The sequence below is a fragment of the Ictalurus punctatus genome, chromosome 2 (assembly GCF_001660625.3).
Source record: "Ictalurus punctatus breed USDA103 chromosome 2, Coco_2.0, whole genome shotgun sequence".
Lineage (NCBI taxonomy): Eukaryota > Metazoa > Chordata > Actinopteri > Siluriformes > Ictaluridae > Ictalurus > Ictalurus punctatus.
Window position 1 is genome coordinate 20,804,647 of NC_030417.2, and position 125,000 is coordinate 20,929,646.

Below are 125,000 nucleotides of genomic sequence, written 5' to 3' on the forward strand. Positions count from 1 at the left end.
TTGTTGAAACAGTAAACATTCATATTAGATTCTTTATTCATTATACTACTTATTACACTAATTAATTTGAATTTTATATAAAGTAATATAGAACTTTGAAGCGTTTATGAGTGAGGAAACTCTCAGAGGTGTGTGGTACTGGTTTAATTAGTGACGACATTCATGCTAACAGAAGCAATATAATCATCTTTTATATAATTATGTCTTATTTGTACATGAATTTTTAAAAGAATCGAGTCACCTGAGAGATTTTAATCAATTCGAGCCATACGTCAGATTTAAAGCAACCTTCATTTTAACGATTAATGCAGGATGAAATATTGCTAACATTAGCTACCATTAGCTAGCTAGTCTCAGAGTACAATCCTAAACAAGACTGTATTGTGTAAGACAAGATTTTTTAACTTTTAACTTTTTTTTATAGGAACATGTGAAAATCATGTTAATGAAACCAATGGAAATGATAATTATTGATTCATCATATTAATATTTAAGTTTAGTATGAGGTATTTGTGTTTTAACAATGAAAAACTACATTTATGCATATAACATTTTTTTCACAATATATTTGTTATATACAGTGCTGTAAAAAAAAGTATTTGCCCCATCCTGATTTCTTCCATTTTTGTGTATATCTTATTTCAGAAATTAAAATAAAATTAAAATACAGTTTTTAAAAGATAATGTTACTTATTTAAGCAAAAAAGTTATACAATACCAACTGGACCTGTGTGAAAATGTATTTGTCCCCGTAGTTACTAATTCCCCAAATCTATGAAACTATTTATAATGGGGTTCACCTTGACTAGACACAACCAGGCCTGATTACTGCAAACCCTGTTCAATCAAATCAACACTTAATTAGAACTTTTTCAGCAGCATGAAGTTGGTTCAAATGTCGTACCCAGTAAAACATTATGACAAAGTTTAAAGAAATTCCAGAAATTATGAGGAAGAAGGTGATTGAAATAAGTCAGTCTGGGAAAGGTTTAAAAAAAAAAAAAAAGAAAAAAGAAGAAGACTATTTCAAAGGCTCTTGGACTCCAAAGGACCACAGTGAGACCTATTATCTCCAAATTGAAAAAACTCTGCACAGTAGTGAACCTTCACAGAAGTGGCCAACCTTTCAAAATTCCTCCAAGAATTCATCCAGTCATCCATGAAGTCACAAAAGTGCCCAGGACTGCATCAAATGACCTACAGTACTGGCCTCTCTTGCATCAGTAAAGGTCACTGTTCTTGACTCCACTATCAGAAAGACCCTGGGCAAAAAGGGCATCCATGGAAAATTGGCCAGGTGAAAACCATTGCTAAACCAGAAGAACATTAAGGCTCTGCTGAATTTTGCCAAAACACACCTTGATGACCCTCAACCTTCTGGGAGAATGTTCTGTTGATTGATGAGTTGAACGTGGAACTGTTTGGAAGATAGGAGTCCTGTTACATCTGGCGTAAACCAAACACCGAATTAAACAAAAAGAGCATCAAACCTACGGTGAAGCATGATGGTGGAAGCGTGATGCTGTGTGGATGCTTTGCTGCTTCAAGGCCTGGACAATAAATGAGAGAAACATGAATTCTGCGCTCTATCAAAAAATCCTAAAAGACAATTTCTGGGTCTTCAGTATGGGACACTGTAGCTGGGCCTCTTTACAACAGCCCTCTGTCTTGCAGGTCGGTGTCACCCCCACCACTGCCCTGTCAGCCAGAGCCTGAAGCTGAGCTGTGGAGGCTGCCATGTCAATCCACTCATAACAAGTGTGGAATGGCAGGTCAGCCTTTTTCATCACATTGTCTCCCCTCAAAAGTTGATCCAGGTCCTTGCTCTGCCCTGGATGCCCAAACTCCTCCAAGAATAGTTACGCAACCTGAGTTACATTACTTGAGGGCACTGCACCATGTACTGGCCAGATGCTCCACCCAGTCATGGGCCAGGCCATAAAACCGGGACACCATGAACCCAAGCCACTGTCTCTTGTCCGGCTTGGGGTTAGGCTAGATAAGTACATGTAGCTGTGGAAAAAGAACTGCCTCTGGTAGTCACACAATCCACAATTCTCCTCCGGGAGGTCCATGGCAGTCCACTGGGGAAACTGGACTGACAGAAAAGGTGGCCAGACATTCCTATGTACACTGCCGTGATGCTCTCCTCGCTTACCTGCTGAATCCATGTTAAGGCATAGTATTCTGTCACGTACTTACGTAATGGAGATTAGGACGGATTCAAGTGCAGCTAAAGAGTTTTATTAAAGAAAATAAAGGCAGGCAAATCCAAATCAATCATCCAAAGTGTGGTACAAAAACATGCAAAAGGTCAGGTAATCGGCAAACAGGCATAAATAGGGCAAGGCAATAATCAGAGTCAAGAACCAAGAAAGGACGTCGGATAATATGAAACAAAATGAGAAACAAAGAACAATTGCTTGGTATGAAATAAACTCAATACTACGCAAAATCATAATGTTTGAGCACTCTCTTATATACTGTGGTGTGAGTGAGTGTGAGATTGGAAACAGGTGTGTGTGATTAGAATTCCGGAGAAGGTGAACATGTGTGTGGGAAGTGTAGACCATGGTGGCCATGTTTGTAGGCCGCAGTGCAGGATGGGAAATGTAGTCACTAGTTTGCTGTGACATGACATAATTGCTGCTAAGGTTTCATAACCAGATTTTAAGTTGAAGGGGGCAATAAGTTTTTCACATGGGTGATAATTAAAAATAAAAATAAATAAATAAACACTGTATTGTGTGTTTACTCAGGTAGCCGTTTGTTTTATGTCGTATTTCACGGAAGATCTAAAACTATTTAGAATGAGATATACAAAAAAACAGTGGAAATACTTTTTCACAGCACTGTATGGTTAAAACCGTTATAATTTGGTTATAGACGTTATAGAGGTTATAGATTATAGACATTATAGATGTTATATATGTAATAGAGATTATAAAGGTTATAGAGATTATAGAGATTATAAAGATTATAGAGTTTATAGAGATTATAGCTGTTATAGTCGTTATAGAGATTATAGAGTTTACATATATTACAGTGGTTATAGAGATTATAGAGGCTAGAGATGTTAAAGAGATTATAGAGGTTATAGATGTTATAGATGTTATAAAGGCTATAGATGTTATAGAGATTATAGCGGTTATAAAGGTTATAGAGATTATAGCGGTTATAGATATTACAGAGATTATAGAAAGTATAGAGATTATATATGTAATATAGATTATAAAGGTTATAGAGATTATAGAGGTTATAGACATTATACAGGTTATAGATATTAAATAAATTATAGCATTTATAGAGATTTTAGCTGTTATAGATGTTATAGAGATTATAGAGGTTGTAGAGATTATAGCGGCTATAGAGATTGTAGATTTTAGAAAGTTAACCAAACAGTTTAACTCAGGGCTTCTCTGTAACTCATCCATCCATCCATCTTCAACCGCTTACTCCTTTTCAGGGTCGCGGGGGAGCCTGGAGCCTATCCCAGGGAGCATCAGGCACAAGGCGGGGTACACCCTGGACAGGGTGCCAATCCATCGCAGCTCTGTAACTCATTTCAGAGTATATTTATGATCTAAAGAGATTTTTTTATTTGATGGTTGCAACATGTGTCAAAAAAGTTGGAACTGGCGCAACAAAAGACTGGAAAAGTAAGTGTTACTAAAAAGAAACAGCTGGAGGTTAATTGGCAACTGGTCAGTAACATGACTGCTTATAAAAAGAGTATCTTAGAACGGCAGAGTCTTTCAGAAGAAAAGATGGGCAGAAGTTCACCAATCGGCGAAAAACTGCATCTACAATTTGTGGAACAATTTCAGAATAATGTTCCTCAACATAAAATTGTGAAGAGAATATCTCATCGTCTACAGTACATATCAACCAAAGATTCAGAGAATCTGGAGAAATCTCTGTGTGCAAGGGGAAAGGGTGAAAATCAATATTGCATGCATGTGATCTTTGGGGCCTCAGGCGACACTGCATTAAAAACAGGCATGATTCTGTAATGCAAATCACTGCATGTCCTCAGAAACATCTCCAGAATTCAGTGTCTGTGAACACAGTTCGCTGTGCCATCCACAAATGCTGGTTAAAGCTCTATCATGGAAAGAAGAAGCCATATGTGAACATGGTCCAGAAGTTCATTTAAAATGGACTGGGACAAAGTGGAAAACTAGTCTGTGGTCAGAAGAATTGAAATTTGAAATTCTATTTGTAAACACAGCATCCTCTAAATTGAAGACGACTAAAGAGGAGAGGGACCATCCAGCTTTTTATCAGCGCTCTGTTCAAAAGCCTGCATCTCTGATGGTATGGGGGTGCATTACTGCCTATGAAATGAGCAGCTTGCACATCTGGAAAGGCACCATCAATGCTGAAAGGTATATACAGAGCAACATATGCTTAAATCCAGATTTCATCCCATCTTTACTTCTGAGAGACTCTTCCCCTCTAAGACAGTCCTGAGGGGGCGTGGAGAGATTGAAAGGGGTTGCACTAAATTTTTTTTAGAATTCACAGTCAGGGCATCATTTAGGTCCTCTGTGTATTTTACTGCTTTTCAAATAGGATGTGCATAAATTGAAAAAATCTGCATTCGCTCTCCTTCTGTATTTTCTTTTTGCTGGGGAGAGGCAGAGTTTAGCTGCCTTTTATCTAGCTGTCAGTGCAGCCCAGTGTTGCTAACTTAGTGACTTTTCAGACCCCTTTAGCGGCTTTTTTTTATTGTTGCAAAAAAACAGTGCCTAGCAACTTTTTGGACAAACCTTTAGCGACTTTCCAAATGTCAGCCGTACTGTCCTACAAGTGCGAGGTCTTACTTTCCGGAGATTTAACAATGTCAATGCTATAGAGAGATAGATAGGCAGATAGATAGATTTTATATAGAACAGGTAATCATTATACCTATTTGGGGGGGGTGCCACACGATTGGGAAGGCTTGGGGGGACTTTAGTTACAAAAGGTTGAGAACCTCTGCTCTAAGATACTCTTTTTAAACCCAAATCATCTTACTGACCTGTTGCCAATTAATGTAATCCATTGCTAAAGGTTCCTCCAGCTGTTTCATTTTAGTAACACTTACTTTTCCAGCCTTTTGGTTTCCCCGTACCAACTTTTTTGAGATGTGTTGCAACCATGAAATTCAAAATTACCTTATTTTTTCTTAAAATGGTACATTTCCTCAATGTAAACATTTGATATGTTTTCTGTCTTCTATTGTGAATAACATATGGGTTTATGAGATTTGCAATCATTCCATTATGTTCCCTCTCAAAGGGAACGCCATGTTGCGTTTAGCATACCACTATGGGAGCGCCCTCGTGCGCGACCGGCATCTGAAGCTTGTGTAAAATCATGCCTACCATGATCAGGTGAGGTGGAAATTAAGCCTTCGCTTGATATATATTGTCGCGACGGACCGACAGCCGGCGCGCAAGAGAAGAAAGGCGCTCCTTCCCCAACTGCCGCACCGGCAGGAAGCGGACAGCCCCGTGCCAAACACACCAGCAGCCGGAAGGACCGTCACGGCGGGGCGGGACCGCTGACGCTACGCCGGCCGGCGATTGGGGAGTCAGGCGGGAAAAGTCCACCAATCAGGCGACAGAGGAGGAGGATAAAAGGGCACGCTTCCGGCCATACAGGGAGAGGAAGACCGACGGTGAAGAAACGGAATCTGTGAGAGCGCGGACGAGATCACCGGGCGGTGAAAGCGCACGCTCCGGTGGATGACGGCTCGGGAGACCCACGCCCTCGCCTCGGGAACCCCGACACGCCCTCAAGAAGGTCACGCGACAGCCACACCCCCACGAACCCCCACGCACTAACACAGACACGCCCCCCCCTCACGTCGGACAATTCGCACTAAGCTAGAAATAAAACCCCTCTGATCACTGAAAGCTGTCTCTTGTGGATCTGTGCTCCGCCCTCTCCCCGAGCTAACTCCCTACAATATGACACCTGTGAACCGCGCCATCAGCCTTCTTGTCTTCAGCGAGACGGCATGTCGGTTGTTTGTGTAAAGTAACAAAAATACACTTAATTTTCTCTCTATCTTTTCTCAAAATCTCTGGACTTTTCTCTCCCTTTAAAAAGGAGAAGAAAAAAAAGGGATGAGCGAGAGAGAAAAATATGAGTGAGAGAATTCAGGAAGTGTGTTATCCCTTGCTCCCGTTTCATCACAGGGATTAGTGCACACTTTCTGTGTGAAGTGTCTAGGTACGGGGCATGCGATGGCAGCTCGAGAGGTCTGACAATGCATTGTAACGCCTACATTAGTCAGCTCCGCTTGTGACTCGCTCGTCTCGGAAGCCGAAGCGAGTTGGTTTTCAGAGGCTTGCGGATCTGGGCCGGCCGCTGCCGAGGCAGCTAACCATCTCAGGTCTGCAGGATCTCATATGCATCCGGAAGAGGAGCCTGTCTTCCTGCTCTGTCTTCCGGGTCCGGCTCTCCGTTGGATTTTGACTCCTCCTTCCGCTATGGAAAGCCAAAAAAAAATTCAAACAAAAGAAAAACACAAAAATAATAGTAATAATTCCTCTCTGACTTCGAGGAGCCAGAAGGATGTGGTAAAAACTGAGAGCAGCATATAAAGAGCTGCTTGAAGTGATTACTAAGAATGGGTGAGCTTTTTTCTCCCCAGTGAAAGTAAATTCCTCATGCTGCATAAAACTCCCCTTTCTTTCAGAAGTGCATGACAAAATATCAGGCTTCTGAGGGAAAACCATGCATGAGCCGTATTTATAACCCCACATTGTCGGATTATTCAGCCATTGTGGGGAATGAACGACATGGCTATTTAGCTATGCTGAAGGTGAAGGAGGCGCTTGTGAACTGCCTCTTTCCATCGACGGCAGGGAATTTAGGGGGGGCGGCTTTGCCATCAAAGCCAACGTGTAAGGCCACCGTGGCATTGGTGGGCAAGGCCTATGCAGTAGTAGTCTTGCTTGTGGGTCACTGACAGTGACAGTGTTGCAGGCCTAACAAGCAGACCTGCTGAGTGTGCTCGACATATGGCAGCATTCAGCCAGTTCCTTCCCTGTTGTGTCGAGTTCATCCGGGCATCCAGAAGAGTGGAGCTCACAGTCTCTGGAGCGGCCCTCATTTGGAGCGGTATATAAATTGCCTAGAAATGTGGGCCATATTTCTAGCACTGAAATTCCTTCTTCCTCAATTAAGAGGTCACCATGTGTTTACAGACAACACAGCGGTGGTCTCAGATATTGACCACCAGGGAGGATTATGTCCGCGCCCCCGTTCAGGCAGGCACAACTAATTCTCTGGGCAGAGGGAAAGTTTTGTTAGTGAGTGCAATGTACATTCTGGCCAACTGGAATGTGGGGGCAGACATCTTGTTGAGGCAGGGGCTGAAGCCCAGGGATTGGTGGCTCCATCCACAAGTGGTGGAATCCATACTGCAGAGGTTTGGTCAAGTGGCACTGCATGTTTTCGCCTCCGAGGAGACAACACACTGCCCACTGTGGTTCGCCTTCACTCCTCCCGTACAATTAGGACTGGACGCCATGGTGCACATGTGGCTGAGGTCACATCTGTATGCTCTTCCCCCGATCGCTCTGCTCCCACAAGTTCTAGCGAGAGTTCGCCAAGACAATCTATGTCTGCTGCTAGTAGCACCTAGTAGCACCAGCTCGAATATGGTTCTCAAAGATAATATCCCTGCTAGATGGCACTCCTTGGGAGATTCCCATCCACAGGGATCCACTGTAGACCCAGTGAACTGTGCAATAGCTACAGTCCTGGAATTCTTACAAGGACGTTTCTCAGTAGGGTGGGCTCCTTCTACAATCAGGGTTTACGTGACCGCCATTTCGGCCAGCCATGCCCCTGTTGATGGAGCCTCTGTGGGGCAACATCCTCTAACTTACTAACGTAACTAAAAACTTCTGGGTTACGCATGTAACCCTGTTCCCTGAAAAGGGAATGAGCCGTTGCGTAGCTTTGTCATACCGGGGTAGGCCTGTGAATTACGTCTTCGCTTCAGATAATAGAGGCTGACGGCGTTGTTCACAGGTGCCATATATATATCACGAGACGCGCTTAATTGCCACGTCACCTGATCATGGCAGGCCTATAAATAGGCATGATTTTACACAAGCTTCAGATGCCGGTCGTGTGCGAGGGTGCTCCCATAGTGTTATGCTAAACGCAATGTCTCATTCCCTTCTCAGGGAACAGGGTTACATGCATAACCCAGATGATTTTATTTACGTTTTACACAGCATCCCAACTTTTTTGGAATTGGGGTTGTAAATAAACACATCTGTATTAATGATGTTAACGTTTATTATATCCAGAACTGGAAAAAAACAACCATCATATAATTTACAGCATGTTCTAAATGTTATCTATAATCAGGCCAGTGGGTGTAAATATTGGCACCCACCCACCATTTAGCCTCATCCATACATTTTACCAGTTAACCACATTTCAGCCATGCCAACTCTCAGAATGATATTGTAGGCTTTTAGAGATAAGAATGGAATATCAGTAGGTTTGGTCTGGCGGACTAGATCTGCCACAGTATTGCTGCTGCTGCTGAGCGAGTGCAAATACCTGCACTTATTGACTTGCACAGACATAGAAAAGAAGAGAAGCATGCTGCTGCAAAGGGTATGGAAAGAGGAGCTCCTCCATCAGCCTTTATCAGCATTTATCGGCATTTAACAGCTGTTATCAGGGTTTGTTGGCCATGATCGGCGATTATGGGCATTAATCAGCAATTGTAGTGTTATGGGCCATTATCAGTGTTTATCAGCACTTTATCAGCACTTACCAGCGATGGTCAATGTGTGTCACCGTTATCAGCATTTCCAGGCCATAATTAGTATTTAACAGCGTTACCCAGCCATTATCAGTGTTTATGAACACTGTGAACACAGTGAACACAGTGAACACAATGAACACAGTGTATATGTGTTTTACAGGCCATTATCGCATATATCAGCATTTATTTGTGATCACCAGTGTTTGTCAGCCGTTATCAGCGTTTGTGAGCAATTATCAGCATATGCCAGCCATGGTCAGAGTTTATCAGCATTTATCGGGATTTACCAGTCATAATCAGCGTTTAAGAGTGTTTACGTTTATCAGAGTTTGTCAGCCATTAAGGGCATTTGCCAGAGATAATCAGCATTTGCAAGCAGTTATCGGCGTTTACCAGTGAAATTGAACCTTTATCAGCAATTATTAGCCTTTTACCAGCATTGTTTATGAGCATTTGTAATCGATGGTCAGCGTTTGCTGGACTAGGCTGTGAAATTTCATAGTATAACAAAGGGTTACATGGATGGAGATACGTGACTGATACATGATACTGATATACCACTGATACGTGGCTGCTACACGGCCATCGAGGGAGCCACTCAGCACGTGGACAGTTTCATGACTGAACTAGGCATTAATTAGAGTAAAAATGACTTGTATGAATTATTGTCAACATTTTTCTTTACTCATAAACTGAAATAAAACAACAATACGAGTGATCATTATTTGGCTTATTGTCTTTTAAAAAACATATATTTGATTACTGTGTAATTACTAACAGTGTATTAGTAGTTTGGTGTAAAATGTATAGTATTATATATCACAATCAGTTCATTAGTGACTGCAGATTGATTTATTAGTGTGTTTTATCATAAATCATTTCAAGTTTTGGATTTGTAAATGTTGTACTTTATGAGTGTGGTGTTGTTACGATACAGGGAGGTGAGGTGGGAGCAGGTGCAGATCAATGTCTTTATTTTCAACACAGCAGACAAATCCCAAGAAACGCGGTCTACACTGGACAAGATTTAACGGGTTAAACATAGAACTGAAGTCAAGGCAAGGAACGAGAACAGGACACAGAAATAAGACTGCTTAGCATGCGTAACGTATTCACCATTACACTCAGAGGTTCAAATAATACTGCCAGAAGTATAACGTAACACGAGGGCTTTAAATAGTAAACACAATCAAACTAAAACACAGACACCTGGGGCAAATAAAGACACCCTCGAACATCAACCAATGCTTAAACAGAAGGAGGACCAAAAGGAAAACAAAGGCGCGTGTCCATCTGCAACAGTTCAGACTCGTGCACGCGCGCTCTCTGAAGCCGCGCCACAGTGCCATCTCCCGGAGCGCCAACGAGCACCCCCCATCAACGGCAGTCCGGGGCCCCTGTGTGAGCTGTCTCGCGATGCATCTGAAAACAAGGTGGCCTTCGTCAGGCTGTAGACAGGCGGAGCACCACCCCCAGTAGGATTGAAACTCGGGGTGACGTCCCCAGCGGGGCTGGAATGCTGGGCGACGTCCGCAGCGGGGCTGGAATGCTGGGCGACGTCCACAGTGGGGCTGGAACTCTGGGCGACGCCCCCAGCGGGGCTGGAACACTGGCGACACCCAGCGGGGCCGGAAAGCTGGGTGACCTCCCCAGTGGGACTGTACAGCAGGACAGCTTCCTCTGCTGGGCAGGACAGCGGAACAGCTTCCTTGACTGGACAGGGCAGTGGGACAGCCTCCTCAGTAGGACAGGAGAGCAGGACAGCTTCCTCAGCAGGACAGGGCAGCGGGACAGCTTCCACAGCAGGACAGGGCAGCGGGATAGCTTCCTCAGTAGAACAGGGCAGCGGGACAGCTTCCTCAGCAGGACAAGGCAGTGGGACAGCTTCCTCAGCAGGACAGGGCAGCTGGACAGCTTGCTCAGCAGAACAGGGCAGCGGGACAGCTTCCTCAGCAGGACAGGGCAGTGGGACAGCTTTCTCAGCAGAGCAGGACAGCAGGGCAGGTTTTTCGGTGGCAGAGACCTCCCAGGTCTCTGGCTGGAGCTCTGAGGTCGCCCTGTTGACCATCGGCTGGGACTCTGGGGCTGCGACCTCCTGCTGCCTGTGTTGCACAGTGTAGTTCCCCGGTAGCGGGAAGCCCCAGTAGTTCGGGTAGCTCTGCTGCCTGCATAGCGTTGTGTAATTCTCCTGCAGTGGGAAGCCCCAGGAGTTCGGGTAGCTCTGCTGCCTGCGTAGTGCAGCGTTGTTCCCCGGAGGCAGGAAGCCCCAGTAATCCGTGTAGCTCAGCTGCCCGCGTAGCGCGGCGTAGCTCTCCAGCAGCGGGGGCGGGGGAACTTCAGAAGGCGGTGGATCTGAGCAAGTTCCTCGTCTAGCTGTTTGCTCTGTTCACAGAACTATCGACTCCACGCCTCAAACTCGGCAGCTTCGGCGGCGTTCACCGTGATCTGGAGCTTCCGCGTGATGGGCGCAGTATTGTTTGAAGAACTGAATGAAATGATGAATGCGTTACGCATGCTAAGTGATCTTGTTTGCGTGTCCTGTTTTGTTCCCTGCCTCGCCTCCAGTTTCTTATTTAACCTCGTTAATCTTGTTCAGTATTGACCGATTTAAATTTAAGTTTCAAAATAAAGACATTGCTCTGCACCTGCTCCCGCCTCACCTCCTTGTATCGTAACAGGTGTTTTGTTGTTATTATTATACAAATTCCTGTTTTGTAATATAGATTTATTTCTAAATAATAATAAATATAATAATACACCACTAAATACATTTTATATGTACTTTAAAATATATATATAATTTTTGATCTAATGAAAAATAATTAATAATGATTAGGGGAAGTTATTCTGAGAGAAATCCTTGCAGTTTAGTAAAACAGAAAAAAATTGTTATGTTTACATTTACAGCATTTGACAGACCCCTTATCCATTTACAGTACCTCATTAATACAACTGACAGTTGAGAGTTAAGGGCCTTACTCAAGGGCCTAGCAGTTCTGGAATTTTAACTCACAATCTTCTGATCAGTAGTCCACCGTCTCATCCACTGAGCTACCACTGCCCTGATGTGATGTACTGTACTGTTCTGTACGTGAGGATTTTCTCACACTTTTTCACCACTTAAAGATTATTTGATACTTGTTTGCACCTTCTGTAAATTCTGCACTGGAGAGGAGGAGCGTACAGTGGAGAGGGAGGCTGTGGTACTTTAGCGGAACTGAAGCTGAAGATTCGCAGTTTATAGATTTAATCAGATTGTGTCGTTTGTGTTTAAAGCTCTGAACATTATTATTTCAGTCTCATTGGGGGATTCGGTATTAATCTCTGTAGATCAACGCTCATAAATATTCTCTGAATTGAATTACAGAGAAGCCGTGAGTTAAACTGTTTAATTAAACTCTCTAACATCTACAATCTCTATAACCTTTATAATTTCTACAACCCCAATTCCAAAAACGCTGAGACGCTGTGTAAAATGTAAATAAAAACAGAATTTGCAAATTTCATAAACCCGTATGTTATTCACAGTAGAATATAGAAAACATATAAAATGTTTAAACTGAGGAAATGTACCATTTTGAGAAAAAAAAAAAAGGATTTTAATTACATTTATTATCATTTTACACAGCATCCAAACTTTTTTGGAATTTGGGTTGTAACATTGAAACAAATATCCATTAGTACAGAAGCTGTAGTTTTGTACTTTATGATTCATTAATGTTCAGGTTTGTGGTCAAAAATGATAGTTTAGTGTACATTAAATTAAATAATTGAAAAAACTTTAACGTTACTACACATCATTAAAGGTTTATTAAACATGACCAAAGACCCGATGAGTTCAACTGGAAGTTTTTAATCTGCTCATAATCATACTTATGGAGATAAGTATCTGACCTTCTCTAGAACTGTGGTTCTTACTGTGGTGTCTGGTGAACACCAGGGTCCCATAAAGTAGGGGTTCCCAATTTTTTCCAGGGCAAGGCCCCCTAAATGTCATTAACATTTGACCAAGGCTCCCCTTTTGCAAGATGTCTTTAAACCACAATAAAAATACAGAATTCTGAATATATCCCCCCCTTTTTTTTATTAATAATTACATCTTACATCTTTACATTACATTACATTAGGAATTGATTGTGTGTGTGTGTGTGTGTGTGTGTGTGTGTGTGTGTGTGTGTGTGTGTGTGTGTGTGTGTGTGTGTGGTTGTCTGAGAGTGAGGAAGAGAAAACATGCTAGTGGGAGGGATGTGCTTGGTGGCTCCACCAAATTGTTGAGGCCCCCAAGGGGGCTGTGGCCCCCACTTTGAAAGCCACTGCCATAAAGCACTGTCTGCAGGTCCACAGCCATTATTTTATTAATTTTGTTGCAGAAAATCTACTATTATCAAAGTTATTTTTATATCTAACTATTAATATATTAATATTTAATGAATGATATATTAATTATTAAAAAATAAGCTGTTATTATTAATGTTAATATATTCATTCATTTATTTATTTATTTATCTATATTTATTAAGGAAGTCTTTATGGTTATTAATGTGCTCTGTTGGTGGAAGTTTCAGGAATAAAATAAAATCAGAATCGTGTCTCTCTCTCTCTCTCTCTCTCTCTCTCTCTCTCTCTCTCCTTCCTCATATGTTAATACATGTTGAGTTGAATTTCCTGCCAGAGCCTGAAATATGACCTCAGAGCTGAAATGCAGAAGTGAGAAAGAGACAATACACACCCTATACATGCTTATCTTGCTTCCAACATCAGCATTCAAATCCCCGCGTACACTCGCCACACCATATTTTCATAACCGAACCCTAGAACCCTAGAGCACACAGGAACCTGAAGAGCAAGTGTTTAATGTACACACACACACACACACACACACACACACACACACACACAGTCTCTTTATTAGTGTCCAAAACAGTAATCATCATTAAACTGGGTAATGTTGAGTTCAATAACTTTTCACTAAACACACACACACACACACACACACACACACACACACACACACACACACACACACACACACACAGAGAGACACACACGCAGACACTGTACTTAAAATAAATGCATAAATGAAAACACACCAGTGAATAATTTCTTCAAGTAAAAAAAAAAACATGTGAAGAACATTCGAAGTATAAAATACAGCTATGACTCATTACAGAAAAGTGTGAAAATTAAACGTGGGTTTTTAGACAGTTCAAATGCCATGTTTCGCACATCTGTCCACATGTAATAATGTCTGGGTGGGGGGGGGGTTATGTGTGAGTTTCTCAAACAGTGAATTACATGCTAACTTTTCAGATCCAGTGACTTCATTTTCATGATGTTTTAAAAAATCAATGTGTAATGTTTTCACATGTGATGGTATATTATCCGTGTGATGTGATGATTTGTTATTTTGAAGCGGCACATTTTGAAATGCACCATCACGTGTAAAATGTACATGATTTCTCTGTAAAAGGAGTAAAAGCTTAACTTTTTTTATTTTAAAGGAAGAATTCAATGAATAATAAAGTCCACCTTCACATTAGCCAAGATGTTTAATGTTTAAGTTTTGCACAGAAGCTACGTAGCTAACGTCACTAATGAGTAATGAAAGTTTATCTCACCCAATATCTTCATATCCTTTTAAATACCAGACAGTAAAGACATAGACAGCTTATGCTATGATTAAATGATTTAAACTTTAAGATGAGGGGCTTAGATATGCATGACTCAAACAGGTACACTGCAAAACTGCACTGAAATTTAAAATGGAAAATCACAGAAATATAGTCAAATAAATTAAATTAAACTGTGTATTCTCAGTGTACTGTTTCCAATAATTGTAATTGGTGTCTATGGCAGGAGTCAAAACACAGGCAGAGAATTAAATATTTAATCCAAATTCATAAAACAGGAAAATGGGTGATACTCCCAACAGATACAGAACTAAGAAAAACATGGCCTGGACTTAACTTAACAAAAGGCATGGAAAGACTTTGCAACAAAAGACACAAACAGCAAAGTTTTAAATAGACTAAAGCTAATCGATGAGGTAACACGGAACAGACGAACACAATCAGGTAACACAGCAATGGCAGGACATGGGTGGAGACAGAACTAGAACAGAAACAAAAGCCCATGGAATAAATTAAAAAGTTATATATTATAATATAGAAATATAGAAGTATATATATATATATATATATATATATATATATATATATATATATATATATATGTATATATATATATATATATATATATATATATATATATATATATATATATATATATATATATATATATGTATATATATGTGTGTATATATATATATATGTATATATATGTGTGTATATATATATATATATATATATATATATATATATATATATATATATATATATATATATATATATATTAGTGTTTAGAAACTAAAGTTATAAAGGAAAAGTTTAAGCTATAAAGTCAATTAAATTGCATTTTGATTTCACATGTTTTTTTCAATCAGGCACCAAAGAAACACCGGTAATGGGCATTGGACATAGGTAAAACATGTTATAATATTTATTACTAGGGTAGCAACAATATCTGTATCAGTATCAGTATCAGTATCAGTACCGGGCCGATACAGGCAAAATGATTGGATCACATATGGGACAAAACATATCAGATATCAATCCTGTAACAAATAACAAAGATTGGATTTGGATTTGGAAATTAAATGTATTTTCGGAGCTGGAAATGTTTTCATATAAAGGGGGCATTTGCAATGTAAGATTGCAATGTAATGATGCTTGTGTGAAAGTGTTTAAAGAGTTTGTAAAAGTGCTTCAGTTAAACAAAAAAAGTTAAAGGCTGGTAGTTTTTAATTAAAATAATATGGCATGGGTTATACTCAAGGTTTCAGTATTAGTATAAGAAAAGAAAAAGTGGCATTGAGCCGTCTCTACTTATATAATCTATTAACTGGTTTATTAATGATGTGTTAATTGGACTGTACTGTTAATTGGTGTGTTAACTGATGTATTAATTGGACTGTGATTTGAGTCACACATGAGTTTTAATCTGTTTTAGACCAGCACAGGACTAAAAGTTCAACTGACGCAAATGCTGATCAATAAAAATTATATATTTTCACCACCAAAGATGTTCAGCTATTTGTACTATAGGTTTTCAAATAAAAGTTGTGAAAAGTTTTGCCTTTAGAGAGAGAGAGAGAAAAACGTTATAAGGAATGAAGTTACTGGTGTACAGAGCTGATGCCGATGAACACAGACCTAAAATCTGAGCACGTCTTAAAATCCCTAAATGGTGATGAAGCGTCTCACGGTGAAATTTCATCTCTGGTGTTGATACAGTCCAACCCTGGAGACCAGTATATTACTCAAACACTGGGGATTTTACTCAGATATATTGTTGACTTATAAAGAAATGTAAATAAATTATTATTATTATTATTATTATTATTATTATTATTATTATTATTATTATTATCATTATCATTATTATTATTATTATTATTATTATTTTATGAAGCATATTCTGAAATAAAATTGAACAAACCTCAAAATAACAGTTTTGAGTTGTGCAACTGCACAGAAAAGTAAGTGTGTGTGTGTGTGTGTGTGTGTGTGTGTGTGTGTGTGTGTGTGAGAGAGAGAGAGAGAGAGAGAGAGAGAGAGAGAGAGAGAGAGAGAGAGAGGATGGGAAACCACACATACCATTTCATTCGTGATTTCCTGTCGACTTCTTTGCATACCTTGAATAGCATCAAGTGCAAACATACACACACACACACACACACACACACACACACACACGTCATCTCAGTTTTTCACTTCTCACATTTGAGTGCTGTTATTTGTTAATTTATTTTAAACATCTTTATTACATTTGGATATTAGGTCACAGTTAAAAAATAAAGAAGTGAAAGCTAGCTAAGGATCAGAAACTGCAAACACACACACACACACACACACACACAGAGAGAGAGAGAGAGAGAGAGAGAGAGAGAGAGAGAGAGAGAGAGAGAGAGAGAGAGAGAGATTTTAGATGAAAGAAAGAAAAGAACTCATTCAGTGCCAGTGTGGAATTTTCCGTTTCCAGTTTTTAGTTGAGCTGATATGATGTGTATGAAAACTGTAAATGTTAATGCAACATTGTAGGTGTTAAAATACTCTCCGAAAACAGCAACAACAAAAATGCACTCAACTTTACTTTTCCTTGTCACTGTGGTGGTATAACTTTGGTATGAATTTTCAATTTGAGTCAGCTTTAGGTGTTGATAATTTTTTTTATATAACAGCAGCTCTGACAGTAGCGCAGGTTATATTAATTCACTCGCTCTAATAATAATACATTATAGTTTCACATTATGTTTACATTATAGCAACAGCTCATTCAGAGGGACTCGTACAGCAGATGCTCCACATGAACATGTTAAAAAAAAATCTTTGATATTCTGAGATTTTGTTAAAGTAAGGAGATGTCTCCAGTGTCAGCGCATTGTAAGATGTCCGAGGACATCTTCAGGACAGAGGAGTTGCGGTTTCTCAGTAACATGCGTAGCAAGCTGTTTTTTTTTTTTGTTTGTCTTATTAACTTGAAGAGAGAGAATAAAGAGAGGCTGGTGAGGAAATGACTGCTTATAGCTGCTACAGTGTAAGTGACAACAGGAACTAACTTGTTTCATTAACATTAAATGTAACTATAAATGGATAAAAACTATGATGTGTCATTCTTTTAAGAAATGTTCAACACAAATCATTGGCAAATTGCTGTGGTATAAGAGGAATAAAATATGCTGTTATAAATAACTTTGGCATGATAACTCTGCTTTATGTCAGGCCATATCACAACACCCTGGTGTTGATTATTTTCCTATAACAGCATAACCCATCATGTGTTTTTTCTTCTGGACTGTATTGAGCTTTTAGTGCAACAGTATAAACTGTAATGATGCATACTACCAAAATTTTCACAGGAATAAAAGATGAGTATTATCTCATACAGCATGGCAACTGTGTGTATGTGTGTGTGTTTAAATCACAAGTTTCATTAATGTCTCAACCTTAGTTTCCCATTTTTACGTCATATCGTAATTTTGTTCCAGTCTTGCACAAACACCTCAGACAAGTCTCTACAGTCTGACTGTAACAACTTTTGTTTTTGTTATTATTTATCTTTGATCTGAAATCCATTGCAGTATCATGAGAACGTCCAAACTAATAAACAAGGAAACTGGTGCATCTGACAATGAAGTTCTTTGAAACCTGAATCGACAGCGGTGTGTCACAGCGATGTGGAGATCTCCACACTGATATCAGGTTAGAAATGTAATTAAAACACTTACAATTAAAACCACCTGCCTAATACTGTGTAGGTTCTCCTTGTGCCACCAAAACAGCTCTGACCCATCGAGGCATGGACTCCACAAGACCTCTGAAGGTCTGAAGGTGTGCTGTTGTATCTGTCACCAAGACGTTAGCAGCAGATCCTTTAAGTCCTGTAAGTTGTGAGGTGGGGCCTCCATGGACCAGACTTGTTTGTTCAGCACATCCCACAAATGCTCCATCAGATTGAGATCTGTGGAATTTTGAGGCCAAGTCAACACCTTGAACTCTTTGTCATGTTCCTCAAGCCATTCCTGAACAATTTGCTGAATGAGGCCACTGCCATTAGGGAAAACCGTTGCCATGAAGGAGTGTACTTGGTCTGCAACAATGTTTAGGTAGGCGGTACGTGTCAAGGTAACATGAATGCCAGGACCCAAAGTTTCAAAGCAGAGCATTGCCCAGACCATCAGACTTCCTCCTCCAGCTTGCCTTCTTCCCATAGTGCATCCTGGTGCCATCTCTTCGCCAGATAAGCGACAAACACGCACCCGACCGTCCACATGATGTAAAAGAAATTGTGATTCATCAGACATGGCCACTTTCTTCACTTGCTCCATGGTCCAGTTCTGATGCTCACGTGCCCATTGTAGGTGCTTTCGGTAGTGGACATATTACCAAGACTGTACAATGTCATGTGAAACAGAAATATATATTATTATACTGTATGTATGCATATATTTCTATTTCACATGACATTGTAAAGTCTTGGTAATATGAACACATTTTAACATATTTTAATGATTCACTGTATAAGCACACTCATTAGCATTTGCACTGACTAAAGGAGAACCTGATACACTTTTAAAATGAAAACATTTCTCTACAAATGGATGTAAAACTGCACATCATCACTGATATTCTTCATCATGCACTGCTGTGATTTAGTAATACCGTAGCCCCGCCCCTTCCAGCCTCGCTCTCCATTTATAGCAATTAATTAGTAACTGCCTACATAATTCTAAAGAAAATGCATATTAACTCAGGGCAGTGTCACTTCCCGTTTGTTGCCGCGCGCCGTATTCGGAACACAAGCTCGTGCTGGCTGCTGCGCGCTCCCGCATGTTGCAGGTTTTTTTTTTTTGTTTTTTTTTTTTGCTTCTCACGCGCACTCGGGCACAGATGAGAGCGCCAAACAGGGTAAATTATTACTCTTTACATCTCTTTAATCTTCTTTTCCTGCGTAAGTAATAAACAGATGAGTTGTGTAGAGTGGTGTTCAAATGGAAGACTTAGGATTGGTGCAGTTCTGTAGGTGTTAATTCTTCACTCATCTTTTTGCTGTCATGCACTTTTGCTGTTACATGCGGAAAGATATACAGCGCGCGCTGTATTTTCATCTCGTTAATGTGAAGTCGAAACAAAAAGAAGGACTTATTCCTTAAGAGCAAAGGTATTCACGTAGAAGTGAAACTATTGCTCGGAATCTGTGTAGTCCTGTTTTTATTAACAACATCCCTAATGTTTATCGTGTTTTTAATGTCTTCTGTTTTGTGTTTAATGCATTAATGTGGAATAGGATTTATTTACTGCCTTCATGGGTTATGAGTCATGAGCGACTAATCATTTCTTTAAAAGTGAAAAATTAAATTGTGTAGTATAGTGTATAGTTTTGTATTCTGATGATATAATGGTCGTATATTATGTAGTATAGTGGTGCTGTATTGTATGTTGGTGTTGAATTGTATAGTATAGAGGTGGGATGTTATATATTGTATAGTTCAGTGGTGGTGTATTGAACAGTAAAGTGGTAATATGGTGTAAAGCATAATGTAAAGTATAGTGGTGGTAATATCCTATAGTATAAAATTGGTATAATTTATAGCATAGCTGTGACATATTGTATGGTATATCGTATAATTTAGTGGTGGTATACTGTATAGTATATTGTACAGTATAAAGTTAGTATATTGTATAGCATATGTTGTAGTTTAATGGTGGTATATTGTATAGTATGTGGTGTAGTTTAGTGGTGGTATATTGTATAGTATAAAGTTGGTATATTGTATAGTATATGTTGTAGTTTTATGGTGGTATATTTTATAGTATATTGTATAGTGTATGTTGTAGTTTAGTGGTGGTATATTGTATAGTATGTGGTGTAGTGTAGTGGTGGTATATTGTATAGTAAAAAGTTAGTATATTGTATAGTATATGTTGTAGTTTAATGGTGGTATATTGTATAGTATATCGTATAGTATAAAGTTAGTATATTGTATAGTATATGTTGTAGTTTAATGGTGGTATATTGTATAGTATGTCTTATAGTATAAAGTTAGTATATTGTTAGCATATCGTATAGTATATTTTGTAGTTTAATGGTGGTATTTTGTATAGTATATCGTATAGTATGAAGTTAGTATATTGTATAGTATAAAACCATACACACCACAGGTAGTTCCGGTCGGTTGAATCACCATTCTAAATGAATGTGCTGCCTATAAAAACTTTAACCATAGTAGCATACAGTTAAACTCCCAGCTACATTATTGGTAGAGACACAGCACAGACACAGGTAATTCATACATTACACACACAATCTCTTTTGCTCTCTCTCTCTCTCTCTCTCTCTCTCTCTAATATATAATTCATTATAATAAATGCCATCTTATCGCACTATTCTGTGTATGATTTAGAGTAGGCAGAGTTGTATATCTTACAACTCGTATATAAAATAATTAACGAAAATGAACTGTTATTGTTATCTTTTCGGTCAAATTTTGTGCTGCAAACATCAGTGACAGCTTTAACTTGGCAATGTTGGCAAGTGACCATGGTATAAATGGGATAATCCACGGCTAGGTGTGTGTTACACCATTTTTATATGTATTGTATAGTATATTGTACTGTATAGTATATTGTATAGTGGTTGTATAGTATAATGTATTGTACAATGGTGGTATATTTTGTAGTATATTTTATAGTGGTTGTATAGTGTAATGTATTGTATAGTGGTGGTATATTGTATAGTGGTTGTATAGTGTCATGTATTGTATAGTGGTGGTATATTGTATAGTATATTTAATAGTGGTTGTATAGTATAATGTATTGTACAGTGGTGGTATATTGTATAGTGGTTGTATAGTATAATGTATTGTATAGTGGTGGTATATTGTATACTATATTTAATAGTGGTTGTATAGTATAATGTATTGTACAGTGGTGGTATATTGTATAGTGGTTGTATAGTATAATGTATTGTACAGTGGTGGTATATTGTATAGTGGTTGTATAGTATAATGTATTGTATAGTGGTGGTATATTGTATAGTATATTTTATAGTGGTTGTATGGTATAATGTATTGTACAGGCGTGGTATATTGTATAGTGGTTGTATAGTATAATGTATTGTACAGTGGTGGTATATTGTATAGTGGTTGTATAGTATAATGTATTGTACAGTGGTGGTATATTGTATAGTGGTTGTATGGTATAATGTATTGTACAGTGGTGGTATATTGTATAGTGGTTGTATAGTATAATGTATTGTACAGTGGTGGTATATTGTATAGTGGTTGTATAGTATAATGTATTGTACAGTGGTGGTATAATGTATAGTGGTTGTATAGTATAATGTATTGTACAGTGGTGGTATATTGTATAGTGGTTGTATGGTATAATGTATTTTACTGTTGTGGTATATTGTATAGTGGTTGTATAGTATAATGTATTGTACAGTGGTGGTATATTGTATAGTGGTTGAATAGTATAATGTATTGTACAGTGGTGGTATATTGTATAGTGGTTGTATAGTATAATGTATTGTACAGTGGTGGTATATTGTATAGTGGTTGTATAGTATAATGTATTGTACAGTGGTGGTATATTTTGTAGTATATTGTATAGTGGTTGTATAGTATAATGTATTATACAGTGGTGGTATATTGTATAGTGGTTGAATAGTATAATGTATTGTACAGTGGTGGTATATTGTATAGTGGTTGTATAGTATAATGTATTGTACAGTGGTGGTATATTGTATAGTGGTTGTATAGTATAATGTATTGTACAGTGGTGGTATAATGTATAGTGGTTGTATAGTATAATGTATTGTACAGTGCTGGTATATTGTATAGTGGTTGTAGAGCTGCAACAACTAATCGATAAAATCGATAATAATTGATTATGAAAATCATTGTCAACGAATCTCATTATCGATTAGTTGGTCTGTGTGCGGCACGGGGGGAGATTTACTCATTACGTTACTTCTGTTCCAAAAACACGCTTCAGAAAGTAAATACTAAAGTTGTGTCCCAAAAGAAGTACTGTACACGTACACTGTGCACTCTACTATCTAGTGTGTGGATTTTAGAAAGGTAATATCATCTCAAATATAACACTAGGGTTTTTTTTACTAACCGGAAGTATAAGCCACGACGGCGCATGACGTCATACGCACGCTAGCATTAGCAAACACCCAGAGTCACTGATAATGTCTTTCTTCAGTTTACTTTCTGTCAGCGTTACCTTTTATTCCCAACATGGCCTCAGTCACCAACAGACGGAGTCGAAATTGTCACGTGACTGAGGAAGAAAGTGTGTAACCTCCAAGTCCTCTAAGGCAGGGGAGCTTTTTAAACACCGTGGAAATCAAACTGATGCACAAGGACAAAGTTATGTTTATATCCAAAATGCTCCACTGTGTGCAAGGGGTAGGGGAAACTGGTGCAAGCTGCTTAAAAGTTTTAGTTTAATTTAAGTTTATTGTTATTATATGGTGTATTTGCGCACTTGCAGTGTAACTTCTGTAGTTTATTATAACGTAAGTGATGTGTTAGTAACGAGGCCGCGTTGCTGATCATGCGCTGTGTAGACGCACTGCTACAGAGTGTAGCCCGAGTAAGATCTGTAACGTCTCATTAAACACTATGATCAAAATTAAACACAAGTAAAATAATATTCCTAAAGACAGCGAGTAACACACGCTGTAGCACAAGGTGCAGTGAAAGTGAGTTTTTATTATTAATTTAGGACTGTAGTTTAATTTGGTGCTTTTTGTACATCCATAAAAATAATACATAAATACTTATATACAATATAAACTACAATAAATGAATAAAATAAATAAATAAATTACACACACACACACACACACACACACACACACACACACACACACATATATATATATATATATATATATATATATATATATATATATATATATATATATATATATATATAGCTCAAATCTCACTGGTCAGAAGGTGTGCGTTATTTTCATATAACAGCACAGGTAGTTCAGGCTGAACATGAACAACAGGTTTATATTAATGTGCTTGTTGTAATATGTTATTGTTTCTATAGTAACATCTCAACAACATTACATCTAACTATAAATTATTAAAATATGTAACATGTCATTCATTAATAAATGAATTGTAACAGCTGCTGGTAAAGCACTGTAGTGTAAGTGGAATAACGCACTCCAGATTGTGCTATTTTACGACAATAACGCACTTCTGGTGTAACTCCACTAGCACGTCGTGCCGCATCACACACACCCAACGTGGGTCATTTTCTTATAACAGCACGGTCTATCATGTATTATTCTTTACATAGTGTCAGCTCTGACAGTAGTAATAAATTATGAGCATAATATTAATGTGCTTGTTCTAATACGTTATCGTTTCTATAGTAACAGCTCTTTCACAGGGATGTGTACAACAGACGCGCCACATAAAGGAATAATTTAAAAAAGCATACTCATTGAGATGTTTATTTAACATTTATGGAAGGAGCCTCCACTGTTAGCACTTTGCAATCACTTCAGGACATCTTCAGAACAGAGGAGTTTACGCTTTTTGCGATTTCTCTGTAACATGAAAAGCGGCGTTTTTAAACTTTGAGAGAGAAAAAGTAGAGGCTGGTGCCACAACTTGAAATGTAACTATAAACACATAAAAAAGTCTCATACTTAAATAAATTAAACATTTTAATTGTTGGTGTACATAAATAAATAAATAAATACATACATACATACATACATACATACATACATACATACATACATACATAAAGCATGCTAAAACACTTGATCAGTTGTGTCTGATTATTTTCCTATTATAACAGGTCCTGCTGTGTGACTATCATGCTGTTATATCAGCATCACTAATGTTCACTCATTTAAAAAGTAATCCATCTTATTTTATTGAATTATGATTATTTTAGGGTTTTTTTATTAAGCATTATTAACCATGAATATTTACAGCACAAGCTTCAGGAACTCAACATTAATCTTGTACACTCCTAATTTATTATTTAGGGTTTCGTTTTTATTTATTTATTTATTTATTTATTTATTTATTTATTTATTTATTTATTTATTTTGGCTGGAATTAAGATAAAGATAATCATCATTTTGTTTTCATCTCATTACTCCATCCACAAAAGTGCAACAGAAGAGAGCAAGAAGATAAAAACAAAACAAAACAAAACAAAAAACATAGAAGGGAAAAATTACAATGATGACAGCAACGGAGAAAAAAAGGAAACTGATGGAAATAATCGCACACTGTGACTATGCTGAGGATAATTAACACATTATATGGACATATGTATATTGATATATATTTTAACCAAAAGGAAGTGTGTGTGAGGATGAATTAGTTGTGAATGTTTTATTATTCAGCAGATGATTCAGGTCTAAACATGAGCTAATAGTGACAGTGTGGAGTTACTGTGCTGTGAAGAATCTGAAAGCACCAACACTTCCTGAGACTTTAAGGGTTAAGATGTACATATCAGAGGCACAGAAAATAAATTAAAGTTGTAAAAGACTCACTGTGTGTGTGGGGAATTGGTTGTAATTGAATCAGCGATTCTTCCCCTGTTTCCTTCCTGTGGATCAGACAGAGGGGATGATCTTCATTACACATGGCCCCCGAGAGAACACAGAACACGCTTCATTTCATATTTTACATGTTTATGTTGTGTGTTTCCTGTGAGATAAGCTAAGCTCTCTCAGCTCAGGTACCAACACATGGGTTGAGACAGGATTCAGCTTTAGTTTATCTGTTAATATCCACGATGAACTCACACTTCACTTTGCTTAGCAGCAGCAGCACTCTTAGATAATCTAGAACTCTTACACGTTGCATGTAGAACCCTACAACAAAGGGGTTGGAAGCTAACAACCTTTACTTGAAGGACCTCTTATTTGTAAGGGTGTACCAAGTCCCAAGACAAAACCTCCTGACAGGTTCTAGGTACTAAGAAAATAGTGAGCAATAATTTGGATATTTACTCAGGGTTCTTCAAGGATTCTTTAAGGGTTCATTTGGTTTTTAAATTATAAAAAAGGTTCTACACTAAATACTCTCTGATAGTGAAACACTCTGCTATAGGGTTCTACATTTGAGGAGATGGACAAAAAGAAATCTTAATGGTGGACACTTTTAGAACAATGGATCTTCAAGGGTATTCTTTAAGGGTTCATAAAGTCCTTTTGGAACCCTTTCTAACCAGAAAACACTGTGTTATAGTTTTCCACAAAAAAAAAAAACCTTTAATGGTGTTCCCAGAAAGACAGGTATCCTTTAAGGATTAAAATTTTCTTAAAGAGTGTTCTTCCATGATTCGTCAAGGGTTAATTATGGATTATTAATGGTTCTTAAAGGGTTCGTAATGGTTCTTAATGATGCCTCCAGATGTACAGCCAAAGAACACTTAAAGGTTCTACATTTTTAAGAGTGTACATTTTTACAAAAAGGGTTCTTCAAGTGTTCTTTAAGTGCTCAGTGGATAATTAAGACTTCTTGGCTTCCTAAAAATGTTCTACATTAAATACTTTCTTATAGGAAAACACTCAAGGGTTGTATATAAACATTTTAAGGGTTCCCCAAGATGGACAAGCAAAGAATCCTTAAGGGTTTGAATAATGTAATTTTAGAAATCGAATCTTTAAAGGATAATTAAGACTTTTTCGCTTCCAGAACAGGTTCTATTTGGAAAGGAAATGTTCTGTTATAGAGTTCTAAATGTAAAACGTAATGGTTGCCCCAGAGTACCACTAAAGAACCTTTAAGGGTGTAGACTTCTCAGGGTCTCTTAAGGTTAAATTAAGGGTTCTTATCTTCCAGCTTATCTTCCAGGTGTTCTAAAGTTAAAATAGCTAGTTAAGCGAAAGTAAAATAAGATGTGTGTCTATAATGAAGTTCTCACCTCCTCTGTGCTGCAGGTGAATTAATAATGTTCCGTAGGATCCACTGACTCACCCACAGCTGACTCCAGCTCCCTTCAACACCACAACAAGTGTAAGACACCGTCACACATTCGTTCCCTCCTTCACATCATCATGAACCTGTTATTTGCAGCTGTTTTGGAAAATCCAATGTGGTTTAATGGGGTGTTCAACACCTCAACTCAGTGTGTGTTCAGTGTGTGCAGATAAAACACTGATTATTACATTTTTCAACATGTAATTGTTGGAATTTATGATAAAAATTCATGGTTTTGTTTATTCTGAGATGACATTTGACTTTTTGCTCATGCATGAATGTCAGATTAACCACACAGATGCATGTTCTCTCCAGCTGGTATGTGTGAGGTCTGGGGTTAAGTTAACTTCCTCTTTGCCTTTTATCATTACAGACACTCACTCGTCCCTTTGTCCCCTCACTCCCTCGTCCCCTTGCTCTGTGGCAATGGAGGCACGAGGAAAATTTGACTTCAGCGCCACGGCGGAGGACGAGCTCAGCTTTCGCAAAGGAGACATCTTGAAGGTATAGAAAACTGCAGTAAGACCCTTTCTCTGTGAAGGAACCCTTAAAGGTTCTATGTAGAACTGTACTTCAGATGCCAAGAACCCTTAATTATCAAATCAACACAAAAAGAACCCTTAAAGAACCCTTTTAAACACAATATTCTCTATGTCTAGATATGAACTGTAATTTAGACAATTTAAAACGCCTAAGGGTTCTCCGCTTGTCTCTAGGGGGAACACTGAAAGGTTCTATGTATAACCTTTCTATCTGAAGAGTCTGTGTTAACAGAGGTTTTCCCTTAATCTTTTAGAAAGCTAAGAACCCTTAATTATTTCATGAAACTTAAAGAAGAAACCCTTTTTTTTCTCAGCATGGTCCAGGTACCAATAAGCTACTGTAAATGTCAGGTTCTAGGTATTAAGAAGAAAATAACGTGCAATAATTTGGAGTTTGTACAGCACACTTACCCAGGTAAAACAAACAGTCTTAGAAAAGGGAAACACTGTGATAAGCAAACACTTCTACATTTACAGTTCTACATAGAACCCCTATGGGTTCATACAGAGGGAAAAGTGAACACCCTTGATGCATGTATGTGTAACCCTACATCTGTGTGCAGATCCTCGGCGCTCAGGATGACTGGTATAAAGCAGAAATGCACGGACACGAAGGATTCGTCCCTAAAAACTACGTGGACAGACAGACACCCAGGTGAGTTCCATTTTTGAGCATCAGAACTTTTTGCAGATATTTTGCAGAATGTTCAAACATTTTATGAGGTCACACTAATTCATATAAACGTATATTAACTCACACTCAGTCATGAAGGTCTTCAGAGCAGCGGTCTTCCTGTTAAGACCATTTCCTGTGGCAGTGTTTTTTTTTTGTTGTTTTTTTTACCACAATGCAGCAAAGCACAAATCAGATTCCGATTCACAGAAATCTCCCTGAATTATGTGGAATCTGGTGAAAAAAATTATTGTTTTAATTAAATTATGCACTAATATTTTGTCCAATGTTGTAGAAACAATGCCTCCTTAGAGATCTGTTAAATGAAATTTACTCTTATAAATACAGGGTGTCCCAAAAGTCTCCGTACAGTAGATAGGGGACCATGTTTGCCAGAACCACGTGGGTTGTGCCTTCGTCAGGGGATGTTCATATGTTCACTTCTTCTCAACTGGTCCACAACACTTTGGGACTGACTTTTTGAATTTGTTAATATGCTTGGCAACAGTGTTGTGTGTGTGATGTGCTTGCCATGTTTCCTGTTAGATCACAACCTTGTGACAGCCATGAGAATGATTTCAGTATGTTCTTCTTCTGTTGAAGTCATTCTTAAAGGCTATCTGAAAAATAATAATAAAAAAAAAAATAATAAAAATTATTTATATATATATATATATATATATATATATATATATATATATATATATATATATATATATATACATATATACATATATACATATATGTATATATGTATATATATATATATATATATATATATATATATATATATATATATAACGTGACTCTTTGGGTGTGTTTGGTTTCTAGTGACGTCTGCAGTGTGTCAGTGTTCTTACGTTCCGTTTTATTCTCCGTGGTGTTTGTGTGCAGCTGGTTCCAGGAGAACGCCAGCCGTGGCGCTGCAGAAGAAATTCTCATGTCCCGGGAGGTGGGAGGGTTCCTGATCCGCGGCAGTCAGAGCTCACCTGGAGATTTCTCCATCTCCGTCAGGTCCGAGCCAGAACTCACACAAACACACGCTCTATACTGCTTTACTCAGCAACCACACCATCAAACGCACACCATACACTTGCTGAGAAACACGGGTTCCTCGAGGGTTCTTCATTTGTGTGATGGTTCCAACATTGTAAAACAGTTTTTTTTTATTAAGAATCTATTCAGAAATCTGTCATACACAGGAAATACATTTGCAAAGCATAAGCAAGGAAAACAGCACTGACTGACTGCTTTTAGCACTTCTTTTTTTTTTGTCTTCCTTCCTTCGTTTCTCTCTCAATCCTCTGATGTACAGTGCTACATAGAACCGTTAAGGATTTTCCTACAGGGACAAACTGAAGAAGGCTTTAGTATGCGAGATGGAACCCTGTGCTTACAAAACAATTTGAAACTCTTCTTATCAGTGAGAGCTGAGTCGGGCTTTCTGTTCTGTATTTCGTTTTAAAACCTCATAAGCTTGTGAAGTAGAACAGCATAATCGGTTCTAAACCGATAGAATATAGTTTTGCATAAGTAATTGCACCCTTTACAAGTGAACCATCAGATATAAAATAGAAGGAAGAACTGCATTCTACAGAAAATTAACACAAACAAATCTTCTGTTTGGGTGAAACAGCCAAATAATTTCATAAAACACACAGTAAAATCCCTAGTGTTGAATTAACACCCAGAGCGTTCATTCGTGTCCAATGGACTTATATAAACACTGTAGAGTGTGCATTCAACAGTCTGGTTGTTCAATCAACACTGGCGATTTTGCTGTGTACAGTCCCTTTCTCTCTCTCTCTCTCTCTCTCTCGCTCTCTCTGTGGTTTTAATCTGTTTGTACCCCAGAATTCACCTGAACTCTGAACGTTCATGTATCATCGCCCACATTAACATCTTCTTCATATCACCTCAGAAACAGACCCAGCTGTGGTCACATCTGTGTGATATGATTTCTGATAAATCACCTACATCACTGGTTCTCAACCAGGTGGAGCTTAGCCTGCCTTTTATCTAGCTATCAGTGCAGACCAGTGTTGCCAACTTAGCGACTTTTTTGCAACAAAAAAAAAATCGCCTAGCGACAAATCTAGAGACTTTTTGCACAAACCTTAGCAACTTTCCAAATGTCTCCGGTTCTTTCCTGCAAGCGTGAGGTCTTGCTTTCCCGCTGCACTCGCACCTCTCTCTGCATCTGCTGTGTTCATCGAATGTCTAAGAGCCGAAGATTTAATAATGTCATGGATAACGGGACGCGCTCTTCTTCCCAATTTATATCATTATGCGAATGTTTTAAAACGTAAGACGAATATAATGCAACATGTTTTACATGTAAAATGGTCCACGTTATTACAGCCTAGTTCTCTTGTTCAAAGTAGTTATAATGTTCAAACATTTTTGATCATTCATGTTCCATACCTGTCCGTTGTATAGTTTTATAAAAGTCATAAAAGTTATTTTAAAAATCATAAAAGTTATGAAAAGTAATTAAAATAGTTCAAAAACAAAAAAAATCTATCTATCTACCTATCTATCAAAAGACAGATTATAGATTAAGTTATATATATAAATAGATTTTATATAAAACAGGCAATGATTATACCTGGTCTCCAAAATGGGGGGGGGGGGGGGGGGGGGGGTGTGCCACATGATAGCGGAGGCTTGGGGGGGCTTTAGATACAAAAGGATGAGAACCTCTAATCGACATCTTTACACTCCATCTTGTGTGTTCCCTCTAGTGTTGATAAAGAGTAAAATAATCTACATAACCGACAGTATAGCTCTTTATAACAGCATCAGAAAGCAGATTTAGACTTGTATCCAGCGAAATGATTTGGGTTTGCTTTGTTCAGCATTAATCCAATTCATATTATCTGAATAAAAGTTGATATCATTTTATTCGTTATTTATAGAGACTTCTGTACTGGAGCACACATCGGTTATAACTCATCCTTTATAAAATGCTCTTATCTTATAGACAGTGTGACGAGTTGAACGTACAGAGATACAGAACCCAATGTGAGTCTGCTCTACGAGTAATCAGGAAATAAAAATGATCAATCCAAACTTAACACTGTGAATAAACAATATGCAGTACACAGAGAAGTCTGACTGATATTGTGGGATAAATTCAGTGTTTAGAGCTTTGTGGAAAGAAAAGTGGCACTGAGACCCACCTCAGGGGTCGTGACTCCACGCTGAATAAAAAAAATGATCAAGTACAGAATTGCATCAAGTTGTAACTTGATGCAACTAAAAAATAGTTTTTCAATGTAAAAACTTACATTGAGGAAAAACAAAAAATGTTGATGCAGTTTTGTTTGCTCTAATTTTTTCAGTACCTTCGTGGTGTCACTTGATTTATTAACGGGTTTGTGAGAGAAATCACGATCTCCTCTTTCTTTTTTACGCCTTTTTTTACAAGGTAATATTGTGTCTATCGCTCTAACTATGAAGATGGGTTTTGTTATTGCAAGTCGCAGTCGAACACGGCACATTTAAATGAAATGTAGGTGATATTTGAATCTTTCTCTGCTATCCTGACAAACTCTACTAATATAGGAGTTTAAGAGTATGGTTTTACAAACATGATGTTAGTATTAACATAAGTTAATACTTAATGTTACTCACATTATAAAATGTTCAAATGCTACAGTAGTCCTAAAGTAATCTGGAATAATAAAAAAAAATAGAGAGTGCGGTCAAGTGGGGTCGTGGAAAATGTAAAATGTAAAATTTTGGGGAACCTCTGCATTACCTGACCTTGATAGATGTGTAATGATTTGACTGGAATATCGCTGTGCACCAACAGGGGGCGCAGAGAGCTGTTAGTAATTACAGTGCACCATGTTAATAAGAACACAGCGTGTAGTCATGTCCGTCCGTGTGTTCTAAGCGTGTGTACATGTATGATAGCTACTGATTATTTTCTCATGTCTCTTTCTGCTTTCAGACATGAGTTTGACGTGCAGCATTTTAAGGTGATGAAGGACAATAAAGGTAATTATTACCTGTGGAGCGAGAAGTTCATGTCCCTCAACAAGCTGGTGGAGTTTTACAAAACAACCTCCATCTCCAAACAAAGAGAGATCTTTCTGAGAGACGGGAGCCGAGAGGACCCTGCGCCGGCACCTCATCCTGTAAACACACACACACACACACACACACACACACACACACACACACACACACACACACAAACACCTCTGTTGAACAATTAAATCCATTAAAAAAGTTGGTCTCACATTTAACTTCTTCTTAACCTTATTCTTTCTTTCTTTTTGTTCCTACATATCTTTCTATCTCTGTTTCTTTTCTTTCTGTCTCTCTTGTTCTTACTTGATGAAATGATAGAGTCCATGTACATTTTTACAGAACACAGTCATGAATATTAATTTATTTCAGCAGTAATTAATATTATACTTATTAGTATTACTATTATTATTATTATTATTATTATTATTATTATTATTATTATTGTTTTAGGTAAAGAGAGGCAGTGACCGACCCCAACCCTCAGCACACCGCAGACCACCAGAGCAAGCTCACACTCAGCAGGTAAATCTCACACACACAGACACAGACACACACACACACACACACACACACACACACACACACACACACACACACACATATACACAGTTATCTTACACAGCAGTGAAATAATGTGTTAATGTTATAAAATTATGTTTATCATCAGAAACAAGGAAGTTTGGAGGAGAGAACTCACAACATGGGTCCTACAGGGAAGAACAGTCCAGTTAATCCCCTTCCAACATCCAGACGCCCTTCTGACAACATGCCTGCACCGGTACACACACACAGACACATACATGCACACACACATTTCATATTACATTACTAACTTTTATATTACATCTCCTGAATGTCAACATCTCTGTGTGTGTTGTGTGTGTTTGTATGTGTGTTATGACAGAGGCTGTCCGTACAAGTGAAGGCTCTGTATGACTTCATAGCAGAGGAAGACGATGAGTTGGGCTTCAGCGCCGGCGACGTCATTGAGGTTCTGGATCGTTCTGAAGCATCGTGGTGGAAAGGGCGCCTGCGCGGGAACGTCGGACTTTTCCCGTCTAACTACACGGTTCAGATATAAACCACCCTGAGAACCGGTCCTTCTGCGTTGCTTTTACACTTTAAGTCAGATCTTTTCCTTTCATCGCTGATTACGAGGACAGGACAATGACGTTAATTGGATTAATTACGGTTATGATTTAGTGCGAATTCTTTGATGTGGTACGATTCTGTCTCTGACACACGAGCTGAGACACGGCCGGATACGTGCTTTTATTCTCCTGCTTTTCTACTTGTTCACCACTGTTGCTCCATCCTGCTCCTGGATATGTAAGTGTTTTCTCTCCTCTGACTCACTCGACTTAACTGAGCAGCTGATTACCGAGTCTGACCTGTGTTACACTGAGTGTGTTAAAAAGCAGAAAACACTGGAATGGAGGAATTCCAGGACCAGGATCGAGAAACACTGTATAGAAGAACAGCTACACACATCTTACTGTATATGTCCACATTTTATATTTAATATTCAATCTGTTATAACTGACATCAGAGCTGTGATTGATCCTTTCCAACTAGTAGTCCATAAAAAATAGAACTTTCCCTCTGAAGTTTGAAAAACAGACTCTTTTTAATGTTCTCTCTCTCTCTCTCTCTCTTTTTCTCTCTCTTTTGTTGCTGTAATCTATATAGCACACCCTAAAGGTTATTGTCATTGATGAATTTTATCAAATAAACCTCAACATGGTCTTTCCTGTAATCTATTAAAGAGACCGTTTGTTGTTGTTATCCTTATTATTATTATTATTATTATTATTATTATTATTATTATTATTATTATTGCTACAGACTTTAATGTAGACGATCTTAAAAATATTATGTTTTTTTAGGTCAGTAACTTTTTTTGCTGTAGTCTGTGAAATAAAACCTTGAGAAATTAGTGAAATGAGGATTGTTGTTGTTGTGGTTGTTGTTCTAACATATTTCGAAGTTTGTGTGTAATAACAGTGTAATAATTCACTTTGTTGCTGTTTAACTATCAACTAAACTTGTTTGAACTTCCCTGAACTTCCTCTGAACATCCTGGGGTTCAGGACTTCGGTCGGAAGTGAGTTATATAACGGACACCAGGTGCTGTAGCTCCACCCCTAAAAACACCTCCTCCCGGGTACACGCCCCCCTCTAATATTACAGGAAGTCACTTAAGTTTCCAGGGGTACAGTGCAGGACAGGGACAGGTAGCGGAAGGTGCGCTGAGGAGAGCTGACACAGAGTCATGGCCGACTCGCAGCTCATCTGTATGGATGAAGAACACGTTAACGTGAAAATTTCCGAATGCAAACCGGAGTTTTATTACAGCGAGGAGCAGCGCGCGGCGCTCGAGCATCTCCTCCGGAACGGGGACGGTGCCTTCAAGATGCGGCTCCGCGAGGACAATATCAAAGACTTCCTCTCGGCGCGCGAGGTGAAATGGGTTCGTGAGACGTTCCGGGAATACGATGATCCCGACGACGACGATCTCTGCTCAGAGTCGCACGCGCCGCGCTCACCCCATGGCTCGGACTCGGGAGTTCACTCCACTTACTGGCCCACAGTGTCGGACACCGAGGCACCGGCGCTCGAGCTCGGCTGGCCCACCGGCGGCTTTTATCGAGGAGTCACGCGCGTGTCGGTTTACACACATCCACCCAAAGAGAACGGTCCTCACATCAAAGAGGTGGTGAGGAGACTCATCCAGGAGGCGCACAAGGTAAACACCATGAACGACTGCAGTGCGTGAGGGTCAGAAAATCCTCCTCTACTCGGGGTCTGTCACTTCTACACACCAAACTCATCATTAGGAGCTCTCTCTCTCTCGCTCTCTCTCTCTCACACACACACACACACACACACACACACACACACACACACACACACACACACACACACACACACAGGGAGTTCTGGGTCCCTTGAAAAATTATTGATGTGGGCCCCAACACCCTCCACCCATATCTTATATGGTAATATATAGGCATGGAGGCCCACATCTACATATTATTTTAAAATTGTAATATCCTATCACTTTGACAGTCTATTTACATTTACATTCATTCATTTAGCAGACGCTTTTATCCAAAGCCACTTACAAATGAGAAAATTACAAGCAAAGCGATATATATACAATACAAGAACAATACAAGTAGTGCTACCATACAGGATCTGTTAATTGAGTTCCAGAAAAAGCAAATTGCACAGAGTAGAGGTGTAAGTGCCAGAGGTCTTTTTATTTTTTATTTTTTTAGGGGTTGGTTAAATGTTCACAAAAGAGGTAGGTCTTTACTTGTTTCTTGAAGATGGTGACAGACTCTGTGGTACGGATTGAGGTTGGAAGTTCATTCCACCACTGAGGGACAGATAGAGTGAAGATTCTGGTAAGGGATCTTGAGCCACACTGAATAAGCACTACTAAGCGTCGGTCGTTAACCGATCGCAGATTGCATGAGGGAACGTAAGCCTTGGTTGAAGACGAGGCATGCTGCTGACTCATCTGAAGGGGTTTGATGGAGCCGACTGGGAGACCCGGGAGTAGTGCGTTGCAGTAGTCCAGATGACAGCTGTATTTATTTACTTGTAACAGAGCATGGTGATGTCGTTGTAAACTCTTTTATTTCAAAAGTTAAATGTTTATATAAATATTATATCAGAACGTTGGCATTAAGCCGTTAATAACTTCTTAAAGTGCTTAATCAATTATTTAAAACAAACAAATAAAATAATAACATTATTTTATGAATCAAATTAAATAAAACAAATAAAAAAGTACCAGCAATTTAATAAAAAAGACTTTCCAATCAGGTGTCTAACAGCTGAAGTAAACATTCAGAAACTGAAAAGAATGCCGTCAAATAAAATCACGTAACTTACTCATTGTCTTAATTTTTTATGAAGATAATATGCTACTGCATAATATAATATATTTTTTAAAAAGCGAATAAATATATCCATCCAAGAGAAGTGTGTTATTGTCACGTTTTCTTGACAGTATTGTTATCTTAAAACAAATCACATCAGCAGTGGACAGGTGTGTAATCCTTGTTACACATATATCCATTTTTCCACGTGTTATACAAAACAAATCTATTTACATAATAGCACAAAAAGATGGGGACTTTAACTGCGTAATCGTCCGGTCAGTGCATGCCAGTACAGTACTGAGAAAATGTGACAGTGACTACAAGGGCCTGCTCTTAAGGGTCCTATTCCTGCGAAAGTAAACCGGGCCAATAATTATTCATGTAGTTGGTGCCTATGTAGGGTAACTACTGAATTTAGTGGGTCCCTGGGCAGTGGGGGCCCCCGTAATTGTCACCACCTTTCACCCCACTAGTGACGGCCCTGCACACACACGCACACGCACACACACACACACAAGGAAAAATAAAATGCATACACAAACATTAATACAAATATAAATTCATCCAAACATCTGCTTTTTGTAAATATTTTAAATGAAAATGAAAACGTTGAGTTTAATTCCTCACACCTGTTCACACACCTGAGTTCAGTCAGACACACACACACACACGCCCCGAGTCAGTTACATACACATGCCGAGTCAGTTACACACACACACACACAGGCACACACACGCCCCGAGTCAGTTACATACACACACACACACACACACACACACACGGACGCACGCACGCACAAGCTGGGTCAGACTGCAGAGTGTAGTGGAGTTATAAGCTGCTTTTCTCTTTCAGGCTGTAGTCTATAGAACAGACCTTTAAAGTTATTGCTATTGTTGTAATTTATAAAAGACTTCAATACAGTCTATAGGTCTGTATTTTATTCACTTACTCTAATATTATTATTTTAATCTTTAGTCTTTGATGCAGATCCTTTCTGATACAGAAATACCGAAATATCACTTTATTCTTGTTTTAGGAATTTTAACCCACTCATCCTCCATAAAGGTTGTTTTTTTTGTAAATGGCTTATTTCAGAGGTTGTGTTTACCTCTTTTTGTTTCCACTCCAAAAATCAACACAATATACAATTTGGCCAGGGGTGCAAAAACTTTTGCATACAACCATAGTTTGTAAAATAGCCTAGGTTTTTTTTTTCCCTATGAAGCCATACAATATAGTTTTCTTTACGTCTGAATATGGTAACTAATTTGTTTGTTGTAGCTGATGAAGTAAACCATAATAGTATGTTTGGATATGTGAAATACGAGTTCTCCTTACTGTTTTTATTTATTTGTTTGTTTGTTTTTTTATTTTCCCCCATATATTTCTAGATGAGCCATGAACAAGGGATAAGTTTTAAAATCATATCATATCAGATCATAGATGCTGTTTATCAGAACAACTTTTCAGTTCGATTTGAACTTGTATGGCCCAGGCTGTGACGTTCAGTGTTTATAACAGATACCTAAATATACACGGTTCCTGTAAAGCACACAAAGCACTCAGCAGTACAGCAGTGTTTCTGGGTCACATGGTCTGTACTGAGATTATACGACTTCCAACGCAACACTTTATGTTCTTGGCACAGTTTCAATAACAAAGGCGAAAGTTCATATAAACAGTCACAAGACCCTGCAGTGTGAACACCAGTGTGTGGTGTTTCTCCCCGAACGACTTGCTGTCTGAAGACGTTAATTAACTTCGTGAAGGATCGGGTGGTAATGAAGTACAAGTATAAAGGAGAAACTGAAATGAAAACAGTAGAATAGTTTTAAGTGTTGTGGATGATATCTGAGGATGTGTGAAAGAAAAGAAAAATGTAGCGATAAACAAGTAAATATAAAGCTAAAAGGGTAATTAGTGACCTGTCACATGACCTCTGTCTCTTATTCCCACTCTGACCTTCACACACACCTTCATCATCAGACAGACCAGATTACAGACCAGGCTTTCATCTGGCTGTCTCTATAAATATGATAGAAATATAGTTTAGATCAGGATTATAAGATGAAACACTCAATTTAAAGCACTCGTCATCATCTCTTGTCCATCACACCATCTTTAAAACAAGTCCAATCAGTTTTTGTGAAGAATCATTAAAACTCGTCACTTGTAGGTTTAAATACTAACAGCCCTAAAACCACAATCTGATGGCAATAAAAATCTCCCACGGTGTTCGTAAATTAATTAATTAATTAATTAAAATCCCTGAGTTCTGAAATGTGATTGGTCAGAAGGTGTTGATTAATTCTCTATAACAGCAGCTCTGACAGTAGTGCAGCTGCGAATCACAGGTTTATATTAATGCGTTTCTATAGCAACAGCTCATTCACAGGGACTCGTACAGCAGACGCTCCACCGATAATAAACAGGTTAAAAAACTATTGATATGGTGAAGTTTTCTTCACTATAAGGAGACATTTATTGAATAATTATGGAAGGAGTCTCTAGTGTCACGGCGCTTTGTAACAGTCAGAGGTAAAGCTGTTGCTTACTTAATTAATATTTTTATGTTTTGAGCACAAACTTTCACTAAATAGTTGTGCTTTATAAGCCAGTCCCTCGCAGAAATGAACGCAAAATCCAGCAAACTCTGCAATATTCTGTTGAGCTTGCTATTTTCAAAATTACCAAAGATTTTCCACAGACTTGGGTCGAGACGCGTCATGTGACATCATCACAGCGGGCATTCAGCCAAAGCCCTCTTCGATTCACGTGCATCGAACACGAGTAGCGCTAAAATGTCCCGTTTACCAACAAACATCACTGCGAAAGACGATTTCATGCGATTACGATTTCGCCAATTCGAGTAGTTTTCCGCAAAACAAATGCACAAAAAAACTCTGCAAGTTGTATCGCAAATTTTGAAAAAAGGTGCAGCAATCACAAAAAAAAATCCCTCAGTGAAATCCTATAAGGACTAGTGAGGACGTGTATGAATATTTATGTGGCTCCACCCACCTGAATAAAACTAGACTTAAAAATAGTACAGACCTGCCTGCTATCTTGATGTTTTTGAAAAAAATATTGAACGTTAAATATATCATGCAATGCTACATGAGATGAAGGCAATATACAAATTTTATATTTAAGGAAAACAAATGTCAGTCAGGCATGCCAGTTATATAATATTGTTGGTTATTATGCAGTGATTAGTGTAATCTACTGTAAAATGGTGAGGGATTTAGAACAGTGTTAATTCCTCATGTTGCATTGTCACCTATGTAATCTTCTCTAGCTCATTAGAAGAATATTTCTGTGATTATACCAAAGTAGGACACATTCCCACCTGAATGACATTTTATTCAATTTTTTCATTGTAATAATAATAGAATGATCTTTACACATGCTTAGACCTGGCCACTGGGTTTGGAGGAAGTTGAAATGTCACAGTGAGTGAATCAGTCACCTGGTGGGAAAGTCCTGCTGTAGGAGTGTCTGTTCCACTTATCACTCAGAAGAACCAGTTAGGTCCTACGTTAAACTGTGACTGTATTCCAAACTGTAATGTTTTCATGGCCAAACCAAACAAAAATTCACACTAGAGTAAAATATTCGGCTCTTTAAGAAAACTCTTTATGGAATTGTAATATATCTGAACAGCATTTGCCATGTGACTGGATTTCATTTAGACAGGATTATTATTATTATAATTATTATTATTATTATTGTTATTATATCATGGTCTAACAATAGCATCCTCTTAATTGATGTGAGTTTGTTTGACTTTATTTTTCCTCTCAGCTCTTTACGTGTTACTTCACAGCCCTGCTGAACCTGTACCGGTTTCTGTAATGATTCAGCATTTGTTGATTCAAAATCATAAAAGGTGAATCGTTATAAAAGGTCATAATTATCCTCTGTAGGAACACGTCTTGACATTATGATTCAGTTAGAAGGACACGCCTCTCAAACACTCTGAAACATCTCCGTGCTGTTATCAGTCACATGCCCAGAGAAAAGAACATGAGATGCACTAAGATTTTTAAAGTTTCAATTGAGTAGAAATCCTGAACTGAATTCTAGCTGTCCTTGCTGAGAGAATGTTTATCCACCTGATCATCCACCCTATCTCACTGCCCACCTGTCAAACATGTCAAACATCTCTCTAGTAGAATGTGAACAGCTTCAGGAACTTTTTGAGGAACCCAAGAAGATTTTCAGAGACTCACGCATGTTGTTTCCCGGGACTCAGGAAGAACTCAGAAAAAAAAGAAAAAGTCCAGAAACCTTTTCAGTGATAGAAGACTTTTTAAGAGCGTTTTCAGCAGAGGAACTAAGGCCAAGTTTAATTCCTGGGTTGCCATTCCACTGACCTTTTTTTAAGTTCCTGTTCTGGAGAAAGCGTGTTTCTACAAGCCCAGAACTATTGTAGGCGGGGATTGTCCTGCTAAATGCTACTGACTGGTTAAAAATAAACTTCAAAGAATGACTGGTACTTTTGAATAACTATTTTTTAAAGAAATATGAAATCAAGCTAAATGCCAGCGAAAGCGAAAACATTACTGACAGTAAATAAATCAAATGAATCACTAGAATTCATGATCAAATAATTTTTTAATCACCCTCAAGAAAGTGACACAAGTGACATAAACACTTTCAGTAGTTTAGGTAATATAAACCCAGTGTATTCACCCAGTGTATAAACCAATGTATAATAACATTATATAGTCATCAAAATTCATTATACACTCATTAATATTCATTACACATTTGAACAATACATCTGCCATCAGTGCTAGTAAAAACCCCAGGGCAAAACAAGTTCGGATAATTACGTTCATTTCAGCTTCAGTTTTACCTGCTGAGCAAGATGATGGGAAGGAAGAAGAAGAATGGAGGAATTCCTGATTATAATCGATGCATGCAGATGAAAAAAAAAGAAAGAAGATAACAGAATGAGGGAAGAACACAGATTATAAACAACTCTGACAGAAAGGAGCTTAAAGTTTAAATTCCTGTGTGTTTCCATGTGAGTTTTGTGTGAGTGCTGTGTGCGTGTTGTGTGAGTGCTGTGAGAGTGCAGTGTGAGTGCGTGTGAGTCCTGTGAGAGTGCTGTGCGAGTGCTATAAGTGTGCTGTGTGAGTGCAGTGTGAGTGCTATGAGTGTGCTGTGTGAGTGCAGTGTGAGTGCTGTGAGAGTGCAGTGAGTGTGTAGTATGAGTGCAGTGAGAGTGCAGCGTGAGTGCTGTGAGTGTGCTGTGTGAGTGCTGTGAGGGTGCAGTGAGTGTGCTGTGTGAGTGCTGTAAGAGTGCAGTGAGAGTGCTGTGTGAGTGCTGTGACAGTGCTGTGTGAGCCGACAGACGTGGGTCAGGTTCTGACAAGAAAAAGAAGGATTATATATCTACCTGTAACTGAACAGCTCTCTGTACACGGATATCATATAAAAACCGCAGGGGAGAGTCAGAGAATAGAAACGAACAAACAATGCATTCAATGTGTTTTATAATGAGATTATCATAATTAAATTAGAATGAATAATTAATATATGTATAAAATTAAAGCAAATAATTATTTTTGCTTTCTTCCAAACATTTATATTTGAAAATAAATAAAACACTTTTATTCATTAATAGGATGTCCCCGTGTGTTGCAGCTGTAAGACAGAAAAATCTGACAGATGACGTCATTCCTACGACATAATGACATCATCATAATTACACTATGTCACATTAATCATGTCATAAATTATGTCAGTAAGCTGGAAATCAAGCTGCTCCAGATTTTACGAAGGGGTCTTTATACAACCTTCCAGAGTTCCCACAACAGGTACCAAAGCTGCAGTGGTTCTGGATTTAATCCTTTTTAAAAAGTTTATACTAATGACCTACACCGATTTTATCAGAACTTCCAAAACATCTGAATAGGACAAACCCACGAGCAGGAAACAGGATGTGACATCAGTGACTTGTAGAAAAATACAGAGTAATACTTAAGCGTGTGATATGTCTGCTGATTTGTAATGGTTTTAATGGTTATAATGGGAATTGTATTGGTTTTAATGGAAACTGTAATGGTACCTCTGTGAGTCTCTACTGGTAATATGTTGTCTTCTATTGGTGGCATGTTATGTCTAGTGGATACCATTAAGGACCAATAATAGGAATGGTTTTAATGGATAGCTGTTGGTTTGTAATGGTATTTGTAGTGGAAACCATTAGAATTTCTGATGGTTTCTATTGATTTTTTTGATTACAGTTATGGATCTGAGATTTGACATCAGCAGATAGAGTAATTCAGTTTTCAGATCATCTCTGTTTAACTTGTGCTCAGTAGTGAACCTGTTTAAGAGCCATGAAGAACATGTCATGATATAAAGAGATTTTAAACTGCAGATTGCAGCACATTCAGGTTTTTAACCTGTTTATCAAGATCATTAAGCAAATGGCTTTCAGTTTGGATTTGAATTTCATTCTCACATGGCCACTTTTTTTAACATTTGCGTATGAAGTCTTTATGTCGTGTAAAACTGAGTCTGTTAAACCTGATTTTCTACAGAATTCACAACTGCTTTGTTAAAGGTGTTGCTGAATGAAACCCTCTGTTATGAGGCTGTAATTTGAACCTGGCTAAAATGGCTAAAGCCTCATTGTGGAGGCTGATTTTTATTATGTACTGTAGAATATATACAGTAGGGGAAATAAGTATTGGACGCATCAACATTTATTTCAGTAAATATATTCACAATGAGGTTATTTTCACCAGACATCAGTATTAACTCAAGAAATCCTGAAATATAGAGAGTTCAAATAAATAAGTTATGTGTAACAAAGTGAAATGACACTGGAAAAAAACACACTATGGTTCTGAAGGTCTTGGGAGAGCTCTTTGCTTTTACCCATCATGAGATGTTTCTTGTGTGACACCCTGGTAATGAAAAGCCTTTTTATAGACCATCAATTTACTAACCCAGCTGATATTAATTTGCACAGATAGGGGTAATTACTTATGGATTTCAGCTGGTACCTTGCCTTATCTTGTCTTGAAGAACTGCTTTTTCTTAGCATGTGCAATACTTTTTTTCCTGTGCCATTCCACTTTATTACACATAACTTTATTTATGGACTTGTAGTGAATTCTTTATATTTGCAGATTTCTGGAGTTAATACTGATGTCTGGTGAAAATTTCATGTGAATAACCTCATTGGAAATATATTTACTGAAAAACATGTTGGCGCGTCCCAGTACTTATTTGCCCAACTGTAAGGTCAGACAATGCATTTAATCACAATTCTCCACCTAAAACGGTCTTTCTCAGTACTGGGAGCTGATTCAGGGCTGGGGCTACACATCATCTCAGTTTGTGATGTCACTACATAAACAGCATCAGAAGACGACGACCCGGTGCATGTATACTTCCATCCGCAGATCCTGCATAATAACCTAGCTAATGTTAGCTATAGATGAGATGGGTGGTTGTCGTGGAAGCGGTTTTACATTTTGCCAAGTTTAAATAAAGTTTGACTGCTAGCTAGTTACGTTAGCAATATTTGCATATTAAGGAAGGCAGGAGGGTGTTAGTGTGTTTCCAAATTCTAAAGTTTGCGTACTCATGTATATTCATAAATCCTACTGTTTATAATGAGGGTAGTGGCGTAGAAACGATGATCATCCGGTTTTAAGTTGTTTCTAAAGGTTTTAAAACAAGCAAGGTGAATTATATTGTTTATTTTTGTTCTAATTATTAAAACGACACGCTGAGGAGAACTTTATCACGAGTTATTATATGAGTTCTGTGAGTGATGCTCGGCCCTCTGTGCAGTGCAGAATGGAGCCACGCAGCTCTGTGTCGACACGCATCTGCTGAATCGGCGTTTTCACGCCGTAAACAGAATTCCCAACTGATGAGTCACGACACAGATGTTTTACATTTAACTTCATCTGCTGACTTCAGACTCGCTTCCTCAAACATCACCCATCACATTACACTCCACTTTCCTCAGGTTTTATGTTAGCATGACTGCAAAATGAGCATTACATGTGACTCCTCTCCCTCTGTGTGTGTGTGTGTGTGTGTGTGTGTGTGTGTGTGTGTGTGTGGGTGTGTGTTAGACCATAGCGGTGGTCATGGACCTCCTCACAGACCTGCTTATCCTGCAGGATCTTCTGGATGCAGCGAGCAAGCGTGGTGTTGCAGTGTACCTGCTGTTGGATGATAGCGGCCTTCCTCACTTCCTAGACATGTGCAACCGGCTGCAGATCTCCGCTCAACATCTCCGAGTGAGAACACACACACACACACACACACACACACACACACATACACACACACTAACACATGTATGAATGTATAGATACTAGAGATGCACCGATGTGTCGGCCAATAGAGGCGATTTTTCATGTTTAAAAACATCCGATGATCAGGGCCAATTACATCCTGTCAATCAAAATTGGGTGGGAAAACACATCGATTTCGTGCTGTGTGTAAAGAGGATGTCTCTTGTATGAAACTATTTTGAATTGGGTGACAATTATGACAAAACAGCAGTTTGTAAGCTCTGCACTGCTAAAAATTTTACACGTCAAGATTTTTATGTCAAGTCTAATTTATTTATTTTTTTGCTGCGCTGCTCGAGCTGAATTAAAGGGCCAGTACACCGTTGAAAGATTTAAATGAAGATGAGTGAACAAAAAAGTATATATTGCACAGAAAATATATATTTGTAGAGTAGATATTTCATATCCATTTAATGTTAATATGAGTTAATATCATCAAAAAAAGTTGATATTATATATATTACCAGTTTGATGTTCAGTGATGAAGTAGAAATGCTTTTGTCTGTGGTGAGTGAATGTGAGACTGACAGGAGGTTTTTTAGAATTCAGTCAATATTAATATGAATTAATAACATTCGATAAGTTAAGAAATCTTAATTTAATCTTCAGAATTGAGTTCATGTGTTAATGTTAATGTGAGTGATGTGTTTTCTGTTTATGAGACAGGTTACTGCGAAACATCTTGTTGAAATGGAGAGAATAAAGTTTTTATTTGTGTTTCTTACAGAATTGTGGAATTAATTATTATTCATTTAAAAGAACGCATAAAAGGCAGCTCCACCAAACTATCAGTCTCGGCCGATATCACTCATGAATCATGAATAATCGGTATCAGCTGAGAAATTTAGTATCGGTGCATCTCTAATAGATATCCTACTTTGCTACTGGAACATAACCAGTGACATGTATCTATAGTCAATTTCCACGTTTCTGTTCATTTGAGAAATTATTACATAGAACACCCATCACATGTATGAATATTTATAATCCTCAGAGACTCCGCCCACTGTGTCTCATCTCTTTTGTTCACTTTTCTAGCTATGAATTTCAGAATCTTCTGGCTGTAATCTAATGATAAAACAATAACTCTTATGACACATTAAGCTTTTCAGATCCAGATTTAGTGACCTTTTAAATATAGGGCCTAAAAAAATAGGGTGCGTGGTGGCTTAGTGGTTAGCACGTTTGCCTCACCAGGTCACACCTCCAGGGTCGGGGGTCCGATTCCTGCCAGGGCCATGTGTGTGCCGAGTTTGCATGTTCTCCCCGTGCTGAGCGGGTTTCCTCCGGGTACTCCGGTTTCCTCCCCAAGTCCAAAGACATGCATGGTAGGCTGGTTGGCGTGTCTAAAGTGTCTGTAGTGTATGAATGGATGTGTGAATGTGTATGTGATTGTGCCCTGCGATGGACTGGCACCCTGTCCAGTGATTGTGTACCTCACCTTGTGCCCGATGCTCCCTGGGATAGGCTCCAGGTTCCCCATGACCCTGAAAAGGATTAAGCGGTATAGAAGATGGATGGATGGATGAAAAATATGAAGCAGTGATGAGAGTGAAATGCAGTGCAACAGTTTCACACACAGCGTTTTAATTGTTCAAAAGAAATCCTGGGTTTGGCTTTATATAGCAACAAACTTTTGTTGTGTAAATCATTTGTGAGTGTGTGTGTGTGCATGTGTGAGTGTGTGTGCGTGAGTGAGTGTGTGAGTGTGTGTGTGTGTGTGAGAGAGACTTGCATTCCATCAAACACATACCTCTTATTTATCAGATCAGAGTCAGGGATTCGGTGTAAGCAGTAATCTGAGACTCTGTTTGTCATGAAACACATTTCTACATTTAAACGCACTTTTCTGTTTAAACACTGAGTGTTTACGGTCAAGCAGCTACGGTGTGTAAATTGAACAAAAGTCATTTGTGTCTCTGTGGCCACGTCGCTTCAGTTTCCATCCAAATCCCCCTGTGTGTGAACTCCCCGCTTTGTAAGGGAAAGAATTACTGCTGAAGCCTGGCCTAGAAAACACAGCAAAGACACACACAAAACTAATACTGTTACAGTCTCCATGGTTCCTGAGAACTGAGAGTTAAAACAGCTCAAGAAACTTCTCTCGGTTCTTTTATTTCCTAAAACTGTTTATCTCTCTCTCTCTCTTTTTCTCTTGCACTCTCGCTCTCTTTTTCTCTCGCTCCCTCTCTCTCTTGCTCTCTCTCTCTCTCTCCTTTTCTCTCATTCTCTCTCTTGCTCTCTCTCTCTCTTTCTCTCGCTCGCTCTCCCTTTCTCTCTCTTTTTATCTCTCTCTCTCTCCCGCTCTCTCTCTCTCTCTCTCTCTCTCTCTTTGCCTTTCCTTCTTTATTCTGTTTCTTTTTCCATTTTCCCTCCTGAACTCAAGTTCCCTTTTTGGCTTGCTGTCTTTTCTCTGCTGTGTCTCGCTCTGTAAATACCACTGGGCACGCCTCTCTCTTTTTCTCTTTCTCTGTGTGTGTGCGCGCGTGTTTCTCCATGACCAGCTTCTTGCTGGATGTTTGTTTAAGTGAGGAGTGTTTAAACCTCACCTTATTTATAAGTACTAAATACACAACATACAGTTGAGTGCAAAAGTTTGTGCACCCCCAGGACAAAGTAAAGATAACGTTACGTAATAATAAATAAAGCTACACGGTTGGGTTTTTTTCCATCGTCAATAGCAAAGTTACAGAGCACATTTAATACTAAACGCTGAAATATTCCTCATGCTATTCGATACAAATGTATGTGACGATGTGTAGTTTCAGTGGAGCAACTTTATGAAGAAATGTATACATTTCCATACCATTCATACATTTTGAGATTTTTGTCAGACATTATTTTCAAATGGTTAAGATATTTAACTAGAGAAATTAAGGGAAATATCACAAAACTATATGTCATGTGACTGATATCTATTTTTTAAATATCATTTTCAAACAAATGTATGATAGTTTGCTAAAAAATGTTATGTTATTTTTATATTATTATCTGTCAGGAGTTTTCAGACATCATGTCAGGATAATGATATCTCCCTGTGATTTACTAAGTATTAAAGTTTAAAACTGGTGAATGTTGCAGAGACCTTTAGGGTACAATGAGTATTTTTTTGGTTTGTGATTGTTTTGTCAGAACATGCGTGTGAGGATGGTGAGAGGATGCGGTCTGGCTCTGTCCTTTGGAAAACTGCCGGGATCAATGTGCTCCAAGTACATGCTGGTGGACGGAGAGAAAGTGATGTTCGGCTCGTACAGGTCAGAGTTCATGTTTATCTATCATTTATCTTTTTTTTTTTTTTTTTAACCTAAAAAAGATCGAATTTAATTCGACTTTAAAAAGCCCACGATATGTTATTTACTGATGCGTTTGTTTCTGTTAAATTCAGTCGGGTATTCATTTCTGTTTCCTCCAACACAGTTTCACCTGGACTTCGTCTCGTATGAACCGGAACACCATCACTGTCATGTCCGGTCAGGTGGTCGACTTCTTCGATACCGATTTCCGTGAGCTCTACGCCGTGTCCGACAAAGTGGACCTGTACCACGAGTTCCACATTCCCAAACCCCCCAGACACGCGATACCCACGCCGCTCCAGAAAGCTCCGCCCACTGCCACCCAACCTGCTTTACTTGCATCCACCTCCCGCTTTCAGGTGTCTCTGGGAGACTCCAAACAGGTTAATCTGAAAGTTCCTGCTCACAAATATCACAATCCCAAATACGCCCTGGTGGTGGGAAACAGTTTAGGCCTCACTGGATCACTGCAGGATCTGACAAGGCTCAGGGAATGCAACAGAAACAGCTCAGAAAGTAACATGGAGAAGTTACTCCACACCAGCAGTCGTGCTAAAGAGCCGTCAGACAGAGTGTCACTTGAGGAGACGAGTGAAAGTAAAGAAGATGTAAATAAATCGCCGTTGTTCGGTTCAAAAAAGCAGCGTAGCTCCTTCAGGCTGTTCCTCAAAGGCAGGTCGCCCAACCAGAGTCCGGATTTAAAGACAGGGAATCATAATACCAATACCTCAGACGTTAAACCAGCAAATCACAACCAAGCAAAACCTGCCAATCACGTCAAAGACTCCCCAAAACCTGCCAATCATGTCAAAGACTCCCCAAAGCCTGCCAATCACATCAAAGACTCCCTAAAGCCTGCCAGTCCCATAAAAGACACATCAAAGCTGACTAGTCACACTAAGGCATCACCGAGGATGGCTAATCACATAAAGGAGGTGCAGCCTGAGATCTCGCAGATCCCCAATGGCAAACAAGCACCACCTTCTCCGTTACAGGAAAAACCCGAGAGTAAGGTCATAGATGAACTGGACGATTCGTTTGTGATCATAGAAAAACCAAATGTGATGAAATTTAAAAGCAAAAAATCCTCCAAACCGCCGCAGAGAAGCGTGTCCATGCAGGTGATCAACACAGGGGCCGAGGAAGGTACGATCCACTCTTCTTCCTTCAACACAAAATATAAATATCAAAAATATTTCAAACAAAATATAAAAATATCTTTCAAATATCCTAGAAAATAACAGTGTGTTATTATTGCATAATGAATCTTTGCCTATTTGGGTGGAAGGCTAAGCTACCTAACTAGCCTGTTAATGCTTATCTCCTGCATTTACTTATTAGCCAGAATATTACTTCAGAATCCAAATCTTAGGTTAATTGTTATGGCTGGGCGATACATCAAACTTTTACACCATGTGTCTGTACATCTTAAACATATTTCTGCAATACACGATATCCATCATGATATATTGTTTTCCTAACAGATTGCAATGAAATAAATAAATGAATAACCGCTTTAAAATAAACACGATACGTTTATGCTAAGTCTCCAAAAATAAATTATCACTGAAAAGAAGGGAAAAAAAAATCTGTAAAAATATGAACATTTCATCATTTCAAATTTAATACAGTAGAAAACGTTAACATCAATTAAAGTGTAAAAAAAAATTTGGGGTGGAAAAAAGTGTTATAAAAGAAATCACAATGTTTAAATGTATTGTGATATAATTTATAACAATATCGATATTATCATAAAGCTCTAATGACTAGGAGTGTTTACGCACAGCTCATTAACCGGTTTACAGTTTAATAACTCTCCAGAGGCTCAACACACAACCAGCGAATGCTTAAACACTAACTCCATAGGTTAGGAGAAATTCCACATCATGTGTAGTTCCTTACAATGTTCATGTTAAAAATCACACCCCCTGGTGGCCTGGAGCTGTTTCTGTGTCTGACAATGAATGCAGGCGGTTTATGAAAATGTTGCAGGCAATTTAACACATGTATTTACTCTAAAAAAAATAAAAGCTCCTTGTCTTGAGTCCTTGATACATGGAGCAGATTTAATCAGACACCAAAATGACCATCAGTGCATTTATATCTGCAGAAGTATACATTTACATTACATTTACATTTATTCATTTAGCAGACTCTTTTACCCAAAGCAACTTACAAAAGATTAAATACAAGCAAAGCGATATATCAAGCAGTGAACAATACAAGTAGTGCTACTGTAATCTTTTAATTGAGTTCTAGAAGAAGCAATGTGCACAGAGTAGAGGTGTAAGTTCCAGAGTAAGGGGTTTTTTTTTATTTATTTTTATTTTTAGGGGTTAGTTACGTGTTCATGGAAGAGGTGGATCTTTAGTTGTTTTTTGAAAACAGACTCTGTGGTACAGATTGAGGTTGGAAGTTCATTCCACCACTGAGGGACAGATAGAGTGAAGATTCTGGTAAGGGATCTTGAGCCACACTGAATAAGCACTACTAAGCGTCGGTCGTTAATCGATCGCAGATTGCATGAGGGAACGTAAGCCTTCAGGAGAGTGTTGAGGTAGGAGGGTGCTGTTCCAGTCAAGGTCTTGTAGGTGAGGATCAAGGCCTTGAATTTGATGCGGGTGGCTACAGGAAGCCAGTGGAGGGAGATGAAGAGGGGTGTGACATGGGTTCTCTGGGGCTGGTTGAAGACGAGGCATGCTGCTGCATTCTGACTCATCTGAAGGGGTTTGATGGAGCTGGCTGGGAGACCCGGGAGTAGTGCGTTGCAGTAGTCCAGTTTTGATATGACAAGAGCCTGGACTAGTAGCTGTGTAGCCTGTTCGGTGAGACAGGGTCTGGTTTTCTTGATGTTGTATAGTATAGTAAGTATAGAAACCAAGGCCCACGGAATAGATTTAAAGATCAGTGATCAAAATTCTGCAGGTTTTAAACACAACCTGTGTGTGTGTGTGTGTGTGTGTGTGTGTGTGTGTGTGTGTGTGTGTGTGTGTGTGTGTGTGTGTGTGTGTGGCTGATTGTATTGCATGCAGGATTAGTTTCACTGAAACCTTTAAGCATTTTTAATTTATTGACAAAATATCATGAACGACTTGAAACCTCATGTGCACAAACTGACGAAATCGGAATGCTTTACAATATCAAATGTCAAAAGGCATTTTGCTGAAGTGTTGCATGGCATTTAATATAATTTTCTTTACAGATGCAAAGTGATAATTATTAATAATAAGATACCATTACAGAATCAAATCACATTGGTGTAGAGTTATCATTGTGCTTTTCAGAATGCTGACTGGAATGAAATATTTGCATGTCTTGTCTGTGATAAAACTCTCGTTGCGATAAAATGAACACATGCTAAGTTTCGAACATCTTCGTGTTACACTGTGATACGATCACAATTATGGGATTTACAGATTTATAGAAAACGGCAACAAGGATTATAAAATTATTGGGATAAATTCACACACTTAAAATCTGTATCCTGTGTTTATATGTTTCTGTAAAGCTGCTTTGAGACAACGACCGTTGTTAAAAGCTCTATACAAATAAAATTTAAATTGAATTGAATAAAAAAGTGAGGCTGCTGTTATAAAAATCGGTTTAATCATTTGGATCATCCTCATTATTTCTGTTATCTTCTCATTTATTTATTTATTTATTTATTTTATCTCTAATGAGCTCATAGGAGACTAAAAACAACAGCAGCAACATGTTATAAGACTTTCCCCAAAGTGATTGCAGGTGAAAATGACTAAATACGACTAAATGCATCAGACGAAAAATTTTTACCCCCCTTCCTACACACACACACACACACACACACACACACCTGATACACCTGTAGAAAAAAATCACCAATGTGGCAAAAACTGGCCAAAAACAGGAGAAAATTATCACAGCAGCTTTAAATGGGAACAGAGCAGTAATATAATGTACAATACATTCCAGTTTATGGTGTACGAGTGTGAATTGTTTGTGATTTGAATTAAACTGGTGACTGATGGCAGGATTCTCTGAGCTCTTCAGTAGAATAATGCAGCCTTTGTGTCTTTTCAGGCTCCAAAGGACAAAAACGCAACCAGAAGAAGTCGTGCATTCAGTCCTGAGATCAGGGGACATTTAACGCTCTTACAGAGGAAGACATTGTGATGGGTTGGAAAATGGACAGAAACGCATCATAATGTAAATGTACAGTGTGAAACATGTGAAATATGAATCTCAGCACTTGGCAAATCCTGATGATTTTTTATTATTTGTGTGTAAGAGATTTCACCTCTGAAATGTGAGATTTAAAAAAAAAAAAAGTCAAAAGTCTTTGAAATGAATCGAGGAAGTCGATGTCATTAGCATGATGATGTTAATGTGAAGGTCATGTGACCACATGAATAACACGTCATTGGCTCGTTTAGTCACCTGGAAGTATGTGGAAATTAGGATTGTGTGTTTTCTGATGAGGTATGAAACTGCGACGTGACGTGTGTGTGGATGTACGTGTGAGTGGATGCACTGAATGGACTTCAGGACTGCGAGTAATGTACATTTCTTAAACGGCTTCATTAAAGGTCATGCACTTGTGTTCTTTATCACACTTCAAATCCATTAAATCAAAATATTTAAGCAGATAAATATTAAAAACTGAGAAGGAGTTGATATTTTAAGTGCTGTTGTATTTACAGGTACGTAGACGCTATTTGTCCTGACCACAGAATACGTCCTGTAGGTGCGGCTCAGTTTCTGTCCCCACCTTTGTTTGACTACTGAATTGCCACTGTACGTCTGCAGCTAACACATACACACACACACACGCACTCAAATGACCTCCTTACCCAAAATGAACTTTCCTTCATCAGAAATGAATATTTTTCACCCCGCGTCTGTTTTTATCTATAAACTCCTGCAGTTATTTGAGATGACATGTTGTGTGATTTTCTCACTGGCTTTAATGTTGCAAAGAAATAAAAGAAAGACGAGTAGCAGACGGAGGTGAAACGAGAGAGGAAGTGGAGGAACGTGAAGTTTCAGACCACATACACAGTTTCAGTTTTGCAGAGATGATCACCAGAAGCAGTCAAAAAAGTTTTTGACTCAGCAAAGAGCAGAGTGAACGAGTGTGACGTGAACAATCTCACCTCCATTTTACCTTGGTGAATGTTCTCATGGCCGAGTTTTAACAAAGACAAAGCATTCAAACAAAGCATTAGGTCATGTTCAGGATCACTGGACTGCTTATGTTTGAAATATAAGCAGTGTTTCAAGTTTAAGATGTTATTAATGATTAATGAATTGTAAGTGTAATATATTTATATATATATATATATATATATATATATATATATATATATATATATATATATATATATATATATATATATATAAGTCGTCTTTACCTCTAGTCCTCCAGAACATATTTTTCAATTTCCATGATGTTCTCATTGTCAATCCAGATTTCTATCGTTTCAGATTGGAAAATTAATAAATAATACAAAAATTTATGAAAATCCAACAATATGTAATAAAATACAATTGTACACAGTGTTTAGTCGTTGTGTTGATTAAGAGTGGCATACATTAAAGGTGCTTTCGGCAAGGTTCAACATCATTCGTCATGATTGGGTCTGTAATAAGATTTGAATAATTGTCTTTACACCTTTTCTGAGACAAGGTGGAGTGAAGTCAGTGTGTCTATACCGTAACACGGTTTTCCAAATGGGTTTTCTCAGACACATAATACTCTTAAGCTGAGGCTATGGCTTAAACCATTTAAACGAAATAAATAAATAATGTTAAACATCTTTTCTGGATAATTTGAAGAAGTAAAAATGACTCAGTTTTAAATCAGACATGAATTGTTTCTGAAATTATTAAATGTGTATAATTTATAATTAATAAATAAAAGCAATCCAGAGCAAAGCCAGATAACTCTGTTAGTAATCATTCTAGTATCACATTTAGTCCTGTGTACTGAACCGCTGAATTTGGTGTCAGTACTCGCCTAATGGATCTGCTGGATATAAATCTGTTTTCTCCTTCTGAGCTGCAGTAAACACAGTGGGGCTCATTTATCCAACTGGATACAACACATTTACGAATAAATGAGTAAAATGTTAAAAGACCTTGTGTAAGTTTAGGTTTAAGTAGACTCGGTAATGTGAAGCTGATCTTCAGACTGTACAACTCTCTCAATCAGTAGGTTTATATGGACAACAATAATCCGATAGATATTAACCCGACAACACTCGGATTTAAGATATTAAGACAACACTCTGATTAAGAAACTAGCATGTAAACAGCGATTTCTGATTACCTTAATCCAACTAAAGTCATACTCGAAGTAAACACAAATCGAATTAACACAAGTGGAGTATTCTATTTTAGTCACAATATTGAAGTGCATTACAGACGTGTACACACCTTAATCACACTATTAACATTGTGTGGGAGTTTCCACCACATTTTGTGACAGGACACGTAGACACATGGCAGTGCTCAACCGTTTGAGCACGGCTGCATCCGAAACCGCGTACTTACCTACTACAGTATGTAGTACGTGAAATACATGTATTTTGGGTACTATATAGTAGGTAAGTAAGCTGTTTGGGACGCAGCACACAGCTTTAAGCAGTTGTGTATTTGCACATATAGCACGATAAATAATTAACTGTGCTCGAAGCTTTCGTAAAATTAAAAATGAAACACCCAAAACTGTATATGGTACCATAACGAAGACGAACTGTATGTTGATACGTGAAACTCTGGAGGGAACATCGGACGGCGTGGCGCGGTGACGTAATGACGGGTGTCATTAATCGATCTATGTTCTATAACATGTAAAACGGGAACATGAAAGGAGTATTCTAAAAGAAACTCATGTAAACACCTTAATCATAATATTGTCTTATTCAGAATAAGGTCAATAATTGGATTACTGCTGTCCATGTAAACTTAATCAGTGTGATTTGATCAACACTTTACACCCACATGCCTAAATCACGTCCTGTTTTACATTACACACCTAATGAACATTTCCCAAATTCGTTTTTTGTCGTTTTAGATTAATGACCTGACAGAAAAGGAAAGAAAGCGGTCCACAAACAGATCCATAAATAAGGAGCAAAAACACTAACCGCTCAGTTAGGGCTAAAAGAAAATGGCGAATTTTATGGAGTTTTGTGGGCGTGGCTAACTGAAAAGCAGCTGGCTGCTAACTGACCGCTGAGTGTTGAGGAAGGTCAGACAATAAAGTGCTCGAAATTCACTTACAAAAACTAATCAACAGTGTTCTGTATGAATATTACACCGGAACGCACAAACTGTATATTTAAATCTGCATAAGCGTCCAAAAGGCTGCTAACTGCGTACAGAATAAATAACATCTCTTCAGTATGATTATATCTGCAGTAGTGTAGTAGCACATCGCCACCTGCTGGACATAAGTGTTCAACACAGGCTTAAATCATTAATTACTGGGTTCATAATCTGATTAAAATATACTAGTGAAAATCACACTGCATCACAGACATAAAAACACTACGATTTCATTTTAATATTTAACTTTCAAACTTATTTCCTTGGTTCATTTCATGCAGAATAAATGTGTGTATGAAGTGAATATGGCTGCAATTTGAGAAACATGAAGAATTCAGTTTTGTGTGTAATTATTTAATGAGTCTTCAGTGTAAACACAGTGTTGGACACAATGTTTAATACATCATTATACTCACAGCTACAGGAAATACAGTGTTAGTCAATAGTGCAACCAATTATTAACGTGAAAGTGCAAAATAAGAAACACACAGAACTTCAATACTAATGAATCCTTTCTATATACATCATTTTCACTCAAACTGTACATCTTTAAAACTTGTCAGTGGCAATGTTGTCTTCGTTTCACATTTCCTACATCATTTTTGTACATTTAAACACAACCTTGTAAATGTAACAGACAAACAAACCATGCACTATTGTACTTTTACACCACAGTGCTGTTAGAAGCTGTTTATTCATTTTCTATAACAGCGGCTCTGACAGTAGTGCAGCTGTAAATCATAGGTTTGTAATAATGCGCTCGTTCTAATTATAATATATTATCATTTCTATAGTAACAACTCATTCACAGGGACAAGCTGTGTTTTTTTGTCTTAATAACTTCAAGAGAGAGAATAAAGAGAAGCTGGTGAAGGAATGTTTATAGCTGCTGTAAATAAGCGAGAACAGGAACTAACTTCTTTCACACAACATTTAACATAGCTATAAATAAAAATAAAAAAAAGTATGATGTGTCATTTTTATTAATAAAAATTGGAATTGTCAGTACAGTATATTGCTGTGGTATAAGAGGAATAATACAAGTGATGTTATAGGAAAATATTTCTTTACACAACATCACAGTAGATCGTTTTCCTATAACAGCACATTCACAAGTGTTTTATTCCTTACTTAAGTTACATAAACACTTTAAACACACCTCACACTCATTCTAAAAATGATCAAACTACAAACAAGTTTTTACAACACAGAAAAAACCTCACACATCACCTGAAAGACACTACATATAAAGCAGAGTTCATTTTAAACACATGATAATTTATATACAGTATCAGCTTTAGAACCTGGATTAGATATTATCAACATTTAACTTACATTCTAGAACCATTTAACACAGTGAGTTAAGCTCCGCCCCTCAGACTAACAATAAACTAAACTTGATAGTTAATGCTTAATGCTAGTATGCAGGGGAGAAAGAGTGTGTCAGTATTTCAGACTTCAGTTCCATGAACAAATTCTGAAAATTAATTCTCACACCTCAGCTCAGTGCTAAGAGCTAAAACCATTTTACACAGAACAGAGGAAGTGAAAGCACGAGAACTTCAGCATGAGGGTCAAAAACCACACTGTAGTCCAATCATGGCCAGTAACCATAATCAACTCAGAGTAATTTTAACCACCTCAGAGTGATTCATCGATGATCAGAGTCTGAGAGTCAAACAGAAGTATGAATAAATAAATAAAATGTCTGGTTTATTTATTTACTGCACTCTGTGTTGTTGTTGTTGTTGTTGATGATTTTCTTTTTGCGAGCAGACACCAGATCATAGAAAGGGTCTTTAGTGATGCAGGCCCTGAGGATTAAAACACACACACACACGCACACACACGCACACACACACACACACACACACACACACACACACACACACACACACACACACACACACACACACACACACGACAGACACATGTTTGATAAATTCAGATTTAATTCATTCAGATATTCAGAAATTAAATATACAAATTGTACAAAGGTAAATAAGTGCTTATACCACATTTTATTATGATTGTCATTTACATGTACATATTTGTTTTTACCGTAAGTGTGTGTGTATGTTTGTGTGTGTGTATGTGTACCTGATTGCCTGAACCCAGTCGTCTCTCTCCTCAGCAGAAGAAGCATTGAGCCTGTATGCCTGGTGTTTCCCCATAACCACTTTACCATCTGGATCTGTTTTACATGCCTTTATCTTCTGTCCTTTACTGTGAGGAATAAAGAGCTCGAAGCAGAACTACACACACACACACACACACACACGCACACACACAAGAAGTAAATTTAGCATGTGTGTGTAATGTAACTGCTCTGTTCATACTGTACTGCTGTTATGACAGTGAACAGAGGCACCTTATTAGTGTGCACTTTTACTTCTCTCATGAAAGTGTGTGTCTCCCTCACACACATACACACACACACACACACACACACACACACACACACACACACACACACACACACACATGCTCCTGATATTCAAATGCCCTGAAGGCTCAGTTGTGTGGATTTGAGTAAAATATGAATGATGTTAGAATGTACACTCTGTCGTGTGTCAGAGACAGTGTGACGAGCTGATCTGATTGCATATTACAGCAGTGCACATAACCACTCCCTTTCCTAATATATTCATTCTAACCATATCCCTTTCCACAATTACATTACTTTCAACACAATAATGTCTGCACTGATATGTGATGATACTACTGAGATCTTTTGTGTAGTAGGGATCATTATATTTCATTTTATTTTATTTTCAATGATTTTATTTGTACCTGTTTGTGTGGATCGTCCACCTCTCTGATGCTCAGGTTCTCCAGAGGAATGATCCCTTTTGGCTCTTTGTCCTAAAAAAAGTTACCCAGAGGCCTTAATGTTCCATCCAAAGTAATAGTCTAAATTGCTGCTGTTGTTTATTGATATTTTTACTCAGTTTTACTCACAGTGGTGTACTGGAAGTAGTAAAGGCAGCTGTCCGTCAGAATAAACCACCTCCTCTTCCAGGTTTTCACTCTGCCTCCTAGAGGACAAGGTATGTTAGTGTGTGTGTGTGTGTGTGTGTGTGTGTGTGTGTGTGTGTGTGTGTGTGTGTGTGTGTGTGTGTGTGTGTGTGTGTGTGTGTGTAAATATTAGACTTGATATTTTTTGATCCTCAAGTCTGAACATGTTTAGAAACATGTAGGAAAAATAAATCAAATGAACTAAAAAAAGTACAATCGATCGATTTATCAGTTAGTTCATTAATACATCGGGTTCTGAGAGTTAATCAATAAACAATATAACTGAAATCAAAAGATGAATCACATCCTAAAGGAAAAGAGAAGGCGTAGTCGCATGTCTCACCCTCTTTGAGCAGCCATCCCTCTCGGTCCGGATTAAAGAAAGTGTGTGTGAGATCGTTCCCGTCGTCCACTGGGATCTTAAACGGTTCGCTTCTTATGCTCTCGTACAGTTTCTAAAAGAGTTCAGGAGAAACCAAAGATTAAAAACACATAGCACCGAGAGATGTGGGTTCCTTCAGGTTCTCTAGTTAGTGTTCCTCACCGTGAGAAGGTCACTGGGAAGATCTCCTCCGTGGTTAATGCCTCGGTTCATGCTGATGAAGCGCTCCAGAGAGGTTTTCTCCTTCACGTTGGGGTTGTGCAGGCTGGTGTTCAGCATGATGATAGAGAAGGATAGAATATAACACGAGTCTGTGACGAGAACACACACACACACACACACACACACACATTTACATCAGTCTGTATGTTAAAAAAAACATTATGTTTGCTAATTGATCATACACATATTAATTCAGTCGTGTTGAAAGTGTTCTGTTTGTGCTGATGTTTGTGTATGAAAATGTGCTACATGTAAGAACATCTACATCGGTGCGAGTTAAAGAGAACATTTTGTGGAAATCCTTTCTGTAAGTCTTCCTGCAAAACGAGCTGGATTTCCCACTATGAATTGTATTGCACTCTGTATTGTGAATCTCTAATGAAGGGTTCTACATTGTAGAGTTCTACATAAGGTTCCCCAGAGGAACAACCAAGATTTTCTAAGCATGAAGGCTAGCTATGCATGTTTTTGTTCATGCGATCAGCTCAAAATCGTGACATCACAATAAGTAGTAGTGAACACTCAGAGTATAATGTTCAGTTCGAGTGATCTGTCGTGATTAAATCCTAACAAGGCCAGAAATTCACTGTTAGCTCTGAGACTGAAATCTCAAATCTTCTGCTGCTCAGCTCTTTTACACACGTTTATAAATAAATCCATGGCTGTATAGACTTTTAATTAGTGTTAGAATAACTGAGTCAGTAATGTGTTGATGACTTGCTGTATGACCCGGAATTTCAACCTGATCTCATGCTAAATAAAAGAAAAATGGGAGCCATTTTGTAAGAAAGACCACTAACTAACTCTGCCCTTTACTGTAATCTTACCCTGTGTAGATAGAATTGTGTTGTGCTCTTTGTTATTAATGTGAACTGTGACACTGTGTCTTGTTGAGGTGTTTTGTCTAGCGATGTTTCAGGTCCCTGGTGATGTTCCAGGTTCTTGTACCTATGGACTGAAAGACGCCGGCGTTGCAGGTGCAGTATCTCTGAGCGAAGGCCTCCATCATGCGATCGATCTTCTGAGCCTCGCCCGGCAGACGGAAACTCCATAAAAACTGCCTGTAGACACAAACATTTTTTTAAACATCAAAATGATGTCCTCTGAACTTCCTCAAGGACTTTCTTATGACAAATCCAGAAAAAGATCCAAACGACGTCCTTTTTCACGCACTCCAAATGTTTCGAATATGTCTTCCAGCTTCAATAGTAATGTTCAACACATAAAACAAACACAGGACCGAATCTGTACGCTGGTGAAAGCCGTCTTAGTGTCGTGATTACAGTCTGTATAGGGTTCGCAGAATTATCCTCGGTCTAAAAGGAGACATTCTCTAATGTTAGTTGAGTAATTATTTCCTCCTGCACTTCTGTTCAACCTTCGAGCAGTTTGCATGGTGAAGAAGTGGAAAGAAGAAAAGGAGAAGGTTGCTCATCACCCACCTCAAAGCCTGCACCAGGTTGAGGTCTGAGAACTCGTGAAGATCTACGAAAGCTTTCAGGATCTGCAGGTGGAACTCCTCCCTGAAATCATTCAAAATCATACAAACCAAATTCAGTATGAACATGTTAATATGGAGAACTGATGAGGAACTGAGAGAGTTTTCAGGAACAGAACGAATAATCTCAATCATAAATATTCACAGGGACGTGTACAGAGGAGGCTCCACGTTTAAAAAAAAATGTGTGTAATCACTGATACAGTCATATTTTCACAAATTCACATGTAACTTTAGATTTTTTAGGAGTTTGCACTTCAACCTTCAACCAGTTTGCATGATGAAGATGTGAAAAGAAGAAAAGAAGAAAGTTCCTCTTCACCCAACTTAAAACCTGCACCAGGTTGAAGCTGAAAGTGCTTTTTTTTGTAAGGACACAGATATGTAACATTTATGGAAAGAGTCTCCAGTTTCAGTGCTTTTACGCTTCTCTACGGTTTTTCGGTAACATGACTGTAACTAAGCTGTGTTTTTGTCTTATAAACTTCAAGAGAGATAATAACGAGAGGCTGGTGAAAGAATACGTGTTTATAGCTGCTATAACGTAAGCGACAACAGGAACAAACTCATTTCAAGGACATTAAATGTAACTATAAACACTCAGTATGTAACTGTAACACACACACACACACACACCCACAGTGTTTATTACTTGATAATTCACTTTCAGCTGATTCTCACCAACATCTCATAGATTTAATTAATAAAGTTCACAATTCCTAATAAAAGTCTGTCAATGATCTACTAAACATCACCAGATACAGACTGTAGAAGTGTTGGTGAGAATGTTGTGATGGTCTGTCAAGACAGGATGTAAAATCTGCGTACCTTTCCCCAAGGAAGTTCCCGATGGCTGTTTTGTTGAGTCCGTCCTCTTTATAGAGAAACTCAGCCACCGCTTCTGGAGTTTCATCCAACAGATCATTATTTAACAGGTACTGAATCCCCTACAACACACACACATATACACACACACACACACACACACACATATATATAGTCAGGATTCATTATACTGTAGCTGCATTATATATACATTCTAAGCATCATATAAGGTGAGCTGTTTTGTTTTAAATAGATAATAAAATTACGACATAATGCTTTCATAACACTTCATAACATCTGCTATAACACATACACTGCCTAGCAAGCAAAAATTTGCAAAATGTGTAAGGCATAACGGTATTAAATTAAAGCAGCTGTCACAATAATTAGTGTTAATTTGTATGTCACTGGATGTTAAGTGCTATAACAGCTTATAACAGCATCTGACAATGTCATGTCTATGTCACTCTTATGATTCAAGCATCAAGTAAAATGATGAAAATATGTTTAATAATAATATTAGGAAAGAATGAAATATGAAATATCACTGTCTGAGGAATATCATTTTGTGGGAAAAAAATTGTAATAGCTGGGGAAATGTTTTATATATATATATATATATATATATATATATATATATATATATATATATATATATATATATATATATATATATATATATATAATGTCTATTTTGTATGTTCTATTCAGAGCTTTGAATTTGGCTGTTATTAATAAAATGATGATTTCTTTTTTGTGGTCATTTGTTCCACACGGTGTAAAATATCACTGATGTTGGCGGAAATCTGTCTTTTAACTTTGGCGTGTCTCTTTTCCATTAATCTATAATGTTCTGAGATACGCTGCAGGTTTAAAGTGAGGCTTCAGGCCTTTGCATTTGTTCTTCACTTACACAGGATGTGGTTCTTTTCTCTCTCTCTCTCTCTCTCTCTCTCTCTCTCTCTCTCTCTCCCTCTCTCACTTTCTTTACCTCCATCCTATATCTCGTTTTTAACCTCGCCTTGTTGTTGTGCTTCACAGTTTATTCTTCTGATTTACTTCTGTAGTTTAGATTTTCTCCAAGAAAACCCAAAACATGCCTTTATCGGGTCCATGTTGAACTTCTTCTTTCCACAGAGGAACATCCTGCTCATGACGACGTTCTTACTGATGGGGGGATCAAAGGGTTAGAGATTAAAACACAACACCATGACATTCATGATTGTATTTTTTTTGACGTGTGATGACATCATCGAGTTATCATTAAGCGGTTTTTGGACATCATCTCGCTTTGTGTGCACATTTTACAGGTTCAACTTCTCGTTAACGCTGTAGTGTACTGATAAAACAGGAAACACTCGCCCACACACACACACACACACACACACACACACAATGAGCAGTGGTCTATCTCATCACAGTGTGTGGTGTTTCCTGGTAATGGACCATTTTCTGTCATGACCGTCGCTCTTACACTGAAAACGAGACTCGCTTCAGTTTTTCCGCTTCCTCGGTTCTTTTTTTCGGTTCTCCAGTGTGCTATGACAAAAATATCACACTCTGAAGGCTGATGATTTCAGAACAATAAAATTTTAGGCCTGACACTATTTTTTTTTTTCTGTTATAATTTAACATCCTTCATTTCTTCAATCATCTGTTCAAGAACTATATAGTTGAAATGATTTTATTTTAAAAATTTGATCAAACTGATGTGTTCAAGGGTTCTTTAAAGGTTCTTTGGATCATTACAGGTTCTTGGCTTCCAAAAACAAGTACAAAAGAGGAAACCCATTGTTGCAAAGTTCAACAGAGAACCGTTAGGGTTTCCTTTAGAGGGACAACTGAAGAACACTTGAGGTCTCATAGGGTACACTCTTAGGAAAAAGTGTTTTTTAAGGGATCAATGGACAATTAAGGGTTCTTAGCTCCCAAATAAATTCCCATTTGTAATCCTTTCTAATAGTGAAATGCTGTGGTAAGGTTCTAAATAGAACCTTTCAGAGTTCCCCCAGAGGTGCAACTGAATACAGACCTTGTGTTAGTGCTGGACAGTGAACAGGAGTTAGAGCTGTTCAGAACCATTAATTATCCAAAGAACCCCTGAGGAACATGTTTTCTCTGGTTGATAATTTTTGTAATTGTTTGTATCACTTGGAGGAAACACGTGTGGTTCTGCAGTGGAGAACCTAAACTGTGTGTGGTAGTCTAAATGACTCAGGTGTGGATCGCATTCAGAGTGTACACTTAGCAAAAAGCATTCTTCAAGGGGTCCTCAAGGGTTCTTCAAGGGTCTGTTGGATAATTAAGGGTTATTACCTTCCAAAAAATGGTTCTACATTGTTGCAGGTTTCTGTATAGAACTTTTATGGGTTCCTCAGAAGGCACAAGGGCTCAAATGCTGGAAAGTGAACATTGAGATATCAGAACAATTGACCAACTAAAGAACTCTTGAAGAATCCTTTTTCCTCTAAGACTATGAGGAAGGATGGTTGATAGCATAACAATTTTAACTGCTTGTATGACTGGGAGAAAACACATGTGGTTCTGGAGAACCTTGGAGAACCCAAACTGTGAGTGCTGGTGTAAGTGACTCACTTCTCCTCGTTGGACTCCATGGTGTGGATCTCACTCATAACGTTCTCGATCTCCATCCGGAGTTTCTGTGAGAGACAGTGTGGAAATGCGTTCGGTCAAGTGTTTACAGGAAGTTTGTGTGTGTGTGTGTGTGTGTGATTAGTAGATAATCTACCTGGATGTCATCGAGAATGTCGTTCTTCTGCATTGTGATGGATTCTATTGGCTTCTTCTCCTTCTGAATGGAATTTGATGGAGCTGCGAAGACAGAAAACATCTCACTATATACGCAACATCTTAATATTTCACTTTAAACATCATTAAACACAAGAAAAAGTCCTGAGTTCTGAAGAACTCTGAAGTTCTGAATAGAACCAAGAGAAAAAAACATTTCAATTCCAACTGTAGTTCAGCAACATTTAACTTAAAAGTATTTAGTCCGAGAGTTGCGTCAGTGATTATGTGAGGAAAGTTCCTGGTATTCAGAGTCGGCTTACACAGATGCTTAAGTGGATTTTCTGAGCTCCACGTTCAGATTATTAAAATCACCTGCGTGTAGTTCACACCTCAGAGGTTACCGGATTGTTTTTGAGTAGAAATGTCAGAGACGTTTTTTTCCCCCAATAACGTCTAGTCCATCGCTTCTAAACACATACACTCACCTTTAAACACCAAAAAAAATCAAACATGCAGAAGATGGTGCTAGACTTAATACTGCTCAAGCTCAAGATCAGAATCAAGCATAACTGAGACACGCCTCTGTTTTAGATAAACTCCGCCCCCTGTGCGTAACTTCTGAATGGCACTTAAGTCTGTACTTATGTCTTATGAGTTCTGAATACTGATGTGTGTAATGTGAAATTAATACATGCATACAGCTGAATGCAAAAGTTTGTACACCCTTAGAACAAAATGAAAAGTACATCTAAAGACATGTATTTTAAACAACAAGACTTTCAGTTAATATGACAAACTGTGTATGCTAAGATAGAGTTAGATACTAGGGGAAAAGCCAGCATTATATCTGTTGAAAAGTTTGTGCCCCCTTTAAGAATGTGATATAAATATCCTTGGTTAACCTCTCAACGCTTTACATTCATAACCAACTCTAAACTCTTTCACATCCTCTGAGCATGTTTCAGGTCCTCACAGTTTTATTTCTTCAACCCTCTAAAGCCCCGAGGTCCTGTTGCAGTATTCACCTTTTAATTTTAACACATTGTAATAGCATCATTACTGTATACACATTTGAATTATTTCTCACTATAAAAAAATACAAATATAATTAAAATACAAATATAATAATAACACGCTATAATTATTGTTCATAATAAAATGAGTTAATTAGTTAATCATGCAGAAATATCATCTCATTATCTAAAGTGCATGTACAGTTCTGTGGTGTGTCTCAGTACCTTTCCCCCACAGGAAGCTGTCCTTTCTCGCTGAGTCCATGTCAGCCGTGCAGGATGGGGACTGCAGAGAAGAAAATAACTTTATTTACATAAATCAAACTTCAAGTGTGTGTGTGTGTGTGTGTGTGTGTGTGTGTGTGTGTGTGTGTGTGTGTGTGTGTGTGTGTGTGTGACTTTTGTATAGAGAAAATGGGTTCTCTTTCAGTAAAGGCTCCAAGTAGAACTAGAACCATAACACACATGCACACACACACACACACACACACACACTAAGAGTGAACAACCATGTTTCTATTGTTTGATATTGCAGATTATTTTTGATGTGAAAACAGAACAATGCTGCTGTTTATTTCATTGTACATACAATGTTTATTTAATTATGAACGTTTAAATGAAAGAGAATATACATTACGTTGGAATATATATTATATTAACACTACTATTAACATACAATTTATATATACATATTTATACGCTTGTGTGCATGTGTGTTAAATTTATATATGCAAACCTTTTCACAGTGAAATGCTTGAACACAGTGAAAAATATTGAACGCTTTCTTTCAGGAAGCAGCTGCATTCAATAAAATGAAATAAATTAAACATGAGACAAAATAACATTATTTCTTACCTTCATGTGTGTAATTCAGTGTGAAACCCTCCAAAAACCTTTCAGCTCATGTCACTGCACACAGCACAGGATGAGTGAACAACAATCTCTCTCTCTCTCTCTCTCTCTCTCTCTCTCTCTCTCTCTCTCTCTCTCTCTCTCTCTCTTCCTGTCTCTTTCACAGCAGTATAAAAGTGAAGTGTATAAAAAGGAAATAGTTTCATTGACAGTCAGTAAAGAAGTGCGCACAGACAGTGGCATTACTGACAATTAACTAATCATGAATAAATTATTAACAGGATATTATGTCACAATACAATACAAACATTAATCTAAGGATAAGATCACATTAATAATCATGATCATTTAACCCAACTGAATCCAACCCACTGACTGCTGTATGAAACAGTTTAACTCTCTGAATTCTGACTTCTTTACAGAACGTCCTTAAAACAGTTACAGAGACAAAAAACGGAGGAAAAATGTTCATGCCTGAGTCCTCAATAACCCCCTGAATATGTTCCCTATGTAGTGCACTAAACGAGAACACTTTAAACCCTTTAGTGCACTTTAAATATGGTGTCATTTCGCATCTAAAGTAATTGTTGTTGTATTTTGCCCTCTAGTGGCCTTGATTGGAGTTGCAGTGCACCTGAGTGCGTCATGTGACCGCGCTTCACTTCCGGTCACAGGAACTGCGGTAGAAAGCTGCATCCCACATCCATACTACACCACTAGTATGCTTACATTCAAGTATGCTTTTTTTTTCTTTTTCTTTTTTTTTTTTAAAGTACAATGTGTTATGGAGGTGTGTGATCATTTCTTTCTTTCTTTCTTTCTTTCTTTCTTTCTTTCTTTCTTTCTTTCTTTCTTTAAAGCTCCATTACCCTGCTTTACCCAATTTGTATTATATTTTGTAATCTAAATTACTGATTTGTTTTGTAACTATTTTAATATTTATTTTAGATTTTATGCAACCTTTCTTCCCTTTTAACCTTTACCTAATACATGTATATAATATATATATATATATATATATATATATATATATATATATATATATATATATATATATATATATATATATATATATATATATATATATATTTCCTTTTGCAAAGCACTTTGAGGAATGGTTTAATGCACTGTAGGTGCTATATAAATAAGTTTATTTATTTAAATGTTGACCAGTTTTTTGACACGGAAATACAAAGACATGCACGAAATTATGCAGCTTGTTTTTAATAGAAATATTATCAGCTCTATTAAAAGCTACTCTCTCTCTCTCTCTCTCTCTCTCTCTCTCTCTCACACACACACACACACACACACACACACACACACACACACACACACACAGATGAACTCTACATGAAAAGTCTAGAAAAAGAAACTCAAAAGAAATATTAGATTTGTATTAATCTGGGAGATGTTTACAATTTAACAATATAATGCAGTAAAGTAGATAAAAAGAGATTCATGTAATGTACTGCGTGTCTCAGAGATTTAATAAAGGAGTGTTGGATTAGTGGGATTAGTGGGATTCTGCAGGAACTCTGTTCTCAGATCAGTACAGTATTTCAAGTGCAGAGGCGCGTTCACGCGCACACTCGCGCAAGACCGGGCACGCTCACAACTTCAAAGAGAGGAGTGGCGCGTGCGCGTGCGCGCTGACACATTGACAGCTACACACAAACACACACACACGCGCACACACGCGCGCGCGCGCTTCCTGTGTCACACCTTCACTGCAGTTTCATCCCCGCGGCTTGAGGAACTTCTGTTCAGTCTCAGTTTAGAGTTAAAATGCAGGCGATTAAGTGCGTCGTGGTGGGAGATGGGTGAGTAAAACTTTTACTTCTATTATAGTTTGAGGTTTGTTTGTTTGTTTGTTTGTATCTACTTTGGAGAGTTTTTATTTTTTTATTTTTTAACCTGGTTCCTCTTAAATATCTTCCTCTTTAAACATCTGAAGTGAAGCAGAAGCAGAAGCAGAGAGCTGACATGAAGTGTCTAACATTAACATCTTTTCATCTTCATTCTCTTCTCACATATTAAATAGGCAAATGGTAGATGATTTAATCTAGAAACATTTATAGATTGAAAAATAAAAGCTGCTACAGTTTGAATCTAGAAGCCTGCATGGTTGTCTGGTTTGTCCTGTTGGGAAATCCCTAAGTGTAAAGGTTCTCACTTTCAGGGGCACAGAGTTTAAACAACAATAAATAAGTACATTCATCAGTTAAGGAATGAATAAATTAATTAATCAATCAAATAATTAATTCAAGATATACAACAAAAACTAACACCAGAGAACCCATGAGGAACTCTTTTAAATAGCAAACTGTCATCGTGTTCACTTTTACACAGGAACCATTTTTGTATTTTTCTTGTCATGAAAAGGATGTATGTTGTCTATATGGATGTATGTTTTGCATTGCTCACCTGAAACACGGCCATTATTGCTGCAGAAAAGTCATATATATATATATATATATATATATATATATATATATATATATATATATATATATATATATATATATATATAGTGTGTGTGTGTGTGTGTGTGTGTGTGTGTGTGTGTGTCCAGGTGCATGTTTTTTGTACTTTTTTTTTCCACCTGTAGTTTCACTTCTCTCACTCACTTTATCAAGATAAATTGTTCAGTGATAAATTTAGATAAAGTGGTCCTCATTGGTTTTGGTTCCATGAGGAACTTCACTGCACCACTCAGAGAGTTTACTGAACTTCCGTTAGATCTGGGATTGATTTTTTCTGTGTGTGTGTGTGTTTGTTTGTTTGTTTTGTTTTTTTGTTTTTATGATTCACTTTGAATGCAGCACAAATCAGGAGGTCAGTAAATAGGTCTCCACACACTAAAGGCCTGAAAGGTCACATGAGTTCTATCTAACTAGGCCTCAACCATTTCATTTTCTTTAACACTATACAGGAAGCTGCCACATGAGCCACTGATCGATTTTTATCAGAACAGGATGTTACATGACAGCACTTTAGCCTTAGGACAGAGATGGTGAATGTTAGTTTTATGGTATGGTGTTAAATCCCGGCCTCGGGGCTGGTGGAGTGTCACTATTACTCCTGAAAGTGAAGAGATGCAGAAAATATCTGTGGTATAGTTTAACCTCAGAGATGTAGGAACGGAAGAAGCTCGGGTGAATGTCTTCATTCAGACGCCATCTTCTGTCGCTCAAAAAAGAAAAAAAAACCTCTCCATTTCCTCTATTCAGTGTTACTGACACCACCTGATAAACTTTCATGCAGTAATTACTTGAGACCCTGAAATCATCAAAGTTCAATTTCTTTTTTTTTAAACAAGGTAAACATTGTGTGTTATTTATACACACTGAATAAATGTGAGAATATATATATATATATATATATATATATATATATATATATATATATATATATATATATATATATATATATATATAAAGTATACAACTCTGAAACTGCAAGACTTTACTGAGGATCACAACTTTGTGGCTCCGTGTCTTAAAATCATACAATTATCATCTAAAACACTTACATACATCAATACATCAATATGGCAGAAATGTTTGTTAAAACTATAGATGCACCGATACAGAATTTCTCAGCCGATACCCATAACTGATTATTCAACGGGGGGTTGGAGGGAGATTAGACTCGATGCCGAAACGCTTCACTGCTGCCACTTCCGGTGTAAAATTGCAGCAGTGCAGAGATTACAGAGTTTACAAACTGCAGTTTTGTCATCATTCCACACAAGATCTTCTTTACAAAATCGATGTGTTTTCCCACACTCTTTTTATTGACAGGATATAATCGGCCCTGATTATCGGATGTTTTTAAACTATCGGCCGATAGCTGGAAAAATAGCCTTTACATCGGCGCATCTTGAGTCAAAACAACTTTAGTTTAATTGTTTAATCTCTTCCCAGATGCTGATTATATATATATTATATACGGGGGGGGGGGAGATAAGTATTGGATGTGTCAACATTGTTTTCAGTAAATATATCTCCAATGAGGTTATTCACATGGAATTTTCACCAGACTTTGGTATTGACTCAAGAAATCTGGAAATATAAAGAATTCACTACATTAAAGTCCATAAATAAAGTTATATGTAATAAAGTGGACACAGGATACTTATTTTCCCCACTGTATATATTTAATTATCAGAAACTTTCTCAGTACTTCTGTATTAAGTTGATTTGTGGATGGGGCTAGACATAAGTATAGTTTGAGATGTTAATAAATAAACTCCTTACCTTTGAATATGCAAATTATTAGAGGATGATAACATGGTGCAGGGAAACCTGCATGCCGAGCTAGCTAGGCAACTTTAGCGAGGAACTAATGATGGTTGCCCTGGTAACATTGAAATATATTCTGACAGGTGTAACTAAAACAGCGAGGAGGTCAATCGAGACTGAAATATGAGCTAGTTTACTAGCAGTTAGCTATGCAGGTAAATTCAGTGATGTTAAGGATGGCAGGAGGACATGGGGGTGTGTCTGCATTTGCATGTTCATGCATATTAATATGTGCAGATGCAACAAAAGCTTTCTTGTCATTTTTGCGGGGTATTAAAACATAAGTCATATTTAATGTTTACTATTATATACTGATTATTATTTATGGGTTAAACTTAAACATTTAATGACACTTTGAAGAGGAACTGTGACGCTTTTGAGTCAATTTTTTTTTTAATCTTAAATAGTGTTTTAATGTTATTTTCCAAATCTCAGAAGTGCACAGATGTTCTACAAAATTAATGTTATACAAACTTAAAACTGAAAGTCAGACACATCAAATAAATGTCATGTACAATAAATATAAGTAATGTAAATGTAAATAATGTAAAAATATATATAATTATCTGACACTCGAGTGACCAATCAGATTGAAATAGAACTTTATTCTTCACTGAAGACGTTTATCTTCACTGCCTGGGTAACAGGTGAGCGAACAGGACAGTAACAAACCTACAGAATAAATAACATTAATTTTTTATTAAATAATTAATAATTATTATTAAATAACTAAAAAACTATTTGGACTGTTATCACTTCAGTAGAGTTTGACCAGGTTGTTGGTGCAGAAAGCCTCATTTTACCTTTTAGTGACTACAAGCAATTTAAGTAGATTTTTATAGGCTGTTAACTGCACCGTATGTGTGAGTAACACACACACACACACACACACACACACACATACACAGACGCATATGCTCGGGATGATTAAACATGGATGTTTGGTCGTTTTTCAGAGACTAATCACTAAACACTTTATCCTGATCACTTCCTGTTCACTTCCTGGTCAGTTCTATCCCAGGAACGCTGAGCAGGAGACTGGACTACACCATGAATAAGATCCAGTCCATTACAGAGCCAGTTATCTTTTTACACATTAACAGTAAAAACCGGTTCAGATTTGAATAAACTTGCATCCTGTTAGGATGAGGACTGATTCCTGTCACATTGACTAAAATCGGACTCAAACACCAGATGTAAACAGTTGATTAAATTATTGAAGATGTCATATTCATGTCATGACACAGCCACCATATAGGCAGGAAAACTCGATTAACCATTTAATTATTGATAATTTGTGACTCTTTTAAACAATCTGTCATTAGAACGATGTGTTACATAAGGTTAAACTTTCTGTTGGTTGACATTTTGATCATTTAACCAATACGATATCTTCTGTCTTACTCAGATTTTAATCAGTGTGTGACACATAATACTTTTTTTATTCATTTATAGTTTCATTTAATGATTTTGAAATTCTGAAACAGAAGTTAGTACCTGGTAAACAATTTCTTGGAATAATTACACAATAATAGTGAAGTAAACCTTCTGTTAATTGCTTCTCTCTCTCTCTCTCTCTCTCTCTCTCTCTCTCTCTCTCTCTCTCGTTCTTCCTTCACTGGATGATGTCCCATTCCCTCGTTAATACTTTAGTTCCTCTTGGGCCATTTTTGAGCCAGTGACTAACGTTGGATAAGTTCCTCATTTTTCTGCCGTGTTACACGCTCACACACGTGTCTGTTCCCTCATTAACATCTAAAATTGCTTCTTTAGTTTTGCGCTTGAGCTACGAGGGTAATGTTGCTAACAAGTCATAGAAATGTATAGTGTCCGAATTAGCATGTGCACTAAATTGTCACTGGGCTTTGTGGAGGTGTTGTTGATGCGTTTTCTGAGACTGTATGACACACTGATGTCTATAAACATAAACGGACACAACAGAGAGAGAAAAAAGTCATGAAAATCTCCTTCCTCTTCAGTACAGAGTTCGTGTCAGACTCAGGGAGGGGCGTGGCTTACAGTCTGAAGGCAGAGACTGTTTATCATAAACATCATTCTGAAGTTTCATTTCTAGATGAAGTTTTTGTGCAGAATTATTTTGTTGTTTTATGAAGCTGTTTCTGTTATTGAGATGAATGATGTTTGCTGATCTGTGCCTATAACTGGAGATTATAAGCTGTAAGCAAAACCTCAAACAGCAGAAGACAGACTTTAACCCTGAGTCACTATGCAGCTGTATGTGTGGTTCCTCATTGGGTTCTGCTCCCATGATCGCTGTCAGAATTTAAGATATCGCTCCATTACCATTTTTATCTTGATAGTCGTCACATTCGGGGTCATCAGACATCAACACTTCTTAGACCGCTTAGATAAAAACATGCGAAAGCCCTAAATTTGTTCAGTTTCCATCAGAAGTGACATCATTAGCTGAATGGATTTGGGGTGTGCGTGATTAATACAAATGTAATATAAATACTTCTGGTCCTTGAAGAACCCAGAGTTATTGTTGTTGTTGTTGTTGTTGTTGTTGTTTTTAATATAAACAAACAGCATCATGAAGAACAAGTCTGGCACGAAGTTCTGGAAAAATATCAATCAGGGTTTGAGTATAAAAAACATCCCAAACTTTGGCAGAACCGTGACTCTGCCTAGAGGAGACTGCGCTTGGATAAAGAGGGGATTGGTCCAAAAAAATTAGGACAGAAGTAACACTGATTAGGATTCTGCCACCACCATGCTTCACAGTGATCGATGGGGTTCTCAGTGTTGGGTTTCTGCATAATGTAGCACTTTGTTCCAAGAACAGAAAGTTTTGGTCTCAGAAGACCCGAGAACCTTCTTCACATGTTTGTGAGACTCCAAACAGCTTCTTCCATCTGACCTGTGTGTGTGTTAAAGTGAAACACGTTGATTATTTTCCTCTAACAGCATGTCCCCAAGTGTTTTATTCCTTTTACACTACAGCAACTTACCAACAATTGCAGCGTATTATTAATACTGTATTATTAACATGTTTATTGAAGAACAAAATCTTCATCACTTTTTATTCATTTATAGTTACATTAATTGTTGTGGAATGTCAGTGAAACATTAATTAGTTCTTGTTCTCACTCCAGTTAAAGCAGCTATAAACAGCAGCTTATTCAAGGTTTATGTAGCTCAGTGAACACCGCCCTTAAATAAACAGTTTATGTTAGTCGTTAGAATAAGCACTTCCCTATAGAGACAGGAAGAAAACTTTCATAACGGCCATGCTGACACAACACACATGCATATGCACACGCACACACATACGCACACACACACACACACACACACACACACACACACACACACACTGCTGTCATGTCAAAATGCATTTTCATTTTGATAGTATTTTATTTATCTAATGAAGTTTATGTTTAATGCATGCTGCCTCTTAAAGATGCGTGTGTGTGTGTGTGTGTGTGTGTGTGTGTGTGTGTGAATGTGTGTGTGAGGGTGATGCAGCTTCTTTAGTTGAAACATGGAGTTTTCAGACACAAATTTCAAAAAGATACTCATCGTCTCTTCCTGCCTGAACCATCTTACTTCCTGTCGCCATGGTGCACATGGTGCACAGCCTCATGCTGAGCTGTACACAAACACACACACACACACACACACAGCATCAAAGCGAAACTCTAACGTCCAACACTGAACTCTGCAGCTGCACCAAAAGAATATTTCAGAATTTATTTAAATAAAAATCACACTAGTGTGTGTTTTTATGCTTTGTGTGTTTGTTTTCCTGTGTAACTGTGTGGCACATTACGAGGAAGTCGTGGCGTGACACTGTACTCTGTGATATCTTAACCTCATGTTCACTTATGCAGCGACTGTTTATACAGGGACAGAAAACAATCACACAGTTTATCCATTCTATAATTCTGATGAACTCCAGATTCTGATTCATTTTCTATAACAGTTCAATTAAATTCAAGTTATATTTGTATAGTGCTTTTAACAGTGGGCATTGTCACAAAGCATCTTTACAGAAATATATCAATTCAGGATATAAACTTATCCCTAATGAGCGAGTCAGAGGTGATGGTGGTGAGGAAAAACTCCCCGAGACAATATGAGGAAGAAACATGGAGAGGAACCAGACTCAAAAGGGAATCCGTCCTCATCTGTTTCACACCTGATAGTGGGATTGTAAATCATTTCCTTTCTATAACTGTGTCCTACAGTGTCACACAGTTGTGTAACCAGAAGCTTATGAGTAACTTATAAATATGAGCATCAGAGACATGTCATTCATTATAGTTTTAACTTGAAGTTTATTTTGTCAAAGATATCAACTGTTCAATAATAGAGGCTTGAGTGCAAAACTGTTCTTAGCAATTGCAGTGCTAATGCTGTCGAAAGAAGAACATCCACAGCCATCTTCATGGTTTGTAAGCGGTACCATCCACAGTAATCTCATGTATCTGTAGGCTGCCCGTGTTGGAGGACATCAGTTGATCCAGGAAGTCCAACAGGAAGTAGGGCATCAAGATGGATTGGACAGGTCTGGAGAGTAAAAAGGGTCAGGATCACTGCTATCTCAGGAGTAGCATGTATATATATATATATATATATATATATATATATATATATATATATATATATATATATAGAGAGAGAGAGAGAGAGAGAGAGAGAGAGGGAGTAAAAGAGAAGTGAGGGGGCATCACCTCTGACGGTAGTAAATCACAGGTTTATATTGATGTGTTTGTTCTAATACATTATTGTTTCTATAGTAAGCATGCATTCACAGCGATGTGTACAGCAAACTCTCCACATAAACAGATTTGTAAAACACTCATAATTGTTGATATGGTGAAGTTTTCTGTAAGGAGATTGTAAGTTTATGTAACATTTATGGAAGGAGTGTCCAGTGTCAGCGCTTTGTAACAGTCTAAGGTAAAACTGTAACTATGTTTTCCGACAAATTCAGGACAGAAGAATTTACGCTACTTTGCGGTTTCTCACTAACGTGACAACTTGATTCAGGACATTAAATGTAACTATAACTGGATAAAAAGTGTATTTACGCATCTCCTCCACTGTGCTACTAAACAATAATCAGAAATATGAATGACGTGGATTTTAATAGTTTTTAATAGTTTTCATCCTCTGTGCTACTCTATACATTATTCAACATTATTCCAATGAAATATTTGTCAGAACAATCACAATTTAGTCACAAGCGCCTTTATCCAGTTAGCTCTGATGTTACACACAGGGCACAACTAGGAGTGAAAACTCTGAGTTTAAATTCTAAATTTCCTCAGTAGACATTTTAGAAGACCAATCACACAGCTTTTCCTTTAGATCACTAGATTATCTCATTTACTGACCACTTTAAACAAAACTCTACTCATTTATAATAATATAGTAAAGATTTCTGTAAGTCCAGTCACTATGACTAACTTGTTCTGAAGATTCTGAAGCTTGTGGCCTGAAAAGTGTACAGAAGCTGGCTAAGAGTCTTGTAAGAGGCTGAGATCGCACAATGATGTGTACAAATAATCCATCCATCCAGCCATTTTCTATACCGCTTATCCTACAGGGTCACGGGGAACCTGGAGCCTATCCCAGAGAGCATGGGGCACAAGCCGGCGTACACCCTGGACAGGATGCCTATCCATCGCAGGGCTGTGTACAAATAATGAATAAGTAAATAAATAAAATTATGCACAAAATAATTCAATTTAACACGTGTGTTTGTGTGAGAAAGAGAGAATAATAACAAGAGCTCGTTTTCTCTGGTGAGTCGCTACAATATGCGTAGCCTGAAGGGTGTGTTTTCAGAGATGTAGCTTCAGTGTGTGTGTGCGTGTGTATGTGTGTGTAGCTCAGAATTCTTTATTCCCCTTCTGTGCAAGCAGCCGCATGCACACACTGCTACCTGTCAGGACATCAGAGGTAAACAGATTTACACATTCTCCCCTCAGGAATGTGTTCCAGCTGTTGCTGGTGTTTTGGTTTGTGTTACAGTATAAAGTCCTACAGGAGCTGCGTTTATCATCTCATTTATCACCTTGTTTATCAAGTCTGTAAATGTTTTTTTGTGGACAAACCAAAGCAGAAATGATACTATTATGTGTATGTTCATAAATGCCAGTCAGTTGTGAATTACCATGCAAGTTCATACCATTTACTTTTAGCTACGCCCACAAACCAAGAGCTGAAAATGCCAAAATGGTGACTAAACAGATGATTAATGTTTGAATATTAATGAATATACTGTAAATCCTGTTGAAATGTGTGATTACTCATATTCATGTATAAAGACCAATTAATTTCTTCTTCCTAATGTTACATAAACTCAAAAACACACAAATATTCCCATTTACAGCCATACCCACTCACAGGAACATTGACTTGTTATTTACACCATTTATTGTGTTTCAGATTTGTTTTAATGTAGTGTGTTTGTCTTTGTGTTACAGTGCTGTGGGTAAAACATGTCTGTTGATCAGCTACACCACCAATGCCTTCCCTGGAGAGTACATCCCCACTGTGTGAGTCACTGCAACACCCCAGGAACACTTATACCGTTTTCACATTGGTTCTCCCATTTGTTCTCCCTTTGACTCTCCAATTTGTTCTCCCATTGGTTCTCCCTATGGCTCTCCCATTGTCTCTCCCATTTGTTCTCCCATTGGCTCTCCATTTGTTCTCCCTTTGGTTCTCACATTTTCTCTCCCATTTGATCTCCCATTGGTTCTCCCATTGGCTCTCCCATTGGCTATCCCATTGGCTTTCCCATTGGCTTTCCCATTGGTTCTTCCATCGGTTCTCCCATTTGTTCTCCCATTTGCTCTCTCATCGGCTTTCAAGATAAACTACAGTAGAAGCACCAAATTATCTTACTTTCTCTTACACTGATGTCACATCGTCTGTTAATTAGAAATAAAAGCAAAATAAAAGATAAACACTCAATAAATGTTCGGTCTTGTTATTTACCCGAGTTGGCTACACAACCTGATTCATAATGTTAAATCATTTACGTCAATTTTCAACACTGTGTGTGTGTGTGTGTGTGTGTGTGTGTGTGTGATTTAACAGGTTTGATAATTACTCAGCTAATGTGATGGTGGACAGCAAACCTGTGAACCTGGGGCTCTGGGATACAGCAGGGCAGGAGGATTACGACAGGCTCCGCCCCCTGTCCTACCCACAAACGGTATATACACACACACACACACACACACATACACACACACACACCCCTGGTCAGTAGGAGTTATGATAACAGACAGTGAAGTATTTATTTAATTAATTAAAATGAAGAAATTAAAACAACTCTGGTGTGTTAAAATATGGGTAAATTTCTGAGTGTATTAGACACAGCAGGTCATAGAGTTTTATAGACTGATCATGGTTTCTATTTTATTTTTAAACAAAATAAGTCAGATGATCTATATATCAAGCAAAAACAATTTATTATTTACACATCTGAAAGTGAAAGAGCTTTAATAATAAAAACAAGTCTACAGTAGTTTATGTTCAGTAGTACCCTCTGTGTTCCCTATCTAGGGCACTAATTATGGAGGTGTGTGTATTAAACTGCTCAGTGTGGTGTATTTAACATAGTGTGTGTATTTATGTGCTCAGTGCGTTTATCTCTGTGTTTCAGGACGTGTTTCTCATCTGTTTCTCTCTGGTCAGTCCGGCGTCGTTTGAGAACGTCAGAGCCAAGGTGAATTTACTGAATAATAATAACAATAACATGCAATAATGAAGCTCATGCTACTTTAATAACACACACAGAGATATAAAGAACTTATTACCTGGTGCAATGTTTAGTCAAATAATTACTCTAGATATAATTACACCAACAATTGTTTATTTTATAATAATAATAATAATAATAATAATAATAATAATAATAATAATAATGTAATTTTATGCCATTAAAGTAAATGTCTTGAAAAAAATCATTAATATTCAAGAGATTCAATGACAGTTTTTCTGTTTGTAAAGCTGTATAATAATTGTAATATTTCTCTCTATGAATTTTAATAATTTATTTATTAATAATAATGAAAGATCTGTGCAGTAAATCCACTGGACACTAGATGCCAGTGCGTACAAAAACATATCATTTGTCTGTTTATTCATTTCCTCAGGTCTCTTTATTCACTTTACAAAACCACTTGCAAAAAATCAGATGCACAAATTGTACATTATTATTATTATTATTATTATTATTATTATTATTATTATTATTATTATTATTATTATACTACTGCTACTACTACTACTAATAATAATAATAATAATAATGATGATAATAATAATTTCTGTATAAACTTTCTGTATAAAATGTTGAGTGTGATGTCACTAAACAGGCTCAACAGCTTTAAACCAATCATAGTTTGATATGCAAATTATGAACGAAGATTGCGTGGGAACTGGAAACGGATAGTGGTGGTCATGGTAACGGTGGAATATTCTGACAGGTTTGACTGTTAAATAAATCTGGGATAAAAATGAGAACGTAACTTGAGGGGGCGGAGTAGCAGGAGGATGTGGGAGGCCTTTCTAATTTACATATCATGCATATTCATGTTTTGTGTGTTGCATCTATAATTAGGATGAAGGTGTAGCGATATTTAAAGATCATTTTAGGTATAAAAACATATTAAACAATTTATTATTCAATATCAGATGGTTATCATGGAATATTAAAAGGAGCGTTAAAGACAGAAACGTTGTGTAAAGAGAAGAGGTGCGGAGCAGACGGTCACTCTGGCTCTCTCACGGCTCAGGTGTTGTGTAAGAGCCCCGGTTCTCGACACAGCCGCCCTTCACCTCAGAGATGTGGAGGAAAATGAGATTCTGATGGAACGGTAAAATATTTCTGCTTCTGTTCCACACATGAGCCTTTAAAGGATCATCAGAAAGTAAAGCTTTCTGACCTCCATCTTCTCTCCACTGCCCTGAGCTAAATAAACCATCTCAGTATCAGATGATACTAAATTCTTTCACACGCTGCAGATGGCAGAGAAGAGTGAAAAACACCCCGAGAGGTCATGATGATGAAAATGAGAAGGTCTATTCAATCACCCGTTTACTATATGTTTAGAAACACCAGCCATTTTTATTTTATTTATATATATATATATAATATTAGTTTGACTATGTTTAATGACAACCTCTTTACAGTATGGAGAATCACATAGACAAAAAGACAAAAGCTTATAGAAAAAGGGAAAGAAAGATGGACAGCTGTTAGATATTTGTTTAAAAAATAATAACATAAATAACAAAATGAAAAAAATTAATAAAACATGTAAGTACATAGATAAATAAATAAATAAAACCAGTGAGTTGTCGTAGATAATTGACTTTTAGAACGTCTGATGAATCTGAGTTCGGTTCTCTGTGAGGGATCTGCATGAGCAACTCAACTCAGATTTTATTGGATTATTTATTGATGTAAATAAAGTGCAGCTCTGAAACCCCTCTACTGCATAGTTTAGAGTTGCACAAGGTCGACTTTTAGTTCCAAGTACCATAAAAAATGATGTAGAGCGTTAGTCTTTAACATCGTGGCGACATTGACTTTCAGTCCAACACTCGCTTTCTTTACGGCTTCACTTTTTAAAAACCAAGGGCTCTTTCTGAGATTTGCACATGCACTCGTCCTTCAGCTGATTCACCCAAACTCTGAGGGGAAAAAAGATAAAAGATCAAACTCCTGACAAGTGCATATATATTTATATATACACAGAGAGAGAGAGAGAGAGAGAGAGAGAGAGAGAGAGAGAGAGAGAGTCTTCAGGCTGCAGAAGATCTCCCCTCTGTTAAACCTCTCTCTAAGAGGATAGAAAGAGCATTAGAGTGATAGATAGATAGATAGATAGATAACTACATGGAGAGACAGACAGGCAGGGCAGGAGTGGAGCAGAGGTGTGGTAAGGTGGGGCAGGACAGTGGCAGGACTAGGGAGGAGCTTGCAGGATCACAGAATTTAAGATAAAATCCAGAGTAATGAAATGACTAACTGCATAATGATTTTAGTCCCTTATTGTTTTAGAAATGGAAATATTTCTGTCTTATTCAATTCAATTCATCAAGGACATCTCCACTAATATTAGAGCCCACCCATGTAATATTACAGAACAGAACAGCTGGCCCACCCTTGCCCACCCACTCGAGACTGCTCATGTGCTAACAATAATAAGTAGATAAATAGAGCGCAACATACACCATTTATTACTGCAAATATCTCAACTAAATGTATCAGTGGTTTTATAAAAATAAAAATAATAAAAACTATATAGATTTGTATTTATTTCTTCATTTATTTATTTGTTTATTTATTTACTTATTTGTCAAGTCTGGCAGTAGAATGTAACATTAATGCTCTGGTTATTTCAGATGTCTTTATCTCAGTACAGCAGGATATCACACAGTGCTGTTTGGAGAAACAGGATCACTAGTGAAGATAAAAGTCTGCTTTCAGACGACTAAGGGGAGAAAAAGGAATATTTTAGTAGCTTTAAAAGCAGAATATAAACTCTCTAATCGTACTTTTAGACTTTTTATAAACTTTTATAAACTCTCTCATCTTTGAGCGGGGTGCCATTTAAAAAGATGAAAGTTTTAGTAAAGACATGTTTCTGACTGAGATAAGATCAGATCTGAGTTTATTCATTAAAATAAAACCAGCTACAGTGTGTGTGTGTGTGTGTGTGTGTGTGTTTATCAGAGTAAGAAATCTCACTGATGTGAGAAAAATGAATTTAATAAAAATAAAAATAAGAGTGTCTGAGAAAAGAAAAGGTGTGTGAATGGAGTGTGTGGTTATTATGCAGCACACACATGCACACACACACACACACACACACACACAGAGACTGCAGGAGGATAAAGTGATATTGAATTGGATGTTACAGAAACACTCCAGACTTAAACATGTTGACAAACTCGGCCTCTAATTCCTCATTAAGTTCATTCTGGCTTTAATAATGCTCCTCCGCTCACAAACCCACATCTAAATCCTGATCTAAAGCTTGTTTTGTGTTCTTTTTGCCCCCATGTTTTATTTTCATTATCATTTTGAAGGATATTATATTCCCCTACTGAGCAGTCGCCATGGTAACGCTGTCCGTATGCAAATGTAGGCTGTATTATGTTACATGAGGTCGTGAAGAGGAATTACTATATATAAGGTAGAGAAGAATGCTAACGGAGACGGGGTTGGAGGGAGGGGGTCACATGACCCTCGCTAACATGCTAACGTTGTGCTTACTGTGGTGAAGATGATCAGAAAGTTCATTAGCATGTCATTAGCGCCGTGGTTCTCTGCTAAGCATTACGTAACGGTACTAAGGAGGGGGAAGATGTTTTTTATAAGACAGTAAATGTGCTGATGCGTTCGGCGCTAATGAAGGCAGCAGTTATTTTTATGAACTCCTTTGAAATTTCTTGCTAATGGCTTGGAGGAAGAAAGCTTAAATAGAAACGCTATATAATCAGCTTTACTGCATTGAGAGGAAAAAAATCTAAATCCACGAGTCAGTAACAGAAAACACCACTGATGCACCACAGCACGCTTTCACAGCAATTAAAGTAATTAGTGACAGCTGTATTGGGTGTGGCAGGGGCAGGGGAGGGGCTTATGAAGCTGAAATATGAAGCTGAATGAAATTACAGTAAAAATCAGAGCTATAATGCAACATAAAATTTTCATAAATAAATTGTATATGCATATTAATTATGTCTAATTTAATTTGATTTATTAAATAAGCGATATCACACCTCACACATTCAGGGTTGGGGGTTTGATTCCTGCCACAGCCCTGTGTGTGTGGAGTTTGCTTGTTCTCCTGTGCTGTGGGGGTTTCCTTTGGGTACTCCCCCAGTCCAAAGACATGCATGGTAAGCTGATTGGCATGTCCGTAGTGTATGAATGGGTGTGTGAATGTGTGTGAGTGTGCCCTGTGATGGATTGGCACCCTGTCCAGGGTGTACCCACCTTGTGCCCCATGCTCCCTGGGATAGGCTCCAGGCTCCCCATGACCCTGTAGGATAAAGGGTATAGAAAACGGATGGAAATAGGATGGATGGATGGAAATAAGCCATATCCACATGCCCTAGTTTTTTATTTCATCTATGCAAGTATTTCAGGAAATGAAACATAACCTTTTAAAAAACATACAGCAATATAGTATTGTTATAGATTTGAACTGGAATTGAGCTGCTGACAGGCAGAGTCTAAAATAAAAATCATCTCCTAACCTTCAAGAATACAAGTATCGCATTCCTGTTCATTACAGTAATGAATAAATTCGATGTTGTAAAAGTTTTACTACAAAAACACTGACACGTTCCTGCTCATTTGCGCCCCCCAGTGGTACCCGGAGGTGCGGCACCACTGCCCCTCTACACCCATCATCCTGGTGGGCACCAAGCTGGATCTCAGGGACGAGAAGGAGACGATCGAGAAGCTGAAGGAGAAAAAACTGGCTCCAATCACCTACCCACAAGGCCTGGCTCTGGCCAAAGAGATCGGTGAGAGGAGAAGAAATTGAATTTCACTCTGCACGTAAAGAGATAACAGAAAAAATACTGCCGTTTTGCATATCAGTCATGTGGAACCATCAAGGAGACATCTTCTCTACCTTTAGGCTGTACGTCTTACCTGTGAAGCTGCATGTGGTGGACTTTAAATCAGCTTTTTGTGGAAAACTTTAAAGGTTTAATTAGTGGTACTTAAGATCCATTAATGAAGTATTTTTTTAAGCTGAACTTCATTCACTTTTTCAGGTAACAGGTTCACGCTGAAGTTACAGAACATGTCGAGTTAATGGTACCACATCAGCATCGTGGGAAAGTACAGTTTAGTAGCTTTATTTGTGAGTGAAAGGAAACTCGGATAGTGATCTACACAACACTATGTGATTAGCATAGAGCAGTGCAGGGATTTACAGCATCAACTGTAGATTCTGTTTCTGTCTGTGAGTGTAATGTTCACAGAAACACTTTCCTGAGCGAGACGCTGTGTGTTATGTGCTGCCATGATGATTTGGTGACCATGGAATTTATGTCAACACACATACACACACACACACACCATGTCACATTTACTTTTTAAATCGTTTTACTGAGTCAATGTAAGTGAATAAACAGTCATTGTGACTTGAAAAAAACTTTTTCACTAAACTGTACTCTGTGTGTGTGTGTGTGTGTGTGTGTGTGTGTGTGTGTGTGTGTGTGTTTAGATGCGGTGAAGTATCTGGAGTGTTCAGCTCTGACCCAGCGTGGACTGAAGACGGTGTTTGATGAAGCAATCAGAGCCGTACTCTGCCCCCAGCCCACTAAAGTGAAAAAGAGCTCCTGCTCACTGCTCTGAGGTGAGCAACAGGATTATGGTGATGATGGTGATGGTGATGATGATGGTGATGGTGATGGTGATGATAAAGCAGGGGTGGACAAATGATAAATTTATTAGTTAGCCCATTGGACAGGTGAAAGCTCCAGTGTGCTGCCAATAACATCTTTTGAGCCAGACAGAAACCTGATGAGTAGAGTAATAAAGGAATGTTGAATTAGTTAGCTGGTTAAAGTCACTGCGTAGCTAACTCGCCTCTACTCGCCTCGACTCACCTCTACTGTGTAACTCAGTGATGTGTCAAGGCTCAGATCAACTCATAAATATGTTTTGTTAATGATATAAAAGTCTAAATAACATTTTTTTTTCTCTTGTGTCTCTCCCCCTCTCTCTCTCTCTCTGTCTCTCTCTCCTTCTGTCTCTCTCTCTCTCTTTTCAGGTCTTCAGGATTTGAGGAGATGCTTCTAACATTTAAGATTTCAAAACAAAGATCAACTGAAATACTTGTTTTATTACAACAGAAATGCATGTGTGATGGTTTTATTAAGCAATAATAATAATAATAATAATAATAATAATAATAATAATAATAATAATAGTGCATATTTAAACTATAATAGTGTTTATTTCCAGAGCGGAAGCATGAGATGTTGTGTTGTTGTATTTTTCTGTGGATATAAAATCCTTTTTTGTTGTTGTTAGTATAAAACGTGGGGGTGTACTTTAACCCAAAAAAGAGAGAGAAAAAGACCCATGATGCGGCGCTCGATGTCTATAAAGAGAGTGTTTCTGTTTTTAATCTCTGTAGGATATATAAAATAAATAAAGCTGGAACAGGAGCACACACATGCACTCACATTTATTTTTACAGTATGTGTGCGAAAATAATTTTCCAGACAGTAATGTTTATCTCTATTGGTACCTCTTGTTCTTTTTCAGAAGGCTATCCAGGCTGTAATTAATGACCACAGCAGCACAAAAGCACATCAGTCTATTTATAATACCATACACGGATCACATTACGTCGACTGTTTAGCATATTCCCACACAAGCATGAAAACATGGAGCTTTCCAAAAACAGACCTCGACCCAGTCGTCCAGCATCGTACAGTTATCAGACGACACTTTATATTTGTCCGTTAGTTTATAGTGCAAATGAGGTAGAATCCAATTTAAGCCCACATCTGAGCAGATCTGTCAAAGATGTCTTCCAACCTGACAACGCATGAACCCATGCAGTCCTGACCTCCCCACAACCCTATACATGCTAAAAAAAAAAAAAAAAAAGGAAAAAATCATACACATTCCTACATTACACATCCATTTTGAGAGTTTGAGTCTCTGTACTTTGCAGAATACAGTTTTACTTTAAGCTCACAGTCTCATCCATCAAATCACAAAATCCAGCTCTTTAACAAGCTCAAACTCACCGGCCCGCAGTGATCTGCTTGTATCTTTCTCATTTGTAAGTCGCTTTGGATAAAAGTGTCTACAAAAAAAACAGAACCCCGACCCAGTCGTCCAGCATCGTACAGTTATCAGACGACACTTTATATTTGTCCATTAGTTTATAGTGCAAATGAGGTAGAATCCAATTTAAGCCCACATCTGAGCAGATCTGTCATAAATGTCTTCCAACCTGACAACGCATGAACCCATGCAGTCCTGACCTGCCCACAACCCTATACATGCTAAAAAAAATTTAAAAAAGGAAAAAATCATATACATTCCTACATTACACATCCATTTTGAGAGTTTGAGTCTCTGTACTTTGCAGAATACAGTTTTACTTTAAGCTCACAATCTCATCCATCAAATTTGTAAGACTTACATTTGTAAGTCGCTTTGGATAAAAGCGTCTGCTAAGTGAATAAATGTAATGTAAATTAAATCTGATGCCGAGTCTTCTTTGGCCCATTGTTCATTCTTAATCCAACCCATTAAGGAAGACAAACCTTATCTGGCTTTTGTTTCCTTTTTAGGTATTTTCACTGACACACTTAAACCTAGATTATTTATTACACAAGATCCAGTCAGTGGTCAAGAATCTGTGTGGTGGAATACCAGTGTAAACAGTAGAGGGCAGTATAGCACCATGTGACACTGCGTTCACTACTGACAAAAAACCCCCCCAAAACTAGCGCTGTGTCTCAAATCGCGTCCATGTCTACGGTTCTACAGTTATTGAGTACTGACACTCATCGGTTTACCTGTTACAGTTAACGTTTGAATTTTAAAAACATCTCACGTAGGCTTCCAAGATCTGTCTAGCGTAGCATTTGGATCTTCTATCTTTTGAATGTAACGTCATAGTTTTATATTTGAGACGTAGTTCATGACAACAATCATGACAATGGCGGAGAGTTGTAAGAGAAACAGAGCTGGTCAGTGTGTTTAACAGTGCTGTGTGTGAAAATTCTAAACATTTTACAATTCCACTCGGAAATCAGACGTACGGGGATGGTGAGGCTCTGATGTGTCGTCTTGTGGCTTTTAATCCATATGTAGTATGTAGGAGAGCGTGTGAGTAATGCTGCTTGCTTGTGTTTTCACTTATAACTGTTTTTTCATCTGCTCTATTAACTCTGTTAGCAGGTTTTGATTGGTGTGGTGTGTGTTAGCGTAATGATCAATCAGTCTAATCATTCAGTTTAATCTATGCTCATCGGCGGCCCCCTAGTGGCCAGAACCCCTGGGCTGCCCAGTAGACCCAGTCTCACACCCTTCTGGTTAGTAGCATAGAACTGCAAACACTAAAGCAGCACCAGTAGCAAGTTTCCAATTTAATACGTAATGGTGGTGTGATTAAATATTCATTGTTTATTGGTTAATGCTGGTTATTACACCTGTTTTTTTATATATTTATTTGGAAATTTGGGACTCCTGAGAAAAGTAACAGCATTAGCAGCAGTTTGAACAGATTTGGTGGCTTCGTGTGTCTCAGAGGAAGCACGGGTTAGTCCTCACTCTACATGGCTGTTAAATAAATCTGGTAAAAATCCAAGGAAAAAAAGAAGCTGCTTTAAAACTGGCTTAAATGGAACATGTTGTTCATGTTGGATTTACTGAATGTTCTTCATCCATCACACAGGATAAAGTGCAGCTCCAGATGTTTCAGATATTTTGTTTGCTGTAACATCAAAGATATTATCAGCAGTATTAAAACTGAAATAATACAAGACACACACACACACACACACACACACACACACACACACACACACACACACACACACAAACACACACACACACACACATACACACACACACGTCACAGGAAAATAGCTTCATGCAGTGTGCGTATGGTTGCACCGGGACTTCAATCGAGCTTCTCCTGAGCGAACATCAAAAAGCTGCCATTTCTCTCCAGTCCTAAATATGGTCACGTCGGTTTACATGGAACTTTCCGGAAACATACAGCTGATATCTTTCATCTGAATCTGATCTGGGCACACAGTGGCTTAGTGGCTAGCATGTTCGCCTCACTCCTCCAGGTTAAGTGTGTGTGTGTGTGGAGTTTGCATGTTCTCCCCATGCTGTGGGGGTTTCCTCCGGGTACTCTGATTTCCTCCCCCAGTCCAAAGACATGCATGGTAGGCTGATTGGCATGTCCAAATTGTCCGTATGGATGGGTGTGTGAATGTGTATGTGAGTGTGCCCTGTGATGGATTGGCACCCTGTCCAGGGTGTACTCCGCCTTCTGCCCCATCCTCCCTGAGATAGGCTCCAGGTTCCCCAGGACCAAGAAGATGGATGAATGAGTCTGATCGGTGGGAAGAATGTCACTTCTAAACCAGTGTTTTTTCAGCATATTTTCTGTCCCTGTTAATAGAAAACGTGTGCAGAGTTTACGTTCACGGTGAAATTATTATTTCATTGTTGAAAAGTTGAAAAAATCCATGTATATCAAATAAACTATCATTTTGTTAGTATATAGCATTTGTATTTTATTAGACAGGCATTTTATTAAATAGATTTCCTCTTTGGTAAAGGTGAAGGTTGAGTGTTAAACATTACTTACAAATTTCCAGAGGTAAATCTGTAACTTTAAGTTTTCCAACATCTTCAAGACAGAGGAGTTTACGCTTCTTTGCGGTTTCTCGGTAACACTACAAGGTTGGTTTTTTTTTTGTATAATTAACTTGAAGAGAGAGAATAAAGAGAAGCTGGTGAGGAGACGACTGTTTATAGCTGCTATAACATAAGCGACAACAGGAACTAAGATTAAATGTAACTATAAACAGATAAAAAGTATGACGGGTCGTTTAATTATAAATAAAAATTGTAATTGTTGGTAAATTGCTGTGGTATAAGAGGAATAACGTACTTGAGCACATGCTGTTAAAGGAATGAAAACAGACACAGTGTTTATTTCTTTGCATGGAGGAATTACAGAATATAAACAGATCCTTTCTCACTCACTGTAGAAGTGTAAATTATATCTGTTTCCCTCATGTCTGTAAACAATAATCCAGGATCAGATCATGAGTTGAACCCTGCCGCATCCATGTAAACAGCATCCAATAAAAAATAATAAGCACGGCTAAATTCCCCACAGAGCTCTCTCACTTTCTGCTGCTGTAATAAATGTGGCCTTTAATAATCCGGCATTTCAGATTGAAATGAAATTTTTATCTTCAGGAAGCCTGAGCTGCCCCGGCTGTCAGAAATGCTGCTCGTCACAGCACGATGATTAACGATCCGCATTCTGTTTTCACAAGGAGGAACAACGTCGAGACATTTGACTGACGTTGGAAAAAAAATGAAAACTAAAGACTCATGCTAATGAGTGTTTTTACAAAATAGCAGATTTACATGCAGACACTTCTTCAGATGAAGGTCAGGAAATGAAGGACGGCTGACAGCAACACCTGAACACCTTTCTGAATATTCAGCACTTTCTAAATCAATAATCTTCACAAGGGTGCAAATGCAGATGAGGACATGTCCCACTGTTCAGTCCAGGTATTTGAAACAGAAGCAGAGGTCGATTCACATGCTGAACTGAGAGTTTAACTCTTCCAGCTGTGAATCTTCTGCTAAATGACCATGAAGATACAAATACTGTAAATACGCTAGGACCTGAAACCACTTTATCACATCTACAGGCAACACTTTGACCATATTATATTATAATATAATATAATATAATATAATATAATATAATATAATATAATATAATACAGGTTCAGCACAAACTTAAGCACAGAGCAACAGCACTGAATAAACACTCATAAGAGCCTCTGATTGGCTGTGCTGTGACCAGTCAGAGGCAAAAGATGTTTAAATCATCACGCTATACATCACCGGTCACAATTTCCCTTTCTACTAAGCGCTGGAGCACACAGCGCACTCGGAAGCTCAATGCAGGCTTCCGGGTTTCATTGACATTGACTTTGTTTACTTTTGAAACATGTGGTTTGTTATGGTTTATGTCCTTTCTCTTCCGCTGTATTGTCATTGGTTGTTTCCCTCACATGTTATCATAGTTCTCAGCTGTTTTTGTGTTTCACCCCTGATTACGTTTGTTATTTCAACCTTTCGAGTGTCTATATGCGTTGCGAAGTATTGCGTAAGTATTGCCACCGTACGACGCCTTTGTACATTGTTCCTCGTGTTTTGTTTCATGGTTTTTGATCACGTTTCTTGTTTCTCGTTTCGTGCTTTGCCTTGCCTGTATAATGTCCATTTGCAGATCGCCTGACCCATTGCCTGTTTCTGACCACGCTTTTGTTTCACGATTTGGATTTGTCTGCCTATCTCTCGTCTAATAAAGCTCTTATCTGCACTTGCGTCCGTCTCAACCACCTTTATGTGACAGAATACTTCATCGCAGCAGGAAGATGGTGGAGGACATCGCTCCCCCCTCTGGTCTCTCAGAGAACTTCACTCCTCCCTCTGGCCTCATGGAGAGCATCGCTCCTCCCTCTAGCTTCATGGGAAACAGTGCTTCTCCCTCAGGCTCTGCCTTGAGCTTCATTCCTCCCACTGGGTGTGCAGCAGCCATCGCTCCGCATTCGATCCAGCCCGAGGATATCATGTCATATCATGGTGCGGAAGAGACCGCCCCACACCTGAACCTCAGAGAGGTCGACGAGGCGGCCTCTCAAGTCAAGTGCCTGTCTGAGGTTGATGAGGAGACGTCCCAATCCATGTTCCTATCCGAGGGCGACCAGACGGCCTCCCAAGCCATGTTCCTGTCCGAGAGTGACGAGACGGCCTCTCAAGCCATGTTCCTATCTGAGGGCAACAAGACGGCAAACCAAGCTCTGCTCATGCCTGAGTCTGCTGACAAGGCCAACCAAGCTCTGCCATCCTGTTCCTCTGAGGACGTCACTCTGATGACCCAGCTTGCCACGCCTGGGTGCTGTCTAGCAACCCCAGCGAGCCTGCCCCTCGGCTCCTTGAGGAGCCTGCTATCTTTTGGACAATGCCTGCCTCGGGATCTGAGGGGCTGTGAAAACATTTTGCCAAGAGGATCAGGACCGCCAGGGGAGGAACTGTTTTCTGCCTATCTCTCGTCTAATAAGGCTCTTACCTGCACTTGCATCTGTCTCAACCACCTTTACGTGACATCGCCAAAAATAGTGGCCTTACACAGATTTGCAACTCCAGATTTATTGGCACCCTTCATGAAAATCGGTCAGTATGAATATATAAAATGTGCCACTCAAACAACTCATTATATTTTCAATTTAAACAAGGGGCAAGTACGTATATTTTTATTTTAATAAATAATCAATACCACTCCTTTCAAAATGAATGGCACCCTTACAAATAATAGTTTGTGATGTCTCCTCTGGAGAGAATAAAAGCTTTTTGGATTCAAGAATGACAAAATAAAACTTTTTTAAAAATAGCATTAACCATTTTTACACACTTTTGAAAGAAAATACTATTATTAAAACAGTTATAAGTTCTGAGGAGAACTATTGTTTGATGTTTTGAGTGAGTTAGAAAAAAGAAATAATTAGATGGTAATTTTTGCCAATAAGAAGTCTCAATAGTTACCTTTATTTGATCCTAGACAACAAAATTGAATATGAATTTGAATGAAGAGGAATTAAAATGGGGTTTCAATGAAATATAAAATAAATAAATTCTATTCTGAGCTGATTGTAATGTTTACTGCATTCAATTTTTAAAAATTAATGAATTAATTAATTAATAATTAAATGTGGATGCACTGTAAAAGAAGTAAACCTGTATAAACTTGTATAAACCTGTTTATAAATTATGGGAAAATTAGTATACTATACTCAAACAAAAAAAAATGTTAAAAACCAAATGTGGTGTTAACATATTAACATTTGTTGAAAACAGTTTGAGCAATAACACAGTCTAAAACACTTTTCACAACTGTGTAAAATTCAAAAATGAAAAATAAAAGCAATAAATCAGAGAATGTTGCAGAATGACATCAACATGTTTAGGTTAAATTGTTTCAACTTATTTCTTAATAACAGCATAACTTCTACAACATTATCTACAAACCAACAAAACTGTCACAAAATTACTCAATAATTGTGCACAGAAAGTTGTGTAATATAACACACTTTTATCAGACAGGTCACACACTAGATGGAGAATTGCTCGTTCTAATCGGATATATTAAATTATGTATTAAATTATGATTTAATATAAGTCACACATGAGGAGTAAAGTTAACGTCCTCGCTGCAGTGTGTTCATCTCATCGTGATGCTGAGTAACTTCAGCTCTCAGACCCAGTAACTGCTGTGTGCTAATACACACCACACTGAGCTAAATTACTGTCAGAGATGTTAGATCACACCTCGCATGATTCTGCACACACACACACACACACACACACACACACACACACACACACTTCTGAGAGTTTATTACTCTCCGTCACACATGGACACACTACATCAGCGGAATATCTGTGACCTTCAGTGCTGCTGTCTCTTTTGGTTTGGAAAGCTTTGAGTTCTTAGCATCACATTTTAACATGCAACGTGATCAGGAGAGAATTATGACTGTGAGACTTAGCATGCTAGCTATGCATTTGTTCTGTGATTGATCTTTTTAAATGTAGAAATAATTTAACTATTGCAAAATAAGCATTTTAGCATCATTTAACATCATTTCTAAACCACAGTCACAATCTTCATCTGTGTTCCAGATGTTCTGTGTTCTCTTTTGCTTCATCTGTGGAATGTTCCGGTACTCTAACATCAGTTGGAGTTGATAAGTTTTTCTTTCTGCTTGTGCTGTCAGTTCAGAACATAAGATTAGCTGCTGATTGATAGACCGATAGTAAGACTGAGAAGGTAATCTGGGTTGCCAGATCATGGAAATGTTTCATGGAAATGTCATAGTTTCATAGTTTCATGGAAATGCCACTGAGGGAGCAAACAAAACAGCTGAGATCTCAGGGTGTAGTACACGTAATGAGCTATTGATTTCCTACGTCCTGTCACACAGCCTTCAGCCACGAGCACCGTGTTTATCAAGTGACGACTCACTGAGCGCATGCTCATTGTGTCGATTCATCTAAAGCCGATTAGCAAACATATCTGAGATGCTTTAAATAAGAATAAATAATCCATCATGATAAGATAAGGACTAATATCCTGTTTTAGAGCTGGGGTATTTTGAGAAGGAGTATTATTGGATCCTTCAGATAAGTCCATCAGCGCTGTAATGAAATAGAAAACCTGACCCGAGAACAAAAAGCCATGAGCTAAGAAAAGACTGAAAGCGAAAACGGTGTTGTTTTCAGAACGTGTGTGATGTGTTCAACATCCCAATCCAATATGAGCCAGTCTAAGCTAGTTGTTGTTATTGTTGTTGTTGTCATTGGTGTACCCACAGCTTGAATTCTCTCATGCATCTCGGTATAATTTTTTTTTATTATTCAGAGCTCTGAATGAAATGCTCTTTTTGTCTCTGAGCTTCTCAGGTCACACAGTAGGTGGTCAAAGCATGACAGAGAATCATAAAGAGCCATCACTGAAATCGGCCTCAGACTTCTCTTTCATCCCTCCATCATTTCATCCAAAACACACAAATCTGTATACACAGTGAATTTAAAAACATACTCTAGAAACCCTGGGACAGTGTAAGTCATGTTTGTGTGTGTGTGTGTGTGTGTGTGTGTGTGTTACAGTAATATACTGTAGTGTGATGAAGTTGAGATTCCGTTACTACAATGAAATTGATTGTTTTCATGTAACAGCACACACCTGAGTGTTTATTTAACAGCTGCTGTAACGTCTAACATGTAAATGATCACAGAACAACAATGTGGTACCTGGAACACTTAGCCTAATTTGCATACTCATGTTTATTTATAACCCCATGGATTTTTCAATGAGAATAAACATGTAGAGGTGCACTTAAGTTAATTTAGTTGAAACAGTGAATACATTTTATTCGAGCCATATTATTTGTAATGGTTTAAATTAACAACCAGCAAGGATTTAATCATTCCAAGTGGCTATTGAGTAGCTTTAGATTTTTAAATGACAACTAATAACCTTCTAATGCAGTGATGTCTGGCCTTAACACAATGTATTGGTCATTCTTACATTTTGCCTAATCACCGTCTCTGTCAGTTTCCTTCCCGGCAGCAATGTTTCACTAGAACTCATCAAATCTACAGAGAAAAAGGCCAGACATCGCCCTTGGCACATCAACACATCCACACATTAACACAATGAAACAACTAAACAACAACAGGAGAAAATCAGGAGAAAAGAAGAAGAAGCGCAGGAGAAAAGAAGAAGAAACGCAGGAGAAACAAAGGGGAAACACAGGGAACTGTGGGCTGGTAAGAGGACAGAAGCAAGACAGAAATGAGGTGGAAACAGGACTAAAGTGGGGCAGATGGAGGATAGAATGCAGAGAGAAGTGGGGCAGACAGAAGATAGAAAGCAGAGAGGTGGGGCAGATGGAGGATAGAAAGTAGGAGAGAAGTGGGGCAGAGAGAGGATAGAAAGCAGAAAGAAATGGGACAGAAGAAGGATAGAATGCAGAGAGAAGTGGGGCAGAAGGAGGATAGAAAGCAGAGAGAAGTGGGGCAGAAGGAGGATAGAATGAAGAGAAGTGGGACAGACAGAGAATAGAAAGAGGACAGAAATGGAACAGACAGAGGATAGAAAGAGGACAGAAGTGGGACAGATAGAGGATAAAAAGAGGACAGAAGTTGGACAGATAGAGGATAGAAAGAGGACAGAAGTGGGACAGACAGAGGATAGAAAGTGGACAGAAGTGGGACAGATTGAGGATAGAAAGAGGACAGAAGTTGGACAGATAGAGGATAGAAAGAGGACAGAAGTGGGACAGACAGAGGATAGAAAGTGGACAGAAGTGGGACAGATAGAGGATAGAAAGCACACAGAAGTCTATCTTCTTGTGGTATGAATAATCCAGTTTGTTCATTCATATCAAATCGTCTGGGTTACACATGTAACCCTGTTCCCTGCGAAGGGAACGAGACGTTGCGTTTAACATAATACTATGGGGAGCGCCTCTCGCGCGACCGGCATCTGAAGCTTGTGTAAAATCATGCCTATTTATAGGCCTGCCATGATCAGGTGACTTGGCAATTAAGCGCATCGTGTGATATAAATATGGCACCTGTGAACCACGCCATCAGCCTCTATTATCTGAAGCGAAGACACAATTCACAGGCCTGCGCTGGCATGACAAAGCTACGCAACGTCTCGTTCCCTTCTCAGGGAACAGGGTTACATGCGTAACGCAGACATTCCCTTTCAAAGGGAAATTCGACACTGCGTTTAGCATAACACTATGGGAACGAGAATACCCACTCCGTCATACCGAGGGTATGGCCTGTTCAAAAAGACCCAAGCCCGAGGGTCACTGCAAGACACTCGAGCCCGGGGTGGAATGAATATCCAGGCTGTAATAATGAATGAAAGTGTGTGGCGTAGACCACCCTGCAGCAACACACATATCCTGTAAGGATACCACTTTGGACAAAGCCTTCGCGGAGGCGACCGCCCTAGTGGAATGAACCCTTATGCCCAGAGGTGTAGCGTGACCGAGCACATCATAAGCAATAGAGATTGCTTCCACTATCCACTTAGAGATGGCCTGCTTTGACACAGCATCACCTCTACTGTCGCCACCAAAGCAGACCAGCAGCTGCTCCCACTTATGCCACTGGCCTGAGCGGTTGATGTAAGTACAGAGAGCCCTTACTGGACACAGCAGGTGCATTCTATCTTGCTCTCTTGTGTGGGGAATGGAGGAGGGCAGAAAGCCTGCAACACCACAGGGCGGGCAGCCGATGTAGGCACCTTAGGAATATAATCCGGCATAGGATACAGGAAGGCCTTGGCTAATCCAGGGGTAAAGTCAAGGCAGGAAGGGGAAACAGAAAGAGCTTGTAGATCTCTGACTCGCATGAGAGATGTCAGGGCCAGCAGAAGAGCTACCTTTAGAGTCAGAAACTTCTCAGAGGCTGAGTCTAAGGGCTCGAATGGTGCCCCTGACAGACCTTCCAGGACCACAGAAAGGTCCCAGGAAGGTATGCGCGGCCTGCAGATGGGCCTCAGCTGCCTGACACCATGCATGAACCTCGAAGTTAGAGGATGTTGCTCCACAGAGGCTCCAGCAACATGGGTGTGGCTGGCTGAAATGGCAGCCACATAAAACCTGATTTTAGAAGGAGCCCACCCCAGTGAGAAACATTCTTGTAAGAACTCCAGGACTGTAGCTATTGCCCAGTTCACTGGGTCTAGCTGATGTTCCTCACACAACAAGACAAAAAGCCACCACTTGAGTGCATACAATTTCCTTGTGGATGGTGCTCTAGTGTTTAACATGGTCTCTACAACCTCAGTTGTGAGACCAGAATCTATGAGCTGGTTCCCCTCAGTGGCCAGACCCACACTTACCATAGTTCTGGCCGAGGGTGATAAATTAGCCCTCCGGCTTGAGACAGTAGATCCACATTAAGGGCCGAAATGGCGCCCACGTAAACCCTAATTGTAGAAGGAGCCCATCCCGCTGAGAAACGTTCTTGTAAGAATTCCAGGACTGTAGCTATTGCGCAGTTCACTGGGTCTACAGTGGATCCCTGCAGATGGGAATCTCCCAAGGACTGCCACCTAGCAGGGATATTATCTCTGAGAACCATATTTGAGCTGGCCAATAAGGTGCTACTAGCAGCAGACATAGACTGCCTTGGCGAACTCTCGCTAGAACTTGTGGGAGCAGAGCTTTCAGGGGAAAAGCGTACAGATGTGACCTTGGTCACATGTGCACCATGGCGTCCAGCCCTAATTGTGGGCCCCTCAGGACCGCTCTTCTTTGTCTGCTTGGCCTTTATGACCATTCTCAGATCAGGCCTAGTAGCAGGCCGCAACTGTGGCCACCCGGTTCCCCTGGCTGTCTGCGGGGGGGTTGTCTGCCATACTCGCCTTCTCTGTCTCACTTGGGTTCAACTCGTGGATGCCCAGGTGAATTCGACATAACAGGGAAGGAACTGGCTGAATGCCGCCATATGTTGAGCTCACTCAGCAGGTCTACTTGGTAGGCCTGTCATTGTCTGCAGTGACCCACAAGCAGGACTACTACTGCATAGGCCTTGCCCACCGTGGCCTTACACGGTGGCTTGGATGGCAAAGCCGGCACCCCTAGAGAGGTAGCTCACAAGTGCCTCCTCCACCTTCAGCATAGATAAATAGCCATGCCATTCATTCCCCACAATGGCCGAATAATCCAACATCGTGGGGTTATAAATACGGCTTATGCATGGTTTTCCCCCAGAAGCCTGATATTTTGTCATGCACTTCTGGAAGAAAGGGGAGTTTTCTGAAGTGTGAGGGATTTACTTTCACTGGGGAGAAAAAGGCTCATCCAGCCTTAGTAATCACTTCAAGCAGCTCTTTATATTCTGCTCTCAGTTTTTAGCACATCCTTCTGGCTCCTTGGAGTTAGAGAGGAATTATTACTATTACTTTTGTGTGTGTGTGTGGGTTCCCCCCCTTTTTTCCCTTATGGCTTTCCATAGCGGAAGGAGGAGTCGCAACGCGAGCTCCCAAATTCCTCGGAGAGCCGAAGCCGGAAGACAGTACAAGAGATAGAGCAGCACTCGTCTCCGGCTCTTATTCCAGACCCATAAGAGATCCCCCGGACCTGAGACGGCTAGATTCCTTGGCAGCGGCCGGCCCAGATCCGCGAGGCTCTGAAACCAAACTTGCTTCGGCTTCCGAGAAGAGCGCGAGTCGTGAGCCGAGCTGCTTAATGTAGGCTTTACTATGCGCAGCCTCTCGAGACTGCCATCGCATGCTACACCCCTAGACACTTCATCCAGAAAGTGTGCACTATTCCCGTGTTGAAACAGGAGCAAGCCGTAACACACTTCCTGAATTCTCTCACTCATATTTTTCTCTCTCACGCATTCTTTTTTTTTTCCTTCTCTTTTTTGAAAGGGATAGAAAAGTTCTGAGATTTTGAGAAAAGATAGAGAGGAAATTAAGTGTCTTTTTGTTTCTTTACACAAACAACTGACATGCAGTCTTTCGCTGTAGACAATAAGGCTGATGGTGTGGTTCACAGGTGCCATATTTATATCACGTGACGCGCTTAATTGCCACATCACCTGATCATGGCAGGCCTATAAATAGGCATGATTTTTCCACAAGCTTCAGTTGCCGGGCGTGTGAGAGGTGCGCTTATGCTAAACACAACGTCGAAATTCCCTTTGAAAGAGAACAATCATCGCTCTTTTCCCCTTGAAGTCTGGTTCGATTTTTCCTTCCCAGGCATGAGATCAGAATTATAAATACTTTTTACAGGTTTTTACTCCATATTTTCTGGTGTCACTCTCCATCAAACCACACTCTGATCCCACTGAAACTCCACAGATACAGCTCTCTCACTTCCCCCTTTTCTATCCATCTGTCTGTTTTTCCCTGAATTAATTTTACACCCTGTTCACTCTTCTTAAAAAACCTTTTCCTTTGTTTTTCCTCCATCACAGGTAAACTGATCTGAGTCGCTGCTCCTTAGACAGTTTCATCCTGTAAAAGTCAGCACTGCATGGAAACCTGAAGACAGACTCAGATTCATTCAACTGGTTGCACATGAGAGTCAACTGCTGACCCAAAACACATGCCTTCGCAATGCTTATTTTCTCTCAGTCAACATTCCTGACTTGTTTCCTAATGACTTTAGATTGCTCTGTTGACCCAAGACACAGCCGCACATTGCACTGATGGACCTGCTTTAATTCAGAACTTTATTACAGAATTTCTCTTTACACCTGCTGAAGACTTGTTCATAGCACTGTGTGATTCCTGCAGTCCTCGTGCACGCGAGTTTATTTATCTGTTTCATTTGAAGTGGTTTATAATTGAAGCAGAATGAGCTCCAGGCCGTTGAGGGGTAATGGCGTCCCCCTGGAGGTCAGCAGTGACCGTCTGTCTGTCTGTCCTGATAACAACAAGAGCGTCAAAAAATTCAATTACACTTTTATTTTCAATCTGTTCAGGAGTGTGAATAAGCAATGACTCCTTTTTTATCCATGGTGTGACCTTGAGTAACCACGTCTTTATTGTTCTTCATTATAATGGCCTCAAATAATCGCTCCTCCTGCTGAGATAGATGTTGAAGTGGAGTATTGTGAAGTGTGTGTGTGTGTGTGTGTGTGTGTGTGTGTGTGTGTGGAAATGTATTTGTATTTGTAAATGTATTTGTCTCTGTCTGGGGACTAAATGTCTACTCAATGACAGAAGTATGTGAAGATTCTGACGTTACACTTCGTAATAATGAAGTAAAGAAAAAAACTACAGAAAAAATCAATGTAATGTGCTCAGAAAGATAGAAAACCAACACGTGTGTGTGTGTGTGTGTGTTATCTGGGTGAAGGTCACACTGGAGGATTTTTGCGTCAGAGCACTTGAGGAACACTGGAGTAGAACGTCACATGTTGACTCAATGTGTATTTAAAGAGAATAAACAGATTAGAGCTAATTGTAAGCGATAACACACACAGACATGAACACGTTCTCACTCTGAGAACAAACTGCACGAGCGGTGTTAATGTGGAACCCTGATGAAGCGTGAACATAAAACACACTGCAGTGGGATTACACTCAGCCAGAATTATTCCAGCAAGAACACAAAACACAAAGAGCACTGAGCTGAAGAACACTGAGAACACTAACCTGAAGAACACTAACACTGAGCTGAAGAACACTAAAGAACAATGAGGAACACTGAGCTGGAGAACACTAAAGAACACTGAGGAACACTGAAATGAGGAACACTGAGTTGAAGATCACTGAGAATAGGAACACAAATGAACAATGAGGACACTGAGCTGAAAAAATACTGAGAACACTGAGAACACTGAGCTGAAAACACTGAAATGAAGAACACAGAGGAACACTGAGATCACTGAGGAACACTGAGCTGAAGAACACTGAGATGAGGAACACAAATGAACAATGAGGACACTGAGCTGAAAAAATACTGAGAACACTGAGAACACTGAGCTGAAAACACTGAAATGAAGAACACAGAGGAACACTGAGATCACTGAGGAACACTGAGCTGAAGAACACTGAGATGAGGAACACAAATGAACAATGAGGACACTGAGCTGAAAAAATACTGAGAACACTGAGAACACTGAGCTGAAAACACTGAACTGAAGAACACAGCTGAAGAACACTGAGGAACACTGAGCTGAAGAACACTGAGCTGAAGAACACTGAGCTGAAGAACACTGAGCTGAAGAACACTGAGCTGTAGAACACTGATCTGAAGAACACTGAGAAACGCTGGCTGAAGAACACTGAGAAATGCTGGCTGAAGAACACTGAGCTGAAGAACATTGAGCTGAAGAACACTGAGCTGAGGAAGACTGAGCTGAAGAACACTGAGCTGAAGAACACTGAGAAACGCTGGCTGAAGAACACTGAGAAATGCTGGCTGAAGAACACTGAGCTGAAGAACATTGAGCTGAAGAACACTGAGCTGAGGAAGACTGAGCTGAAGAACACAGAGAAATGCTGGCTGAAGTACACTGAGCTGGAGAACACTGAGAAACGCTGGCTGAAGAACACTGAGCTGGAGAACACTGAGCTGAAGAACTTTGAGGAATGCTGAGCTGAAGAACACTAAGAACAGTGTCAATAAGGAAGAAAATCTAGACATTTTAATGCATGGTTCTGTACCAAGTAGACCCCTTATGGGAGGCTGAGAACCCATAAAGAGATTATGCATTGTGTATAATGTGAGGGGTGAATAAAGATTTTCTCAAGGGTTCTTTGGATATTTAAGGGTCCTTAGCTTCCTCAGTGGGTTCTACATGGATCCATTAATAAAAGTAAAACTGCCCATTAGTGGGTTTGTGGAAAACCTTTAGGGATTTTTAACAATTCTGAGGGTTTTTAGACCTTTAGATCTGCGCTTTGTTCCAGGACTTAAATAGTTACAATGCTGCATTTTCTCCTTGACTTGAATCACTTTCACAAAGCAACATTTCAAAGCGTAACAAAATGTGTTTATGCACGTCATCAAGATGGACAGCAGCTCCGAAATATATTTATCAGACCAAATTTCAATGAGGCATTTTACCTCATCTTTGGTCCAAGTTAAACTGTGACTGACGTTGCAAGCCATTAGCAAAACAAACCCACCTTTTACATAACACAGTTCCCATCATGCATTGCTATACAGATTGGTTTGTTGGTCCATTGGGTTGGATTGCTTTCTCAACACAAGCGAGCTGCTCCAGAGTTCGTTTGCAATCGGGCTGAGACCCTCTGAATGACCAATTGTTTGGTGCAGATCCGAGCATGGTTGCCGTGTTCATATATGACTAAACCAGTGGTTCTCAACCCGGGGATCGCACTGAGATTCAAGGGGGGTGCAATTGTTTTCAAGGAAGAAAAAAAAAACACAGACAGGGCATCATTTGGGTGCTCTGTGTATTTTATTGCTTTTCAAATAGAATGTGTATAAATGAAAAACCCCACGTTCCCTCTCCTTCTGCATATTCTTTTTGCTGTAGAGAGGCGGAGCTTCGCCTGCCTTTTATCTAGCTGCAGTGCAGAACAGTGTTGCCAACTTAGCGACTTTTCAGACCCCTTTAACGACTTTTTTTTTTTTGCAAAAAAAAAAAAAAGTACCTAGCGACAAATCTAGTGACTTTTGGGACAAACCTTAGCAGCTTTCCAAATATGGCCAGTACTGTCCTGAAAGAGTGAGGTCTTGCTTTCCTGCTGCACTAACACCTCTCTCTGTCTCTGCTCTGTTCAGTGAGGGGCTGAGAGCCGGAGATTTAACAGTCATGGATAACGAGACGCGCCCTTCGTCCCAATTTACATCATTCGTATGCGAATGTTTTTAGAATGTAAGACCAATGTAATGCAACATGTTTTACATGTAAAATAGTCCACGTTATTACAGCCTAGTTCTCTTGTTCAAAGTAGTTATAGTGTTCAGAAACATTTTTGATCATTCATGTTCCATACCTCTCCATTATATAGTTTCATAAAAGTCATAAAAGTTATTTTTTAAAAATCAAAGAGTTATGAAAATTCATCAAAAATGTACAAAAGCAAAAATCTTCTATCTGTTCTATCAAAAACAGATTATAGATTAGGTATATATATATATATATATATATATATATATATATATATATATATATATATATATATATATATATATATATATAGATTATATATCTATATCTATATATATATATATATATATATATATATATATATATATATATATATATATATAGATTATATATCTATATCTATATCTATATATATATATATATTCTGCCACATGATAGGGGAGGCGAAGGGGTTTAGGTACAAAACAAAAAAAAAAACCTCTGGTCTAAACGAACCGAACCAGGGGAGAAAACACAATGCTCCAAGTGTGCATTGAGCCAGGTGTGAAAATTACCTAAAAAAAAACTAAAACTCTTAAGTATTTGGTTCAGGTCCCAGTAGAACACCTTCAGGAGGCTAAGAACCCTCTAAATAACTCATTTTTTAGAAAATGATAAGAGCCTTAAGAGTCAAATATTAACACACACACACACACACACACTCACACGGTAACTCTCCCCGCCCCCTCTCTCTCTCCCCGGGCAGCGCGCGCTTATCCAGCAGCAGCCGTTACCTGGTTACCGGTGGCCGGTGTCGCGCGCAGCAGTGCAGTGCGGCGGTGAGGGACTCAGCTTTCAGAGCGTAGTCACAACGGAGAGTTTCAAAGACACGCACGAGCCAAGCCCGCCGTTTCCAGGCGCCTTCATTTCTGTTATCTCCCACTCCATCTTCCCCCTGATCATCACTCGGGTTCTGCGGTTCTGCATGAATCCTGAGCTCCAGACTCCCGCTGCTGATCAGAGGTAAGTTTCTGAAGAGTCTTAACCGGATGTTGTGACTGTAACTCGGTTAGTAACGGAGACCAGACACGGTACGGTGCTTCATCACACTTTTATTCTGTGAGAGATAAATAAATGAATGAATGAATGAATAAATAAATAAATAAATAAAAGGTCAGAGACACCGCTGGATGCATTAAACCGCGAGCGCTGCAGGTGTTCTTCAGGTTTAAATGCTTTGTGGTTAATTAAGGAGTCACGTGATGCCTCAGGCATTTAGCATATTAATGAGGAAAAGTCATATTTTATTATGATAGTGTGGCTTAATGCGCAGCGATTATAACCGCTGGCTATATCCTATTCCTGTAGACTACATATACATTACACGTGATTGTAAAATGTGTCAAATGTAATCGATTAAAATATTAACAAAAAGCTTTTTTTTAAAAAATATCCAAATATGTAGCGTGCACTGATTTATTTATTTATGATGTTTTATTTGATTTTACTCACCATGCATTGTCAGTCTGTGTTATAACAATAAAATCCTAAAATGAATTCATTTAAATGAGTAATCAGTGCACGCCACATATTTGGAAATTTGGGGAATTTTTAATATATCAGTAGGTCCTTATCCAGATACTCCAACATCCTCTCAGATACCAAGCTGCCTTTTCGTAAACATTCAGTTTGTGTCCTGCGTCCGATAAGTTCAGTTTCGGAGTAATTATCAGTGGATCAGCTCAGAAAATGGGTCCAATTTACAGGAGGAACTTTACACTGAACTGACGATTTAATTCACGATGCTGAGGTCAGTTCAATATTTGTACAAACGGGATCAAAATTTTAATTAAGGGTTAGACCAGACACGATCCCTTATTAAAAATGTACGTGTGAATATAAAATTATAAACGAGATCCTGTACAATAAAGTGTGTAGTGAATTCTATAACAGAGCGTGTGATAGCATGTGTCTCAGTGTCAGATTATACGACAAAGATCCTCTAGCGATAGACCTGCGATTATAGATTCCCACTACATTCTGCTCACGTCATCAATCAGCCTGATCCAGCAGAAACACACACATTCTTCACAGTGAACTGGAGGTAATGAGGAGATTTTTGTTTCCTTTACGTTTCTCCATTGCCACTACCGTATCTGTAGCTGTGCCCCGAGTTCGCCATTGTCCTATTTGGATTTAAACGAGCGCCGTAGCAGCAGGGCTCACACTCTGAGGCTTTAATCGCAGAGTTCTCACACACTTTGTCCTCGGCTGGGTTTGATCTGAGTGACACTAAATCTGTCAGGTTATGCGTACTGAGACCTCCGATCTGATATCAGGTATTTTAATGCTGTAGTGTTATAGTTCTCGTCAGATCTGTTTAAACAGAGAGATGCTGAAGTGAACACTGTATAATGCGTTATTCACTGGGTTTGTCAGGGCCTGTATGTGGGACGTCTTGGCCTCTGTGCCATTTCTCTGGAATTCTTTCCTGCTGCGTGGGTGACTGATGACTTCAGCATTCCCTGATTTTCCCAAACGGCTCCACTGCGCTGGCAGATCGCTCTGACGTCACTGTGTCGTGTGTAGGAGCAGAGAATTTCGCCTCCACGCTGTATATAACACAATCTCACACAATCCAGGCAGGGTGCGGAAAAAGGTGAAGCCCAGAACGGTTGATGAGCCGCTGATATTGATGATGATGGAGTCCAGACTTAGCCGACAGAACGAGTTGCGCTAATTCAGTTAGACAGTAATGTGTTCAGCAGAGCAGGTTCTAGTCTGGTGTGGAAAAGTCAATTTCACTTAAACATCTCACAGCGCTGGTGAAGAGGAGAATCCGGAGCCTGGTCATTATCCACGTCTCGTTATATATATCAGAGTCAAAGTGTGCATGCCCTTAGGACAAAATGAAGACAAAGAAGCTATTGTTTGAGTGCTCTGGGTTTCGCATACATTCCTTCATTATTACAATAATGGTGAAGTAGAGTGTGTTAAAAAATGAAAAGTGAAAAAAAATGAAAAAAAAGATATTAGATATATCAGTCCATTTTCCATTTTCATTAACTAACCACGGGTCACACATTTGTGCACTGTATAATGCTCTGCATGATTTTTTGCAAAATCTGATGATTATGATGATTATGATGAAATCCTCAGTGTTGAGCACTTTGCTCTTCCATGTAAAGCCTAAATAAGAACTCTGTGCGTATTTATGATTACAGCACCAGAGTTTCGGTCCATTTTTACATCAAGGTGCTAAAATTCACAATCGTCTGATTGCCGAAATCCAATTCAGACGGAAAATTACACTCGTTTAACCAAACAGTACTCGCTCTTGTAGGCAGGTTGTGAAATTACGAGTGTGATCTCATAAAAAGCTTGAATAAAAAGCTTGAATGAGGTGATAACAAGTCTTTATTGGACATATATACATTACGGCACAGCGAAATTCTTTTTTCTTTGCATATCCCAGCATGGGGTCAGAGCGCAGGGTCAGCCATGATACAGCACCCCTGTAGCAGAAAGGGTTAAGGGCCTTGCTCAAGGGTCCAACAGTTACGGTTGGATTTACTTGGATTTCAAATGAGCGAAGCTGAAAGAAAAGCAACAAACACAAACCCCCCCTGAATCCCACCCAGAACCCTAACCTCAGTGTTTGTAAATTTTCACGTGAATTGATTAGTGTCTGTTGTTATGATTTTGGAATTGTACTGAAAATTCCCCAAAAATCAGCAACAGTGCAAAGCCCCATGCTGGACTGAAGAAGTATCCAAGCTAACATTAGCTAGCTAACTCACACCAACGTTTGAAACATAATTTAGCATTATAACAGTATACTTCCTATTAAATGTTACATTAAACTACAAGTTTGTGTTAGCATGACAGATCTTAATGTTAGCAAGATGACTTAGCTAACAATAGCAAGCTAACTATGAACCAAAACATGTGTAGTGACTTTCAGATAACACCAATTCACTAACTGTATATCATCTAAATAATCAAGGCTTTTCAGAAGACTTTCTTAGAAGGATATATCATTTAGCTATCATTAGCTACTTCAGTATCATTAACCACTAGCTACAATAACTGTCGCTAGCTTGATAACTAGCATAACCTGAAATTACACAGTGCGTTCACTAATGATGTTAGTATTAAAACCAGTGATTGAGATCAGTGCACAGCTTTTATTGAGACATCGCAGGCTGCAGAAGCAGCTACTGGCACCTGGTAAAATTAAGAGTTACTACAGCAAGAACTCCAGTGACCTGGCCCATTTTTTCAAACATGCATTTTTACTGTATATTTAATAAAACTGTATTCACACTAGATAATTACACAGTCTTTTAGTCAATATTACAGATAAACCATTTTACTGGTACCATTCACACGGTAAAAACCGTCCTTATTACATTTTTAAATTACATAATTGGCAGCGTTTCTCTGTCCTGTTAGAGTTTTATTTCCACGACACAGATGCAGCTTTATTTCTAGTCACCACAGCTGCCCTGACATACCCCACTGCCTCAACAGCCTACAGCATGAGCTCAGGTGAAGAAATGAACCATGCTGTATATTGAAAGCTCAGCAGCTAGAGGTACTTCTACTTATCTGCCTGAAGAGCTGAGTGAGAGGACAGAGCTATACGGGAATGGAAACAAGCTGCTAGCAGCAGAGACACTCCACATCTCACCAGAGATGTTCTCAGCTTCTCTCCAGAGCCGAGATTTCGAACAGCCGAGTACAGCCTACACAGAAATCTGGAATAAAAATAGTTCCAGAAGATGAGCACTACACTGCTGTGACACATGCAAGCTGATCATTATAATTACTGAATTATAAAGGGACAGAGAATAATAACATGTTGATGTAGGTTTGGTCTAATCTAATGACCTCTCTAAGAGGCCAGATCAGGTTTGAGCTTTCATAAAAGTGTCAGGAGACGTGTGAATTCTGCGCTTTGTGTTCAAAAGAATGTCCATGTTGATCAGTGTATATACTCAATGAATGAGGCATATTATTGTAGAAGAAAGAGATGGAGAAATGGGAATAATGTAGATATCACAAGCAATTTTTCTCCTAAATAAAAAATCAAGCCCCTTGATTGATCAGTCTTTTTCCAGCTAGGTGCTAGCTAGCACATATACAGTTGCAATGAAAATTATTCAACACCCATTGCAAAAAAAAAATGTTTATTGTCTAATTTTACAGACTTTCGGCCGTTTGCAATGAACAAATCAAACAAAAGCAACTGAAATAGTTCAACACAATGAATGCTTCAAGTGGTTTCCCCAAATTCAACTGAAAATGCAACTTATAATGATTTCTCCAGTTTCAAATTTATTCAAGCCCTTCATGGCAAGCATCTTTAGTACTTAATAGAGCACCATTGTGCTGTTATGACCTGCTTCAAATGAGATGCATAGCTTTTGGCAGCATTCCTGAGGAATGCTGGGTTAGGGTTAACCCTAACCCTTTCCCCATGAGCAGTGGCCTCCAGTTCCATGAATCCATCTTGCCTAATGCATGCTGCAAGTTTCCAGTGCCAGAAGATGCAAAGCAGCCTCAGAGCATCACCGAGCCACCACCATGTTTGACTGTGGACAGAGTGTTCTTTCTTTATTCTTCTTCCTCCAGACATACCGCTGATCCATCATGCTGAAAAGTTCCAGTTTTGTTTCATCACTCCACAGAACAGAATCCCAAAACTTCTGTGACTTATTTATATGATTTTGAGACGATTTTTTGTGTGCTTTTGGGTCAGTAATGGTCTACTTTTTGCAGTTCTGGCATGGAAACCTTCTGCATTTAGTACGCGCCTTACTGTGCTCACTGAAACCTCAGTGCCTGTTGCCACGAAGTCTTGCTGCAGGTCTTTTGCAGTCACTTGAGGGTTTTTCACAACCTGCCTTCTCAGAAATCTGGTTGCAGTCGTTGATAGCTTCCTTTTTCTGCCCTGTCCAGGTATTTAATACATTTTCTACCCCTAGCCAATTCAGGTGTTTCTTGTGTTTGAGCTCAAGCACATCTGCTGCAACTAATGAAGCCCTTGAGTAGTTGCATCAATTGTGCTTGAGACAACACCTGTTTTGCATATTTGTACTGTTGTAAGGGATTCTATTCAGGGGGTTGAATAATTTTGAAACTGGAGAAGTCTTTAGAAGTTGCATTTTCAGTTGAATTTGGGGAACCACTTGAAGCATGAACTATTTCAATTTCTTTTGTTTGATTTGTTCGTTGCAAACAGCTGAAAGTCGGTAAATTTTGACAATAAACCTGATTTGCACTGGGGGTTGAATAATTTTGATCGCAACTGTAACGTTAACTTATTGATGATTACACTGTCATGGTTTGTGCATTTGAATATAATTTGAATTAAAGTTTAGGCATTTTAAATATACTGACCAACATAGCTAGCTAGTTAATGCATAAGCTACATAGAACTGGTGAACAAATTCTTGCAATCTGCAAACACAAATATGTCTTCATCAAAACAGCAAAGAGGCTGTGACATAAACGGTTGTGACTTAATCATGCTGACTTTCAGGAGTGAGATAAATGAGTTGGATCATCCGGGAGGGCTTGGCTTTGTTACATCGAATAGTCCAATTAAAGAAGATGTGAATTTACACAACCGCAGAGTGCAGGTGCAGATTTAATGTAAACAAAATAGCAAAAATAATCAACCCAAATGGGCAATTCTCAAAACAACACCAAAAGTCCAGCAAACAGGCATGAACTAGATCGGGCAAAGTGGTGGAAAGACTTCGCAAATGTCTTGAGTGTCCGAGTTACTTAAATGAAGTGTGTGTAATTGTGTGAACAGGTGGAGGTTGTGAATGTGGAGGATCATGAGAGTTGTGTTTTCAGTAGTAGGTGTGGATGTGACACTTGATTGTTGATGATTTTGTTAACAATAAAACCTGGCAAAATGCAACAAAATATAACCAAGTCGTCTTTGTGCGTTTGTTGTACAATTTTTTTTTTTTAAATACGCTCAATTACGAGAGCACACAAGCTCTAGACAAAGATTTTGTCTATTTGGACGACTGTGTTCCAACAGTAATGCATGGTTAGTGAGGTTTTGAAGGGTGGATGATAAATTAACATGTTTTATTATGATTTTTAATGGTATATTGTTTTAATCTAATTAACCCACATAGGTAAGAAAGAGTTCTCCTCAGACCGTGTCCTCCTGGAGGTGTTTCTCTAAATCTCATTTGGATTCCCTCTTTCAGCAGTGTGTAATTACTGACACTCCAGATCCTCGTCACACTCATCGACCTCACACACTCTTATTGACACGGGCTCTCTCAGCCGCGGGGCTCAGCGCTAACAATATTATACACCACGAGCTGTGACTCGGCTTCCTGCACTCATTAGACCTGATATCATTTATGTTTCTGTGCACGCTATAGGACTGGACCTGAAACTATTATTGCATAATTAAAGGTAATTGAGTTCACCGCAGTGCTGAATAATTGTACAGTTCGTTTTCAATGTGTTTATGGATATGAGATTGCTGTCATTTTTATTTAATATCTTTCTTAGTTAAAGGCTTTGCTTAAATATTCCAATATTTACTGAGGTTTCAGTCACACTTTGTTCAATACTTCAGTAGTACTTATATACACTATATAGGTTATAAGTCTAAAAAACTAACAACTTTCATTTAAATACATGTTTAATTTTGCTAAATAGTTTTTCATAAGCACGTCCATGTGCAATTATGGGTATATTATTATAATTGCATATGATTGCACTCATTAAAATTACTAATCACAATTGTTACTATGGCAATTAATCATCAGATTCGTTGAACGTACAGTTTAGAGAACCTGAAATTCTGGCTCTGTTTTTATTTTTGCGTTAAAGTGTCCTTTCTCATTATAAAGTGGTTCTTTCTCTGTGTCACTGTTGTGCTCATGGCGTTCATTCTTCCCATCACTGGACGTGTTAAACACGTGTTCACGATCCTCATCAATGATTTACTTGTGTGATTTTTGCTTCCAAGGCAATGAACATGAGCAGATGATTTACTGATCATAGAACGTTTTATGATTGTGAGTGCAGCACCTTGGGTTATGGAAATGTGTTTGCTCTCTTCAGCTCCCTCTTTTCCATTTCCTCTCTCTGTCTTTATCTGCCTGTCTCTTTGTCTCAATCTATCACTCTCTGTCTCGCGCTCTGTTTGTCATCATTGTATGTTTTTTTTTGTTACTGAATAAAACACCAGATCTATCTCAACACGTCTTGAAAATAATGGTGAGAAAAAAGTGACTCTGATCGGATGAGTCTGCAGTAGAGCATGAGATTATCGATGCAGAAGATAGCTAAGATGGTTCTCTGGGTGACATTTTGCACAAGTGTGTGTGATGTGTTACTAATGAACCCAGTGCTAATTATCTTCATAATTCCAGTGACATTCGCAATGAGCCTCTTGCTTTTACTGTAGCGTTCTGAAGACTGACAGGTGGTTCTCATCCCTGAGGTTATTTTCTGTTCAGAGGAGAAAGTTTGAGGCTGCAGGAGAACCCTGGGGGTCTCAGCATGCACAGACGTACAGGCGTATAGTGTCAGTGTAGCCGCCTACGCCACAGACGGCAAGGAAAACCACAGCACTAACAGCCATGCGCAGGGACATGACTCTCCATCTGGGATCTTCCTCCTCCTCCTCATCCTCTTCCTCTAATCAGGCAGGAGGCTATGAATAAATTATCAGTCATTTGATCAGGAGCTCTTCTAAACGCACCTGATCTGTCAATACTGTAATGTCTCCAAAGCAGATCCAGTTCCTCTGAGATCACGCTTGGGAAAGATCTGGAACTGGTTTGACCTACTGACCTTATTGATATTAAGGACAGAGTGTGTTCTATATTATAAGAAATGAATAGACAGGATGCAATCACATACAAAAACTCGTTCAAATGAAAATATTAGCATAGATACAGAAGCAGCCTTGTGTAAAAGTCTTACAAAAAATACAAAACACTAATGCTAATTAATAAATAAATAATAAACACACGAATTTTATAAACTGTAAAAGCAATAAATCACTTAAAAATGGTTAATTCGGAGAAAGGTAAACTATATAAATATATAAAACTGTAAGTACACAATAAAATAAGTGAGATGTGTGTAATGAGTGGTGAGTTATAAATATAAGTCTTGTCTGGCATTAAAGATGTGTGAATACAGCGTGATGTATTTAAATCATCATAAACATGACAGTTATGTGAAGCGTGGGAAAAGAAGCTCTTCAGGTGACATTCATGCTGCATTCAATTGCGTCATGTGTCACTGGGTTTAAGAGAAGATTTTAAATAATTAGCTTGCTTCTGTGGGATCCAGATGTGAGGAAAAGCAGAAAGTTTAAGGTTCAAGGTTAGCAGTTAGAGGTCATGTAGACATGACGTTTTTTTTTGTTTTGTTTTGTTTTTCCAGAACGAATTGTTGACGTTCCTGATGGTTCCGTTTCATTTCTACGGTCTTAAGAGCTTAACAACTATGTGCTAGCTAGCTAATCATTCCCTTCAGTCATTATCGAGCTTATGCATGGCATCTATATTTCTCAGTTGCCTAGCAACAGGGTTCACATGACTTTAACCATTTAATCTGCAAGTGTATGATGCATTCCAGTCGAGCACACCATTAGCCATTGCCATGAAAGCTCTCAGTCTTGGTGTGATCCAATGCTGATGTTTCTCAGGAGTCATTTATTAAAATCCACTAATCACTGAATTTTCACACCGTATGGACTATAATGGATGTGGATTATACACATGACACAGAGATGAGTATCACTCCACCCCCCACCCCCCACCCCCCCGCCCCCCACCCCTAATATATAACGGTAAGGTATAGAGATAAGAAATGACTATACACACCCCATATGGCTTTAAAATATGAACAGGCTGAAGTTGGCTAAAAATACACCAACTGTATTAACACACCAGTGACTCATTCGGTTCATGTGAGTGGTCTACAGTGAAGTGCTAAAGATTAAAAACATTAGTGAGGTTATCTAAACAAGACATGTTTTGAGCATCGAGAGATGTGAAGCGACCTGAGCAGCAAATCTGGCATTTTAGCAATTTAGTAAACACAGCAGAGTGAAGATGGAGGGAACTGAGACTGACTTTGTGTTTGTAACGTGAGATGAGGCAAGACACAAGTGTGTAAACTCATTGTGGGTTTTATTATGTACGTATTCCATAAATCACTATCAGGAGAACAGGCGAGAGTCAAAACCAGGGAACACAAAACAAGGAACTCAGGAAACTCAGCTTAGAATTAGTGACATTGAAAAGCACAATACAGGTGAACACATTCGGAGAGCAAACCAATGATAGGACGAGGGGCGGAGACAGGACCAAAACAGAAACCAAAACAAAGGCAACACATAAGTAAAATAACTGTAAGAGAACTAAAAAGAAACTAAAGAACCAAAATCAGTCCTGGTTGCTGTAGTTGAAATGTGCCTCATGCTGCATGAGGAAAGTTCTCCTACTTTATAGTTTATACACTTTCCCTGTTACAGCTTTCAGACGAGGATCCTCTTAAAACAGCTTTTTCGTCTTTAAAGAAAATCTCAGTTCTCTTTACACACTTCAGCAAAAGAAGCAAATGAATAAAAAAAATAAAATAAATAAATTAAGCTTTTGAAGAGAAGGTGGTGGACCATCTAAGAGCCTTGAGAGCTTTAAACCACTTCCCCAGAGGATATCATGGCATCACAATGCAGCTAGAGACAGTAAACCATATATAATTATATATAGCATTCAAGATATTCATTTCTTTCTTCTTTGTATGTGTTTCTTTCTCAGAGTAGTTGCTGTGGTTCTTTACATCTTTACTTTATAGAGAAAGACTAAGGGCTTGGTACAGCAGTGGAAAAAAGTACAGAGAAAGTGCACATAAGTAAAAGTATCTAAATCTTCTGCAATTAAAAGACAAAAATTTACTTAAGTGAAAATCAAAATGTATCGACAATGAAACACACTCAAGTATTCAAGAGTAAAATGAAATATCTTTAACTGATGAAAAGTACAAATTCATCACCCTCGACCCTTCATAACTCTCTCGTTCACAATCAAGCAGAAGTAAAATATTCTGATAACTCAAATCTACACACAAATCTACTGTCATATAACATTTCTGGAATAAATGCTGAGGCACATTAGCAACGAAAAACAAAGCTTAACCAACTAGTGCAATTAATAGTCTAATGTAGTAAACTTAACTAGCTAGCTAAAATTACAAAAATCAAGAAGGTAATTTACCAAACGTAAGATCTAATTGTGAATTTTAAAGCAGATATTTTACTTTTACATGAAGACAAATGAGACGCGTCCTCCTGTATGAATCTGTAACTCCAGCCAAGAACAATATCATACTAAGAAGAAAACTGGGGAAAAGAACAACCTCATGCTGTTTGAGATTTGTAACGAGTGCTTTGAAAATACAAAATGAAAAATATAAGGAGTAATAAGTGTGTTTTTTGTCAGGGGAAAATGTCTTTGCGCAAGAGTACAAATATTCAGCTTCAGTAATACTTGAGTAAAGTGCACATATATAAAAATAGTACTTAAGTACAGTAACAGAATACTTCAGCAACACCAGAAAGGGAACAGTGATGAAATTCTGCCTCTTTTCATACGACACACTGACTCGCCTCAGCAGGACATCCATCACGATGCAGAATAAACCCTGTGACTGTTTCACTGCACCACACTGTCCATCAGACAAGAGATTTTATTCTCCTCTGTTTTGAGTCTCTAACTGTTACACACAACAGATTTATTCTTAAAACAGCTGAAACATTTACGCTGGTCTCTCTTATACAGGTTCGCCTCAAGCCTCAGCTTCATCACCAAAAACACATTGATCTCAGCATTTACAGAGCTCAGGCAAAAGGTCTGCTGATGTCAGGAGTGAAATACTGCAGAGAAAAGGATATTATCGATTTTCACAGCTGGAAATAGAGCGGGTATTAGCTTCAGTAGTGAAACTGGCTATGTACATTTCTCACAAAATAGCCTCCTCAAGGCTTCTTTGGACAGTTAAGAGTTTTTAGCTTCCCAAATGAACCCTACTTGGAGTCCACTGTGAAAGGGAACTTCTCTTGTAGAGTTCTACATTGAACCTTCAGGCTCCCTCAACAATAGTGCCAAGAAAATGTGAAAGTAATAAAGAGTTAGCATCAGTTAAAAATAAGGTTCCTCAATGGTTCTTTGGATAGTTAAGAGCTTTTGGCTTCCCTGTTGTAAGGTTCTGCATAGAGTCTTTAAGGATTTTTAGTGCCAAAAAAGTGCAAGGAATTATTTATTTGGTACATAGAAGACGTCTTTGGCTAGTTAAGGGTTTTAGCTTTGTAAATGGGCCTACTCTCTGAAAGAGCTTAGTGGAAAGTGTTACTGATGAAGATTTTATATCAGAGACATGGATTTGTCTGATTCCTTCTGAAACTGTCTGTTTTTGTGAAGGTCAGATAGTTTAGAGAGAGACTTTAATTATTTCACACGTCAGTGTTTGCAGTTCCATTGTTTTTCACACAGATCTCATTTAAAAGCTCTGAAAAATAAAATGTTCATTTACCTTCCATGGTGTCACAGATTTCAAATTTTGACTGCGTTTACAATTTAATGATCTCATTTTGATGCATGGCCACATTGGATGTAATAACACGGTCCACCCTGGAGTGTTTCCTTAACATGATTACGTGTTTGAACTGAGAAGTGTGTTAGCAAATAGAATTGCTGTTGCAGCAGCAGATAAGATTGCTTTGACCTTCAACACTTCTCGTAATCCAGATCTGTGGGAACGCTGTAAGTTTGCAAGAGGGTTTGATAAATTGACGCTTTCAGGAAATTCACTCTGCCTCAGTCAGAATAAAGAGACGCAGAATAAACAGCAGGAGGACACAGGTAAGTGTAGAGTAATGACGTAGCCGAATTCGGATACTTTATTCAGAACGAACAGATAAAGTGTTATAAAGGCATACAAATACAGGTATGAATAGGAGGTTTGGGATTTATTTATTTATTTATTTATTTTCAGAAAGTTCATCAGAAAGATTCACAGTGTGTCTTGTTGAGATTAGAGGTGTGTATTGAGACTGGGATCCTACAGGACACAACAAAGTAGTCTCATACGCAGGAGGTTTTTAAAATTCATGTAGGCGCGAGTGAGCAGTCAGATATGAAGCTCACCATATAAACAAAGACCATGTGCATTCACATGGACATGCAGGTGAACAATGCTGTGTAATGCATTTACACCATTCATTCATTAATTTGTCTTTAGTGATACGCAGTCGTTAAAATTAGGTACTAGTTGGTTTATAATTTGGGAAAAACAAACAGTTACATTCATGTGATCATATTTTATGAGAAAATATCATGGACAAATACAAACAAAAATAATAACTGCTCGAGTGGATTTTTTTTTAAGTTGGGCACATCTCTATTTTAAAGAATAAAGGTAAAAAAAATTCTGGTTTAGGCCACGCCCACTGGTTATGGCTCTGTCATTGCATTACCCCTAATATAATGAGTTATTATTTATGATGTAGTAATGATCACGGGTTCTTCTCAGAAAATATTACAAATGACAGACACTGATGAGTCATTCTGTAATTAGCATTTTATAATTCATATTTTGATGAAATTATCAGGTGTTATTATAAAAGTAAATGGGATTTAACACACACAGCAGTGGAGCTCCGTATCGTCTCCACATCTGTACAGTTTTTTTTACCGATCTCATGAATGCATTTGTGGCATCCATGACCTGCTGGACACAAGAGCACTCGATCAAGGAACCTGAAGATCCGACTTGGCATCAAAAAGGGCGTCATATTAAACTCCAGGAGAGCCGAGGCATGATAAAGATGGCAGACAGAAGTCGCATGTTAACAAGCCAATCAGAAGCACAGGATGGCTGTTTGCAATTAGCACAAAGAAGCAAAGAGCATCTGAACTCAATCAGGCAACAAAGCAGAGGGCTTTGAGAGAGAGTGAGAGAGCGAGCGCCGAGTCATTCAGAGCTCAATGTCTCAAAGGAGCTCTCAACATACATAAAAATGGAAGTGCACTCAGCACAGCTGCACGCATTTCATCAAACAAGAGTGCACTTTGGATGTTCTTGTGTATGAGGTTATCAGGGTTAGCACTAGGGGAGTGTTAGTGTTCTCTGGTGGTCGCTCCTTAGTGTAGGTATAATTTGCTCATCGTTCCTAATGTACACAAGGCCAGTGCTTGGTTTATCTTTATAATCCATCATGATTACTGTTGTACAGGAACACCGCGTACAGTAGCTGCTACGTAGGAGCTCTGAGGCACCTGCTGATAATCAACTAAACCACAATGTTCTCCTTCTGCTGTTGATGATCCATGATACATGGATACTGTATTCACGATCTGCTCATATTGACCATCCTGAACACACACTCAGTGGTACTTGTATTTACTCTTACACATGTACACTGTAATGATTTATAATCACACTATCCTGAGTCACCTAGAAGAGTACTGGTACATGGTTTCCTCCTCATGTCGTCTCACCGCTGTCACCTCTGGCAGCTTGTTCATTAGGGAACTCAGTCTACATCTGGATTTCTGTAAAGTTGCTTTGTTTTAATGTCTATAGTGAAATATGAGATATAAATGAAACTGAATTGAATTTCTCGGAGGCCTTCTCTGCTGCTGATGTGCCTGATTCACTGTTGGATATGAAAATCAGGTGTGTTTCAGGGAAAACTTTAAACTTTTACTTGCAGTTGGTTTCTCAGAACAAGTCGTTTAAAACAGCGAGGCGGTCCACTGAGACAGGCAGCATTTTCAGACGGTATTTGTGCCTCTGAGATAAAGTCTGTTCCTTTTCCTGTTATTTAAGTCTCCTTATTTTTGCAATGCATGCGTCCTGAGCAGATGAGTTCTGACTTTTAAAGTTCTGATAGTGTTTTGCAGAGGACGCTCAGTACGTTTGGTCAAGTGTGAAATAAGTATGGTCCAAGCTGCAGTCCAGTCGTCCACCTGAACCAAACTGAGGTGTTAGAGTGATTAGACGCTGAAGTCTAGGGTTGATTGAAATCCTGTCTAAGGCTTCAGAACAAAAAAGGGAAGACATGTTCTGGTCTGCAGAGAACCAAAGGGACTTTTAAACATCTTCAACCGAAGAGCTGATTTGACAAAGTAACCTGTGATGATATCACGTCCCACAAAACTGAGCAGAGTCCATCCTGGGTTCAGACTCAAGCATTCAAGCTGAAAGGTTCATGCTTTGACAGATACAATCACATGTGTTAAGGAAAATGTCATCTTCATATTATGAATATATACTAGAAGATTAATCCAGTATTTCTCAAAACGAATCTCAGGATTTTATTAGAAAAAACACTCTGTGTTCAGTAAATGTTCTGTAATCAGGCTTTATGTTTTTACAGAAAATACTGTACTCGATCTGATGAAACGCTTATGAATGATGCTAATGATTATGTTGTAATTCTACTGTGTGTAAAAAAGATTTCTGTTGGTAGACAGAAGGAGGAAATAACCATTTCAACACAATTTAATTATTTGCATACTGAGAATATTTGTGACTAGATGTCATAAATTATTTCAGAAATATTGCAAATATATGAAAACCTGCTGTTATGTTTTAACACCTCTCATCTGATAGATCTTGCATAAGACACTGCTTCATAAATGTAACGAAGCAAATTTTTACAAAAACAAGACTCAGAAATGAAAAACGATTCATGTTCACAAGCAGGTTTGAAACACGGCATTTTATTCATTACATTTTTTGTTTTCATTCCCGTCATGTGGACGTTTGCCTGGAAGGAGACTCAGAGCGAGCGCTCTCTCCCTCTCTCCATCATGGACTCAGGTGTGAATGTTCCACAGGGATGTGAGAAGGTAATTGTTTTCCAGGAGAGGTTTAAAGTAGACAGAGAAAAGAAACATCACCTGCTTCCATCTGCGTACTAATGATCCTTCACTGAGAGACACTTAACATGCGCACTGATGAAATCTAACTTCATCTAGAAAAGGAAAGACACAGCTGTGATATGTTCCTGTTTACATCACCAGAACTCCAGTGTACATTTAAAAAAAAAAAAACTCCAAATAAAAACACATACACAATAAAAACACGCACACATATCTATCTATCCATCTATCTATCCATCTATCTATCTATCTATATATCTATCTATCTATCTATCTATCTATATATATATATATATATATATATATATATATATATATATATATATATATATATATATATATACACATATTAAATAAATGCACAGACATCTATTTTATACCCCTATATCTTACTGGGCTGTTCATATTCCTTCTAATACGTTATGTTTATATATTTAAAAAGATTTATAGATTAAAAAGTGTGTAATGGTTGATACGGTAAAGTTTTCTGTAAGTAGAAATGTGATTATGTAACGTTTATGGAAGGAGTCTCCAGAGTCAGCGCTTTGTAACAGTCAGAGGTAAAGCTGTAACTTTAAGTTTTCCGACATCTTCAGGTTACATGAGAAGCTGTGGAGGTTTATTTGTCTTATTAACTTAAGAGAGTTAAGAAAGAGAGGCTGGTGAGGGAGCCTCTGTTCAATAGTAAAAAATTGAAATAAAATTTGAACCTCATTATTAAATAAACTGTTATTTAATAAATAATCAGTTGTAATCGTTGTCAAATTGCTTCGGAAAATGACCATCTGCAAAGTGATTAGAGTAGTGCAGTATTTATAACGTATTTAGCATTGACAGAATGTAGTGCTCATGTGTATGTGGTTAAAATGTTAATGACTAGGCTTGCCATGTGGGAAAACTCATTGTTTAAACTGTCTGAGTGTTCGATAGACACACACACTGGTCAAACAGCGTCCTTATGGCACTCAATCTCACTCTCTAATCATTTCCCGCTTGACTCATTGCCCAGCGCCACATTTTATTTTTCAGTATGTTATCATTTAATTATGTTTTTTCAAATTTCTATTTCCGGTTAACCTCCTGAGCTTTCTCACGATGCTTCCAACCTCTTTTTTATTCTCTTTATTGTTTCAATCTCCTTCATGGCTTCTGTTGGTTTTTCCATCTCCGTCACTGTATTTGCACATCCTATTCAGTGAGACTGCTTTTGAACATCAGGCATTTAAATGCTGCCTAATTAGCATTTTGGACTGCCAGAAAAAAAAGATGTTATTTAAAAGCATCATCATAGCATCTACCTGGAAAGATTTTTAGAGCAGGATTGTTTTTTGGGAAGCAGCCCAGAGTTGTGTTATTATTGCATGTAACTTCATTCTCTCTCCGAGCCGGTAAACTCTGACACGCGTAATAGTTTTGAACAAAACAATGCACCAAATTGTTCTGTTATTATGCACATTTCTCACACTCTTCTGCTTCCATGGAAAATAATAACGGTTTGTATTTTGTTCTGCTGTTTTGTAGGACAATGGCCCCAAGCTGAACAGCGTGTGAGAGAGAGCAGAGATCAGAGCTGTGATGGACGTCTCGTCAGTGGACCCTTCTGCTGTAGCAGAGCTCTGGAACAACATTTCCCTCTCAGGATACTTCTTCAATGAGACTTTTCTCAACGAGACTTTTTTCAAAGAGACTTTTCTCAAGGAGACTTTTTCCAATGACTTGTGCCTCACACGCCTCAACATATCCAACAGCACCAATGGAACCTGCGCTGGAAGCCAGTCAGGCATCAGCATAGCCGGTGTCCTTATCCCGCTCATATACATCATCGTGTGCATCATCGGCCTTGGTGGGAACACTCTGGTGATCCACATTGTCCTGCACTACTCCAAGACAGAATCTGTTACCAACATCTACATCCTTAATCTGGCCATCGCTGATGAGCTGTTTATGCTCAGCCTTCCCTTCCTGGCTGTCCAGAATGCCATGACATCCTGGCCCTTCGGATCCTTCATGTGCCGTCTGGTGATGACCGTTGATGGGATCAACCAGTTCACCAGCATTTTCTGCCTGACGGTGATGAGTATCGACCGCTACCTGGCTGTGGTGCACCCCATCCGCTCATCAAGGTGGAGGAGACCGCAGGTAGCCAAGGCTGTGAATGGTTCCGTGTGGGCGATGTCCTTTATAGTGGTTCTGCCGATGGTGGTCTTCGCTGGTGTGTTTGAGAATGGAGGGACTTGCAACATCAACTGGCCAGAGACGTGTAGCATCTGCCGTGCTGCGTTTATCATCTACACCTCCACTGTAGGGTTCTTCTTCCCCCTGCTGGTTATCTGCATGTGCTACCTGCTCATCGTCTTCAAGATCCGCAGCTCGAGCAAAAAGGTCCACGCTACATCGAACAAACGGCGCAAGTCTGAGCGCAAAGTAACACGCATGGTGGTGATCGTGGTGGCTGTGTTCGTCTTCTGCTGGCTGCCATTCTACGCCCTGAACATCATAAACCTGATTGTGTTTCCACCACCCAGTGAGCTGCAGGGATTCTACTACTTTGTGGTGGTGCTGTCCTACGCCAACAGCTGTGCCAACCCCATCGTCTACAGCTTCCTCTCTGACAACTTCAAACGAGGCTTTCGGAAGGCTCTGTGCCGCTCGTCGAGAAAGGTTGAGAGCCACGAACCAGCAGAACGTCAGGAACAGGAGGAGCGCAGGCAGATACTGATGCCCCGTGAGAGTTTGCGCAGAGCCGTAAGAGAAGATGAAGATGAGGATGAAGAAGAGGACAGGGAGGAAGTTACAGAGATGACCGAGATCTGCAAGATCACTCAGAACGGGAACGGCAGCGCACAGTGCACTCGTGCTTTGCTGTCCGAGAGGCCGTTAGCTCCAGGGCTTTCAGAGCCGAGCTCTCCACGAGGAGATGGGATTGGGAAAGGACCTGGATTTGGGACGAACACAGCATTGCTGAATGGTGTGAAAAATGGAAATGTGAAGCCGCTGCCAGAGGAACCTGTAGAAAAGAACACGTCATTGGAGATCAGCTACTTGTAAAACCTGTAAAAAAAAAAAAAAATTGTTTTCTTTCTTATTATGTGACAGAGCCCCAGTATTTCTATACTTTTATCTTATATGATTCTGTCACAACTGGAGCTTTGCTGAAATTTTAGTTCAAACCTGTGTGTATCTGACAAAGTCCGGTGTAAATTGTGTAAATGATATAATATTCCTTAGTGACTTGTTGTTGTACACCAGAAAGTTTTTAAGCCAAGCTCATGACTGTTCTTTCAGATTCCCTAGATGGCTTTTAGAGGGTTTTTCATTCAGCCTGACTGATACCTGAACAGACACAAATCTGATTTCCACATATACTCAAGTGTAATTAAATCAGAAATAATTTATTACAAACAGAGCTGCATGACTTCATGCTGCAAGTCAAGACATTACACCTCCATTAAACCTTGTACAAGATGATGAAGAAAGAAATCTGTCTGGTTGTTTGCCATGCTTCTCGAGCCGTGGTCATCTGCATACGTTATGGATCAGTTCATGGTGGATATTTTTATTCCAGTGTTTATTCCAACATTTTAATACTCCAAGCAGAAAATTTACAAGCAAAAAGAAAATGTAAAACATTTATCCTTTACAAAAGAAATCAAATTGTGTTTTTAAGATGGTGCTTATGGAAATGTTGATTAATTTTCTATAACAGCAGCTCTGACAGAAGTGCAGCTGCAGATCACAGGTTTATATTAATACGTTAATAGTTATATCTAATACGTTATGGTTTCTAGAGTAACAGCTCATTCACAGGGACGTGTACAGTGGACGCTCCATGTAAACGGTAATGTGAAGTTTTCTGTAAATTAAACATTTATGGAAGGAGTCTCCAGTGCCAGCACTTTGTAACAGTCAGAGGTAAAGCTGTAAGTTTAAGTTTTTCAACATCTTTTTGAGAGAATAAAGAGATGCTGCTGAGGGAACGACTGTTTATAGCTGCTATAACGTAATCAACAACAGGAACTAACTTGTTTCACTGACGTTGCAGAACATTAAATGTAACTATAAATGGATAAAAAAACTATGGGCATGTTGTATTGTTGGTAAATTGCTGTGGTAGAAGAGGAATAAAACACTTCCTCTAGTCTCTTTTAGATCATCTAAACAGGTTTGGATTTTTTTTTCCAGTTTGGGATTGTTATCTTGTAGTAGGATACACTCACGTTTTATTCTTTGTTCATTCTGGGTTTTTTTTTAATTCTTTGTAGATAAGTTGTACGAGAGGTTTGTTATTTTCTTATTCAGACACACTGAGTGGGCTGTGTACACTTTTGCACTCATCCATATATTCACTTACAACTATGTGCAAATTTGATGTCTTTGACAAAAGATCTTTAAGAGCACCAGCAACGTCATGTTCAAGTGCCTCCTATTGCAAACATACTGTTTACTCATACTCCACCCACGCAACAACACACACACACACACACACACACACAGAGGGACGTTTGCGTCCAGCCTCGTAAGTCCACACACTTAACATTCAGAGATGTTTTGTGAAAGAGCTGTAAATAAGACTTCTCTCTCTGAACATTTACACAGATTATAAAGGGTCCACCTCTGCTTTCACACACAACGCAATTCACACCAAGCTTAAAGTTATTACAGGTTATGTTAGAGACAGCGCAGTGCCATTGATGCCTTCCTCAAGCCTGAGGGGGAAAAAATCATTCCCTCTTATATATCTTCTTTCTTAAAATCTTCATGTACTTAACTGTTTTGAGTCTGCTGGTCAGAAGGTGTTGAATTTTCTATAACAGCAGCTCTGGCAGTAGTGCAGCTGCAAATTATGGGTTTATATTAATGCGCTCATTCAAATACGTTATTGTTTCTATAGTAACAGCTATTAATAAACAGATTATTATTATTATTATTAATAATAATAATAATAATAATAATAATAAACAGATCTAAACAAAAAACATTGCTCTGTAAGGGGATGTTTATAGAAAATTTATGGAAGGAGTCTCCAGTGTCAGCGCTTTTTAACAGTCAGAGATAAAGCTGTAACTTTAATATTTCCGACATTTTCAGGACCAATGAGTTAAAGCTACTTCGCGGTTTCTTGGTAACATGACAGGCTGCTTTTTTTTAAAATTTATCTTATTAATTTGAAGAGAGAGAATAAAGAGAGTCTGGTGAGTGAAAGACTTGTTTGTAGCTGCTATAATGTAAGTGACAACAGGACCTAACTTGTTTTGTTGATGTTGCACAACATTAAATGTCGATCTTTAATCAATATTGCTGTGATATAAGAGGAAAGAAACACTTGGAGATGTGCTTTTACAGGAAAAGAATCAAGTGCAGATATAGCGATGCTGCAGTGCTGGTGTGTGTACAGTATTTCACAACACTTTCTGTGGGCAGCGCCGCATTAATGAAGCGACCCACCCTCTGATTGTAATACATCTCTGTGATTCATTGGATGTTTGCGACCCACTGAGACCCACCCACCAGCGCATTACTCACCTCTTGGCTCAGATTTAATTCAGGCCTGAACGCAAACAAAGCCATTAGCTCACATGAGTGAGAATGCAAAGCTAGCCCACGGCTCCTTCAGCCCTGCTTTCACTTCTCTCTCTCTCTCTCTCTCTCTCTCTCTCTCTCTCTCTCTCTCTCTCTCTCTCTTTCTCTCTCTGTCTCTCTCTCTCTCCTCTCTCTTTCTCTCTCTCTGTCAGTGTTTATTTCACAACCGCTTGGGGAGAATATGTTTAGGAAATGTATTTATTTATAAAAAAAAAATAAAAAAAAAATGTCTGAATACAGTGCCCTGTTTGTGCTCTTAGTGTCCGTGAGCCATGTGCTGTTCTTTTCATCGTTTTTTCGTTTGTTTGTTTTTCAGCATGATCATGTGGGCTTTTCTCTTTTCTCTCTTTTGTCTTTGGAGAAGATGAAGATGGAGGCTCGAGGTCAGAAACAGTGGACATTTTTATTCAGCTGAGTGGTGAATCTGTATTACATATCTTTTTTTATTATTATTTCTTTAAATCTGTGTAGTAGGTGAAGTTCAGCCCAAATCCTAGATTTCTATATTTCATTAAAAAAAATCTGTGAAATAAATATTTTATCAATGTTTACTGTCATTGTGCGTCTTTCCTTTCCAACTAATACAAGTTCAATTCATGAATCCCTTAGAAATATCACATCAAGTGCTTAACCATTAAAATGGTTAAGATTATTAACACTATTTGCTTAGTTATATTTTTTATTATTGCCCTATACATGTAACTTTACTGGTGGAATAAAACAAAAAGCAAACCATTGTAAAATGAGTAGAAATTTTAGATCAATTCACCTTTGTTCAATATATTTTCACTAGCTAATATATCTCTTTTTTTGCATTTAATACTTTCCCTGGATGCAGAACTGAAGAACCCTTAAGAGTTCTAAATCTGATTTTTTTTTTTTCTAAGAATGTAGATATTTACATTGCACAAAATGTCCGCAACATTTAGCATTTTAAACTAGTTTTACTAGAACCCTTTCTTAAAATGAAACACCATAATTTACAGTTGTACACAGAAACCTTAAGTCTTTCTGCAGAGAGACAAACCAAAGAACCGTTTAGGGTTCTAGATTTAACCGTTCTATGAACCTGATTGTGGCTGTTAACAGCGTCTTCTTCTGAATCATGACTCAGTTCAAACATTTGCGTTAACACCAATGTTATAGGTTTGAGCAATTTTCTCAAATAAATTTGTATTTTCAGTTTTCATTAGAAATTCAGTTTAGTTACTGCTTATTTCAGTTTGTTGACTTATGACTTACATATTTAAGTTTTAGTTCCTTTTAGTAATTTGAGTTCAGAACATTTCCTCTCTGATCTAACTTACTTGTGTCAAACATCTTGTTTGGTCTGTATGCAAAAATAAATAACTTCTCTGGCTGACTGGGAGACTATTAGATGTATAGCTCTATAGTATAATTAAGTATCAAACTTAATTTATGATACTGGCCTGGGTCTTTTGATAAGAAGAATGAATTAATGAATAAATGAATGAATTGCACGCTAGTCTTGTAATTTAATCTTATTTATTCATTTATTTAATTTAAACTGTTCTTAAATATAATTATGCTGGTGTTCACTTCCACAAAACCTGTCCTTCTGCTCCTGGAAGTACAGAACTGGTGTGTGAGTTCTTTTGCTTGAAGTTCTGGAACACCCGTGAAACAAGTTCAAAATTCAAGATTTTACTTACATTATAGCAGCTATAAACAGTTGTTCCCTCACCAGCCTCTCTTTATTTTCTGAGAAGAATAGCACAAAAAAACACACACACACACAAAACGAGAAACCACAAAGCAAAATCTCGAAGATGTTTGAAAACTTTTGTGGAAAATTTACAGTTTTACTTCTGACTGTTACAAAGAACTGACACTGGAGACTCCTTACATAAATGTGAATGAACTCTCCTTACAGAAAACTTCACCATATCAAAGATTTTTTAAAAAATCTATTCATGTGGACCGTCTTTTGTACACATCGCAGTGAATGAGCTGTTACTATAGAAATGATAATGTATTAGAACGAGCACATTAATATAAACCTGTGATTTGCAGCTGCACTACTGTCAGAGCTGACCTTATACACTCCTCTGATTCGAGAATTCTGTGATATTGGAATTAAAAACGGCATATTTGCCCTCTGTCCGTGTAAGATATAATAATAAAATAATTAAGATTCCTTTCATGTCTTAAAGTGATGGGAGCTGCCTTTGGATGAACAGTGAATGAAAAATGTGAAATTTCATCTTGTCTTTAATGTGGCGTTAATCACAGCTCTGCCTCCACACCACTCCGTATTCTGCTGCATGACCTGTAGATGATTGGGAAGTGAATGACAGGTGGAGATGTAAAGCAGCTCCTGGCACTTCATCTCTCCTAATTGCGGTTCTTTATGAGTGCTGAGAGGAATGTCGCCAAAAGAGGCAAATTAAATGTCACCGCCCCTAATTTGCTCTCATCTCACTATCACACACAGCAAGAGTGTCTGGTGTGTTTATTACTCAGGGCCATCTCCTATTTCCTGTCGTGTGGAGAAAAGGCTGAGCGTTTACTGCAGCTGCAGGTGAGCTGAATGCGTCATGGTGGTTAAATGCTGCTGTTTCTGTCTGAGGTGAGAGTTCAACAGAGAAAGGGACTTTATTCAGAAAGAGGGTGTGAAATGTTCAGCTAAAACTTCAAAATCTCTATAACCATACAATAATCTGTAGAGAATAATAACACCAAAGAAATTACCATAAATGGCAAAAAAAAATCTCTACACCTTTATGAATTACATGAATATGCATTAATGTGTATGAATAAGCAAATTTTGGCACGTTCCCCCAGTCCTCCTACTAGCCTAGGTTCTATCATTGTTCTGGATTCCCATCTCACTCTCTGGTCATTTGCATATCAAATGTGATTGGACCTATCCGTCAATTCAATTCAGTTTTATTTGTGTAGTGCTTTCAACAATGGACATTGTCACAAAGTAGTTTTACAGAAATCCAGATACAGATTTAAATTTATCTCTAATGAGCAAGTCAGAGGTGATGGTGATGAGGAAAAACTCTGAGATGACATGCGAAAGACAACTTGAGAGGAACCGGATTCAAAAGGGAACCAAGGGTGACACCGGTTAGTGTTTAAAGAGGACATTTGATATTTTCCTATATTTGGAAAGCTGACAGGGGTCATGGTCAGTTTTTTTAATCAGGGGTTTGATAACTGTTCAAAGGATTTACATACATAGTCAGTGCTAAGAGAGGAAATTCTTATTTAAATAGGGGTTTGATTGCACTGCATTGATTTGGAGCAAATGCTGTGTGAATAAAATAGGGCTGATGTGGTCATATCTTCTGGTTATAGTAAGGATTCTAGCAGATGCATTCTGGACTAACTGTGGCTTGTTTATGCACATACTGGAACATCCAGAGATTTAGGCAATAC

General features: G+C 38.5%; 5 protein-coding genes and 2 long non-coding RNA genes across 8 annotated transcripts; 4 read left to right on the forward strand and 3 right to left on the reverse strand.

Moving 5' to 3' along the window:
* Positions 1 to 19,166: 19,166 nt before the first annotated feature.
* grap2a (GRB2 related adaptor protein 2a) lies at positions 19,167 to 33,595 on the forward strand. The gene is made up of 9 exons (XM_017488152.3): positions 19,167 to 19,314; positions 26,354 to 26,429; positions 26,767 to 26,897; positions 27,499 to 27,590; positions 28,503 to 28,622; positions 31,567 to 31,753; positions 32,100 to 32,171; positions 32,317 to 32,427; positions 32,554 to 33,595. Exons 3-9 carry the CDS (start codon positions 26,820 to 26,822, stop codon positions 32,728 to 32,730), a joined length of 837 nt encoding a protein of 278 aa, XP_017343641.1. The 5' UTR covers positions 19,167 to 19,314; positions 26,354 to 26,429; positions 26,767 to 26,819; the 3' UTR covers positions 32,731 to 33,595.
* Positions 23,905 to 26,422, reverse strand: LOC108276466 (uncharacterized). The gene is made up of 3 exons (XR_001814913.3): positions 26,338 to 26,422; positions 24,959 to 25,014; positions 23,905 to 23,989 (listed from the first exon to the last, which is right to left on the reverse strand). It is a non-coding gene; the product is annotated as an uncharacterized LOC108276466 (long non-coding RNA).
* Positions 27,597 to 28,585, reverse strand: LOC124626291 (uncharacterized). Its single transcript, XR_006981021.2, has 3 exons — positions 28,469 to 28,585; positions 27,943 to 28,228; positions 27,597 to 27,842 (listed from the first exon to the last, which is right to left on the reverse strand). It is a non-coding gene; the product is annotated as an uncharacterized LOC124626291 (long non-coding RNA).
* Positions 33,596 to 33,837: 242 nt separating the features above from the next.
* Positions 33,838 to 52,709, forward strand: fam83fa (family with sequence similarity 83 member Fa). Its single transcript, XM_017488126.3, has 5 exons — positions 33,838 to 34,395; positions 43,654 to 43,821; positions 47,011 to 47,132; positions 47,296 to 48,317; positions 51,231 to 52,709. Exons 1-5 carry the CDS (start codon positions 33,922 to 33,924, stop codon positions 51,278 to 51,280), a joined length of 1,836 nt encoding a protein of 611 aa, XP_017343615.1. The 5' UTR covers positions 33,838 to 33,921; the 3' UTR covers positions 51,281 to 52,709.
* Positions 52,710 to 54,859: 2,150 nt separating this feature from the next.
* cyth4a (cytohesin 4a) lies at positions 54,860 to 65,151 on the reverse strand. Its single transcript, XM_017488139.3, has 14 exons — positions 65,044 to 65,151; positions 64,414 to 64,474; positions 63,174 to 63,256; positions 63,020 to 63,084; positions 61,525 to 61,591; positions 60,428 to 60,546; positions 59,544 to 59,624; positions 59,050 to 59,162; positions 58,042 to 58,190; positions 57,841 to 57,952; positions 57,441 to 57,517; positions 57,273 to 57,344; positions 56,580 to 56,734; positions 54,860 to 56,293 (listed from the first exon to the last, which is right to left on the reverse strand). The coding sequence occupies exons 1-14, from the start codon at positions 65,047 to 65,049 to the stop codon at positions 56,197 to 56,199; spliced, it is 1,257 nt and encodes a 418-aa protein (XP_017343628.1). The 5' UTR covers positions 65,050 to 65,151; the 3' UTR covers positions 54,860 to 56,196.
* Positions 65,152 to 66,708: 1,557 nt separating this feature from the next.
* Positions 66,709 to 83,545, forward strand: rac2 (Rac family small GTPase 2). Its single transcript, XM_047150833.2, has 7 exons — positions 66,709 to 66,863; positions 75,806 to 75,877; positions 76,425 to 76,542; positions 76,996 to 77,058; positions 81,722 to 81,881; positions 82,592 to 82,723; positions 83,141 to 83,545. The coding sequence occupies exons 1-6, from the start codon at positions 66,829 to 66,831 to the stop codon at positions 82,720 to 82,722; spliced, it is 579 nt and encodes a 192-aa protein (XP_047006789.2). The 5' UTR covers positions 66,709 to 66,828; the 3' UTR covers position 82,723; positions 83,141 to 83,545.
* Positions 83,546 to 100,793: 17,248 nt separating this feature from the next.
* On the forward strand, positions 100,794 to 122,190 carry sstr3 (somatostatin receptor 3). Of its 2 annotated transcripts, XM_053673732.1 has the most exons (3): positions 100,794 to 101,082; positions 115,905 to 115,979; positions 117,534 to 122,190. In XM_053673732.1, the coding sequence occupies exon 3, from the start codon at positions 117,588 to 117,590 to the stop codon at positions 119,058 to 119,060; it is 1,473 nt and encodes a 490-aa protein (XP_053529707.1). In that variant the 5' UTR covers positions 100,794 to 101,082; positions 115,905 to 115,979; positions 117,534 to 117,587; the 3' UTR covers positions 119,061 to 122,190. The 2 variants fall into 2 exon arrangements, with proteins under 2 accessions (XP_053529707.1, XP_017343574.2); XM_017488085.3 differs by lacking the exon at positions 115,905 to 115,979.
* Positions 122,191 to 125,000: the final 2,810 nt, after the last annotated feature.

Coding starts and splice junctions, on each gene's coding strand:
- grap2a (XM_017488152.3), top strand. CDS start 26,820: ATGGAGGCACGAGGAAAATTTGACTTCAGCGCCACGGCGGAGGACGAG. Junction 32,172..32,316: donor AGCAAGCTCACACTCAGCAG/GTAAATCTCACA, acceptor GTTTATCATCAG/AAACAAGGAAGTTTGGAGGA. Junction 32,428..32,553: donor CTGACAACATGCCTGCACCG/GTACACACACAC, acceptor GTGTTATGACAG/AGGCTGTCCGTACAAGTGAA.
- cyth4a (XM_017488139.3), bottom strand. Junction 63,085..63,173: donor ACATTCTCGATGACATCCAG/GTAGATTATCTA, acceptor TGTCTCTCACAG/AAACTCCGGATGGAGATCGA. Junction 58,191..59,049: donor CGGCGTCTTTCAGTCCATAG/GTACAAGAACCT, acceptor TTCTCGTCACAG/ACTCGTGTTATATTCTATCC.
- rac2 (XM_047150833.2), top strand. CDS start 66,829: ATGCAGGCGATTAAGTGCGTCGTGGTGGGAGATGG. Junction 76,543..76,995: donor CCCTGTCCTACCCACAAACG/GTATATACACAC, acceptor TCTGTGTTTCAG/GACGTGTTTCTCATCTGTTT. Junction 77,059..81,721: donor TTGAGAACGTCAGAGCCAAG/GTGAATTTACTG, acceptor TGCGCCCCCCAG/TGGTACCCGGAGGTGCGGCA.
- fam83fa (XM_017488126.3), top strand. CDS start 33,922: ATGGCCGACTCGCAGCTCATCTGTATGGATGAAGAACACGTTAACGTG. Junction 34,396..43,653: donor TCATCCAGGAGGCGCACAAG/GTAAACACCATG, acceptor GGTGTGTGTTAG/ACCATAGCGGTGGTCATGGA. Junction 47,133..47,295: donor GTGATGTTCGGCTCGTACAG/GTCAGAGTTCAT, acceptor CCTCCAACACAG/TTTCACCTGGACTTCGTCTC.
- sstr3 (XM_053673732.1), top strand. CDS start 117,588: ATGGACGTCTCGTCAGTGGACCCTTCTGCTGTAGCAGAGCTCTGGAAC.